General features: G+C 41.9%; 1 long non-coding RNA gene across 1 annotated transcript; it reads left to right on the forward strand.

Moving 5' to 3' along the window:
- The first annotated feature begins 4,567 nt into the window (after nt 1–4,567).
- LOC137652088 (uncharacterized) lies at nt 4,568–68,215 on the forward strand. Its single transcript, XR_011046177.1, has 5 exons — nt 4,568–4,654; nt 23,883–24,046; nt 37,896–38,060; nt 49,421–49,585; nt 67,078–68,215. It is a non-coding gene; the product is annotated as an uncharacterized lncRNA (long non-coding RNA).
- Nucleotides 68,216–110,000: the final 41,785 nt, after the last annotated feature.

Below are 110,000 nucleotides of genomic sequence, written 5' to 3' on the forward strand. Positions count from 1 at the left end.
ACATTTCTGTACAGCCTCCAGCTAGAGACTCCAATGGAGGACCGGGCGAGGAAATTCCTTTTTAAAACGTCACAAAAAAAAAAAAAAAAAAAAAAAAAAGAACATCCCTTGACTAAGACTTGTTCGTCTCGTATTCTTTTGCTGTTTGTCAGTTCTTGTATCTCGACCCTGCATAGGAATTCATTGGGGTCTCCTGTTGGATGTGACGGAGAGGTGCGTCCATTTCGTCTGTTTTGTTTGAAATCTAGAAAATTTCAGGTTTTTTGATATTCTATTGTTTTATTATTTGGATTTCACATGTGGAAATTAAGAGGTTTCATGTATATTATTTTATAATTTTTGTTTTACATGTGAAAATTAATAATTTTTATGTATATTATTTTATAATTTTCATTTTATATGTGAAAATTAATAGTTTTCATATATATTATTTCATAATTTTCGTTTTACATGTGAAAATTAATAATTTTCATGTATATTATTTTATAATTTTCGTTTTACATGTGAAAATTGGGAGTCGTTATGTAAAATATTGATTCTGATTTTACATTTGAAAAGTATGAGTCATCATGTATATCCTTTTATGATTTTGGTTTTACATATGAAAATTAGGAGTCTTCATGCATATTATTTTATGAATTTGGTTTTACATGTGAACATTAGGAGTCTCCATGTATATCAGTTTTTTATTTTACATGGGAAATTAAGTCTTCATGTATATATATATATATATATATGTGTGTGTGTATATATATATATATATATATTTAATTATATGTATATATATATACATATTTAATTATTTATATATATATATATATATATGTATTTATATACATATATATATATATATATATATATGCTGTATAGCCAGACACTCACTCATTATATATATTATAAAAACATGACGAGAGAGAGTGAGAGAGAGAGAGAGAGAGAGAGAGAGAGAGAGGAATAAATTAGCATGAATTAGAAGGGAGACAAATCCACGTGGTCAGTTTTAATTAGCCAGATAACTTACTTTGCCAAACTATTTTACCCAAAACTTTCATCCTACCAACTAGTCCGGTATTTCAAGTTTCCGCCAAATTCTCCTAAACCAAATTTAGTAGAAAGTTTCATCAGAATTTACACCACCTCCAAAAAGTTTTTTTTTTTTTTTTTTTTTTTCTTTTTTTTAATTTAATTGGTCAAGTTTGGCTATTAAGATCCCCAATATCAGTTTTCATTCTAGTTTTACAAAGTACAGACGCCTTTTTAAATGAGTTGGTTTTCCTATATAGACACTTAAGGTACTCAAATGCTATGTGGATTCAACTTCAGCGCTTCAGATGAAGTCATTTTCTTAATGTTTGCAAATAGGAAATTTAAGACTGATTTATATATATATATATATATATATATATTTATATAAATATGTGTGTATATATATACATGTATATATATACATACATATATATGTATATATACATATATATATATATATATATATACGTATATATATATGTATATATATATATATATATATGTGTGTGTGTGTGTGTGTGTGTGTTTACAACACGATTTTAAAACTAATCATTTAACGCTAAGTTACCCGCACAGAGAACAACTCTTACAGTCAAACATCCTATGACATACGTGTTAAAGATATAGTTTATATCTGCACCTGTTCAATGACATAGTTCAAATCTCCATTATTCATCGGATAAAGAAACTGTTTCATTTATACTTTTAAGATATACTATTTTGGAAGAACGACAGTTAATGAGAGAGAGAGAGAGAGAGAGAGAGAGAGAGAGAGAGAGAGTCTAATATATTCTTAACTACCCAGCTAGATTGCTTTCACTAATTATTTCACAAGTAAATTTCAACAAGACAGTAATCGAAAGAGAGAGAGAGAGAGAGAGAGAGAGAGAGAGAGAGAGAATCTATTAGATGCTTAACTATGCAGCTAGATCACTTACATTTATTATTTCATGGGAAAATTTCAACAAGACAGCAATCGAGAGAGAGAGAGAGAGAGAGAGAGAGAGAGAGAGAGTTTAATATATTTTTAACTATCCAGCTAGATCACTTTCATTTATTATTTCATAGAAAATTTTCAACAAGAGAGAGAGAGAGAGAGAGAGAGAGAGAGAGAGAGAGAGAGGGAGAGAGAGAGAGAGAGAGAGTCTTATATATTCTTAACTATCCAGCTAGATCACTTTCATTTATTATTTCATAGAAAATTTTCAACAAGAGAGAGAGAGAGAGAGAGAGAGAGAGAGAGAAGGTATTTGGAAACTGAATAACAATAACTACAAGAGAGAGAGAGAGAGAGAGAGAGAGAGAGAAGGTATTTGGAAACTGAATAACAATAACTACAAGAGAGAGAGAGAGAGAGAGAGAGAGAGAGAGAGAGAGAAGGTATTTGGAAACTGAATAACAATAACTACGAGAGAGAGAGAGAGAGAGAGAGAGAGAGAGGGGGGGAGGTATTTGGAAACTGAATAACAGTAACTACAAGAGAGAGAGAGAGAGAGAGAGAGAGAGAGAGAGAGAGAGAAGGAAAAATAAAAGCAACCAGACATAATCGCTGGAACAACTCATGTTATCTTTTGACCGAGTTTCTCCAATCGAGAAATGCCTAATTACATTCCAATAAAAGGGGTCCGTGGGCAAGAGGGTAGAGAACATAAGTAACAAAAGAACGACGGACACAAAGGGAACCTTGACAATTAGTGATGATTAGGAGGAGGAAAAATATCCTTGAGTAATTACAATTATTGAACGAAAACGCCTTTGTCTCGATTAGAAATTACTGTATGCACACAAGAAGAGTGACTTGAATGTAATTCTAGTGTATTTTACTTTCGTGTGTACTTATGAACTAATAATAATAATAATAATAATAATAATAATAATAATAATAATAATAATAATAATAATAATAATAATAATATAATTAGCATTATGATTAGTATGATTATTGTCATATATATTATACAGTGTATATATATATATATATATATATATAAAGGCTACACACACACACACACACAGACACACATATATATATATATATATATATGTGATGTGTGTGTGTGTTTGTTTGTGTGTGTGTGTGTGTTATTTACGATCTGCGTGCATATGGGAACATATGAATGTGTGCATTCCTTACAGGAATGTTCACGCATTTTTTTTCTTTTACTTTTTTTTCTTTTTGCTGGCAGAAAAATCCGATATACGTCTGAGAAAAAAAGTAAGAAAGTAGTGCATGATATTTCTACCCTTCTAACTTAAAACCTATGAAATTGGATAATATGCATTTAATTTATTTTTTTATTATTTCCATATCATATTATTCAAAAGAAATATAAGATTAATTGTAATCTATTAAGAAAATTAATTGTTTCATGTTCCAGTATTCCTGTCAAATGTATTCTTCCGCAGTCGGCAGTGTTATTACCAAAGACTATATACTGAAGGAAGATAGGAAGGCTCAAAATAGAATGTTAATACGCTACTTGGCAATTCCAAAGTGAACACAATAGTTGGTTGCTCCGATTTTAGATGGCGTTGTAGGTATACATCGTTTGTCGTCTGTTTGTTTATATTCAGAATTTGATAGTTGACTCAAACGGAAAAATGGCGCCGACAGTAAAGAAGTCACACAAGTGTGTTGTGTGCCATAAACAAAAAGAAACCGATCCTCATTTGGTATTTCACAGGTTCCCTAAGGACAAAGAACGGTAAGTCCAAACAGTATGATACATGCAGTATGTGCTGCTAATGAGTAAGCCCCACTGATATTGGATGTAAGATTAAGGCAAGGCATCCACAGTAAATCTCTCTTGTTTTTCATTTTTTGTTGGCTTGTATGCTACCTTATTTCTATTTCCAACCCCCTTTTGATAATTTTTGTGTGTGATACAATTTTGTGTTATTTTGATCCTTTTGATTGTACATTTATACATTTATTAGTTTATAATACTAAACTATACATGAGTGCATCATGCTTTTCCATTTCAATAAAAAATAAAATACTATTGTGTTTTTATACACCTAATATCTCTCCATCTTACAGTGGCCTACATACTGCAATTAAATGTATGCCTACACATAAGCATTTGTGGCTAAGTTTAACAAATCAGATATACAGTATGTTTTAATTTATTCGAATGTGGTATTGTATAGAACATTTAAAAATGGTTGTAATATACCGTACAATACTTAAATTTGCAAGAAAATTAACTAAATCATAAGAGATATAGCTATTGAATTTCTAAAAAAAAATAGACTGAGAAACATAATTTGCAATTTAGTTACCTAAAATTTAAGAATATCATGAATATATGAGTAAAATATACTGACATAGTAATGCAAATTATGAACAAATATGTCGCAAAATTTACAATCGAATTCCATCCTATATACCCGTAAGCATTACCGCTCTGAATGTTTGGTTGCTCGCTCAACAGATGGAGCCATTCGTTTCGCATGGGAGTATCTGGCATCTTTTCATAGCACACTCATTTGTGTGTTAAAAGCCCGAGCCTTCCTATCTTCCTTCAGTATATAGTCTTTGGTTATTACCCTACCAGCTGATCTTAGAAGAAGACTACGACAACAGAAGCTTTATTTTGGTAATTAAATGTTTCACATTTTTCCAAAGGTTGGTAATGTTACTTCATATACCAGATCAGGTATATTAAAGTATCTTCAGGGTTGTTTTCAGATAAAATAAATAGATATTCAGTTCGCAATGCTTGCAGACCGGTTCCGTTTTGAGTGTCCAGTCATAGGCCAAGATATTTTTAACAATTGCGTTTTCTTGTCTAATGTGAATTGATTATTATTTTAAATAGATAACTTTGAAACACTTTGGAGTATTCTGTTTTTTTTAGGATTCTTCAATAATGTTTTTTTTCTTATGAACGTAAATTTTACAGTTTTATTTCGAATTATAAAACGAAATTGTAGCAGCTAAATGCCGAGGCATTTTTTACTAAATCTCAATCAATTCTTAGGTATCTATTGATTATTTTTATTTTTTGTATCTAACATAGATCTACTGTACGTTAAACTGTATTAGTGTAAAAATGGTATTCCAATTTTTAACCAAAAACGGGTATTGGGTAATCATTGTGAAACTGGGGTTTTGGTTGGGGAAAAACTGAAAATTGGGCGTTTTGGAGAAATAACCATAGTAAGGTATACCTAGAAGCGCAAGATGAATAGTTGTGAAAATGTATGGTCTGAGTAAGTGCCTAGAAATTAAGAGTAATACAATTACCTCCGCCAACGAAGTTGGAAGGAGGTTATGTTTTATCCCTACTTGCGTGTTTATGAGTATTTATGAACAGGGAGCCTTTGTAGTTGTTGGGACAGGGGGAAAAACCACATTTTACAGAGACAAGAACATCACCTAACTTAACCTAAGGTTCTCCACCTAACCTAACCTAGCAGCCATATCCTTAGACTGCCGTACTCTTATCTTACCCTGTTCCAACGAAAATCCACGCCAATTAGTAAATGGTAAGATCGAAGGTAAAGGTCGAGTCCAGGGTCAAGCCAAAAGTCAATTTCCGGTCATCAACCATAAGGCCACAATTTTAATCGTAAAGTAATGAATCTTGCAGGAATTTTGAATTATGTAAAGAGCTGGAAATTATTAAATTTTGAAAGGTCAAGGTCACGGAAGAGCAAAATGACCAAAATCACTCCAAAATGGCGAGAAATAAGCTGCCCTGGTGGAGCTCTGCACTCTACTGAGTGCCCCTATAGTTATCCATGATTTTGCTATGCCGTCGTTCACTACGCTCGCAAATTAAATATAATTTGGTATATTTTCGTTAGACTACCACCCACCCATTTATGCATGAAAAAAAGCATTTTTTCCGTTAGTTTCCTTATTGCGGTTTTTCTGAATAGCGCAAAGTACCAAAATGGGGCATAGAAAGTGTAAATGAGGTCAATATATGTAGATTCCTTATTAAGTAATCTTCCAGGCTGTACCAGTATACCTATTGTTGCTCATGAGACGGTAAAGCTTATTCACGAAATAATGAGTCACGGGGCTTGCGATTGCAGCTCATCCGTGTGCCGCTTACCAGAACAGAGGATTAATGATGTAATGTTAATTTTGCTAGTACATCGAGCCACGTCCGTTCATAAACCCTTAGAACTCTAGCAGAGATAGAGGCCCAATAAATTTCAGTCAACACTCATTTTCACCCACGCTGGAAATTGCCAATGACCATTGCAGGTGTACTACCAATCACTTTGTGATGAGTATTGACTAGTAGTATCCTAATTTTATATCATTGCGTTCCTTTTCGCAACTTACTTCCTTTATATTCCTTTACGTTCAGTCAAACCTTTTTATTTTGTTCTGAAATTGTCATCCACAAAAGTATCCTTTTCCCGATTACCCCCCCTCAATAGTAATAGGGGAACCCCTATTGGGAATTCGGGGTTTTGGGTGGGTTAGAAAAAACTAATGCATTAAAGAAGAGAAGAACAGCAGAAACCAACAAGAAAACTAAAAAGGTTTTTTCATGCAAGAATAAAACGGTGAAACAACACTTCCACTGCCAAGTAAGGCCCATCACCGAAACACTTTTCTCCAGAGTTCTGTTTTTTGTTCATATGCAAACTTCTCTAAATAATTGTATCTACAAATATGTTGGTTAATGAACTAACACCAATTACTTACTGATCTTTGGTCCGCTGTAGCTCGCTTCATTCACAATTAAACATTACTTCATTGCTCCTCTGTTCTGGCAAGCGATACGAATGTTGGCCAAGTGGGCAAGTATTTTAGCATACCAAAATTCGGTGAGTCAACCACCTACACACATCTTGACAGCCATAAGTAAATTTTTGTCTCCCTCCCAGTCATTATTGCAAGAAAAACCAATTTTTCCATTAGTTTTCTTCTTTTATTGTGTTCTGATTTTATTACCTTCCACCAAAGTATCATTTTCAGATTACCTCCATCCAGCAGTAACAGGAAACCCTAGGTGGTAACTTAGTCACGGGTTTGGATGGTATAAAGGAAAACTAACTAATTACGGAAGGAAATAACAGAAGAAACCAACAAAACAAAAAAAGGCGAAATAACATAGTACACGGAATAACTGCTAAAGTGATTACTCGCGCACCATTCTCTCGAGTTCTTCCAATCCGTCTTTTGTATCGAAGGCAAACTTCACTATTTTCAACAAGATGTGATTTTTTTAAGGAAACAAACAGGAGAGCACCAGCTAACCTAACATTCCCACCTAACCTAACCTAGAAACTATACCTATACCTAACGGGGGAGGGGGTGATAACACACCCTCACATAGCCGTATCTATAGTTTGCGCTAAGCCTTTGTCTATATTGACTTACCTTAATAGTGAGTGTAGGAGTAGTCCAAATCCCGAGTAAAACGGGTGACGGTTTGAGATGCCCCACCGGGTTCTGGTTGGTGGGTATGGCACTTGACGGAATAAGTATTCTTGTGATCTCTCACATGAAATGTACACTAGATGCGTTTTCTTGCTTTTTAATTGTTCCGTAACTGGGATACAAACCTACCCTATTTATTTAGGGGTATTAATTTCTGCAAAGCTGAAATGACCAGCCATTAAAATTTAGCTATGGTTAACTACCCATACCACGTTAGTGGTGGTAGGCACGCTCACACGCCGTGATTTAACTCTCTTTACTTTTGGCTTGGATGGAGACCGGTTGGAACCGCTCTTCCTCCTCGCCTATTTTAGACTGCCATTAATTTTTGTCAACTTTCTCTCTCTCTCTCTCTCTCTCTCTCTCTCTCTCTCTCTCTCTCTCTCTCTCTCTCTCTCTCTCTCTCTCTCTCTCTCTCTCTCTCTCCATACTGTGTATATTTATATATATAAAATATAGGAATGTTTTAAGTTTCCTTTTCAAGGTTTGTGCTGTGCGTATGATAACATATACAACAGGTTCTCAAGACTCTTGCGCAAGGCCGGGAAACCTTCCCTCCCGACATCTGCCCCCCCCCCCCCCCCCCCCCTTGTCCATCAGTCTTCCTATCGGCGGATAACCTACCGTTGACTCGGCTGCCGCCGCAGGGGAATCATCATCGTTTGGACCCCCCTCATTCAACTATTGTCTTCGCCTTTCCCTCTTCCATGTGGAACATATGGGCATATGGATTACTGAGGGGAAGGGAGTGTGGCCTTTCAAAGATCGACTTCGTTCTTTCTCTTCTCAATGCCATTCATCTTTCATGGGCTTCCGAGAGTATACTTACAGGGGGAGCACCTTTCCCGTTTGCGGGTTAGGTTGCGCTTCCGATTGTTTTTCTTAATTAAATAAATCATAGTTTGTAATTCAACTTTACAGCTTCTTCTCCGTGGGGAACACTTCCCATTAGATGATCTTTGGTTCTTCCTATTAGTGAATATTTTTAGTGGATTTAAATAATTGTAATTCTAGCTTTATTACAGTTACTCTCTGCTCCCCTTCTCCCGTCGATGTCAACTAGGGAAGGGAGGGCGCAGTTCCTATTTTATTTTTTCCCTCAGTGGTCTCCTTTCCCGTCGTGGACTAGGTGTTCCTCCCGAGGGAGTTTTTGTTTCATAATTTATTTTATTTTTCCTCAGTTAGAGATGCAGTTCTTATTCGTTTAACTAAGAAAGCAAGAGGAGCAGAGCTGTTCTGTTCGTGCCTTGGGAATCTGCTGTCACTGCCGACCCTCGAAGGATGTCATCATGGGGGTCATCCCTTCTCTTAGAGGTACGCACGTGGCAGCACCTGATCAGCACTTCATCCTTGAGCAACTAATTCCGGCTACGCTTCCTCAGGCAGCGCTCTTGGGAGTTCATCTTAGCGCGCTACCAGGAGGTTCGCCTCCAGGTGTTGGACTACTTTCCATTCCGAGGGAGTGTTTTCCTCCCCAGGTGTGGGGTTGTTTTTTCCTTCCGAGGGAGAACTTCCCTGCATCTTCTTCATTTCATCAACACCAAATGCTGTTGCTGTCTCTGCCTAGACTACGCTTCCCCCTTGCTGAGTCTCTCTTTCTTCGGGGGCTTAGCATAGTCTTGGGCAAGTCTCTCCTGCGAAGTGATCACCTCTCTCGTTCGCAAAAGGGGCCACTCAAGGAGATTCCTCTTCAGAGCGATTGCTACTGCTGAAAGTCAGTTTGCTGATCCACTGGCCCTCAGGGGCATCATCAGTTCCTGACGACGCTGCAGCTAGTCCTCGGACTTTGGTTCTGGACTCTTCTGTGGATCTTTCGCAATCTCCATCTTTGGATATTCACCCTCCCAAAGGGCACATCCTATTCCAGATCGTCCTACCAACTGACCTGCTGTTGCCGTTCTTGTCTCCGGTACAGCCTCTTGAGGCCATACCAAAGCGTGCAGCTACGCACCAACACACTCCAGCTCCCAGCAGTGCACCAGTGCTCACCAACATCTCGTCAGTGCCAGCCTGCTCCTTCACGCTTTCCAGCTTGTCAGCACTCAACAACGCTTCGGCATTTGCCTGACTTGCAGTCTTCTCTTGCTTGTCCTCAGGGCCCTCCAATGCCCCAGCGATCTCCCGATCGCCGGCACACTCCAGCGCAGCCTCACCGTTCCAGGGAGCAGCATTTTACAGCTCGCCAGCGCACTGCACTCGGCAGCTTGAGCTTGTTAGCACCTACCAAATCCACAGCCCCCTCCTGTGCAACTTTGGGCTTCGGCTTGCCAGCGCTCTCCTGGGCACTAGCGCCAGCACTCTTCTGCGGGCCAGTGCTCCTCTGCGCATTAGCGCTCTCCAGCGTCAAAGCTTTCACCAGCTCTTCAGCAACCAACGGCTCGCAGGCGCTCACCTGTGCACCTGCATTCTCCAGTAGTAACCTCCTGCGACGCATTCTCTTACTGCGTGCCTACTCTCCTGTGCCCTCCCGCCCACACGCTCGCTCGGTCCTGCGCATTCTAGGGAGACTGCACAACACCCTGCACAGAGCCTTACTGCATGCCAACGCCCTCCGGTGCACCTGCACTCTCATATCCAGCGTTCGCCAATCCTCCAGTGAACTCCTGCGCTCAGATCTAGCCCCTGACAATGCACCAGCGGTCGCCAATGCACCAGCGCTCACCAAGGCGCCAGCTCTCGCCAAGGAGCCAGCTTTTGCCAAGAAGCCAGCGTTCACCTGCTTGCCAGCGCTCATGAGCAACGCTTTCCTGCGTGCCAGCGTTCTTCTGCCCATTCACCGAAAACTGCGCACCAGCATCGTCCTGTGCACCGCTGTACTGCCCGCCAGCATACTCCTTCTCATTCTGTGGAAACTGCGCACCAGCATCATCCTGCATGCCAACGTTTCAGTACTCTCCTGCGCACTTGCATGAGAGGCAAAAAGAACGAAAGGGAAAACTTTTTTGACAAGTCACCATTGCCCCATTCCCCTCCCTGCAAATGCATTACAGCATGTCCACCAGGAAAAGAGAGAAGAGGCTTCACAGAAGGGTTCAAGAGCCTGAAGATTCCATCTCCCAAGGCGAATCAACTGCATCTACCCTTGGTCGACTCCTCACAGGGAACCCTTGATCCCCTTCTCTTCAGGAGGATTTTCTGACAATACCAATGTCAGCAAACACGATCTGAACGTTGCAAACAGCCTATCATTAGCTCACAAATTTCTAATAGCCAGAACGCCGATCACTTCCTCACCGACCGCCGTTCACTAGTCCGTCGATTGCCTATTTCTAGCTCATCTTCCACCAATGAGAAATCAACTGACTGATCGCTAGATTATCGTTTGCCGATTGCTAGCTCGCTGATCGCCAATTGCTAGCTCATCTCTCTCTGATCATTGACCTCCAGTCTCGTCAATTGCTAACGATCTCCGATAGCTAGCATGGCGATTGCCAATGGCTAGTCAATAACCAGTCATTAGCTTGATGATCACTAGATCGCCGATGGCCAGCTCGTCTTTCTTCGATCATCGACCTCAGCCTGCTGATCTCTGACCTGCCTATTGTCAGCTTGCTGATCTTTAGCTCATAGATCGCCAGTCTGTGATTGAGCACTGAACATCAATGGCTCACCGATCACCAATTGATGATCATAAAACCCTTCTGCTGTCTCTCAGGGCTCTCCGAGCTGATCACCAACTCATTAATCACCAACCTTCCTTGGCTGATTGACCAGACAGCCTTCATCTGCCTGTCAGTTACTACCTTCAGCTCACAGGTCGCCGATTCACTGATCATCAGCAGTTCGCCATTCACCAACTGTTCGTCACTCAGACTTACTAGTCAACCTCTGCCTGTGGTTCCCTTAATCGGAAGGCATACAACACACTTCTCGCTACGCGCTGTTCTCCATCACACCAATCCACTAAAGCGATCGGCAAGCAATCGACAATTCCCCTCAGCGCTTGTCGACAGGTTACTACTCGCGAGCGCAATACCCAGCCGTTAACCATTGATAAACATTCGCCAGACCAATGCTGTTCTAAGGAATAGCATCAATCCCGTTAGGGCGCATGGTAGGGTTAAGCGTTGCCTTACTTCTATCAGTTAAAGGAGTTTTCTCCCAGGGAAGAATCCTTACACATTGTATTGCGTCCCATCATTCCTGCCACGAGTTAAGACCCCAGCGTTAACAATCTATCTTGCGAAAGGATCCGCAAAGAGCTGTCCCTTTGGGTCGATGTCCACACCGTGTTATAGGAGTTCGGACAAGGTCTTCATGTGCATGCAGGGCCTTAAGGATGCTTACTTCCAGGGCCAAACCATCCATCTTCTAGGATGGATTGGAGATTCAGTCTAGACAAATAAGAAATACCAGTTCAGGGCACTGTGCTTCAGTCTTTCCACAGCACCCATCCTGGACTCTCAGAATCAGTTTGCGTCTCCTCCATTTCTGGACAACTGACTGACCTTAGCAGACTCGGTGGTAACCTTGCGTTAGCACCTGAACTTCTGAAGTCTTTTTACCAATGTCGGGTGATCATGGTAAACTTTTGGAAGTCTTCCCTACTTCCCTCTCAGAAGATTGGTATATCTGGGAATGATTCTAGACATCAATCTCCACAAGACCCTTTCTCAAAATGAGAACAACTCCCAGACCAGAGTGACTATTTTTTCTTGGACACCTATCATCTCTGGCCTGTCTAGCCTCCATCGGCAGGCCTCAGGATTCATTCTCTCCAATTGGAATCAGGCCTTCGATTCCATGGACATTCTGATCCCCATGGGACCAGAAGTTTGGACGAACCTCAAGGGATAGGTGACAGACGAGAATCTACGAAGTGGTATAACCTTCTCATCCTTCCCCACCCTTCGGACTTGATGCTGGGCTTAGTCACATCAAAAGAAGGGAGGTGGGACCATAGTCCTGAACCACACAACCTCAGGCCTCTGGACAGACTCAAAAAGTACCTTCACTTAAATCTCTTAAAAGATGGACAACCTTCCGGTCCTTTAACAGCCTCATCAGTTCGTAACGGGCCACTCAGTGGTGTGATGAGCGACAACACCACATAGGGGCTCTCATAAACAAGCAAGAAGGAACTTGCTCGCAACCTCTTCCCATCTAACAATATAAATACTAAGATGGGCCGAAGTCTGCTCGATACCACTACCAGCCCGCTTCATTCCAGATTAGAGGAATGTGCTTGCCAACAATCTGTGCACAGCATCTCAGATAAGGTGCACCAAATGGTCTTTGGATCACCTTGTAGCCGACAAAGTCCCGACTTTACTGGGTTCTCCAACTATGGATCTGTTCTCACCGCCCCTGAACCTCAGACTTCCGCTGATCCCCAGTCCTAGACCCCAAGGCTCTGTGGCAAGAAGCATGCCAACAACGGTGGGTACAACAACGATGTTTACATCTCGTCCCTGTTTTTGTATGAAGAGAAGGGTACTCGACAAGGCTAGAACATCGGTCAGCCTCTCAAGGGTTCTCATAGCTCCGCTATGACATTACGCAGAACGGTTTCCAAACCTGCAGCTCCAAATAGAGCCTCCAAGAGAACCCTCTCCACATCACAGGCAACCATACTTCAACATCTATCACAAGCTATAGCTTTGCTATGATTTTACGCCTGGAGACTACCCAGTACCTACTCTCTCAGTGGGGCTTTTCACAATAAGTTGCGAAGAGGTTGTCTTGATATCTGAGGAATTCCTCACCATCAGTCTACCAGGCAAAGTATAAAGTCTTCTGTGGTTGGTGTCATGGGAAAGCGTATCTCTCCACTCAATATCTCTATTCCAGCAATAGCGGAATCCTTGAGTATATGCGGGAGGAAAAGACCCCCTTTTCAGTTCAGCAGGTAAAGATGATCACTCAACCTTGAGCCTCGCCTTGACACTGAAAGGAAGGGACATCCCCTCATCGCTAGATCTTTCCAAACTCGTGCATACTGTACTTACAACTTGCCTTTTCCCAGTCAGAATTGAGACCTCTCTTTCAGAATGTTTGAGTTCTCCGGTCTCTAGGGAGACCTCCCTACGTTCCACTTCACCAGGCAACAAATTTTCACCTGGTTTAGGAGAGTGTTCTACACACTTTGACAGCGGCCAAACGAATCGAGGAACTTCATGGTCTCTCTTTCGACATCGCCCATTAATGAGAAGGGTGAAAGGCAACTTTCAGTTTCGTCCCCAAGTATGTCGCCAGACAGTCTCCAGAGGTGATGGATCCTACACAAGTCTCCACTCGGTAACTGACGATCCAGATCATCTGTTACTGTACCCGGGGTAAGATATGAGGCTCTACCTCAAGAGAATGGCAACAGCCCACAAGGGTCCCTTCTCTTGTCATCAGCACTGGGAGAGACTAAAGAAGGATCACCAAAACATCATCTCTGCTGGATTCACAGGGTCATCAATTATGCCCTGAATCAAGATCCTCATCCAACCTTTCGACTCAGAATATCAGGTTTATTGCTATGGCCCTGGCCCTTCTAAGCAGATTACTCTGTGACGCAGGTTTTACAAGCAAGGGTGTGAATGCTCCAGGTGACTTTCACAACCTTTCTCCTGCAAGACGTGACACACAGGAACTCTATACGATCTCTATCGGTCCTGTGGTGGCTGCACAACAGCTTGTTGTATACCTCAAGCTCCTTATTGGACAAGTAGCTGAAGGTTGAGGGCACTGTTACCAGGTTTTAATCTGTGGGAATGAAAAGTTTTGACTGGCTTTTATTCTTTTCTTCATCCTCCCTTCTCTTAGGGAAAGCAGCATCCTAGGTTCTCTGCATAAGCTGACCTCAAACCACTGCAGGTAAACCCTGCTCCCTTGTGTACCTAGTATTAAGCTTATACTGTTGCGTCCCCATATCCTGGCGAGATGGTACAGTATTGGAAAGCCTTGGTTTCAACAGTTTTTCCTACAAAAAGAGACTTGAATAACCTTACCTAGACAGTCACACTTCTAAATATCTTAACACAGCTTGCGTAGGCTGCGGACCTTGCCTAGCAAGGTTTTAGCGAGGTGCAGGGACTCCTTATTTTGAGTACTAACATACTCGGATAAGGAGCCCCCGGGTAAAGCCAAAAGTCAGCTTCCCAGGGACGTCCACCCTTCCTAATGGGTGAGTCACCCCTAAATAAATAGCGTAGGGTTGTATTCCAGTTACGGAACAAATGACAAATTTGTAGATAATTTGTATTTTTCCAAACGATACAAGCTATTATACAAACTTGCCTGCCAGCCCTATCCCCCTTGAAATCCTACCTCCAAGCAAAATGAACTAAATCACCGGTGTGTGAGTGGGAGTAGCAGCAAGAAACCCCCCCTACCCCCGCTAACTAGCGGTGTGGGTAGTTAACCCTCGCTAAATTTTAATGGCTCGTTATTTCGGCTTCACAGAAAGTAATACATACATATACTAAGGCACTTCCCCCAATTTTGGGGAGTAGCCGACATCAACAAATGAAGCAAAGAAAAAGGGGACCTCTACTCTCTACGTTCCTCCCAGTCTGACAAGGGACTCAACAGAGTTCAGCTGGTACTGCTAGGGTGCCACAGCCCACCCTCCCCCGTTATCCACCACAGATGAAGCTTCATAATGCTGAATCCCTTACTGCTGCTACCTCCGCGGTCATCTAAGGCACCGGAGGAAGCAGCAGGGCCTACCGGAACTGCGTCACAATCGCTCGCCATTCATTCCTATTTCTAGCACGCTCTCTTGCCTCTCTCACATCTATCCTCCTATCACCCAGAGCTTTCTTCACTCCATCTATCCACCCAAACCTTGGCCTTCCTCTTGTACTTCTCCCATCAATTCTTGCATTCATCACCTTCTTTAGCAGACAGCCATTTTCCATTCTCTCAACATGGACAAACCACCTCAACACATTCATATCCACTCTAGCTGCTAACTCATTTCTTGCACCCGTTCTCACCCTCACCACTTCATTCCTAACCCTATCTACTCGAGATACACCAGCCATACTCCTTAGGCACTTCATCTCAAACACATTCAATTTCTGTCTCTATTTCATTCCCCACAACTCCGATCCATACATCACAGTTGGTACAATCACTCACAGAAAGTAATACCCCTAAATGAATAGCTAAGGTTTGTACATTAGGAAAAATACAAATTATGTACGAATGTCATTTTAATGTTTTTAAAATATTTTTTAATTTTCTTTATTTCTTATATAATTTCTTTCCTTATTTCCTTTCCCCACGGGGCTACTTATTCCAACACATATACAAACCTTCCGCTATTTATAGGGTATTACTTTCGGCAATGCTGAAAACTAGCCAAGACAATTTTAGCGAGGGGTAACTACCCCCATCAACTAGTTAGCGAAAGGGGGTGGGGTAGACCGGCTACCCCGCTCACTCACACCTGTCGGTTGAGTAACCACTTTTGCTTTTGGCTCGGTAGAGTGCAGTCATGTCTCTCCTATTAAAACAAAACTGCCTTGCCTTTATTTACTTTTCCTTTTTCTTTTGTGTATCAGTGTGATTGTTATTGTCCCGGTATGCGGACATGTCCAGGACGTGAGGGCCGCCTCTGCGGTACCTTCATGTCGTCCGTAGAGACGGACCCCAACCCTTTGTGCCCGGTTTGCCCGGGGGCATCTGTGCTCGCGGGACAACACCTGTTCCGAATGTCGAGAGTGGCCTGCCTCCCAGTGGGTGACGTTTGCGCGTAAGAAGAAAGAGGTCTAAGCGCGAATCTTTGCCTTCGGAGTCTTCCTCGAAATCGAAGAAATTGCTGTTTTCTGCTTCCTCTACGCCCAAACTACGCCCAAATTTCTGCCCAAAGCTACTTCTCAACCAGCCCCTTCTGGGGCACGGCCGAGCAGTAGCGCAGGGCTTGTGACTCCAGATCAATCCTGTGGGATAGGCGAATGTGTCGGCTCCCCTAGGGAGTTCTCCTTCCCCTCCCCCAGGGAGTGCCTGTTCCTTTCCAGACCTTGTGTCTTTGTGGCCATCGCTGGGCGTCGATGGCCTCCCTTTGAAGGAAGTTCTCCTAGAACTCCTCCGAAGGGGAGCTGAGAGAAGTCAGTCAACTCCTTCCTCTACGTAGGTTGATCCTCCTCTTGTGGGCGCAGGCGCTGTTGCCCATCGGTCAGACCGAGAGTCTGGTTCAGACGCCGATGAGTTAGCTAACCCAACAGGGGCAGTGGCAGGGCACTCTCCAAGGCAAGCTTCCCCTTCGGGGGGAACATATCTCTAGTTCGCGAGAGAAGATTGCCTCTGTACATTGGCGATCTGCTTACACTTTAGTTCTCCTCCAGGGGCGGAACGAGAACCTTGCCATAAGTGACGTTCTCCTTTGAGGGAACTATCCTCCCCTGTGGAAGATTTATCTGTAGACCTTGATCAGTCTCCCCCTCGGGCAGAGTCTGCTGAACGTTCCTCTCCGGAACGTAGAGTGGAGGGGTTCATAACTTCTCTCCACCCCGTACGCTCTCCTCCCTGTGCTGTGAGGAGACGTCTTTTTCAACCTGCTGGTTCTCCTCACGTTGACCCTTTGGTGTCTTGTGACGATCACCCTTTTGGCTGGCATGATTGTGAGTCTTCTGGCTCTCATCATGTTGATCCTGCAGGTTCTCATGACAGCAGTACTCCTTCATGACTCCGTCGCGCTAATCCTTCGGGCTCATGCGCCTCGAAACCTACGGATTTCAGTTACGCTGAAGTCTCGGGCTCTCGTAACGATGGTAATGTTGAGCCTTTGAACTCTCGTTCCATCAGTCACGCTGACCCTTCGGGGTCTCATAACCTGAGTTACGCTGAACCCTTGGGCTCTCATAGCTCTAGTCACGCTAACACCTCAATGTTTCGTGGCAACTTTGGTTTCTCGTTGCGCTGACCCTTTAGGGTCTCTCTACGCAGGCTACATTAGGCCTATGGTCTCTCGTGCCCTTAGTCACGCTGACCCTCGGGGTCTCATGACAGAGAAACTTCGGTTTCTCGTTGCGCTGACCCTTCGGGGTCTCGCAACACAGTTCACGCTGAATCTTTGGGTTCTCGTGATAGCAGTCATTTCTTACATGACAGAGAGTTTGCGGACTCTCGTTGTGTTGATCGTTCGCGCTCACACAACACAGCTATCGTGAACCTTCCAGTGAGCATAGCAGTGAGGACTCTCGCTACACTGAGTGCTCTCGGGCGCACGACCAAGTTGGCGCGAACGACTAAATTGGCGCGCACAAAAAAACCTTATGCGCTCCATGCCTGCGAACAAGGTGCACGCAATCAGCGCCATGTTGGGGGCGCGCGCACGTGAACGAGGTGCGTGCAATCAGCGCCATGGTGGGGGCGCGCGCACGTGAACGAGGTGCGGGCAATCAGCGCTATGTTGAAGGGGCGTGCACACGAACAACTTGGCACACGCGAACAACCTAGCGTGCGCAGACAGTCTGGCACGCGAGCGTGACTGACTTTCTTGGCATGCACAATCAATATTGTGCGAAATCCTCAGGCTGTGAGGGGGTTCCTAGCTGCACGAACTATGACAGGGCGCGCGATCGTGACTCACGATCCTCTGTTGCTTCCCTCCCGGGAACATCCCAACCAGGAGTAGGTTCTCGCAAATTAACAACCTCGCAGAACCAAACCCTCCGCGATTCGGCATCCCCGAACGAGATTGTCTTCCTTTTTGGTGGCAGGGGTTAACCTTCCTGCAAAAAGAGAGACTATCAGTCTCTCAAGTCTCATAGGCTTTCACAGAGACAACAGTTGCCCACGAGACTACGCCGAGATCCTATCTCTAAGGGTAGGCCTGTGCCAATCCTGCCTGCTGGGAAGCCTCCCTCAGGCAAGAGGGTTGAGAAACCTGCCAAGGTTCCTAAACCCAGGGATCCATGTCTTCCCAAGGACCTCCCCCTTAGTTCCTCGGGAGCCCGTTGACCCCCATGGCTTTGTACCTTATTTGATGTAATGCGCCAAGTCATTACAGGAGTCATTCCCCTCTCCCGGTCCTTAGGTGACACGCCTAGGATCCCTTTGTCGTCGGCTCTTGTCTCGGGGGTCTCTCCTCCCTCCAATCCTAGGAGGAGTTCGGAGGATTCCGTGCATGCGGGCCCATCTGGCAAGGGGAAACGGTCATCCCCTCGCAAAAGTCCTTGGTAGGAGAATAGGCAAGAACCTCAGGGTACCCCCCTGCAGTTCAAGATGCCACAGGCCAGACCCAAGGGGGAAAGGAAAAGGATTCGTCCTTCACCCCCTAATGAGGATAGGGGGACTTGCTACAGAGACTCCTTCCGTCCCTTACCAGTCGAGATAGTGTCTGAGGAGGCACGACCTGCGACCGGGCGGAACGCACTCTATCCCGTTGACGACCATGGCCCACTCCTGGCTCCTATTCTGCCAGCAGCCGCCAGCCCTAAGCTCACGGAGGATGAGAGGAAAGAGTCAGAACATGCTTTCTGGCAGGTCCTAACCTGCATCCATTCCATCAATGAACTGCCAGATCCATCAGTAGCCCCTATAAATGGAAAGGAGACGGTCCTTGACCAGTTCTACGGCACTCAGAAACCTCATAGGACCAGTGCAGCTTTGCCCTGGTCAAAGGGGTTGAAGAGTGCCAAACAGAAGGCACTGTCCTAGGCAACTGGATCCACCAATTCTCTCTGCTCCAACTCATCCTCCAACATCCTACCTCCTCCGTATGTGTTTCAGATGAGGTACTACGAGATCCTAGGGGAATCTCTTCCAACTCTGCCTCTCGACCACTCCATAGAGGCACACTCGCAGACACCCTTCTAGAAACTCATGAGACTTCCAGTCTCCTTTTCGGCCTCCGAAATCCTTAACCAGAAGGTAGGGAAGTACGCCATGCAGGCTACTTCGTGGCTGGACTTCTGGTCTGGCACCCGGGCCATCGAGTTTCTCTCCCATCAGGTAGTGAACCTTTGGGCCAACACTATCCTGAAGAGTAGGGATGCCGTCATAGGAAAGTTCCATAGACATCTCCCGCAGGCTGAAGTAGCGAGACTGAGAAAGGCACCTTTTGAGGGCAATTCCTTGGTCTACCCCGAGGATGTCGAACGGGTGGCAGAGAGGTGGAAGAAGTCCAGCCAGGACTCCCTCATCCAAAAGGCCTAAACAGTCCGGCCTTATTCCTCTCAGCCACAGTGGAAATCACAGCAAAAACCGCAAATAAAAAGGGCTAGAGACCCAAAACAAAAGGGTCAAAAGGGTGCAAAGCAGGCCTTTCGCAACAAGTAGTAGTTTCGTGGAGGAAAGGGAAAGATGGGATACGGCCGAGGTCGATCCCAATAGGCCAGGCAATCTTCCCATTTGCCACCTGGGGGGGGATGCCTGTAAAGCCGCTGGCAGAGGTGGCTTCACCACGGGGTCGAACCCTGGACGGTCGAGGTGATTCATTCAGTGTATCGCATCCCGTTCAAACACACTCCCTCCACTGACTCGAGTGCCGATTCCATTGAACTCTTGTCTGAAGGGATCCACATGGGAGTTTGCCCTCAGGGCAGAAGTCAAGACCATGTTGGAGAATGGCACTCACCAGGAGGTCCTCGACGGGTCCTCAGGCTTTTACAGTCGACTCTTTCTTGTGAAAAAGGTGTCTGGAGGCTGGAGACCAGTCATCGACCTCTCAGCCCTGAAAAGGTTTGTTGAACAGACACTGTTCAGGATGGAGACAGCTGGCACTGTCAGACAAGCGATAAGACCACAGGACTTCATGTGCACTCTAGATCTAAAGGACGTATACTTCCAGATCCCAGTTCAACCGTCTACCAGGAAGTGTCTAAGATTCATGTTCAATCGGAAGCATTACCAGTTCAGGATACTGTTTCGGTCTTTCCACAGCACCCCAGGTCTTCAAAAGAGTATTCGCCCTAGTATCATCTTGGGCCCATAGTCGGCATCCGTCTCCCAAGATACTTGGACGACTGGCTGATTCGGGTAGTCTCGGAAGAGACCCTTCTCCACCACCGAGACAAGCTTCTAAGGTTTTGCCAAGATCTGGGGATCGTGGTAAACCTCAAAGTCTCATCTGCTTCCCTCTCAAGAACTGGTATACCTTGGCATGCGATTAGACACCACAAGGCACAAAGCGTTCCCATCAGAAGAAAGAATCCACAGACTGAGGAGATAGCACAGGTCTTCCTCAGTTGGGAAGAGCTCCTGGCACAGTATTGGCTTCGCCTTCTCGGCCACCTCTCTTCCCTGACCCGACTGGTTCCCAACAGTCGCCTCAGGATGAGATCCCTCCAGTTGCGACTAAAATCCCAGTGGAACCAGCACACCGATTCTCAGGATCACCTAGTCCGCATAGGACTAGAGGAACAGTCGGACCTGAGGTGATGGTTGGCGGAGCCAAACCTCTGCAAAGGGGGCGATCTTGTCGTCTCCCCCAGAATTGATGCTCTTCTCGGATGCATCATAAGAAGGGTGGGAGGCTAACATGCTGCACCATTACATCTCCGGACAATGGTCCGAATCAGAAAGGTACCAGCACATAAATCTCTTAGAGATGAGGGCAGCCTTTCTGGCCCTCAAAGAGTTCCACTAGGTCTTGGCGGGGCACTCACTCCATGCTCTTCATGAGCAACAACACCACAGTAGTAGCTTATCTGAGCAAACAGGGCAGTACCTTTTCGCAGCAGCTGTGCCATCTGACAGTAGAGATAATCAGATGGGCAGAAGACAACTCTTGTGACTCTATCAGCTCTCTTCATTCTGGACAAGTAGAATGTGCTAGCAGACAAGCTGAGCAGAGCGACTCAGATAGTTGGCACTGAGTGGTCTGGGAATCCTCTGATAGCCAACAAAGTCCTGACTTTGTGGGGTTCCCCGACTGTGGATCTGTTCACAACGGCCCTGAATTTTAGTCTCCCGTTGTACTGCTCCCCAGTCCCGGATCCCCAAGCTCTTTGGTAAGATGTTTTCCAACAACGGTGGATAAACCTGGACGCTTACGCGTTTACCCCGTTCTGTCTGATGAGAAAAGTCCTCAACCAGGTACGAGCAAGCAATAACTTGCAAATGACCCTCATAGCTCCGCTATGGCATCACGCAGAATGGTTCCCAGACCTTCTGTATCTCCTCACGGAGATCCCGAGGAAGCTCCCCCCACAACAAGACCTCCTCAAACCACCACATGCCAACATCCACAAAGTCGTAGCTTCGCTTCAACTTCACGCCTGGAGACTATCCAGCACCTCCTCACACAGAGGCTTTTCGCAACCGGTTGCGAAAAGTATATCTGGACACCTCTGGAGATCTACAGAGGCAGTCTACCAGGCGAAGTGGTCAGTTTTCTGTGGTTGGTTTCATGGATGGGGTATCCCTCCCCTTGATGCCTCTGTTCCAACTATAGCGGAGTTTCTTGTATAAACTATAGCCAAGTTTCTTGTATACCTTCGGAAATAAATGCTTCTCTCGGTCTCGGCAGTCAAAGGCTACCTCTCAGCCTTAAGACTGAAAAGAGTCAACATTTCCTCCTTGGAACTTTCTTTGCTCATACGTAGTTACGAGCTTACTTGTCCCCAGGCAGAGCTAAGACCTCCCCCTTGGAACATGGTTTGGGTCCTCAAGTCCCTCAAGGTTTTCCCCTATGAACCATTACGCCAGGCCTCCGATTGCCACCTCACGTGGAAGATGGTGTTCCTGCTCGCTCTGGCTTCGGCCAAGAGTCAGCAAACTTCATGGTGTATCTGCTGATGTCTCCCACTCTAGATATGGGGAAGTAATCCTCAACTAGGTCCCTGAGTTCGTAGCTAAGACTCAAAATCCAGCTGTGCTGGACTCCAGGTTCGGCCCATTTTGGATAGTGTGTGTTTGTTCTGTAACCGAAGATCCAGACCAACTGTTATTTTGTCCAGTAAGGAGTCTGAGGTGTTACTTAGAAAGAACAACAAAAGCTCGCCCCCGTGTACAAGCACTTTTTGTTAGCAAGAGGAAGGTCAAGAGGAGGGTCATGAGTAATACTATGTCCTCTTGGATAAGGAAAGTAATTGAATACCCTCATCATCCAGACCATCCTCTCTCCAACCGACCCAGAGCTCATGACGTCAGAGGCATTGCAACGTCTCTGGCGTTCAAGAAAAATTTTTCTGTGGCACAGGTAATGCAAGTGGGCGTGTGGAAGCGCCAAACAACCTTCACAGCCCACTACCTGAAAGACGTAACCCACAGGAGCAGGGAAACCTTTTCCATTGGTCCTGTGGTGGCCGCACAACAAGTGATCTAATGCCTCAAGCTCCTTTGTGGACAACTAGCAGAGGGTTGAGGGCTGAGGTTACCCAGGTTAGTCTGGGGTGAATGAAAAGAATGTCTGGCTCCCTTCTTTCTTTCACCTGCTCCCCCCTTTGAAAAACAGCTCCGGCAGACCACAGCATAGCTAACCTCACCCCTCTGCAGGTAAGATTCATTTCCCATGTGCATCCTAAGTATTAACAAATACTTTGTTACGTCACCAATACCTCTTGAGGGAGGTATTGGATATGTCTTAGAACTCATACTTATCTTAGAGTTCCTACGTAAAGACAAGCCACTAGTCTCTCTCACACAAGCTTTGTCAGGCTGCTATCATTGTGTTTCCTTGTAACTACTTTGATTTTAGTGAGGGTAGGGTTCCTACTAATTAGATAAAAAATCAATTAGAACCCAGAGTCATAACCAAGGCCAGTTGATGGGACTTTCTCCCTCTTAAGAGTAAGTCACCCTATAAATAGCAGAAGGTTTGTATCTGTGTTGGAACAAATAACAGATTTGGAAACAATTTGTATTTTTCCTAACATACAAACCTGAAGCTGTTTATACAAATTGGCCCGCCACCCTCTCCCCCTAGAAGTCCTGCCAGAAAGCATAAGTGGTTACTCAACCAATAGGTGTGACTGAGTGAGATAGCCAATCTACCCCACCCGCCTTCCGCTAACTAGCGGATAGGGGTAGTTATCCCTCACTAAAATTGTCTTGGCTAGTTTTCAGCGTTGCCGAAAGTATTCCGCTATAAATAGCTCCAGGTTTGTATGTTAGGAAAAATACAAATTGTTTCCAAATTGGTTCCTTTTAATGTTTTTAAAGTATTTTATTTTAATTTTCTTTACTTATATTGTTTGTGTATTTCCTTATTACATTTCCTCACTGGTCTATTTTTCCGTGTTGGAGCCCTTTGGCTTATAGCATCTTGCTTTTCCAACTAGAGTTGTAGCTTGGCTAGTAATGATAATAATACAGTGCCAAAATTTGATAGCCAATAGTAATATATTATAAGAAGCTACAGTATTTCCATTGGAGCACTCGAGGTCAGTCTGTGGAAGCTACTGTGCATAGGCCAAAATTAGCACTCCGGAGAATTAATGTTTTAAAATATAGGAACAAACAAATGAACTAATGGGAGTTACTGCAGTATGGGTTACATTATGAAGAATAACATAAAAATTGGCTACTTACCATAAGTTAATTCATTTTTCTCTCTCTTTTACAGTTTCCCTGATGATGTATTGAGAAGAATTGTTTTCACGTGTTTTACCTGAGAAAAACATCAAATACAACAAAAGCCCTTGGTGGGATTCTAACGAAGTTTAACTCATAATTTCATTGCTCCTGTTCTGCCAAGCAGCACATGGATGAGCTGTGCATGTCAATCACGTAAGTCATTATTTTAGAGAAATTGTCGACTTTCAAAATGTAGGCTATTAGTTGATTGGAGAGCATTTTCAACATACAGTAATCAATTAAAGAAATAGACAAAAGCGCACTAAATTTCAAAATAGATTTAAAACTTCCCATATTGTGATGCCTTCTAGTGACTAGTAATGCTGGAACTAAAAGCAAGGGTGGAAAAAAATGGCTGTTGTAGAATAATATCTGCAAACTTGTGCCTAAATACTTGGAGGCTTTTAATTCTTTAAAAAAAAAAAAAAAAAAAAAAAAGCTGACGAATACATCAGCAAAAACACACAAAGCTTCCCTAAGTGATTGAAACCATGGAAAGTGCAATAATCGTCGTCAGTTTCCCATAGATGAACAATGAACTTAGCCTCCAAAATAGTGTTCTAATTTTTAATCTATCGATATGTAAGTTGTTACATCCCGATCCCCATTAATCATAAATAAAAAAGTGCCGAAGTACCCAACACCCTTTACTTTTTCATAGCAAATTCCAGTTACACTAGAAAAATGTTTTGTTCCGACTCTAATGCAAACCCTCATTATTTATAGGGATATTACTTTCGGCAAATCTGGAAGTCTAGCCATAAGACTTTTAGAGAGGTATAACCACCCACCCACTAGGTAGCCTGGGTGTGGGGGTTTAGCTGGCAACCCGCTCACACACCTGTGTTGTATCGTCACTTTCGGCACTTTTTACTTTTGGCTCGGAGAGAGTAGACATTCATCTCTCTCAGTGCTGAATTTTGTGGTGCCGTTGATTTAGTATTTTATTTTTTACTCTTTACTTGTGTTTTTTTATATATTTAAACATTCATGTGTTATTTTTATACACATCTATATAAACATTTGCTTATTATTATAGTGTGTGTGTGTTTGTTTCATGTCAGTGTAGTATGGTGTCTTCTCAGGCGTAGAACCTTCTTTAACAGTCTCTTCTCCTTTAACGATGGGCAACCCATAGGTTGGTGGCCGCCGCCTCTTCTCCGTGTGCAGCGACAAGGCCTCTGTTTTAAGGGAATCGTCCTAGTGTGAATACTCCTCCTCCGTTCGAATGTTAATACCGCTCACTCCCTGTGTTTTCTTAGGAGGGAAGACTGCTTGCTGCCTATCCAGAGCTGGACTTTAATCTTGCTCCTCTTTACTGACGACCTCCCTCTCCCTTGCTCTACGTTGCAGTCAACAGTTGGAGTACGTGGTTTGAAGCATTTTTGTTGTGCCTCTCGGGGTACACCTTTCCTGTCCCCAGGTTAGATTGTTCTCCCGAGTGTTTTTTCTTCAGCTAATAAATTTTGAATAGAAATTTTTTAATTTAATAGTCTACAAGAAGCTAATTAATTTTTAATAGTGTTTTAATTGGCCTTTCTACAGCACTAATGACTCCACTCTTTCGTCCTGCAATGGAGCCTGAAGGAGGGAGTGCATAATCTTTAGCTTGTTTCAATATAGAGCCCCCGTCCGGGCAATCTAAGCCAACCAACCGACCTTGTTCCTTTTTCCTCTTGGGGAACTCCTTTCCTGCCCCCGGGTTAGGTTGTTCTTCTGAATGGTCCTTCGTCTGCAATTAACTGGTTTGAATAAATATTTTAACATTACTTTTTTACAGCACGAATGACACTGCACTCCTACAAGTGGCAATAGCAGCCGACGGAGGAAGTACACAGTTAGTAGGTTCCTGTAACTCTCGGGGGGTACATTCCCGTCTTTGTATTAGGTCTTCCTTCCGTTTGTTTTTTCTCTTTCATTCTTTTTGTTTTCCAGCAACGTTCTTGTTCCTGGGGAAGTAGCTGTTCCTGCCCAGTCTTCGCCTTCATCTGCGCATGCAGCTGTTTCCTAACCATTGCAGTGACAATGGTCTTTCCTGTATGGGATCGGTCCTCTTCGGAGCAGTTGCTGATTAAAACTTCTCAGATTTCCTTGGGTAACCTCTTCGGTGGTAACACAGACGACAAGCTTCAGCTTTGTCCTCAGGCAACACTCTTTGTCAGCCTTCAATTTGAGCTACAGCTCATTAAGGGAAGCAGTGTGTGCTGCTCAGAGGATTGCCTCCAGGTGTTGGAACTTTTCCTTCCGAGGGAGAATCAATCCACCGGCATTTGTTCGATAATCTTCATGCTTGCAGGGAGAAACGTCGACAGCGGCAGGAGGTGTTGGTGGTCTCTTTTTACCATCCATGGGAGAGATTTTCGTCACCTGTTCGGTCCATTTCTGTCCATCGCGCTGACATCGGACTTGACCATACATAGAATCAGGTCCTCTCCTGAGTTCTTTGTTGGTAACCGCTTGGGAGAGAACCCAGAGAACAAGCTTTGGCTTCGTTCTTGGGTAACACTCCATGTCAACCTTCAATTTGAGCTACAACTCATTGAGAGGAAACAGTGTGTGCTGCCCGAAGGTTTGCCTCCTGTTGTTGGGACTTGTCCTTCCGAGGGGGAGTCCCTCCACCAGCCACTGTTCGGCAATCTTCCTGCTTGCGGGGAAAATTGCCGACGGGCAGTAGATGTTGGTTGCCTTTCCCGTGCACGAGTGAGACTTCCTTCACCTGTTCGGTGTCCCCTTCGAAGGATTCCTCACGCGGGAATTCGATTCGTCCATTCCCCAGCAAGACTCGTCTTGTCCAGCAGACTCGTCACACCTAGTTGATTTGCCTCGCCTTGAAGATCAAGACGTCGTGTAAATAGGTCCAATTATTATATGCACATGTTTCTTACAGTCTTGGAGTATGTAAGGGTGGTACTTGTAGAGATCATACCCAAGAATGAATTTTTCGTACCATGAAGGTACCCCGTTTTGTTCGGTATGGGATGCAAATGCTCACAAAAATATTGCTAACAGTCATTTGAGATTGAACTTTTGATTTCTCAATGGGGATAAAGGCCACCACACAACCTGAGTCAGTTATGTTTAGAGGGGTTATGTACCGGAAATGTATATTTCCAAAGGAATATATTTTATTAATGAAGTTTATGTATATCCCACGCTTGCTCAAACGCTACACAATTAGACACTTCACATATCTTTTTCAATGACTTTAGGTCTGAGTGCCTGGCATCTGCTTCCCCTTTGCTCTTCAATTACATGATACAATAGAAAGGTAACTTAGGTCTGTTCTCATCATGGGTACACAGTACGAGATGTTACTGGTACGAGAGCAGGGTTTCCTTGTGCTTTCCCCTTTTGTGTTTTGTCTTTAGGGGAATGTTACGATTATTCGCTCCCTGCAAAATAGGTTGACTTCCGCCTTCTCTTCATGATTGGCATTTTTCCATGAGATTGGCCATTGTCTGTAATCATAAAACTCAGATATGTTACCGTGATGAGGAACTTAACAATCTTCATATGGGTAGAAGAGAGACTAGATATGGTAAGCTGCTCTTCTAGAAGAGGGACACTCTGAAATCAACTTATTGTTCTCTAGTGTGGGTTAGTGTCATATCCTTTGTACCATGATCTTGCACTGTCTTGGGTTAGTCTTCTTGCTTGAAGGTACACTTAGGCACACACTTTTTCATTATTTCCTCTCATCACTTCTGTTAATCATGTTGGAACCCTTGATACTATTGAATTCTGCTTTTCCAACTAGAGTTGTAGATTGGTTAGTAAAAATAATTCCATGATTGGGAAATCTACAATCATCTACCTTGATTGGAAAATCTATGTCCGCTTGCTGTGATTTGGTAATCTGTAAATGTTTACCGCAATTAAAAACTCTACGATCACCTACCACAATCGGGAACTCTATGAACGCCTCCATGATTGGGAATTCTATGACTGCCTAGTGTGATCAGGAACTACATTTGTGTACAGTAACCAGGAACCATACAATCGCCTTCAAAAGTCAGAATTCCTACCACTATGTATAGCACTTGGGAAACTTACTATTGGGAATCATGGTACTGGGAACTCCATGATCTGCAATAATGATTGGAGTTTACACTCATTTCTTGAGGGTTCATCTCCTTTATCCACCCGGGAAGTAGTTCAGCTGTTCCAATTACCTGTTCTTTCACAACCGTCTTACCATAGAAAAGAATGAGGCAGTAGTCACTGAAGAACAGGATGACCAATCTGGCCTAGTTCGCTTGAGACTTGGCCATTCCCTCCATAGTTTTGTAGGAGACGCAGCATTTTACCAAAAATCTGACCCCCAGGAAGGAATTTCAGTATGGTATATGGGTACTCATGCTTCTGGTAGTGGTCAGTTCTATGTGAAACCGAGCACAAACACTGCTGTTCGGGCCGTTGGCGGAAGCCCTTGTTCTTTTTCTTCCAAGGGATGTCCCCGGTACACTTTGGTGACATCATTGCACGAGATCTCCCAAGTTGCTGATACTATTCCTCAATCTAGGTCTTTCCGCATTCAGCCTCATCCATCATTAATGTATGCGAAATGTTGGAATGGAATTTTTCAATTCTGATCTCTGCACTTGTACAAACACTGATGCCATGTCAAGCACACTGTTGTCAGCAAGGTTCCTCTCCAATCAAGCTCAAAATCCGGGTGTGCCGGACTCCAGGTTCGGCCCGTTTCGTATAGAGAGTCTTTGTTCTGTAACAGAAGATCCAGACCAACTGTTACTTTGTCCAGTAAGGAGTCTGAGGTGTTACTTGAAAAGAATAACTAAAGTTCGCCCCCGTGTACAGCACTTTTTGTTAGCACGGGGAAGGTCAAGAGGAGGGTCTCAAGAAATACTATTTCCTCTTGGATAAGGAAAGTAATTGAATGCACTCACAATCCAGACCATCCTCTGTCCAACCGACCCAGAGCTCATGACGTCAGAGGCATTGCAACGTCTCTGGCGTTCAAGAAAAATTTTTCTGTGGCACAGGTAATGCAAGCGGGCGTGTGGAAACGCTAAACGACCTTCACAGCCCACTACCTGAAAGACGTAACCCACAGGAGCATGGAAACCTTTTCCATTGGTCCTATGGTGGCCACACAACAAGTGATCTAATGCCTCAAGCTCCTTGGTGGACAAGTAGCAGAGGGTTGAGGGCTGAGGTTACCCGGGTTAGTCGGAGGTGAATGAAAAGAATGTCTGGCTCCCTTTCTTTCACTTTCTCCCCCCTGGGGGAAACAGCTCCGCAAGACTGCAGCATAGCTAACCTTACCTCTCTACACATAAGATTCATTTCCCTTGTCCATCCTAAGTATTAACAAATACTTTGTCACGTCACCAATACCTCTTGAGGGAGGTATTGGATATGTCTTAGAACTCATAGTTAGAGTTCCTACGTAAAGACAAGCCGCTAGTCTCTCTCACACAAGCTTTGACAGGCGGCTATCATTGTGTTACCTTGTTACTACTTTGATTTTGGCGAGGGTAGGGTTCCTACTAATTAGATCAAAATCAATTAGAACCCGGGTCATAACCAAGGCCAGTTGGTGGGACTTCCTCCCTCCTGAGAGTGAGTCGCCCGATAAATAGCGGAAGGTTTGTATCTGTCGGAACAAATAAGGGATTTTGACGAAGGAAAAATCTATTTCTGGGGAGAGACCTGTGGCGCCCGGTGAAAAGAGTCCTTCTTATATACCTTTTCTGATAAAACCTTCCAATTATACCAGAGAAAGATAAAAGCATGGAATGCTGAGGTTACAACCCTCGCGCGAGCACCTTTAGGGTGTCGTGTATAAAGCAAAGGCGCGTGAAATCCACTATTCACAGGTTGTCTTCCATTTAGTTAATTCCTTCGTCAAAGGGATGGGCCGATACAAAGGCCCTTGCCAACCACCAGCGCCACACCACCCACGCCACGACGCGAGCGCCATCTGAACAACATCCTTCTGTATTGGCCATGATGGCATGGAAAGGAAAGGGTGGGATTGTGTAAAATAAAGGGGAAGGGTTTCACCGGGCGCCACAGGTCTCTCCCCAGAAATAGATTTTTCCTTCGTCAAAATCCCTTTTCTGGGTCGATCTGTGGCGCTGGGTGAAAATGTACCAGAGAATGCCTTCCAAGCCCAACTATAACTAATTTAAAGAGGGGAGAGAAACAACACCATGTAAAGAAAATCATAAATAATTAAGGTAAACAAACATGATAACAGGGAAGCCTCCGAGTATCAGAGGAAACATGCTACAAAACTGACATGGCTAAGAATATCCCAACCCTGTAACAACGGTAATCAATAATAGTTACAAACATAACCTAATATGTAATAAACTTAGGGCTAACGAACCACCAAGGAAGCGGCGTCGTGGTGCGAGTGGCGGGTAGGAGGGAGAAGAAAAGAGATGGATGAAAGGAAGAACAAAAGATCACAGGGGAGAGATACGGCTCCCAGCTGCAACTGTTGGGTATTTAAGAGCCTGTAAGTTCATTAGATAGTGGCGTTTGAAGACCATAGGAGATTCCCAACCCGTGAACTTTATAAGGTCATCAAAGTCCATCTTCTGGGGGAAATGATCCCGGATTGGCTTGTCAAACGAAGTATAGGATCTATAGCCTAATACCACGTATGGGAATGGTACCTCCTTGTTCCCTGATAAACAAGGGGCCAGACGATCGGGTAGCAGTCGTGGCTAAAAAGGCCCTGAGAGTGGTGACCGGACATAGAAAAATATCTTGGAGAAGAGGAATAACTTTCCAAGGGGACCACCTATTTTGGGGGTTAACGGCCGAATCATATTGGCGAATTGTCGAGTCCCTTTTGACTGATTCGAGTAAGAAATCGTTTTCCGGTTCAATGTTCGAGTCTCTACGAGCTGCCAACTTCCTGTAGTCCACAAAGTTAGGGTTTTGGACATCCTTGAATAATCTGACACAGTGAGTTTGGAATACTCGGGTCAGTTTGAGGAACGGAATCCGGATGGGACGGAGTTTCCACTCGAGGAGGAGAGGAAACCAACTGTTCTTGGGCAGTGAGGTGGTACTAAAACCACTGCACCCCGGAAGGAGCGCAGTCGGTGTTAAAGTTTTTAGAAGATTCACTGGGAGAGATAGGGAAATCTTCCTCTAATGATTCCAATCCCGGGGTAATGCGTCCATGGCATGAGCCCGAGGGTCCAGGATTGGGGTCACATAACAAGGAAGTTTGTGATTGATCTGAGATGTGAATAGATCTACCTGGATGCCTGGAACGAACCTGAGTATCCACCGGAGTGAAATTCTGACTCCAGGGAACTCGTCCTGGATAGTGAGCCCGTTCTCACATCCTGGCCTCCCGCTAGGTGAGGTGCTGACAGGAACCAGTTCTTTTCTGTTGCCCAGGCGAAGAAAGTGACCAGGATCTGATTCAGGTTGGGTGACTTGGATCCTCACCTGTTTCCGTAGTGTACCTCGTCTGTGCTGTCTGACACTACTCTGATGTGGGTCGACCTCGGAGGAGTCGACCTCTTCAGGGTCAAGAACACTGCCATGGCTTCGAGAACATTGATATGGGACTGTTTCATGGCTAGTGACCAAGAACCTGAAACATCTGATGTTCGGAGAAATCCCCCCATCCACTTAGAGACACGGCTGAATGGAATGTCACTTGTGGAGGTGGGAATTGTAGAGGAACCGCTTTGGAGAGGTTCTTCGGTTCGGACCATGGACGTAGTCTCATTTTCCCGACAGAGGGGATCTTCGAGACCTTGTCTTCTTATAGGTACTGTAGCTCTCTTTCTCCAAAATCGATTGATGTCTTGAGTTTGGCTTTTATTAGGAGATCTGTTACTGAAGTGAATTGGGAAAGGCCGAGGATACTTTCTAGGCTCTTTGGACACCTGTTTGTGCTTGAGAAATTCTTGAGCTTGGAACCTATTCCTCTTACTTTTGGGAGGGAGAGACAACGTGTGCTTTGAAAGGTCCCACTGAATGGCTAACCATTCTAAGTGGCCTGATGGTCGCAGTCGAGACTTATGGAGATTGACCCGAAATCACAGGTTGTCGAGCGATCGAAGAAATTCCTTCGTAGCTCTGTTACCTTCTATGGCCGGCCGGGCCCAAATGAGCCAACCGGCCAGATAAGCAATGATCTGTATCTCTTGGTTACTGAGTTGTTCTAACACTGCCTCTCCCAGTTTCGTGAATATCCTGGGATCAATGTTGAGGCCGAAGGGCATGTCTTGAACACAAAGGCTTTCCTGCTTAGGTGGAAACCCAGATAAGAAGAGAAGTTTCGAGCTATAGGCGCAAGCTAATAGCGGTCGGTAAGATCGACAGAGGTGGTGACGGTCCCACGGGGAAGTAAGGTCCATACCTAAGAGATAGTCGTTTGATTGCTTTTTCTTGAGTAACCCTGTGGTGTACTCTTTCAGGACGGGAGTGTATTTCTGGGAGAAGGTCACTGGTGGAGGAGGAGGACCTTGAGGCCATTTTCATCTCAAACCGTTAGAGACTATGCTATGATCCCACAGACCGAGTCCAATGGTCACGAAAGTGGTAAAGTCTTCCCTCTACCAGGACCACCGCGTTGTGAGGGAGTGAATCTAGGTCCTTCCCTTCTCCGAGCCCCCTTTTTCCTAGGTCCGCCTTGATGTCGGGACTGTCTTCTACTCCTGTAGCTTCCTCTCTGGTGTCCATGAAAGGAGCCTGAGGGTTCGGATCTAGGGCTGCATGCAGGCAAAACATCCCAACGGAGTTGGACTGTGTACCTGGGGAATCAGTGAGGTAGACCACCTGATGATGGGGGGTCAGATACAAAATCGTCGAACCAGAGGAAGGCTGTGATGACGAGTGGGAAACCGACTATCAATTCCTGTCTGATAGAGGTCTCAGACAGAACGTACTTCCCACAACTGACCCGATCAGACCAACAAACGTGTAGGTCGAACTGGAAGGGCAGAGCCTGGAATTATCGTACCCCCCAGGCTGACAACATCCTGGTCCAGACAGATCGGGTCTGCCCTTTAGGAAATAATACCGTTACCTTCGGTACCTTGTCTAAGCTAACCAAGGCAATCTCTTTCAAACAGACGAATCCGTTGAATGGGAATTCTAGTACCTGGGAGTAAAATCTAGGTCCCCCAGAGGGAGGACGTCTATGCCCTCCAGATTTATGGTACCACCTATATCCGAGTTCCTGAACGGCACTGACTCACCACCCTACCTTAGAGCTCGTCATAGCCCCTTGGATTTCCTTAGAATGTGTTGCTTTTAGCCGTCACAGTCTATGCAGGGTAACATGAACATTAGGATCCTTTAATGGTCCTAGGTCGGTGACGTAGGTAATTGCAAAGCTGAAGGCTCAAAACTCATCCCCACATACCTGCCCGTCCATGGGGTCGTTGTCCAACCTTAGAGAGGACACTCCGAGGAGATAGGGACCTCTAGATGGAGCATTCCTTCCCAACTTCGATACCCAAGGGTGGAGAGCCTCTCTTTGCAGGCCAGAGAGAATCATCATCATCCTGATGGGAACCATGCAGGCGAACCTTCTGTAACACAAAGGGGACATAAGTCTGGATGTTCCTTGAACTTTGGTTAGCGATCCTATTCACAGGCTGGGATCAGCTGTATACTCTTAAAAAGCCATTTTAAAGACAAGTTATTTAATGTATTATCTTCTGGGGTATAGTGCGACACTTGCATTCATGAAATGTGACACTGTTGGCGCATTCGCCACTGGGTGGAAATTTATTTCTATCTGAACACTATGTTGTATGGATATTTATCCATATCTAGACATAGTTAGAATTGACTATGCATAAATATAGGCATAATTAATGTATTTCTATTTGAACACTGTTGTATGGATATTTAGCCATATTTAGACAGTTAGGATTGAATATGCATAAATATAGGCATAATTAATTTAATTCTATTTGAACACGATGTTGTATGGATATTTATCCATATTTATACATAGTTAGAATTAAATACATGCATAAATATAGGCATAATTATTTTAATTCTATTTGAACACGATGTTATATGGATATTTATCCATATTTATACATAGTTAGAATTAAATACATGCATAAATATAGGCATAATTAATTTAATTCTATTTGAACACGATGTTGTATGGATATTTATCCATATTTATACATAGTTAGAATTAAATACATGCATAAATATAGGCATAATTATTTTAATTCTATTTGAACACGATGTTGTATGGATATTTATCCATATTTATACATAGTTAGAATTAAATACATGCATAAATATAGGCATAATTAATTTAATTCTATTTGAACACGATGTTGTATGGATATTTATCCATATTTATACATAGTTAGAATTAAATACATGCATAAATATAGGCATAGTTACGTTCATAAATAATTTTTTTTTTTTTTTTTTTTTTTTTTTTTTTTTTTTTTTACACAGGTAAAACAAAAGATTGGCCACCCGTGGTCTGAGTGATCTCCGACTGTACCGGATCTCCGGTAACCATCCCCGGTACAAACAAAGGTCCGTCATAGTGACAACGTGAACCAGAGGAAATCTAATATTAACCTCAATGCTGATCGCCTGTACGATATCCGGTTAAGCCGGAGATTCGATGAAAAAGAAACCGTAATAATGAAACTGTGAAATCTTCATCGGTATCACATTGTTAACTCCGGTTCTGGACGTCTGCTTGATCTCTGTTTGTATGGGAGATCCGGTAGCAAAGGCTAGTCCCCGTGAGATCGTGACCGTCACCGGTACGATAACATTAACCTCAATGAATGTTTGAGTTATCTCCAGCGTAGCCGGAGATTCGATGAAAAAAGGGGCCGGAAAGGTGTAATTGAGATCAAACATGACAAAGGTTCGTGTGCAAAAAGGTCTCAGCCGGAGTCTGAGTGCCGGATTTCACCGTTGCACTCCAAATATCTGACTAGTTCTCACCCAATGAGTATCCATTATAGCGGCGTATAACTCAAGGCGGAGCTAAACATAACTCAAGGCGGAGCTAAGGGTGTCGGTATAAATCGAACCCAATTAATGACTCATACACCAACGTTCCTACTAATAGTGTTAGCTATATTAACAGTAACCACATCAATAAAACGTGTATAACATTAAACGTACTATCATCAACTCTGATAATAAGAGGAGGCCTGAATAACTCGTGAACGTATAAAAACGGAGAACGGGAAAATCACCTCCCTTACTCGAGCTAATAAACGAGCACCTTATGTTCTCACTCAAGGTTACATAATAAAAGCTAACATCACACAATAATATAAGGAAAGTAAAATAAAACTGATTGTTTTTATTTTATTTTTATTTTTCCTTTTTCTTTTTAATTTTTAGTCATTGTAATAACCAAAAACGAAGAATAACGACAACTTAACCAATAAATAAGGATATAGTCTAAATCGAGCCTTCCTGGGGCGAGTACAAACTAACAGACTAAATCGCAAACGTTTAAATCGCTATTCGGCCAAAACCATTGTTGGCACTATAATATCCAAATGTTTGTATATTTGTAATTTACCTAATGTCTGATAATGACATAAGGATAAATAACTTAAAGCAATCTGCCGACCTGCGAGGGTCGGGGAAGCAGTGACATGCCCTTAAAATAAATATAAACACCAGCCTTAGCTAAAGGCAAGGCAAATATAAGTGTTAAGTGTATGGGCGACCTCCGGTGAAGCCGGAGCGTAATGAGATGTCCTGAATAATGCCGTCTTAGCCAAAGGCAAGGCAAATATAAGTGTGAAGTGTATGGGCGACCTCCGGTGACGCCGGAGGATAATGAGATACTCTGAATAATTCAATTGTGGCTAATAATTCAATTGTGAAGATATAAAAGCCAAGCCGCAGCTAAGGGCTAAGGCTTAGATCATAGCAAAGCGTATTTACAAACTCCGGTGAGGCCGGAGGGAGAAGAAAGGTCCTGAATAATTATTGTGAATAAAAACACAATTGTAATAACAATGGCTATTGTGGATATGGCCGTGGCCTGAGACCGCAGTAAGGGCCACCGGAGGGTCGTATCTAAACAATATGAAGCCCGTCCCATGTAGTAAACAATATATAAATATAACAATAGAACGAAAGTCATTGAGAATCCCTCAAGCCGGAGTAGAACTCAAGGCGGAGTGGAAAACGTTCATAAACTACTCCCGAGCCGTAACGGGGAGAGGACGAACACGGACCAAAATAACGCTAACAATTGAAAAGTCACGAAAAATAAATAACTCGTAAGTTATCATCCACCCAGAGGGGGAGAGGTGAGGGAGGGAGAACCCGCTGAACGCACAAAACGGAAAACGGGAAATCCGCTCCCCCACCGGAGCTAAGAAAGAAAACGAGAGAAAGGGGTAACTCGTGACTGCGAACAGAAAACGGGGACCCCAATCTCTCGCTCTCTTGGACACAAAAACAGGACTAAAAATCACAAAACACTATTATAAACGTATAAAATAAAAATGTACATCCATATAACACTACGATCGAAGAATAGCATCCGTTAAAACTTAAAATAAATAGCACAGTCGAGTGACGAACGCCTCGGGCGGTTACTAAACAAAAACAAAGCTAAATCGCTATCTCGATCGTAGGCTGGACTTACTAGCAAAAAGTACCATGAGCATAAATACACAAAAAAATAAAAATAAAAATAATAACGGTTCTAAAGGCATAAGGCCAGGGACTTAACCAAGAACCTAAGTGACAGAGTACTAAACGGGCAGATAAAAATGAATTCCCAAGCAAGTGAACAAACAATGGCCGCCATGAAAGGCCAGACGGGAAATAATAAAACAGACTATACTGGATATAAAACACAAGCCCGGTACAATAAAATACTGTCAAAACAAACTATGGTACTTAACATTGGAATGTGTGAAGATGGAGCTTCGGACATGACAAAATAAATCCACGATAGATAAAAAAGACCGAGAGCACAACGAAACAATTCAACACATTGAATTCCAAAAAGAAGGATGATGTTCAGATGGCGCTCGCGTCGTGGCGTGGGTGGTGTGGCGCTGGTGGTTGGCAAGGGCCTTTGTATCGGCCCATCCCTTTGACGAAGGAATTAACTAAATGGAAGACAACCTGTGAATAGTGGATTTCACGCGCCTTTGCTTTATACACGACACCCTAAAGGTGCTCGCGCGAGGGTTGTAACCTCAGCATTCCATGCTTTTATCTTTCTCTGGTATAATTGGAAGGTTTTATCAGAAAAGGTATATAAGAAGGACTCTTTTCACCCAGCGCCACAGATCGACCCAGAAAAAAAATTTGGAAACAATTTGTATTTTTCCTAACATACAAACCTGAAGCTGTTTATACAAATTGGCCCGCCACCCTCTCCCCCTAGAAGTCCTGCCAGAAAGCATTAGTGGTTACTCAACCGACAGGTGTGACTGAGCGGGATAGCCAATCTATCCCATCCCCCCTTCCGCTGACTAGCAGATGGAGGTAGTTATCCCTCACTAAAATTGTCCTGGCTGGTTTGCAGCGTTGCCGAAAGTAATACCCTATAAATATCTCCAGGTTTTTATGTCAGGAAAAATACAAATTGTTTCCAAATTTGGTATTTTAATGTAAATGTTTTTAAAATATTTTATTGTAATTTTCTTTGCTTATATCGTTTATTTCCTTATTTCCTTTCCTCACTGGTCTATTTTTCCCTGTTGGAGTCCTTGGGCTTATAGCAAATTGCTTTTCCTACTAGGGTTGTAGCTTGGCTAGTAATAATAATAATAGTTCCAAAATTTGATAGCCAATTGTAATATATTAAAAGAAGCTACTGTACTGTATTTCCATGGGAGCACTTGAGGTCAGTCAGTGAAGCTACTGTGCATAGGCCAAAATTAGCACTCTGGAGAGAGGTAATGTTATGAAATATAGGAACAAACAAATGAAGTAATGGGAGTTACTGCAGTAGGTGTTACATTATGAAGAATAACATGAAAATTTGGCTTAATTAATTTTTCTCTCTATTTTACAGTTTCCCTGATGATGTACAGAGAAGAATTATGTTTTCACGTGTTTTACCCGAGAAAAATATCAAAGACAACAAAAGAACTTGGTGTGATTCTAACGAAGTTTAACCCATAATTTAATTTTCCTGTTCTGCCAAGCAGCACATAGATGAGCTGTGCATGTCAATCACGTAAGTCATTATTTCGGGGAAATTGTTGACTTTCGAAAGGTGGGCTATTAGTTGAATGGAGAGCGTTTTTCAATATTAATCTTACCCGATGATCATGTAGCTGTCAACTCTGTTGCCCGACAGAAATCTACGGTCGGGATACGCCAGCGATCGCTATACAGGTGGGGGTGTACACAACAGCGCCATCTGTGAGTAGGTACTCAAGTACTTCTTGTCAACAAGAACTCAATTTTTCCTCTGTCGTGCCTTCGGCAAGACCTACTAATACGCCGTCCCTAACTGGATTTGTTTTCACAACTTTTTGGTGAAGTACACTATTCCAGTTTTGAGCTTTCGCTATGCAGGGGTTTTATCTTCATTTCAAAACTTGAACTCGTTTTGGATAGATTTTATTATGGTGACGAAGAGAGTATGGACTCTCTTTCACTTTTAAATGGCCGACCCTTCCCTTAGACGGAAGTGTTGGTGTCGAAGAGAGTATAGACTCTCTCTCACTTTTTATGACCCACCCTTCCCTTAGACGGAAGTGTGTTTAGGTTTTTGGTAATTTTGCTTAACAAAGTTATAGATTTATTTTATATCTCTCCGCCATTTATAGGCCTCTTCGATTAACTTTCCATTTATTATAAACTTATAAAAATTAATTTTTATGTTTGTTTATATGCGACCTTTCCTAATAGTAGGCGGTCCTTACTTGGAACCGAAGTTAATTAACATTGAGCCCGTCATATCGTTTTTCCTGTTAAGAATTTTTTGCTTTTTTTTTTTTTTTTTTTTAAAGAATTTCTTTGATAGTCTCGTACTGTTTTCAAAGTTGAACTAACGTTATGTTTAGTCTCCGCAGTTGTTGACGTTCAGAACGTTCAACTTGTGCTCTATCGTTACGATAGAGAGAGAGTATTTCACGGTTTCACGTTGCAGTAAGAGTAAACCGATTCTAGCGTTTCGTTCATTCTTTCTTAGCTTAAATGGTTTTAATTCTAATAAAGGAACTTTTATCTGGGTAACCTTTCAGTTTTTTTCCTTTAACAAATAATATGTTTTAACGATATATAATTGGGCTCATCTCTCAGGTTCTAAGTCAAGAGAGAGAGAGATAGAGACGGAGGGAGAGAGAGGAAGATAAACGTTTCGTTCAAGCGGGTAACGTTGTTCTCGTTTTTTGCTCTTCTCCCTAGTCGCTATAGGGGAAGAAGGTAAAACGTTTCTGGAGTTTTATTCTTGTTCCCAGGCTTTATGCGGTGAGAGATTTTAAACGTAGTTTATTTGATCTAGTGTTTAGTCTCTTTTTCCAGCCACTGATTTCTTTATTTTTCATTGTTTTTCTGTTACATTGTAATACTGTTTTCGCAATTACTACCTTTTAATGAAGGATAGGATTGCGTGTTTCAGGTACAAACCACTTAAAGTTTCGAGTTCAGTGAAATAAGTGCAAACAGAAAATCAAAAGTGATAAAGTGATATGCGCAAAGTGTTACAGTGTTGCGTTCGAGGGTTCGTTTGTTCGTGCCAGTTGTTCACCTAGTCCGATACCTCTTACAAGCTCCCAAGCCCAGGGGAGAAGTAATGTCGAAGGACTTATGGGTTCAACAGGTCTTGATCGACGAACAAACGTTTCCCTCCGTGGTTTCGGGTGTATCCACACACGTTGCCGACGTGATCACCCCACCCACACGAGAGAGCCCATTTTTCCTCGTCTGCGGAAGAGGTTTCTCGCAGAAACCATGGACCAAATCTTGCAGCTTTCAAGTGCAAGTCGGTCCCTTCCGCGCAAGTCCAACGGCCTAGGTGTAGCCACTGGGTCAGTTCGGACTCGCTGCAGTACGACAACTGCACACCTCCCAAGAGAGGCAAGGTGGTACCGCAACAGGCAGTAACTCCGTCTGTTGCCGCACCAGCTGTTTTAGACCCTCAGTCACAACGGACAGTAGCTCCGTTTGTTGTTGTCTTTCATAGACCCTAGTGGTCCATGCTGCAGACTATACAGTCTCAGCTTGCTCCTTCATGCAGGAGTATCGTGCTGGAAGGTTGACAATGCACCTGTTAACCTACAACCCGCCGAGGTTGTGCGCTCAGCAGATACTGCGGCTGCCTGCTCCCACCCTCCACCTGTGAGAGCTCCACCACCGATGCGCAGTCCACCCTGCCAGACGCATGTTCTTGCTGCACCATCTGCTAACATGCGTGAGCTACCGCATCAGCAGTGGGAAGGTTCTGTAGAGCTGCCGGGTTCCAGCACTATGCAGCATTCTCCGCAGCCCATGCAGCATGCTCTGCATACCTTACAGCATGCTCCGCATACTATGCAGCATGAGCCGCATACCTTACAGCATGCTCCGCATACCATACCGCATGCTCCTCAACCCACCGCAGCCCCTCCCACGCACCAGCACTCTGCTTTTGTGGTTGCCAGCTCCCACACTCCGACTGCGGAGAAGGTTGACGATGCACCCGTGGGCCTACACCTCCCACGGTTGTGCGCCCGGCATGGCTTCCTGCTCTCACACTCTTGTTGTGAGAGCTCCTCCACCCATGCACAGTCAACCCTGCCAGATGTATGATGACTCCCACACACAGAGCACTCCGTTGCCGTGCGTGAGCTACCACAAGCTGCCGTGTTTTGACACGGTGTGTCAGCCTCCGCACCACACTGTGGTTACCGCCACTCGCCAGCAGCAAACTAGTCAGTCAGGAGTTGAGGCTTCCCCACACAACTTTGGTTGTTGCCAACTCACAGACTGTCAAACAGTTACATGACGTTGCCTTCTGGTCTGCTACTTATACACCAGTGCTGTATGTCCTCACGCTCCTGTTGTGGTTGACAGTTCAGTTTTTGACAGTTCACAGACTGTCAAGCAGTTTCATAACGTTGCCTTCTGGTCTGCTGCTTTTGCACCAGTGAAACCCTCACTGAGAGAACCTAGCTTTTCTCGGATATGGTTCCTGTAGATGAGAAAGTGCTGTTCTCCCTCCTTCTGATATTCCCTTGAGGACTCTGTCAATTGGAGAGGAGCCTTAAGCTGCTTAGCCTCCTATGGACTTTTATTTAAGCATAACATGCATCCAGGAAGGGTAAATGGTTCCGCTTCAGTCGCTAACCCCGTCTGTTGCCACACCTGCTCCCATAGACCTTGGGCTTTGTTGCAAGACATGCAGTCCAAGCTTAGTCCTTGATAGAGGATTTTTTACGGAGAAGACCCTTCTTGCCAACGACCTTCCTACCGGTTGGTTGTACGCCCTGTTGACGCTGAGGTATCCTACTCACGTCCGCCAGTTGAGATGGTTCCTCCACCGGTGCGACCCAGTGTGGGTTGCCAGTCGCACGTTGATGTTATGCTACTCTCGGAGGTGGTTGTGGACGTTCAGTGTGTCACTGGGAAGACGTTCAACAACCAGCAGAGGTGACTTGTTGTGACGCAGTGCGGCAACCTCAGCAACCCGATAAGGGGTTGTCTGTACTACCCAGACAGTCTAGACAGTTTCGGGTTGTCGCTGTACTTCCTCGCTTCCCCATGGTTGACAGTTCACAGACTGTGCAGCAGTACCATGATCTTGTGTCCGGCTCCGTCACGCATCCACCAGTGCGACCGGATTCAGCGAGTCAGACGTTGCCCACTCCGTTGCCGTTTCCTCATCAGTTTCGGATGAGGAACCCTCTGATGAGGACATGGCTGAACAAGAAGATCAATCCCCAGCCCTGCTATCCATCCAGAAGATGCTGAAGAAGGAATACGGCCCTGTCAGGCTGTGGATGAGTCTGGTTAGGACACTGTCATCCGTGGTGCATTTGGTGTCACTTGGAAGACTACACCTCCGTCCTCTTCGGTTTCATCTAGCTCTTCACTGGAAAAGGACAAGACGCTAGAAGCGGTCTCGATCCCGGTTTCCGGAAGATAAGTCTGGTCTAACCTGAGGAAAGGACTTTATCAACCTTTTATAGGGTCTTCCCCTGACTGTTCAGACTCCCAACCACGTTCTCTTCTCAGACGCATCGGACGTAGGCTGGGGTGCGACCTTAGGCGGTAGGGAATGCTCGGGATTATGGAACTCGCGTCAAAGGACAATGCATTTTAACTGCAAGAAGCTTCTGGCAGTAAGTCTGACCTGGAAAAGCTTCAGGTCTCTCCTTCAAGACAAAGTAATGGAGGTCAACACGGACAACTCCCTGCTTTGATGTTCATCTCCTAGCAAGGAGGGACCTACTCTCTGACATGGTGCGAGTTCGCTAGTGACCTCCTCTCCTGTTCAACAGGTCTAGACTTTTCACTAGTAACAAATTTCTTCCAAGGCAACTTGAATGTCTTAGCAGTTTGTCTCAGTAGGAAGGGACAATAATACCAACATATTGGACCCTCCACAGAGATGTATGCAAGAGACTTTGGGTCACCTGGGGCCAGCCAACCATAGATCTCTTCGCAACCTCGATGTCCAAGAGGCTCTCAATACTTTGCTCACCTATCCCGGACCCAGCAGTGGTTCTTTTAGATGCTTTTCTACTAGATTAGTCTCATCTAGATCTATATGCATTCCCTCCGTTCTAGTTTGTCAACAAGGTACTGCAGAAGTTCGCCTCTCACGTTGGGACAAAGTTGACACTAGTTGCTTCCCTCTGGCCCGCGAGAGAATAACTTACCGAGGTACTTCGATGGCTAGTAGACGTTCCCAGAACTCTTCCCCTAAGGGTGGACCTGCTACGTCTGCCACGCGTAAGAAGGTACTCCAAGGCCTCCACGCTGTTCGTCTCACTGCCTTCAGAGTATAGAAAGACTCTCGAGAACTAGAGGTTTTTCGAAGGAGGCAACCAGAGCGATTGTTAGAGCAAGGAGAACATCCACCCTTAGAGTCTACCAATCGAAGTGGGGAATCTTCCTAAACTGGTACAAGTCAGTATCCGTATCCTCGACCAGTACCTCTGTAACTCAAATAGCTGACTTCCTCTTATATCTGAGAAAAGAGCGATCTCTTTCAGCTCCCACTTTCAAGGGTTACAGAAGCATGTTGGCATCAGTCTTCCGTCACAGAGGCTTAGATCTTTTTAACAATAAAGATCTACAGGACCTCCTTAAGTCTTTTGAGACCACGAAGGAGCGTCGTTTGGTTACACCTGGTTGGAATTTAGACGTGGTTCTAAGATTCCTTATGTTAGACAGGTTCGAACCACTTCAATCAGCCTCCCTGAAAGATCTCACCTTTAAGACTCTTTTCCTGATATGCTTTACCAGCTAAAAGAGTCAGTGAAATTCATGCCTTCAGCAAGAACATCGGATTTTCATCCGAAACGGCTACATGTTCTACATCTTGGTTTTCTAGCCAAACACGAGCTGCCTTCTCGGCCTTGACCAATATCGTTCGTTATTCCAAACTTATCGATATGGTTGGAAATGAACTAGAAAGAGTATTATGTCCTGTAGAGCTCTTAAGTTCTATTTTAAAAACCTTTACGAGGCCCGTCTGAAGCTTTATGGTGTTCAGTTAAGAATTCATCTTTGCCTATGTCAGAGAATTCTTTATCCTATTATTTTCAGACTGTTAATACGAGAAGCTCATTCCCTTCTGAATGAGGAAGACCAAGCTTGGCTGAAGGTAAGGACACACGAAGTTAGAGCTATCACAACTTCCGTGACCTTTTAATAAAATAGATCTCTGCAAAATATTTTCGACGCAACCTTTTGGAAAAGCTAATCAGTGTTCGCGTCTTTTATCTTAAGAATGTCCAGTCTCTTTACGAGAACTGCTACACTCTGGGACCATTCGTAGCAACGAGTGCAGTAGTGGTGGGGGCTCCACCACTACAATTCCCTAATTCCAGAACCTTTTTAATCTTTCTCTTGAAATATTTCTGGGTTGTCCGGAAGGCTAAGAAGCCTTCCGCATCCTGGTTGATTTGGCGGGTGGTCAAATTCTTTCTTGAGAAGCGCCTAGATTAGAGGTTGTGATGAGGTCCTTTAGTATGGGTTGCAGCCCTTAATACTTCAGTACCTAGGAGTCGCTCAGCATCCTAAGAGGATCGCTAGGCTCAGTAAGGAAGACGTACTTAAAAAGGAGAGTAATGGTTCAAGTCGACTTCCTTACCAGGTACTTATTTATTTTATGTTTGTTATTTTGAATAACGGCTAAAATAAGATACGGGATACTTAGCTTCTTTGTTAACATGTATGCTGGTCTCCACCCACCACCCTGGGTGTGAATCAGCTACATGATCATCGGGTAAGATTAATATTGAAAAATGTTATTTTCATTAGTAAAATAAATTTTTGAATATACTTACCCGATGATCATGAATTTAAGGACCCGCCCTTCCTCCCCATAGAGAACCAGTGGACCGAGGAGAAAATTGAGTTCTTGTTGACAAGAAGTACTTGAGTACCTACTCACAGATGGCGCTGTTGTGTACACCCCCACCTGTATAGCGATCGCTGGCGTATCCCGACCGTAGATTTCTGTCGGGCAACAGAGTTGACAGCTACATGATCATCGGGTAAGTATATTCAAAAATTTATTTTACTAATGAAAATAACATTTTTAACATAATTACAGAAATAGACAAAATCACACTAAATTTCAAAATAGATTTAAAACTTCCCATATTGTGATTCCTTCTTGTGACTAGTCATGCTGGAACTAAAAGCAAGGGTGGAAAAAATGGCTGTTGTAGAACAATATCTGCAAACTTGTGCCTGAATACTTGGAGGCTTTTAATTTGTTTAAAAAAAAAAAAAAAGCTGACGAATACATCATTGTAAAAACACACAAAGCTTCGCTAAGTGATTGAAACCATGGAAAGTGCAATAATCACCATCAGTTTCCCATAGGTGAACAATGAACTTAGCCTCCAAAATAGTGTTCTAATTTTCAATATCATAAATAAAAAAGTGCCAAAGTACCCAACACCCATTAATTTTTTATAGCAAATTCTAGGTACACTAGAAATTGTTTGTTCCAACACTAATACAAACCCTCGCTATTTATTGGGATATTAATTTCGGCAGTCTGGAAGTCTAGCCATAAGACATTTTGCGGGGTATAACCACCCACCCGCTGGGTAGCGGGGTTGTGGGGATTTATCTGGCTACCTGTTCACACTCCTGTGTTCTATCGTCACTTTGCATCACTTTTTACTTTAGGTTTGGCAAAAGTAGACTTTCATCTCTCTCTGCTGAACTTTGTCTGGCCTTTGACTTAGTATCTTATTTTTTACTCCTTACTTGTGATTTGCCTCTAGGTGTGGGAACTTTAATTTCCAAGGGAGAGTCACGCCACCTGCATCTGTTCGATAATCTCCTGCTTGGAGGGAGAAGCGTCATCAGCGGCAACAGGTGTTGTGGGTCTCCTTTTACCGTCCATGGGAGAGACTTCCGTCACTTGTTCGGTCTATATCTGTCCATCGCTCTGACATCAGACTTTCCCATATGTGGGATCAGCCCTCTCCGGAGTTCTTTGTGGGTAACCCCTTGTGGGGGGGGGGGCAACCCAGAGAACAATCTTTGGCTTCGTTCATAGGTAACACTCAGTATCAACCTTCAATTTGAGCTACAACTCATTAAGGGGAAACAGTGTGTGCTCCCCGAAGGTTCGCCTCCCGTTGTCGGGACTTGTCCTTCTTATGGGGAGTCCCTCCACCAGCCACTGTTCAGCAATGTTCAGCAATCTTCCTGCTTGCGGGGAAAATTGTCGACAGGCAGCAGAAGTTGGTCGCCTTTCACGTGCACGGGCGAGACTTCTTTCACCTGTTCGGTGTCCCCTTCGGAGGATTCCTCCAGCAGGAATTGGATTTGTCCATTCCCCAGCAAGACTCGTCTTTTCCAGCAGACTCGTCACACCCAGTTGACTCGCCCCGTTCAGCAGACTCGTCACACCTAGTTGATTTACCTAGCCTTGAAGAGCAAGACATGTAAATAGGTCCAATTATTGTAACCACATATTTCTGACAGTCTTGGAGTATGTAAGGGTGGTACAGGAATCATACCCAACAGTAAATTTTTCGTACCATGAAGGTACCCAGCTCTGGGAGGTATGGTATACAAATGCTCACAAACCTATTGCCAACACACTGCCTCATTTGAGATTGAGCTTTTGATTTCTCAATGGGGATAAAATCAATTACACAACCTGATTCAGTTATCTACAAAGTTTTGAGGGGTTGTGTACCGGAAATGCTTATTTCCCCTGGAATACATTTGATTAAAAAACTTCATGTATATCCCACGCTTGCTCAAACGCTACACAATTAGACACTTCACATATCTTTTTCAATGACTTTTGGTCTCAGACTGCCTGGCATCTGCTTCCTCTTTGCTCTTCAATTACTTGATACAATAGAAAGATAACTTAGGTCTGTTCTCATCATGGGTACACGGTATGAGGTGTTACTGGTACGAGAGCAAGGTTTTCTTGTGCTTTCCCCTTTTGTGTTTTGTCTTTAGGGGAATGGTACAATTGTTCGCTCCTTGCAAAATAGGTTGGCTTCCGCCTTCTCTTCATGATTGGCATTTTCCCATGAGATCAGCCATTGTCTGTAATCATAAAACTTATATATGTTACCATGATCAGGAACTTGACAATCTTCATAAGGGTAGCAGAGAGACTAGATATGGTAAGCAGCTCTTCTAGAAGAGAGACACTGAAATCAAATTATTGTTCTCTAGTCTTGGATAGTACCATAGCCTCTGTACCATGATCTTGCACTGTCTTGGGTTAGTCTTCTTGCTTGAAGCTACACTCTGCTAACCATCTTTTTCATTATTTCCTTTCATCACTTCTCTGTTAATCATGTTGGAACCAATGATACTATAGAATTCTGCTTTTCCAACTATGGTTGTAGATTGGCTAGTAAAAATAATTCCATGATTCGGAAAGCTACAATCTTCTACGTTGACTGGAGAATCCATGTTCACTTGCTGTGATTTGGTAATCTGTAAATGTCTACCGCAATTAAAAACTCTATGATCACCTACCACAATCGGGAACTCTATGAAGGCCTCCGTTGTTGGGAAATCTATGACAGCCTAGTGTGATCAGGAACAATACATTTGTGTACAGTAACCAGGAACCATACAATCGCCTTCTGAAGTCGGAATTCCTACCACCATGTATAGGACTTAGGAAACTTACTATTGGGAATCATGGTATTGGGAACTCCATGATCTGCAATAATGATTGGAGTTTACACTCATTTCTTGAGGTTTCATCCCCTTTATCCACCCGGGAACTAGTTCAGCTGTTCCAATTACCTGTTCTTTCACAACCGTCTTACCATAGAAAAGAATGAGGCAGTAGTCACTGAAGAACAGGATGACCAATCTGGCCTAGTTCGCTTGAGACTTGGCCATTCCCTCCATAGTTTTGTAGGAGACGCAGCATTTTACCAAAAATCTGACCCCCAGGAAGGAATTTCAGTATGGTATATGGGTACTCATGCTTCTGGTAGTGGTCAGTTCTATGTGAAACCGAGCACAAACACTGCTGTTTGGGCTGTTGGCGGAAGCCCTTGTTCATTTTCTTCCAAGGGATGTCCCCGGTACACTTTGGTGACATCATTGCACGAGATCTCCCAAGTTGCTGATACTATTCCTCAATCTAGGTCTTTCCGCATTCAGCCTCATCCATCATTAATGTATGCGAAATGTTGGAATGGAATTTTTCAATTCTGATCTCTGCACTTGTACAAACACTGATGCCATGTTGAGAGCACTGTTGTCAGCAAGGTTCCTCTCCAATCAAGCTAAGACTCAAAATCCGGGTGTGCTGGACTCGAGGTTCGGCCCATTTCGTATAGAGTGTCTTTTTCTGTAACCGGATATCCAGACCAACTGTTACTTTGTCCAGTAGGGAGTCTGAGGTGTTACTTAAAAAGAACGAAAGTTTGCTCCCGTGTACAAGCACTTTTTGTTAGCACGGGGAAGGTCAAGAGGAGGGTCTCGAAAAATACTATTTCCTCTTGGATAAGGAAAGTAATTGAATGCACTCACAATTCAGACCATCCTCTGTCCAACCGACCCAGAGCTCATGACGTCAGAGGCATTGTAACGTCTGTGGCGTTCAAGAAAAATTTTTCTGTGGCACAGGTAATGCAAGCGGGCGTGTGGAAACACCAAACGACCTTCACAGCCCACTACCTGAAAGACGTAACCCACAGGAGCATGGAAACCTTTTCTATTGGTCCTATGGTGGCCACACAACAAGTGATCTAATGCCTCAAGCACCTTGGTGGACAAGTAGCAGAGGGTTGAGGGCTGAGGTTAGTCTGGGGTGAAAGAAAAGAATATCTGGCTCCCTTCTTTCTTTCACCTGCTCCCCCCTTGGGGAAACAGCTCCACAAGACCGCAGCATAGCTGACCCCACCCCACTACAGATAAGTTTCATTTCCCTTGTCCATCCTAAGTATTAACAAATACTTTGTTACGTCACCAATACCTCTTGAGGTAGGTATTGGATATGTCTTAAACCTCATACTTATCTTCGAGTTCCTACCCTTGTAACTACTTTGATTTTAGCGAGAGTAGGGTTCCTACTAATTAGATAAAAATCAATTAGAACCCTGGGTCATAACCAAGGCCAGTTGGTGGGACTTCCTCCCTCCTAAGAGTAAGTCACCCTATAATTAGCGGAAGGGTTGTATCTATGTTGGAACAAATAACAAATTTAGATACAATTTGTATTTTTCCTAACATACAAACCTGAAGCTGTTTACAGTATACAAATTGGCCCGCCACCTTGTCCCCCTAGAAGTGCTGCCAAAAGCATAAGTGTTTACTCAATCGGCAGGTGTGACTGAGCGGGGTAGCCAATCTACCCCACCCGCCTTCCCCTAACTAGCGGATGGAGGTAGTTGTCCCTCACTAAAATTGTCCTGGCTAGTTTTCAGTGTTGCCGAAAGTAATACCCTATAAATAGCTCCAGGTTTGTATGTTAGGAAAAATACAAATTGTTTCCAAATTTGGTATTTTAATGTTAATGGCTTTTAAATATTTTTTAATTTTCTTTACTACTTCTATCGTTTGTTTATTTGCTTATTTCCTTTCCTCACTGGGCTATTTTTCCCTGCTGGAACCCTTGGGCTTATAGCATCTTGCTTTTCCAACTAGGGTTGTAGCTTGGCTAGTGATAATAATAATAGTGCCAAAATTTGATAGCCAATAGTAATATATTAAAAGAAGCTACAGTACTGTATTTCCATTGGAGCACTTGAGGTCAGTCAGTGAAGCTACTGTGCATAGGCCAAAATTAGCACTCCGGAGAGAGGTAATGTTTGAAAATATAGGAACAAACAAATGAACTAATGGGAGTTACTGCAGTATGTGTTACATTATGAAGAATAACATGAAAATTTGGCTTAATTAATTTTTCTCTCTATTTTACAGTTTCCCTGATGATGTACAGAGAAGAATTATGTTTTCACGTGTTTTACCCGAGAAAAATATCAAAGACAACAAAAGAACTTGGTGGGATTCTAACGAAGTTTAACCCATAATTTAATTTTCCTGTTCTGCCAAGCAGCACATGGATGAGCTGTGCATGTCAATCACGTAAGTCATTATTTCGGGGAAATTGTTGACTTTCGAAAGGTGGGCTATTTGTTGAATGGAGAGCGTTTTTCAATATTAATCTTACCCGATGATCATGTAGCTGTCAACTCTGTTGCCCGACAGAAATCTACGGTCGGGATACGCCAGCGATCGCTATACAGGTGGGGGTGTACACAACAGCGCCATCTGTGAGTAGGTACTCAAGTACTTCTTGTCAACAAGAACTCAATTTTTCCTCTGTCGTGCCTCCGGCAAGACCTACTAATACGCCGTCCCTAACTGGATTTGTTTTCACAACTTTTTGGTGAAGTACACTATTCCAGTTTTGAGCTTTCGCTATGCAGGGGTTTTATCTTCATTTCAAAACTTGAACTCGTTTTGGATAGATTTTATTATGGTGACGAAGAGAGTATGGACTCTCTTTCACTTTTAAATGGCCGACCCTTCCCTTAGACGGAAGTGTTGGTGTCGAAGAGAGTATAGACTCTCTTTCACTTTTTATGACCCACCCTTCCCTTAGACGGAAGTGTGTTTAGGTTTTTGGTAATTTTGCTTAACAAAGTTATAGATTTATTTTATATCTCTCCGCCATTTATAGGCCTCTTCGATTAACTTTCCATTTATTATAAACTTATAAAAATTAATTTTTATGTTTGTTTATATGCGACCTTTCCTAATAGTAGGCGGTCCTTACTTGGAACCGAAGTTAATTAACATTGAGCCCGTCATATCGTTTTTCCTGTTAAGAATTTATGCTTTTTTTTTTTTTTTTGAAAGAATTTCTTTGATAGTCTCGTACTGTTTTCAAAGTTGAACTAACATTATGTTTAGTCTCCGCAGTTGTTGACGTTCAGAACGTTCAACTTGCTCTCTATCGTTACGATAGAGAGAGAGTATTTCACGGTTTAACGTTGCAGTAAGAGTAAACCGATTCTAGCGTTTCGTTCATTCTTTCTTAGCTTAAATGGTTTTAATTCTAATAAAGGAACTTTTTATTTGGGTAACCTTTCAGTTTTTTTCCTTTAACAAATAATATGTTTTAACGATATATAATTGGGCTCATCTCTCAGGTTCTAAGTCAAGAGAGAGAGAGAGAGAGATAGAGACGGAGGGAGAGAGAGGAGGATAAACGTTTCGTTCAAGCGGGTAACGTTGTTCTCGTTTTTTGCTCTTCTCCCTAGTCGCTATAGGGGAAGAAGGTAAAACGTTTCTGGAGTTTTATTCTTGTTCCCAGGCTTTATGCGGTGAGAGATTTTAAACGTAGTTTATTTGATCTAGTGTTTAGTCTCTTTTCCAGCCACTGATTTCTTTATTTTTCATTGTTTTTCTGTTACATTGTAATACTGTTTTCGCAATTACTACCTTTTAATGAAGGATAGGATTGCGTGTTTCAGGTACAAACCACTTAAAGTTTCGAGTTCAGTGAAATAAGTGCAAACAGAAAATCAAAAGTGATAAAGTGATATGCGCAAAGTGTTACAGTGTTGCGTTCGAGGGTTCGTTTGTTCGTGCCAGTTGTTCACCTAGTCCGATACCTCTTACAAGCTCCCAAGCCCAGGGGAGAAGTAATGTCGAAGGACTTATGGGTTCAACAGGTCTTGATCGACGAACAAACGTTTCCCTCCGTGGTTTCGGGTGTATCTACACACGTTGCCGACGTGATCACCCCACCCACACAAAGACGAGAGAGCTCATTTTTCCTCGTCTGCGGAAGAGGTTTCTCGCAGAAACCATGGACCAAATCTTGCAGCTTTTAAGTGCAAGTCGGTCCCTTCCGCGCAAGTCCAACGGCCTAGGTGTAGCCACTGGGTCAGTTCGGACTCGCTGCAGTACGACAACTGCACACCTCCCAAGAGAGGCAAGGTGGTACCGCAACAGGCAGTAACTCCGTCTGTTGCCGCACCAGCTGTTTTAGACCCTCAGTCACAACGGACAGTAGCTCCGTTTGTTGTTGTCTTTCATAGACCCTAGTGGTCCATGCTGCAGACTGTACAGTCTCAGCTTGCTCCTTCATGCAGGAGTATCGTGCTGGAAGGTTGACAATGCACTTGTTAACCTACAACCCGCCGAGGTTGTGCGCTCAGCAGATACTGCGGCTGCCTGCTCCCACCCTCCACCTGTGAGAGCTCCACCACCGATGCGCAGTCCACCCTGCCAGACGCATGTTCTTGCTGCACCATCTGCTAACATGCGTGAGCTACCGCATCAGCAGTGGGAAGGTTCTGTAGAGCTGCCGGGTTCCAGCACTATGCGGCATTCTCCGCAGCCCATGCAGCATGCTCTGCATACCTTACAGCATGCTCCGCATACCATGCAGCATGAGCCGCATACCTTACAGCATGCTCCGCATACCATACCGCATGCTCCTCAACCCACCGCAGCCCCTCCCACGCACCAGCACTCTGCTTTTGTGGTTGCCAGCTCCCACACTCCGACTGCGGAGAAGGTTGACGATGCACCCGTGGGCCTACACCTCCCACGGTTGTGCGCCCGGCATGGCTTCCTGCTCTCACACTCTTGTTGTGAGAGCTCCTCCACCCATGCACAGTCAACCCTGCCAGATGTATGATGACTCCCACACACAGAGCACTCCGTTGCCGTGCGTGAGCTACCACAAGCTGCCGTGTTTTGACACGGTGTGTCAGCCTCCGCACCACACTGTGGTTACCGCCACTCGCCAGCAGCAAACTAGTCAGTCAGGAGTTGAGGCTTCCCCACACAACTTTGGTTGTTGCCAACTCACAGACTGTCAAACAGTTACATGACGTTGCCTTCTGGTCTGCTACTTATACACCAGTGCTGTATGTCCTCACGCTCCTGTTGTGGTTGACAGTTCAGTTTTTGACAGTTCACAGACTGTCAAGCAGTTTCATAACGTTGCCTTCTGGTCTGCTGCTTTTGCACCAGTGAAACCCTCACTGAGAGAACCTAGCTTTTCTCGGATATGGTTCCTGTAGATGAGAAAGTGCTGTTCTCCCTCCTTCTGACATTCCCTTGAGGACTCTGTCATTTGGAGAGGAGCCTTAAGCTGCTTAGCCTCCTATGGACTTTTATTTAAGCATAACATGCATCCAGGGAGGGTAAATGGTTCCGCTTCAGTCGCTAACCCCGTCTGTTGCCACACCTGCTCCCATAGACCTTGGGCTTTGTTGCAAGACATGCAGTCCAAGCTTAGTCCTTGATAGAGGATTTTTTACGGAGAAGACCCTTCTTGCCAACGACCTTCCTACCGGTTGGTTGTACGCCCTGTTGACGCTGAGGTATCCTACTCACGTCCGCCAGTTGAGATGGTTCCTCCACCGGTGCGACCCAGTGTGGGTTGCCAGTCGCACGATGTTATGCTACTCTCAGAGGTGGTTGTGGACGTTCAGTGTGTCACTGGGAAGACGTTCAACAACCAGCAGAGGTGACTTGTTGTGACGCAGTGCGGCAACCTCAGCAACCCGATAAGGGGTTGTCTGTACTACCCAGACAGTCTAGACAGTTTCGGGTTGTCGCTGTACTTCCTCGCTTCCCCATGGTTGACAGTTCACAGACTGTGCAGCAGTACCATGATCTTGTGTCCGGCTCCGTCACGCATCCACCAGTGCGACCGGATTCAGCGAGTCAGACGTTGCCCACTCCGTTGCCGTTTCCTCATCAGTTTCGGATGAGGAACCCTCTGATGAGGACATGGCTGAACAAGAAGATCAATCCCCAGCCCTGCTATCCATCCAGAAGATGCTGAAGAAGGAATACGGCCCTGTCAGGCTGTGGATGAGTCTGGTTAGGACACTGTCATCCGTGGTGCATTTGGTGTCACTTGGAAGACTACACCTCCGTCCTCTTCGGTTTCATCTAGCTCTTCACTGGAAAAGGACAAGACGCTAGAAGCGGTCTCGATCCCGGTTTCCGGAAGATAAGTCTGGTCTAACCTGAGGAAAGGACTTTATCAACCTTTTATAGGGTCTTCCCCTGACTGTTCAGACTCCCAACCACGTTCTCTTCTCAGACGCATCGGACGTAGGCTGGGGTGCGACCTTAGGCGGTAGGGAATGCTCGGGATTATGGAACTCGCGTCAAAGGACAATGCATTTTAACTGCAAGAAGCTTCTGGCAGTAAGTCTGACCTGGAAAAGCTTCAGGTCTCTCCTTCAAGACAAAGTAATGGAGGTCAACACGGACAACTCCCTGCTTTGATGTTCATCTCCTAGCAAGGAGGGACCTACTCTCTGACATGGTGCGAGTTCGCTAGTGACCTCCTCTCCTGTTCAACAGGTCTAGACTTTTCACTAGTAACAAATTTCTTCCAAGGCAACTTGAATGTCTTAGCAGTTTGTCTCAGTAGGAAGGGACAATAATACCAACATATTGGACCCTCCACAGAGATGTATGCAAGAGACTTTGGGTCACCTGGGGCCAGCCAACCATAGATCTCTTCGCAACCTCGATGTCCAAGAGGCTCTCAATACTTTGCTCACCTATCCCGGACCCAGCAGTGGTTCTTTTAGATGCCTTTCTACTAGATTAGTCTCATCTAGATCTGTATGCATTCCCTCCGTTCTAGTTTGTCAACAAGGTACTGCAGAAGTTCGCCTCTCATGTTGGGACAAAGTTGACACTAGTTGCTTCCCTCTGGCCCGCGAGAGAATAACTTACCGAGGTACTTCGATGGCTAGTAGACGTTCCCAGAACTCTTCCCCTAAGGGTGGACCTGCTACGTCTGCCACACGTAAGAAGGTACTCCAAGGCCTCCACGCTCTTCGTCTCACTGCCTTCAGAGTATAGAAAGACTCTCGAGAACTAGAGGTTTTTCGAAGGAGGCAACCAGAGCGATTGTTAGAGCAAGGAGAACATCCACCCTTAGAGTCTACCAATCGAAGTGGGGAATCTTCCTAAACTGGTACAAGTCAGTATCCGTATCCTCGACCAGTACCTCTGTAACTCAAATAGCCGACTTCCTCTTATATCTGAGAAAAGAGCGATCTCTTTCAGCTCCCACTTTCAAGGGTTACAGAAGCATGTTGGCATCAGTCTTCCGTCACAGAGGCTTAGATCTTTTTAACAATAAAGATCTACAGGACCTCCTTAAGTCTTTTGAGACCACGAAGGAGCGTCGTTTGGTTACACCTGGTTGGAATTTAGACGTGGTTCTAAGATTCCTTATGTTAGACAGGTTCGAACCACTTCAATCAGCCTCCCTGAAAGATCTCACCTTTAAGACTCTTTTCCTGATATGCTTTACCAGCTAAAAGAGTCAGTGAAATTCATGCCTTCAGCAAGAACATCGGATTTTCATCCGAAACGGCTACATGTTCTACATCTTGGTTTTCTAGCCAAACACGAGCTGCCTTCTCGGCCTTGACCAATATCGTTCGTTATTCCAAACTTATCGATATGGTTGGAAATGAACTAGAAAGAGTATTATGTCCTGTAGAGCTCTTAAGTTCTATTTTAAAAACCTTTACGAGGCCCGTCTGAAGCTTTATGGTGTTCAGTTAAGAATTCATCTTTGCCTATGTCAGAGAATTCTTTATCCTATTATTTTCAGACTGTTAATACGAGAAGCTCATTCCCTTCTGAATGAGGAAGACCAAGCTTGGCTGAAGGTAAGGACACACGAAGTTAGAGCTATCACAACTTCCGTGACCTTTTAATAAAATAGATCTCTGCAAAATATTTTCGACGCAACCTTTTGGAAAAGCTAATCAGTGTTCGCGTCTTTTATCTTAAGAATGTCCAGTCTCTTTACGAGAACTGCTACACTCTGGGACCATTCGTAGCAACGAGTGCAGTAGTGGTGGGGGCTCCACCACTACAATTCCCTAATTCCAGAACCTTTTTAATCTTTCTCTTGAAATATTTCTGGGTTGTCCGGAAGGCTAAGAAGCCTTCCGCATCCTGGTTGATTTGGCGGGTGGTCAAATTCTTTCTTGAGAAGCGCCTAGATTAGAGGTTGTGATGAGGTCCTTTAGTATGGGTTGCAGCCCTTAATACTTCAGCACCTAGGAGTCGCTCAGCATCCTAAGAGGATCGCTAGGCTCAGTAAGGAAGACGTACTTAAAAAGGCAGAGTAATGGTTCGTCGACTTCCTTACCAGGTACTTATTTATTTTATGTTTGTTATTTTGAATAACGGCTAAAATAAGATACGGGATACTTAGCTTCTTTGTTAACATGTATGCTGGTCTCCACCCACCACCCTGGGTGTGAATCAGCTACATGATCATCGGGTAAGATTAATATTGAAAAATGTTATTTTCATTAGTAAAATAAATTTTTGAATATACTTACCCGATGATCATGAATTTAAGGACCCGCCCTTCCTCCCCATAGAGAACCATTGGACCGAGGAGAAAATTGAGTTCTTGTTGACAAGAAGTACTTGAGTACCTACTCACAGATGGCGCTGTTGTGTACACCCCCACCTGTATAGCGATCGCTGGCGTATCCCGACCGTAGATTTCTGTCGGGCAACAGAGTTGACAGCTACATGATCATCGGGTAAGTATATTCAAAAATTTATTTTACTAATGAAAATAACATTTTTAACATAATTAATTACAGAAATAGACAAAATCACACTAAATTTCAAAATAGATTTAAAACTTCCCATATTGTGATTCCTTCTTGTGACTAGTCATGCTGGAACTAAAAGCAAGGGTGGAAAAAATGGCTGTTGTAGAACAATATCTGCAAACTTGTGCCTGAATACTTGGAGGCTTTTAATTTGTTTAAAAAAAAAAAAGCTGACGAATACATCATTGCAAAAACACACAAAGCTTCGCTAAGTGATTGAAACCATGGAAAGTGCAATAATCACCATCAGTTTCCCATAGGTGAACAATGAACTTAGCCTCCAAAATAGTGTTCTAATTTTCAATATCATAAATAAAAAAGTGCCAAAGTACCCAACACCCATTAATTTTTTATAGCAAATTCTAGGTACACTAGAAATTGTTTGTTCCAACACTAATACAAACCCTCGCTATTTATTGGGATATTAATTTCAGCAGTCTGGAAGTCTAGCCATAAGACATTTTGCGGGGTATAACCACCCACCCGCTGGGTAGCGGGGTTGTGGGGATTTATCTGGCTACCTGTTCACACTCCTGTGTTCTATCGTCACTTTGCATCACTTTTTACTTTAGGTTTGGCAAAAGTAGACTTTCATCTCTCTCTGCTGAACTTTGTCTGGCCTTTGACTTAGTATCTTATTTTTTACTCCTTACTTGTGATTTGCCTCTAGGTGTGGGAACTTTAATTTCCAAGGGAGAGTCACGCCACCTGCATCTGTTCGATAATCTCCTGCTTGGAGGGAGAAGCGTCATCAGCGGCAGCAGGTGTTGTTGGTCTCCTTTTACCGTCCATTGGAGAGACTTCTGTCACTTGTTCGGTCCATATCTGTATCACTCTGACATCGGGACTTTCCCACATGTGGGATCAGCCCTCGCTGGAGTTTTTTATGGGTAACCCCTTTGGGAGGGAGGAACCCAGAGAACAATCTTTGGCTATATTCACAGGTAACACTCAATGTCAACCTTCAATTTGAGCTACAACTCATTAAGGGGAAACGGTGTGTGCTGCCCGAAGGTTCGCCTCCAGTTGTTGGGACTTGTCCTTCTGAGGGGGAGTCCCTCCACCAGCCGCTGTTCGGCAATCTTCCTGTTTGCGGGGAAAATTGCTGACGAGCAGCAGAAGTTGGTCGCCTTTCCCGTGCACGGGCGAGACTTCTTTCACCTGTTTGGTGTCCCCTTCGGTGGATTCCTCCAGCGGGAATTGGATTTGTCAATTCCCCAGCAAGACACTTTTTGTCCAGCAGACTCGTCACACCCAGTTGACTCGTCTCGTTCAGCAGACTCGTCACACCTAGTTGATTTACCTCGCCTTGAAGAACAAGACGTCGTGTAAATAGATCCAATTAATGTAACCACGCATTTCTGACAGTCTTGGAGTATGTAAGTGTGGTACTTTCAGAGACCATACCCAAGAGTAAATTTTTCGTACCATGAAGGTACCCAGCTCTGGGCGGTATGGGATGCAAATGCTCACAAACCTATTGCTAACACTCAACCTCATTTGAGATTGAGCTCTTGATTTCTCAATGGGGATAAAAACCATTACACAACCTGATTCAGTTATCTACAAAGTTTTGAGGGGTTATGTACCGGAAATGCATATTTCCCCAGGAATACATTTGATTTATAAAGTTCATGTATATCCCACAGTTGCTCAAACGCCACACAATTAAACACTTCACATATCTTTTTCAATGACTTTAGGTCTGAGTGCCTGGCATCTGCTTCCTCTTTGCTCTTCAATTACATGATACAATAGAAAGATAACTTAGGTCTGTTCTCATCGTGGGTACACGGTATGAGATGTTACCAGTACAAGAGCAAGGTTTCCTTTTCCTTTCCCCTTTCGTGTTTTGTCTTTAGGGAAATGTTACAATTGTTCGCTCCATGCAAAATAGATTGACTTACGCTTGCTCTTCATGATTGCCATTTTCCCATGATATCGGCCGTGGTCCGTAATCACAAAACTTAGATATGTTACCGTGATCAGGAACTTACAATCTTCATAAGGGTAGAAGAGAGACTAGATATGGTAGGTAGCTCTTCTAGAAGAGGGACACTCTGAAATCAACTTATTGTTTTCTAGTCTTGGATAGTGCCATAGCCTCTGTACCATGATCTTACACCTTCTTGGGTTAGTCTTCTTGCTTGAAGGTACCCTTGGGCACACTATCTTTTTCATGATTTCCTCTCATCACTTCTCTGTTAATCATGTTAGAACCCTTGATACTATAGAATTCTGCGTTTCCAACTAGAGTTGTAGATTGGTTAGTAAAAATAATTGCATGATTGGGAAATCTACAATCATCTACCTTGATTGGAAAATCTATGTCCACTTGCTGTGATTTGGTAATCTGTAAATGTTTACCGCAATTAAAAACTCTACGATCACCTACCGCAGTCGGGAACTCTATGAACGCCTCCTTGATTGGGAAATTTATGACTGCCTAGTGTGATCAGGAACTCTGCATTTGTGTAGAGTAACCAGGAACCATACAATCGCCTTCAGAAGTCGGAATTCCTATCGCCATGTATAGCACTTTGGAAACTTATTACAGTATTGGGAATCATGGTATTGGGAATCATGGTATTGGGAACTACATGATCTGCAATAATGGTTGGAGTTTATACTTGTGTCTTGAGGTTCATCATCTTTATCCACCAGGGAACTAGTTCAGCTGTTCCACTTACCTGATCTTTCACAACTCTACTATAGAAAAAAAATGAGGCAGTAGTCACTGAAGCACAGGATGACCGATCTGGCCTAGTTCACTTGAGACTTGGCCATTCCCTCCATAGTTTTGTAGGAGACGCAGCATTTTTACCAAAAATCTAACCCCCAGGAAGGAATTCCAGTATGGAATATAGGTATTCATGCTTCTGGTACTCAGTCCTATGTGAAACCGAGCTCAAACACTGCTGTTCGGGACGTTGGCGGAAGCCCTTGTTCTTTTCCTTCCAAGGGATGTTCCCAGTACACTTTGGTGACATCATTGCACGAGATCTCCCTAGGTGCTGGTACTATTCCTCAATCTAGGTCTTTCCGCATTCAGCCTCATCCGTCATTAATGTACGCGAAATGTTGGTATGGAATTTTTCAATTCTGATCTCTGCACTTGTACAAACACTGATGCCCTGTCAATCACACTGTTGTTAGGAAGATTCCTCTCCAATCAAGGTCCATTATGCATTTATTCGGGAAGAAGGCACCGGCACTGCAGTTCTGACTTCGTCTAGTGAAATTCCTTAGGCTATAATGATTGATAGCATCATGGTTCCCGGGCTTTTTACAGACACCCTCCCCAATCAATCAACCAGAAGAGTCCACATTGGCAGTATGGATCCAAATGGAATGAGGACACATGTCCTGACACCTTAGTCCTTCATCGGGGAATTTACTTCCATGGCCAGCTTAAAAGTTATAAGAGGTGTGATTGCTGGGTGATCACACATATTTGCTGCACTATGACAAGTACACTAAATTAATGTGAGCAAGCACCAAGAACAAAGCTGCCTTGATGGGCCATTTGAAACCCATTGTCTAAGATAGTAGTTACCCCTTAAGGAAGTCAGTTACAATAGTTGCATTTCGGTTCTCATGGAGGGAATGACATCAGAACGGTAATGGTGGAAGAGTGTACAAGCAGATTTCCTCTTTTACCGACAGCTAGCCCTAAGCACCCAGGCCCATCAGCAAAAGCCATTTGAAGATCATCAACCTTTAGCGAGCTATGAGAAATTATCTGGGTTTTCCTCCCTGGCAAGGTTCAGACAGTGCTCTAAGAGGGGGGAGGAGGAAATTGCAGAAATAATCACGGAACTCAGTGACTTTCTACAGCTTCTATGAGTGATTACATGCCGGGAAGTGCAACATTCTAGACCTGCTTGTTAGGTTTGCTTATGATCTACTAAAACTCATCCCGTAATGGTTGGAAGGGAGGTGACACGACGGCTGCCGAGAAAATTGACAGACTAATACAGTTGACTCATGAATGGAATAGTGTGCGTATAATTTGGAGAACGGTCATATTTTGTTCTTCAGACAATTCAGACTGATTATGACTATCCAAGTACAGTTCATCATAGGAATGATGCTGACGACATTCCTCAACACTTGAAGGACACATACTATTTGGTCTGTTCCCTATGTCCTACAGGATGTTTGCTCTGCTTTATCTTTGTGGGAAAGTTGTTACAAATTTAAAGATGTGCTTTAGACTAGCTACCACTCCCCCAGGTGTTCACTTTAGTTTTTTGAGCACTTTCAATAGGCACTCGTCCACACACTCTTCTCACCGATTGCTGCCCTTTTACCTTCCTACAGGAAAATCTCGTTACCACTGGGACTGACTGCTACTTGTCTTGATGGGTATGGTGGCTTCCGACAAAGAATCCTAGCAACAGTGCCTTCCAGATAGACAAAGATGACAACTTCAGATACTTCCCCTGTTGAAGAAAAGGCCTGTCCCTCATGGCCATCTTGTAATTGCTCTATTTGTTCACAAATTTTATTTACAACCAGAGCTCCTCTACCTTTGAATTGGGTGACAACAGGAATACTACCGCTAGAGAGTTATTGGATCCTTTGACTGGCCAGACAGTAATACATTGGATCCCTCCCTCTGGTTATGGCTCATTTTTTCTTTGCCTACACATACAGCAAATAGCCTGGCCTATTCTTTATACATTCTCGTCTTTTCTCATACACATAACACTGAAATTGCCAAACACTTCTTCGATCAAGGGGCTATTTACTGTACTGTAATTGTTCAATGCCTACTTTCCTCTTGGTATAGGTAGAAGAGACTCTTTAGCTATGGTAAGCAGCTCTTCTAGGAGAAGGACATTCCAAAATCAAACCATTGTTCTTTAGTCATGGGTAGTGCCATAGCCTCTGTACCATGGTCTTCCACTGTCTTGGGATAGAGTTCTCTTGCTTGACGGTACACTTGAGCACAATATTCTATTTTGTATTTTTCTTTTTTTTTTTCTTTAATCTTTATTTTTTTTCTTCCTCTTGTTTTACAGTATTGAAATGGTGTGTAGGGCAAGCTTAATTGAAAGTCCATGGGTGCCTGGTGGTTTATCAATAGGTTGCCTTTTCCTTTTACGATGCTTTTTCTTTTCAAAACCATCCTTACTGTCCTCCCTTCAGTTGAAGTGACTATCCTGAAGGTATTTAGCTTTGCATGGTGTATCGGCTCCTCCATATTGACCAGTTTTTCTGACTTTTTTTTTTCTAGTCTATGGGTTTGATCAATTGCTTTATATTTCTGCACATATTATTCTTGTTATCATTCTTGTTTATATGATCTTCAGGTATGATGTATCTTTTTTATTACAATTGTTATGCACTCTGGAGACATTGAGCAAAATCTGGGACCAGTATGTTAGATTTTGTCAATGTTGCTTACTGTATTGCAATATTCGTGGTCTTCATGCAAATATTCAAGACCCTACAATTGCGTCCAGACAGTATGATATTCTTTTGGTTTCTAATATGATGTACTCATCTGAGCTCCTCATAACTGGTTTTAAGAAGCCAATAATATTGAAATGTGATGCCATCCCTAGGGCCAGGGGAATGGCTGTGTATATTAGGACTGAGTACCCTGCTTATCATAAGTCCTTATATCAATGTGGATGTCATGAGATTCAAGTATTATTTGTGTTCGATCTACCGGAATCCTGACATGGATGGTTCTATCTTCGATTGTCTTCTTACCATTATGGCTAAGATACAAGATGATGATAGAAAGGCTTCTTTGTCTGTGTTGGTGATTTCAGTGCTCACCATAAGGAGTGGTTAAATTTTGTTTCTCCTACTGATTGCCATGGCTTAAGAGCTTTAGACTTTGCCTCTGAATCAGGCTGTGAGCAAATCATAAGTGAAGCTACTCACAGGTCTGGTAACTACTTGGACCTTGTATACACCAACTCCCCTGGCGTTATAACAAGTAAGATTGGTTTTCCAGTTGGGACATCTAATTATGCTTTGATTTCATTAGTAGTGAAGACTGAGCAACCTGACAATGATGTATCTTACTCGTGTAAGATTTTATGAATTCGCAAGCAGACTGGAATGGATTTTGCATGATATTTTGGGCTTGAATTGGTCATAATTGTATAGTAGTGTTTTTTCTGTAGTTGCTTTGAATGTCAATCTAGTCAACATAATTTATAGGCGTATCCCTTCTCGTGTACTAAGGTACCGAGTTAAGGACAAACCATGGCTATACTCAGCTTAGAGCTTTTGCTCAGAGAGTTTATGCTTCAACTGAAAAAGAATACAATTTAACCATGAAAGAAACCCTTTCTGGTACAACCCAGGAGCATAAGTGATGGACTACCCTTAAATCTCTTCTCTTTGGTGTAGATGCAACAGTTCCTCCTTTACTTAAACCAGATGGCTCTGTCACTCTTCAAAGGAAAAGGGCAACCCTTTTGGCAGATATGTTTGACAGCAAGCAGAATAATGAGAAAATCTGACTCATTCCTGTTTTCCTGAGGCTAAACTACCCTAACTAGCTGAGATTTTTGATCTCGTGAAATTAAAACACACTTGATGGACCTTGATGCTTTTTGAGGTTTAGACCCAAATGGTATTTTTTCTTTGTTTTTTATAAAGGCTGCAGATTTCTTAGCTCCAAAGTTATCTGTTATTTTGCGCAAGTTAGCAGGAAGAGGAGCTTTTAACACTTGTGGGAGGATTGGTAATGATACTCCACCATGTAAATGAGTTTGTGGTAGCTCAAGTCCAACTGATAACCGCCCAATATCCATAACTCCCACGTTATCTAAAGTTTTTGAACGTCTTTTGGCAAAACGTCTTGATAGGTTGACTGAAGGTAATCATCTGTTCCCTAGTTTGCAATTTGGTTTTCGTAAAGGCCTTGGAGCCTGTGATGCCCTTCTTACAATCTCCAATGTTGTACAGAAATCCCTGGATTGTGGTCAGGAAGTTTGTACGATGGGGCTTGATTTTAGTTCTGCCTTTGACCGTGTTAATCATGAGGCCCTTGTTTTCAAACTCAAAAAGTTGGGAGTGGGTGGGTCGTTTCCTAGGATCATTATTGAACTTTTAAGTGATATATCACAATGAGGAGTTGTTGTTGGGCACCATGTGAGTATAGGAATGTGATATCTGGTGTTCCTCAGGGTAGTGTTCTTAGTCCATTACTTTTCATACTATATACACATGACATATGATTTGATCTAGAAAACAAGCTTGTTGCATAAATTCCCTCTCCTGATTGTAGATCTGGGGTTGCTGATTCCCTTAATAGATATCTAGCTAAAATTAGTGTGTGGTGCAAATTGTTGTATAAAGTTGAATTCTAACAGGACTCAAAAGTATGATTGTAAGTAGGTCAAGGACTGTGGCTCCTTAACATCCGGATCTCAGCATTGATAACGTTTCTTTAACTTTGTATAACTTTTAAGATTTCAAGTGTGATTCTCGACAGCAAATTTACTTTTGAGAGAAACATTAGGTTTGTCTTTTCTTCAATTGCACAAAAAATTGGCTTTTGAGGAAGTCTCTCAAGATTTTTGGTGATCAATCAATTCTGAAGAAGTGTTTTAATTCTTTCATTTTACCTTGTTTTGAGTATTGCTCTCCTATATGGTCTTCAGCTGCTGATTCTCATCTTAATTTGCTGGACAGGAACTTACGGTCTATTAAATTTCTTATTCCTGATCTAGATATTAATCTCTGGCACCACCATTGAATTAGTTCATTATGCATGTTGCATAAGAATTTTTATAATTCTGACCATCATTTACTTTTAGATCTTCCCGGACAGTTCCATCCTGCTCGTAATATTAGGTATGCAGTCAATTCTAATAGTGAGGCCTTCTCCATCATGAGGCTCAATACTACACACTACACTTAGAAGTTTTATTCCAGCTGTGACCAAGTTGTGGAATGATCTTCCTAATCGGGTAGTTGAATCTGTAGAACTTCAAAACTTCAAACTCGCAGCAAATGTTTTTATGTTGAACAGGCTGACTTATGTCCTTTTATAGTTTCTATATCAAATATCTCTCTTAATGTTGTTAATGTTTTTAAAATTATTTATTTTAATTTTCATTACTCCTCTTGTAGTTTATTCCCTTATTTCCTTTCCTCACTAGACTATTTTTCCCTGCTGGAGCCCTTGGGCTTATAGCATCTTGCTTTTCCAACTGGGGTGTAGCTAACCTAGTAATAATGATAATAATAATACCACCTTAGTTGTTGCATGACAAGCTCCGTTTTGCGGAGAATGGATGAAATGCTTGACTGAATTCCCTCCCGTCTATAGGATGTGATAGGAGGAAGGATTACTCCTCTGTCTCAACCTACCAGGAATGCTTGCAGAACTTCCTTATTAGTTTTCCTAATGCATTTGGTAGTGATGTATGCCAATAAATGCTTCCAGCCATGCCTGAATTCACAAAGGGGCCCTGTTTTCAAACACTTCTCAAATAAGTGCTCTTATGAGTAGAAGACCTGATACTGCTGCGCAAGGTTCTCTCAAGCAAGAGTATGATCGAGCAAACACACTAAATCTTTAGTTTCATTGTATGTATTTAGGCTATCTTTACATCACTGTGTGACAGAAAAGGCTCAGTTTTTCACCATTACTTGTTCTGTTTGCCTTGCAGTATGATATGAAGCCTTTTGGATTCAAGTTGAAGATGCCTTCCAAAGATTTTCTGCCTTTCTTGCCCTGTTTCTCTAACAACTCACCAGTCGATAAAAGATATTAAGACCTTGATCACTCTGTAACAGTCACAGGTTTAATAGTATCTGGGTGAGCTATTTATCTCTTTCTTTATTGTGGAAGCTCCCCAATTTGCGGATTAATGATATTTAGTCCCCGATCCTGGGCTCTTCAAGAGAATTATTATTACACTCCTGAAGAGCCAGGGTAGTCGGAGTCTTTACCTCCTAGGGGCTAAAGTTGCTTGGTGTTTCCAAAAGTTCTCAGGTCTTTCAATTGAATCTGCTCAAACTCAGGTTATTTTTGGCAAAGTGAGTAGCAAAATGGCATGTACTTTCCTGTGATGCTAGCCATTCTAAAGGATAGAATAAGATTGCCATCTCCTTTCTTCAGCAGTTTACAGTGTGGAACTTTAATCCAAGTAACCATGCCTTGATGAACTTGAATCCAAGTAACCATGCCTTGATGAACTTGAATCCAAGTAACCATGCCTTGATGAATATGAATCCAAGTAAGCATTCGTTGATGAACTTGAATCCAAGTAACCATGCCTTGATGAATATGAATCCAAGTAAGCATTCGTTGATGAACTTGAATCCAAGTAATCATTCCTTGATGAACTTGAATCCAAGAAATCATGCCTTGATGAACTTGAATCCAAGAAACCATGCCTAGATGAACTTGAATCCAAGATACCATGCCTTGATCAATCTTCCTTTCCTCCCAGCAAAGGCTATTAGTGGGGCAAGAATGAATTACTTTCCTTTTCTTTGAGGGAGGGGGCACTACGAATCTTCCTCCCCTACAGAAGGAATAAGAGATCCTGGAATGTTGTTACTTTTGTACACCAGCTTGTGCTGTTATATTCTCTTATATAAAGAACTCTGGTTTATATAGTTAAGAAAAATACAAAGTACTTCCTAATTTTGTTGCATTTTTCAGCATTCTTAGAGTTATAGGATAGATGGCTTAACCTAAGTTATAGTTTTCATAAGATTGTTAGCTACAATATATAACCTGCAGCTTAGATTCATGCAAAGGGGCACTAAATCCTGTGATCCTGCAATTCCATGAAAACTCTCGCTAGAGTTTCGGTGATGTAAATACTAATAGTAAAAACAATTATTAATTTGTTAGTTGATGAAAGATGAGATTAATAATTCATTTAGATAATAGGCCAGTCAAAAGACAAAGATAGGATAGGCCAGACAGTGTTGGATAAAGGCAAGATTACACAGTTGATAGATAAGGGTGGATAGATTTTTCATTGATTTGAGGTAACATTGTTTAATCATTGGAAAACGACATTGTACGTATGTTTATTATTCTAAAAGACAAGATTCAGGTCAGACCAAGTTGTCAGTTTAATATTTGGTTCATGTAGTCCATGAATGACATAAAACAGTAAGTCAAAAACAATAGTATTGAATAAGCTTGTCAATGAACTAATCTAGAGAGAAATCTAGAGAGTGTGAGAGTGAGTGTGTTAACCAGCAAAACCACTTGATCAATGTTATAGGATAGTGCGAATTAGTTTCTGGAGGATCCATACATTATCAATTGAAAATTGAGTGTGCCATTTCAGTCACGAGAGTGGTACTTTTGCTTCATATATCCAGGAAGTTATTAAGTCTATTTTTGTTTTTCTGTTTTTAAGAAAGTAAAAACACCACACCAATTATTCCTTTGCACAGTACTGAACTCTTGTCTACTAAGTAAAAGTTTGCACCTAAAACTTACCATGTCAATGAACCCATTTTTTGCCCAGAATTTAAACAAACCTTTTTTTATGAACATTTAATGAGTATTGTGTGTATTTGACCAGTTATCCTGGAGGTATGAGGTAGAATGTTTTATTCAGGGAATTCTGGTTTATTTTTCTCTCTTGAAAATTAAAAGACTCGTTAGTCAGTGGATTACCCGAGGCCAGACATTCGATTGTTGTACTGCAGCATTTCCTTGTTAGCATTCAGGCAGTAATACTTTTTCGCTTTACGAGATCTAATTTTACTTGTGATATTTGCTTTTGTAAATGCCATGAACATTTCTAGTTTTTAATTATTTCCTATACCTGTATTTTATATTTAAATACATTAGAATATTTTATATTTATAGTTTATCGTAGAGAATTATACTACTAAAAGTAGTCTTGATATGGAAATGCACACTAAAATATTTGAATAAGACACATTTCTCTAGGCCACAATTAATATCCTTTATTTTTTCAGACTAAAATCATCAAACCCAGGAAATTAGAACTGCAAATGTGCACATTCCCATTGACATCAAGAGGAATATTAGTAGCAAAAAATCTTGTATTTACTACAGGAAAACATCCATTGTATATCCAAGGAAGACAAGATAATCGGATAATTTTATTGATTCCTGATATCAAACGGACCACGGACTAGTCTCTACTATCAAAGTGTTTTCTGTAGTAGTATATTACCCTCATCAGAAATAGCATTCATGACAGTAATACAAATATCTGGAAATGTTCAATTGACCAGTCATTTATATCCCTTAGGTTCTATAGCCATCAGTAACTGAAGATTAAGAAAAATTATAGTTGAGTAATATATTTTTTTACAATTAAGATATTACCATATTATTTTTCAAGTTTATCAAAGTGTGTATTTCTTGAAGCATTGGAATTTGATTGTTAAAACCATTAGCTATTACTTAGTCTAGTAATAAGTATTTTATTTGCTCTTAATCTTTACACAGTCTGTGCTCAATCAAATAATTCTAGCTAGTTTTTAATCCTATGCAACTTTGCATAAAAGAACACGATATTTTGTTCTAGTAAATTCTAAGCACCCAAATTTCAACTTGAAAATTAAGTCCTGATCAACATTAGTGAGTTGCTTTGATTTCTAATTAAAACTTGATTGCAGTCTCCTAGTTATTTGATATAAATATAGAACAATTACTTGTTCAGTTACCCAAAAATTAGTAAGAGAATATGAATTTACTGAATGTTCGATGGATTCATATAACCTTTTGAAATAATCAGCCAGAATTTTGGGTATGTTGAATATATTGTATTTTATATGTGAAGATGCTTTTGAAATAAGGAGGAAATTAAGTATTGAAACCAATTAAGAGCAATGTATACAAGGAAGAGTTTCTTCCTTAGAAATTGGTTGTTCATGATTTCAATTTTCAATAACTAGCTGTTAAATCAAATGTCAATTTCCTCTGGACCTCTTAACGTCTACTGTAGAGTTTTGTAAAGTACTGTAAACAAGTTCTCTAAAATTATGACTGAAGGAAAATTGACATTATCTTTTTGCTAGTTGATTCAAATTCCTTATATAATCAGTATATTAAAGTACCTTAATTCCATGGGCATATAACCTACAATTAATTATCTCAACTCTTATGAAAATCTTCCATCTTAAGAATATCCTTTCATCTTTGTCTCTGTATACTTTTTCATCTGTCTTTTGATACTGTCATCTAATTATTAGCAACTGTCATTGAATTTTCTTTACCGCAACGTCAAATCTATGCTAATTTTTTTGTAACAAGATATGAATGTTTAAAGGCTGGTCATGAATGCCAAGGGCAAGGGACAGTGACATTTCCCTTTCGAGTAGGACAATGCCCCAGAGACTGACTATATATACATATGATCAGCACCCAATCCCCCCTCTCCACCCAAGCTAGGACAAAGGAGGGCCAGGCAATGGCTGCTGATGATTCAGCAGATGGACCTATAGGTTCCCCTAACCTTCCTCAATTCTTGGCTCACAAGGATGGCGAGATTACTGCGACCAAAGAAACCAAGTTTGAGCGGGACTCAAACCCCAGTCTGGCGTTCACCAGTCAGGGACGTTATCACATATGGCCACCACAAGGAAATAGACTTTAGATAGTAACTATTATAAATAAAAGTCTAGCTCTCTAATTAACTACATCTTGCCAGTGCTCTTGACTTACATGTTTTAAAATAAGTCAAATTTACTTCTCTCACAATAATGGCATAATCTGTTTGAATGAAAATTTTGTGTAACGCCCCAGTACTAGAATATTTCTTTCATATTCAGTTAAAGATTTTCCATTTTACTTATCAAATAGTTCAACATATTTTGCAAACAACATATACATTTATCTTGTGTAACTGGAAGCAAGAAAAGTCATGAATAAAATATTTCTGAATATTTGTGAAGGGAATCATTGTATTAAAGGCCTGTAATCTCATTGTTAAGCACTAGAAGGCTAATTTAGCGTCTCTCTCTCTCTCTCTCTCTCTCTCTCTCTCTCTCTCTCTCTCTCTCTCTCTCTCTCTCTCTCTCTCTCTCTCTCATATCTTGAAATCAAGGTTATATCCACAATAGAAAATATGCCTTTCAATGTAAGTTTAAATTGTTTAAAACTGTTTTGTCTCAGGTGTTTAGTTTAATATTAAAACTTCATATCAGGCATGTTTTAGTGTTTTTTGCTAAATTGATAATTTACTTAAAATATTATTTTTATTATTCTGGTCATGGATAGCAATCCAAATGCTTGTTTGTAGTAGATTTTTTTTTCTCAAAATATTTGGACAATTGTAATTAAAAGGGTAAAATCTCTTGTACACTGATTTTAAATTTTTGAGACTAGTATTCATTATACAGATAATGTTATCAACTTGCCCTTGCTAGTCTATAATGTAGTCTGTGTAGGTAATAATAGTTGTATTTTTGGAGCATTTTATAAATCAAATTCATATTAGGTCTTATGAAAGGAATGGTAATTCAATATGAGTTCCAGGGAAGCATTACTTTTGCTTGATCGTCTTGAAAACAAAGGAAACTAATAGAGAAATGGTTTTAAATCAACAATCATGAAACATTTTTTTAAAGTGAATGTTCTAAGAAAGGTTTTAATGTAAAACTTAATTTATTTACGAAAGGCTTAAGAGTAGTTTCACGGAATTTTTTTTTTTCTCGATTTGGATGTTCTAAGAAAGGTTTTAATGTAAAATTTAGATTATTCTTCAAAGGCTTAAAGGAGGAAATATACATTATAAAAGAGTTAAGGTTAAAATTTTGTGAAGAGAAAGATCAGACACATCTAGTTCCTGATACGTATGTTAAATTTAAAGGGATTCAGGAGGGGGAATTGTACAAAGTCATTTCTTTGCAGGAAAAAAAAATAATCGGTTCGCGATCAATTATTTAGGACAGTACATACATACATATATCAAGGCACTTCCCCCAATTTTGGGGGTGGGGGCGGGTAGCCGACATCAACAAATGAAACAGAAAAAGGGGACCTCTCCTCTTTACTTTTCTCCTAGCCTGATAAGGGACTCAACCGAGTTCAGCTGGTACTGCTATGGGTGCCACAGCCCAACTTCCCCCCACCACAGATGAAGTTTCATAATGCTGAATCCCCTGCTGCTGCTACCTCCGCGGTCTTCCAAGGTACCGGAGGAAGCAGCAGAGCCTACCGGAACTGCGTCACAATCGCTCGCCATTCATTTCTATTTCTAGCACTGTCTCTTACCTCTCTCACATCTATCCTCCTATCACCCAGAGCTTCCTTCACTCCATCCATCCACCCAAACCTTGGCCTTCCTCTTGTACTTCTCCCATCAACTTCTTTAGCAGACAGCCATTTTCCATTCTCTCAACATGGCCAAACCACCTCAACACATTCATATTCATTCTAGCTGCTAATTCATTTCTTACACCCATTCTCCTGTTCTCACCCTCACTACTTCGTTCCTAACCTTGTCTACTCGAGATACACCAGCCATACTCCTTAGACACTTCATCTCAAACACATTCAATATCTGTCTCCGTCAGTTGGTACAATCACTTTCTCATACAGAACTCTCTTTACATTCATGCCTAACCCTCTAATTTTTACTACTCCCTTAACTGCCCCCAACACTTTGCATCCTTCATTCACTCTGTAACATACATCTGCTTCCACTCCACCATTTGCTGCAACAACAGACCCCAAGTACTTAAACTGATCCACCTCCTCAAGTAACTCTCCATTCAACATGACATTCAACCTTGCACCACCTTCCCTTCTCGTACATCTCATAACCTTACTCTTACCCACATTAACTCTCAACTTCCTTCTCTCACACACCCTCCCAAATTCTGTCTCTAATCGGCCAAGCCTTTCTTCCGCGTCTAACCAGTACAGTATCATCCGCAAACAACGACTGATTTACCTCCCGTTCATGGTCATTCTCGTCTACCAGTTTCAATCCTCGTCCAAGAACTCGAGCATTCACCTCTCTCACCACTCCATCAACATACAAGTTAAACAACCACGGCGACATCACACATCCCTGTCTCAGCCCCACTCACCGGAAACCTATCGCTCGCTGCATTTCCTATCCTAACACATGCTTTACTACCTTCGTAGAAACTTTTCATTGCTTGCAACAACCTTCCACCAACTCCATATAACCTCATCACATTCCTTATTGCCTCCCTATCAACTCTTATCATACGCTTTCTTCAGATCCATAAACGCAACATACACCTCCTTACCTTTTGCTAAATGTTTCTCGCATATCTGCCTAACTGTAAAAATCTGATTTGTACAACCCCTACCTCTTCTAAAACCATCCTGTACTTCTAAGATTGCATTCTCTGTTTTATTTTTAATCCTATTCATCAGTACTTTACCATACACTTTTCCCACCACACTCAACAAACTAATACCCTTTGAATTACAACACTCATGCACATCTCCCTTACCCTTATGTAGTGGTACAATACACACACAAACCCAATCTACTGGTACCATTGACAACACAAAATGCATATTAAACAATCTCACCAATCATTCAAGTACAGTCACACCCCTTCCTTCAAAATCTCAGCTCTCACACCATCCATGCCAGATGCTTTTCCTACTCTAGTTTCATCTAGAGCTCTCCTCACTTCCTCTCTTGTAATGTCTCTCATTCTCATCTCCCATCACCGGCACCTCAATACCTGCAACAGCAATTATATTTGCCTCCCTATTATCCTCAACATTCAGTAAAATTTAAACATATTTTGCCCACCTTTTCCTTGCCTCCTCTCCTTTTAACAACCTTCCATTTCCATCTTCCACACACACTTCAATTCTTGAACCAGCCTTCCTTACTCACTTCACTTCACTTTCCAAAACTTCTTATTCTATTCATAGGAATGACCCAATCCCTGACCCCACCTCAGGTCAGCTGCCCGCTTTGCCTCACTTACCTTGTGCTGTACTTCCACATTTTTCTCTCTATATCTTTCATACTTCCCTACACTATTACTCTGCAGCCATTCTTCATAAGCCCTCTTTTTCTCAAATTCCACTTTTACCTTCACTCCTTCATTCCACCATTCACTGCCCTTCCTCATGCTGCCTCCAACAAACTTCTTGCCACACACATCACTTGCAATCCCAACAAATTTTTCTTTAACTAACTTCACTCTTCCTCTAAATTACCCGTTTCTCTTACTTTTACTTCGTCATATGCCAGTTTCAACCACTCTTGATATTTACATTTTACCCCCGATTTTATTAGCTCTTAAACCCTCACTAGCTCCCTTTTACATCCACCTACTCTATTCCCCCACTCTTTTGCTACAACTAATTTTCCTTCCACCAAAAAATGATCAGACACCGTTAGCCATACCCCTAAACGCGTGCACGTCTTTCAATCTTCCAAACATTCTTTTAGTTATCAACACACATTCCAATAACGCCCTTTCTACCTCTCTTCTATTTGCCACTCTTACCCATGTATACTTGTTTTTATCTTCCTTTCAGAAAAAGCTAGATCTTATCACCATCTCTTGCTCAACACAAATCTGCCAGTCTCACCACTCATTTTCACCTGGTACGCCATACTTCCCAATGACACTTTCTACCTCTCCAGCGCCCACTCAAGCATTTGTCACCCATGACAACTATGTAATTCCTTCTACCCATTCCTTCTACACCTAGTAAATTCATTCCTGAACTCATTCCGCTCTTCTTCACTTTTCTCACAACCGGGCCCATACGCACTGACTAAAGCCCAACATTCCCTACCCAACCTAACCCTTACCCACATTAACCTAGATGATATCTCCTTCCATTCCACTACTTTACCTGTCATCCATTCACTCGGCAATAAAGCCACACCTTCTCTTGCTCTTCCCCTTTCAATCCCAGACACACTACCAGACATTCCACCAAACGTCACGGGACAATGGGAGAAATAATTACTTATTTGTTTTCCTGTTGGTGCCCTTGGGCTTATACCATGTTGCTTTTCCAAGTAGGGTTATGGCTTAGCTTGTAATAATAATATAGTGTGGTTAAACAAAATGCCCAAAAGATTCCTTTGTGTAACATTTTGTAGTATGATTTTTATGTTAGTACTTTTAAAGAAATAACATTTACAGATTTAGAGGCTAGCATTCTGGTTGAGATTTTTAATTGCAATAGAAATGTGGGTTATATCTGTCAAACCTATCTAAAGTATTTTTATATGTAGAATTACTTTGCATATCTAAAATATTAACCATATAAATAGGATATGGATTAAAAATGGCAATTAACTAGAGTTCAAATGCTTAAAATCAGTTTCGTTTTATATAGAATAAGAAACTTGTCATTTACGAATTTATTAGATACAATTATTAATTCTTAAAACGTAGACATGAAATTTTTGTATACAATTAAATTTATATTGGTTATAGCCTATTGATTATTTCGAATATTTTGTTGTAAATAAATGTCAGTTATGGACAAAAATACTTGAAGATGCAAAAGCAATGGTCCTGAATGATAATGTTTGGCCAAAAGTGATCTACCATACGTAATAGTATGTGTACATATAATCAATGAGTAAAGGTAGATGATCCAGTATTTGAACATAAAAGGCTAAAAATTCCCTCTGAGAGGTGTTACCTTAACATAGTAAAAGGCTTTGTGTACAGTATCGTCAAGGCCAGCAAAGCTGTGCTAGTCAGGGTCACCCATACTAGGATGGTTTGCTGTGAGCAATCTGAGTAAAGTCTCCCATCTTCACCAATCCGCAATGGCCAGCCTGGTGATGAAATGGCCAGACTGCAGACGTGATAAGGACATGTTTGAACCCTTAGCTCTGCAGTGGACAAGAAATCACTGCATTTGTTGGTTAGTAATATAGACATTACGGACTACTGTACTATTATCATATCCTAGGTTCAATATAGAGATAGAAAGGATTTATACGTGATATTGAGTTGGAGATATCTGAACAGCTAATAAGAATCAACTTATTCTCTCATTACTGAAATGCAACAAGTTCATTAATTCTTAAACTTGAGATAGAAATGTAAGTCTTATTTTTAAAAACTAAATTTGCACACTCGCAATGTTTTTAATATTGATACTGAAGGCAATAATGGACACAGTTTGCTTGTCTGTATAGGGGAATGTTTCAGTCATAGGCCTATAAGACACTCCCTATCCATCAGTTACAATTTGGAAAATATAATAACAGAATTTACAATTCTGGTGAAATATTAAATAATCGACCCCACCCCATTTAATAAACCTTACGAATAACCACTAGAGATAGTCATTCCTGTCATGAACAAAGTTTATGCTAAATGGCTATTCAGGTGATTAGTATAACGATTAAGAATTCGCATATCTGATTTATAATGAAGCTAGGATACGACAAAAGTATTCAGTAATGCCCATATTGCAAAACTTGAGCATCTATCTACCTTTACTTGTTCAATATCTACATCATTCTTATTACAAATATATACGTATTTTTACTAAAAATTATCATTCGGAACGTTGCTATTGTATTTTGAACGTTTTCGTCATGGGAAATGCTTATAGAGTATCCTCTATATTTATAACTATGCATTTGAAATCGTAACTTTGTGTATCTCTGCTCTTTGGTGTGTATCTTGAAAATTTAGAATATCTGTTATATGTAACAGACCTTTGTAGTAATTATATTTCTGTGTATCATGTAAATTAAACTCTTAATATATTTTTTTGCATAGTCAAACATTGTTATATTTGGAGAATTTGGAAATAAAATGCATTTAAAAGGTATTGAATTTTTAATTTAGTCCACCTTGTACATTAAAATAGAAAATGGTATGAAGAGTAAAAGAAGAGAACGGAATGAAAGTGAAAAGAAAACGGAATAGAAAGAGAAAAATTAAGATAAACCCCATATGACAGTGTTCTCCCCAATCGGCCCCCCTCCCCTTCTCATACCAGCAAAATGCCTTATTCCCCACGAAAAATGGGCCAAAAGGGTCATGAAATAGTCCTCTCTCTCACCTAGCCACTTGTCCATTAAGACTGTTATTATCCCCCACGTACAAAGTTCGTTCAAACACCAACCCCCAATTTGGGATGAGAGCAGCAACACCAGTATTTTGTGATATATTGAAAGTCAAGATAGCCGAAACTGGGTGTATTTTATTTAGGACCAAAGCCCACTTCTTAATCCAAACTTCTGCCACGCAGGCCTTTTCCTGACTAAAGTCATAACAAAAGCCTTGTTATTTCCATTAATATTCCTCAAAAGCCTCTTATTTAATCTTGAAGCTATCAGATTAATATTTTAGATACACAATTATCTAAATATTATGGACTTAAAGCTTCCAATAAACACTAAATGGCAGAAGAAAACCAGGAATAAGTTAGACTTTTATTGTAGAAAATTGAATGTCAAACATTAGACAGGTTTCAGTGTAATCAGTTGAGTTATATGATGGAAACACAAACACTATGAAATCAATGACATATATAAGTATCAGATTCATGTAAACCCCATTTTCTGAAAGCTTTAAACACACAATTTCCAAAGAAAACTTGACGTTTGTCATGCATTACGTTGGCAGTTCGAACAAGAATGGCTTTTAGGCGAGTCACCCTTCATTGAACATGGTGCGCGGAATGACAGAACGTACAGTTTTCTTTGATTACCTTGTCAGTATCCGTTTTCTTTCTTGAGAACACGTTACTGCTGATGCGTTTGAAGCTCAGCATTTGAGGTTACATACAGCATGATTGTGTATAACGTAAGTAGTGCTTTCTCTAATAGAATGGTAAAATTATTAATATAAAAAGAAGGAAAAGAAAAGCCCACCAAGGCCATCCCCTTTCCCACCTAGTAACCGGACACTTAAGCAAAGTTTTATTCTGAGGAAGCAATGTTACTAGGCCCTTGAATGCTTTCCTTTTCCTTCTTTTTTTTTTTCTTTTTTTATTGATAATTTTACAAACATTGATATCGGGATTGTAATTTAAAGAGTTCAAGAATAGTTTACAGCTCTCCTGAAGTTAAACGTTAAAACAGTTATATAATTATCTACATTACTAGGTCTATAGGGCAGATTCCAGCAATTATTGTTACGTTATCTAATTTTACACATAGACAAGAAACAAAAATCGTTGATATTCCTAGAATGGAAGACAAAATAAAGATCTAAAAGAAGCAAGAGAGTCGTTTTCAAGCCTTTGTTGCAATTTCTGAGGGATCCATTACTACAGACACCTGAAGCTCGGTCAATAGCAGACAAGATTCACAAATGCCAAGATGCCTCCCAGTCTCGCCCCATTTCATACACATGATTGAGTCGGGTAAAAGAGAAGACACGAGCAAGACTACTGCCCTGACCATCCTTGCTGCCTCTCCCAGCAGACAGTCAGATCGGACCGAAGTACGCATTCCTCTTACTCGTGGACACCTAATCACTTTAGCTGTGCAATAAAGTTCTCGAATGCAAACCCTAGGAAAAGTGACACTGGAAAGCGAGTTTAAACTGAGATACTTTCTAAACTTTATAAAATCAATATTATTTTGTTGAAAATAGTGTCATTAACTTTAGAATCTAAAGCTAATGACACTATTTTCAACAAAATAATATTGACTTTATATAACCATATATAGAAAAAATAACTATGAAAATACTATTTTTACATGCAGCTTGACAATGTTAAGAAACATATGATTCTAATTGCAAATTTACCTATTGTTGGAGGTACAATAAGTCCTAATAAAAATTTTATATAACTTAGGCCTACAACCAATACCCGAAAAGTATACAACTCCTGGAAATATGAGTAGGCCTTGCTTACATAACATTGAAATTAAACAAAATCACTCCCACAAGATACTATCCTCAGCGTATAAGCCAGATTATACTATCATCATATAATTATTTACAATATACTCCTCCTCTTATAATCTCTTTCTATACTTCCCTCTGCTCATAATCCCTTGCTATACTATCACGAGAACATATTCCCTTTCTAAAGTATCCTCAGCCAATAATCAAAGGAAATTAATCATTATTTATAGAAAATTTCAATTGAATGTAATTATACTGTAAATATTGTGATTGTAAAGATGTAATTTAACTTTTTAATAAAAGATAAAAAAAAAATCCAACAGGTTTATTTCTCTTGTGGATCGTAAAAAATCTTCAAAAAAAAAAATCATTTTGATCTATTGCATATTAAACGCAGGTCCTGTATAACTTAATACTTATCTAGTTACGGTCAAAACGATTAAGCTCAAGCGATTTTAGTAATGAAAATCATTTGATAGTCTGGAATTTTTTTAACATTTAGATTAACCCAACATGAAATGAAGTTTAAAATTACTTTTTAAAGTTATCAAAATTAGCTCAGACACAAGAGACAGACATACAGATATCACGTTTGAGGGGTACGATATTTAACTAGATAAATAGATTTAGAATAGATATGATTTTATTAATGTTCGGAATATGAATGTCTCTGAGCTCCTAAATACCTTTAAATGTAAGGTAATAAAATTAGGTTATACGTTACTTAATTTTCTAAAATGCCCAGCATTTAACAAATAAAGACATTTGATAATAATGCATTCATTACGAGTTTTAATTAAGTATAAAAACTAGAATTGTTTTCGTAATACAGAAACACAGGACCAAAATTATAGCTTCTATATAAGTTAATTATTGTTAGGAATATATATATATATATATATATATATATATATATATATATATATATATATATATATATATATATATATATATATATATATATATATATAACGAAGAAGTGTCAAATTCAAATTTCTCTGAGCAAATATACAAATTATAATCTATTATTTATTTCTCGGTAAATTTATCAAGACTGAAATATTCTCATTATTCTCATCAAGCAATAAATACATCGATATTCCAAACGAAAAAAAGAATTTAATCTTTAAAGAATTATTTTTCCAAAAAAAAAAAAGCGAAACTTTTTAATTAAATGCACAGTTATCTCGGAAAATTTATAACATTTAGGCATATACCAAAACTTAAAGTGATTTTCTTACTCTCAATACATTATTAAGACGAAATATTTCAAAAACTTAAAAAACGCCATTTTTTATACTCTACTTATCGAAGATGAGGATTCAACAATTGAAATTTTTTTTTTTTTCTTTTTTTTGAGAATGAGTTTCAAACTTGTCAATTGGCTTACTAACTGCGTGTTGTGCTTGAAAAATGGACTGAGGATATTTTTCACCTATTCATATAGTTGAACAAAATTTATTCATAAGCTATGCTAAAAAAAAAAAAAAAAAAAAAAAAAAAAAAAAAAAAAAAAAAAAAAGCCTAAATATACATGATAAACATGTAATTATAATTCGTACTCGCCTGTACAAAGAAATAACTAAAATCCTTTCAGTCTAACATGATCTAATGAAGGTAAACTGGCATAAGAACAACCTAACTTCCCCATGAGAACCTCACACCAATCATTCAATACTAGCACAACAATCTCTTATTCCTTGCAGTGGAATTCATAACACAAAACAAAGTTCCAAGGTTCAACATTTGCAAATTTTCATCATAATTAAATCAGGCACTGATATCAAGGATAAAAACTCACGGGGTTTAAATCTATTTGCTATACTGATGTGCGATTAATAACCATCTTAGAGAGTAAAAGTGGCTTAAAATCAAATGATCTCGTTACGGGTCAGTACAGATATGGTCAGAAGGAAAGTGTAAGTGCAGGTGGGGTCAGAAGGAAAGTGTAAGTGCAGGTAGGGTCAGAAGGAAAGTGTAAGTTCAGGTAGGGTCAGAAGGAACGTGTAAGTGGAGGTAGGGTCAGAATTAAAGTGTAAGTGGAGGTAGGGTCAGAAGGAAAGTGTACCTGCAAGTAAGGTCAGAAGGAAAGTGTAAGTGCAGGTAAGGTCAGAAGGAAAGTGTAAGTGCAGGTAAGGTCAGAAGGAAAGTGTAACTGCAAGTAAGGTCAGAAGGAAAGTGTAAGTGCAGGTGGGGTCAGAAGGAAAGTGTAAGTGCAGGTAGGGTCAGAAGGAAAGTTTAAGTTCAGGTAGGGTCAGAAGGAACGTGTAAGTGGAGGTAGGGTCAGAATTAAAGTGTAAGTGGGGGTAGGGTCAGAATTAAAGTGTAAGTGGAGGTAGGGTCTGATGGAAAGTGTACATGCAGGTAGGGTCAGAAGGAAAGTGTAAGTGCAGGTAGGGTCAGAAGGAAAGTGTACATGTAGGTAGGGTCAGAAGGAAAGTTTAAGTGCAGGTAGGGTCAGAAGGAAAGTGTTTCTGCAGGTAAGGTCAGAAGGAACGTATAAGTGGAGGTAGGGTCAGAAGGAAATTGTAAGTGCAGGTAGGGTCAAAACGAAAGTGCAATAGCAGGTAGGGTCAGAAGGAAAGTGTAAGTACAGGTAGGGTCAGAAGGAAAGTGCAACAGCAGGTAAGGTCAGAAGGAAAGTGTATGTGCAAGTAGGGTCAGAAGGAGAGTGTAAGTGCAGGTAGGGTCAAAACGAAAATGCAATAGCAGGTAGGGTCAGAAGGAAAGTGTAAGTACAGGTAGGGTCAGAAGGAAAGTGCAACAGCAGGTAAGGTCAGAAGGAAAGTGTAAGTGCAAGTAGGGTCAGAAGGAGAGTGTAAGTGCAGGTAGGGTCAGAAGGAAAGTGTAACTGCAGGTAAGGTCAGAAGGAATGTGTAAGTGCAGGTAGTGTCAGAAGGGAAGTGTAAGTGCAAGTAAGGTCAGAAGGAAAGTATATGTGCAGGTAGGGTCAGAAGGAAAGTGTATCTGCAGGTAGGGTCAGAAGGAGATGGTAAGTGCAGGTAGGGTAATCCCAGGATTAGCATTTATCTAAGAGGGAGATTAGATTGAATTTAGGAATATAGCCCAGCGTTTGGGTCCGTGAGATCATTCAGCACTCAAGTGGAACCAGGGGAAACCCATATAAGTAAATTTTGAAAAAAACTTACACGAGCTAGGATGGCAAGATGGAAGAATGAAAAATAAAATTAGGAAAGAAGGTAAAGTCGAAGGCTATAAAGAAAATGCGAATAGGACAAGAAGGAACGTTACCAAGACCGTTAAGTAACTTCTACAGAGACTCCTGTGAGGTGCACTGATGGCCCTACCCTCTACTGGTTTTTGAGAGAGAGAGAGAGAGAGAGAGAGAGAGAGAGAGAGAGAGAGAGAGAGAGAGAGCCGCAATAGAATGTATGATAATAGAAAGGAAAAGAATATGAGCAAAGCAGAGAGAGAGAGAGAGAGAGAGAGAGAGAGAGAGAGAGAGAGAGAGAGAGAGAGAGAGAGAGGGGGGGGGCTGCAATAAAATGTATGATAATAGAGAGAACAAGAATATGAGCAAAGAAACGGAAACAGAGAGAGAGAGAGAGAGAGAGAGAGAGAGAGAGAGAGAGAGAGAGAGAGAGAGAGAAGCTGTAATAGAATGTATGATAATAGAGAGAAAAAGTATATGAGTAAAGCAAAGGAGAGAGAGAGAGAGAGAGAGAGAGAGAGAGAGAGAGAGAGAGAGAGAGAGAGAGAGAGAGAGAGAGAGAGAGAGAGAGAGAGACTTATATTATTGCGTTGTGGAAAAAATTGCCACCAAGCTAGCTAGGTTTTCTAATATTAAATTTCCCATATCTTATTTTAACTACTTTTGCAGCTCCATCAGTCAATTTTAATCTAATCTTACGATTCTCAATTTAATAGGCAAACTATTCTAGCCAGAGTGGCCTTTGATGACCCCCTAAGGGCAAACCACAAGTCAATGTTATCCTCGAATGGTGAGAAGACAGAAATAATAGCTGACAAGGTCAGTAGCAGATATTTCGTTTTTTGGAATGATTAAAATCTTAATGGGTATCGAAAGACAATTTTTGTATCATAAAATTTTAAATTATACGTCTTTTAATATATTTATTTGTAAATTGCTCATCACAAATAATGGGTAACGTTTGTCATTACTTTGATAACCATCCATGTTCTGAGTGTGAAGGATTTTAATCTTTACAATTCTAGTCAAAGTTCACGCAAGTTTCAAATAGAATAAATTGATACCGATATTATAATGAATAAAATAAAAACTGGTCAAAATGCCAACCAATCTAAAAAACGAACAAAAACTAAGTAGGCTCAATAAAATGGGTATGAATGTGCTCACGATCCAATGTATAATCTAATAATCTTAAATTTTGTATACAGTCAAGGCATCTAACCATAAAGATAGCTCAGGGATTAAAAACAGAAGTGAAGAGGATAATAAATTATCTATATTTAGGGCAATAATGAACTTTTGAATACGATATTCCAAGCACTGTTAATTTTGGAGGTGTAGAATATGTTTCTCACGATGTTATGGAATTTCTTCAAGAAGGGATACTGTTTGAAGAAGGGGCTATTTATGCACATCAGTATTGCAAAAAAAAAAAAAAAAAAAAAAAAAAAAAAAAAAAAAAAAACCTAAAACCTCGGAAATCAATCCACCTTTAAAACACAAGTTATGAGAACAAGCAAAGAAAGCAATTTTATGGGAATAGAACTTTCATACCTTGACCAATGTAAGGAAATATTTTCTTGCCATAAATCCAACTAACTTCACACTAAAAATATGAGATTCTTTGTCAACGATTTACAAACCTATTCTTTAAATAACACAGACACGCACATACACACACCTAGACAACTTTCACATCAACGACACGACATTCAAGAACCTATTACACAATTCGTGTAAAATGACTAAAGTGTTATTTATCCCTTCTTTATGTCAAGGGCACAAATGACACGAGCCAAGAAACAAAGTGGAATTTATGAACCGAGCTGTGCACCTTTTCACAGAGCCCAGGTATCTCGCCATAATAGAAAGCTCTGAAATGCAAGACTTCAAAATGACTCTCTAACCCTTTACCAAACTCCTTGAAACACTTACGTTAAGTACACTTATCATTAAACTTTATTATTTAATTATACTTGAAATTGAGTTTTTCTATGTAAAAAAAAAATAATATCACCATTAATTATACATTAACTTCAGCAAGAGCATAAACGTCTGGAGCACATTGAATTACAATCCTTTTACATTAGATAGACTTTGCACTACTTAGATTACACAGTTCATGACAAATTTGACACTTTTTGTCATTGATATAAGTGTATGCAACTTTTTTAGAAATGAAAATAATAGTACCAAAACCTGTACATTTGACATTATAACCTCCTACAATGCAATTTTCTTAAACATTCTGAAATAGATTTAAATGAGATCGTTTATACCAAAATTTAAAACCTGACAAACAATTAAAAACTTTATGAATTTGAGGCTTTTGAGCAAGTTAATAATGGCGTAACACAGCTATAATTATTATGACTTTAGCTGTCAGGATAAATCCTGCCCTGACAAGTCAGCTGGATCAATAAGCAGACTAAAATCCAAAATATTTACCAGTACAGGCTGTCGGCCTTTGACAAGTACAATATATTCAATCAAACACATTGAGCTGCAGCTCTCAATATACCAGTGAAAGAACGAACTAGTTCTGTGCATGGGTATAAAATAACAGTCTAAAAGAACAAGTTATTACTCTAGTTAAGATCAGGATCTACCTCGTGAACATTTTAGCCCGTTTTTGTGGTGAGGAATAGAATGGCAAATGCTGATGCTCAAAGAGGAGGGGGGCGGTGGGAGACACATCAGCCATATGAGGCGAGTATCTTTGGTTTTTTTTATAACATTTCCAAATTTGGGATAAGGAAGGATCAAGGATGGGAGTGGGCGCTCTGAAATTGTAGGTAAGTATCAAGTTAAAATAAAAGAGAACTTCACAATTCAACCTTATTGGAAAATGTGCACAAAATCTCCCTTTACTTTTAACTATTAGCATATAATTCTTCAAGATATATTCATGTAGCACCGAGAGAGAGAGAGAGAGAGAGAGAGAGAGAGAGAGAGAGAGAGAGAGAGAGAGAGAGAGAGAGAGAGAGAGAGAGAGAGGAATGTTATTTAAAGTACATGGAAATTAAAGAAATTTCCTAAGGCTGGAGTGGCCATTAAAATGCATCTAGTTTATATCATATCTATTTTACACCTAATAACAAATCCCCTTTTATATACACAACCATAACATTCCAAACTCTTTCCCTCCCTTTAGCTAAACAGAGACACTTTATGCCAAGGTTTTATTGCCCCCCAAAATTAACATTTCCATCTAACTTTGCAATTCACATTTCCATCTAACTTTGGATTTCACAGCCAAAGTAGTTCAGTTATCTGCTGCTTGCTGAGGTCGCTTTATAAAACTCCTCATCAGCGAAACAGCCTTTCTAACATTAGCCAATGGTCACACCATTTAGTCTTATATTTAATGTAACAGGTCTAATACTAGAGATTCATAAGCTATAAAATATTTAGGAATGGATAATGCCCACCATAGCTTATTTCTATCAATCAAAACATTACGAGCACTTCATCATAAATACTTTTTCCCTTAAACATCAATCTTAACTTATTGCATTTAATATCAAGTAAATTTTCATTAAAAAATATCCAATGAGCTAGACATGACATGCTCTTGATTTCTCTTAAACTCATATAAATGTAATATTCTATACTTCCATTAACCGATATGCCATAATTTATCCTTTCATTCACCAACATTCTTTTATGCTGCCAATCATCCTTAATTTATGAAATACCTATGACTCAGTTGAATTTATGACTTTTTGTTATAAATATCAGCACTGTAGTAAGAGGTTGAATAGAAAAATGGAAGAAAGGAAGCGGGGACTTATTTAAAGTAGAAAGTGTAAGAGCAGGTAGGGTCAGAAGGAACATATAAGTGAAAGTACGGTCAGAAGTTATGTGTAAGAGTAGGTATGGTTAGAAGGAACGTATGAATGCAGGTAGGGTCAGACGGAAAGTATAAGAGCAGGTAGAGTCAGAAGGAATGTGTAAGAACAGATAGGGTCAGAAGGAATGTGCAAGAGCAGATAGGGTCAGAAGGAGCGTGCAAAAAAACGTGGCAGTGTGGGTATTGTTAGAAGGAACGTGTAAGTGCAGGTAGGGCCAGAAGAAATGTGTAAGTACAAGTAGGGCCAGAAGGAACGTGTAAGTACAGGTAGGGCCAAATGGAATGTACGAGTGCAGGCAGAGTCAGAAGGAATATGCAAGTGCAGAGACTCGTGCAAAGGAACGTGGCAGTGATATGGTTAAAAAGAACGTGTAAGTGTAGGTAGTGCCAGAAGGAACATGTAAGCACAGGTAAAGTGAGATGAAATGTGTAAGTGCAGGTATGGTCAGAAGGAACGTGCAAAGGAATGTACACGTGCAGGTAGGGTCAGAGAAGGGAACATGTAAGTGGAGGTAAGGTTAGAAGGAACGTGCAAGTGCAAGTAGGGTCGGAGGGAATGTGTAAGTGCAGGTAAGGTCAGAAGTAGCGTGCAAGGGCAAGTAGGGTCATAGGGAATGTGTAAGTGCAGGTAAGGTTAGAAGGAATATGCAAGTGCCAGTAGGGTCAGAGGGAACGTGTGCATGCAGGTAAGGTCAGAAGGAATGTGAAAGTGCAAGTAGGGTCAGAGGGAATGTGTAATAGCAGGTAAGGTCAGAAGGAACACACAAGTGCATGTATGGTCAGAGGAAATGGTTAAGTGCAGGTAAGGTCAGAAGGAACGTGCAAGTGAAAGTAGGGTCAGAGGGAATATGTAAGTACAGGTAAGGTCAGAAGTAGCGTGCAAGTGCAAGTAGGGTCATAGGGAATGTGTAAGTGCAGATAAGGTCATAGGGAATGTGTACGTGCAGATATGGTCATAGGGAATGTGTATGTGCAGATATGGTCATAGGGAATGTGTACGTGCAGATAAGGTCATAGGGAATGTGTACGTGCAGATAAGGTCATAGGGAATGTGTACGTGCAGATAAGGTCAGAAGGAACATGCAAGTGCAAGTAGGGTCAGAGGAAAAGTGTAAGTGCAGGTAAGGTCAGAAGGAATGTGCAAGCAGGGTCAGAGGGAATGTGTAAGTGTGGGTAAGGTCAGAAGGAACGTGCAAATGCAAGTAGGGTTAGAGGGAATGTGTAAGTGCAGGTAAGATCAGAAGGAACATGCAAGTGCAAGTAGCGTCAGAGGGAACGTTCACTGCCAAAGGTACACTGATGTTACTACGTCTCTACGGATTTTTTTTATTTCAAATCTAGCATTTCAATAACTTAAATCCTATAACCTTTTGTCTCAGCATCACATGCTTCATAAACATCTTCAATGGACCTTTATTGACCGATATTTCATTATTGTCTTTACCAACTAATCAAAGGAACGTAGAGAGAGAGAGAGAGAGAGAGAGAGAGAGAGAGAGAGAGAGAGAGAGAGAGAGAGAGAGCGCGGTCGCAATGCAATACAAAAGGTCAAATTTAGAACATGAATCGGGGAGAAATTTTACAAATATTGAAGAATTATTCGCATATTAAAAAACCAGAATTAAAAGATGCCATACTATTCTCTATCTTTAAACATATATCTATAAAAATAAGCATTCCACTTAGTTTTCATTCTTAAACTAGTGAATTATAAAAGGGGTAATATTATTTCTAATAAAAATTGACTATTGTACACGGTTTTTCTTATCAATATAGAAAGGAACTACTTAAGAAAAACTTCAGGTGCTACATGTGAGCAACATACCTTGAATTCAAATGCTACAGAAGTTCTCTTTTAAATATCCCACCATAAAAAGTAAAGCAAATATATTAGAAATATGTATGAACCCTAAATCCATCAATTACAAAGCTTTTGACAATCAGATCTCAATTCACAGAGAAATACCAGAGAATTCTGGAGACTAGAGATTGACAAGAAAACTAGAACTCTTGAAAACAAGCGATTAAAAAGAAATGGAACAAGGATTTACTTGAACAGAAACTAATAAACATTGGTTGAAATGAAATAATCAATCCAATGAATGCACAACATAACTCTTTAGACCAGAGTGTGTAGTGGATAACTCCATTAACAAAGAATTGCTCTCAATAATTCCATAGGATATAGTAAGCTCCAAATAACTCAGATCAAGAAATGTCCCAGGCAACTTCATTATCAGATAAGTGTCCAAGACAACCCCATAGAAGTGTTCTAAATAACACTGAAGACGGAAGTGTCAAGAATAACTTCCAAGACCAAGAAAGGTCAGGAGTAACTGAATTGACAAAAAAATAATGCTCAAATAACTCCCAAGACAGAGTGGTTTCCTGAATGAGCTAGTGGGTGCTACAAAATATTCTGCAAATCAGGAAATGCTAAAAACTGGTAAATCAAATAAGTGCTACAGATAGCTTATTGAATCATCAAACACCTCGAATAACTCCTTAAATAAAGGATTCCAAGTTTAATGAGTCTCTCCAAAAAATAAGAAAAACCATGTAGGGCCTGAATATCTCCATAATCCATGACTAAGGAGTTCATCAAAAAGCTCCGTAAACATAGAGTGCTACGAAAAAGGTTTTAAGCAAATTGGAACTAAGGCATATAATCAGTTAAACTAGGTAGATCAAGGCATTACTCAATAACCAATCTTAACCCAGAGAAAATTAATTAAATATTGGGAACTCTGCGAGACTTTTTAAACCAGAAAGTGTCAAAAAAGCCTGAATACTACAGAAAGCCCTTTGTATCCGGAAGTGACCGATAAATTTGTTTAAAACAAAATTATCAAAAAATATCCTGTAAACAAAGATTGCTCACAAACAACCCTATATAACAAGAAGTGGCTAAAGTAACTTAGCATGTCCAAGAACAAACACACATGATATTAGAATTTACCAAAGGGGATACTTTAAACCAAGTCATATCCCCCCTCAAAAAAAAAAAAAAAAAAAAAAATCAAGGAAATATCTAAAATCTATTGAAACCAAATGAGCCCTTTCAAATCTGGCAACTAGTGCCCTAACAATTCCTTAAGGCAGGTAAAATCCATAAACTTAGAAAAGCCTTGTAAACTTTGCAAAGCTAAGTAGGAGGGAAAATATTTTTGATTGATGTGGCAAGATGATATCAGCTTACTAATAATAAGAGTTCCAAAGAAGAAAAGCATCGATATACTGGTGTCCTTAGGGTGAACATCCTTGGGAAGCAATATGAGAAATTATTACCATTATCAAGAAGTAATTATTGGTTGCTATTGATTTTATCAAACCATTTAATTCTCGAGGTATTTAGAATTATTCTAAATTCAAATTAAATTTCGATACTTTCCTCCAGTAACCATTGGAGAAATTAATTTTAACTATATCTTAAAGAGGAGACAAACAGAAAGCCTTCAGAAAAATCTGGAGGATCTAGAGGAAACTAAGCTGTGAAATAATTTCTTCCTCTAATGGTATCCATATTTCCCATTTAAAAAACACAATAAACCTATCAAGAAAAGATAATAAATGTCAAAAAATGTTATTTTGATAATAAAATAAATTTTTTAATATACTTACCCGGTGATTATAATAGCTGCAACTCTGTTGCTTGACAGAAAACTCTAAGGAAAAAATTAGCCAGCGATCGCTACACAGGTAGGGGGTGTACTTCAACAGCGCCATCTGTCGTCCAGATACCCAGTACTCATTGTAAACAAAGAACTCAATTTTCTCCTCGGTCCACTGCGTCTCTATTGGGGAGGAAGGGAGGGTCCTTTAATTTATAATCACCGGGTAAGTATATTCAAAAATTTATTTTATTATCAAAATAACATTTTTTCAATATTTAACTTAGCCGGTGATTATAATAGCTGATTCACACCCAGGGGGGTGGGTAGAGACCAGCAAAATATGTTTACATCATTATGAGCTAAGAATTTTTATTTCATTTTAGAAGTTATCAAAATAACAAAAACAAAATAAATAGGTACCTGGTAAGGAAGTCGACTTGAACAATTACTCTGCCTTTTTAAGTACGTCTTCCTTACGGAGCCTCGCGATCCTCTTAGGATGCTGAGCGACCCCTAGGATCTGAAGTATGAAGGGTTGCAACCCATACAACAGGACCTCATCAAAACCTCTAATCTAGGCGCTTCTCAAGAAAAGAATTTGACCACCCGCCAAATCAACCAGGATGCGAAAGGCTTCTTAGCCTTCCGGACAACCCAAAAACAACAATAAAAACATTTCAAGAGAAAGATTAAAAAGGTTATGGAATTAGGGAATTGTAGTGGTTGAGCCCTCACCCACTACTGCACTCGCTGCTACGAATGGTCCCAGAGTGTAGCAGTCCTCGTAAAGAGACTGGACATCATTAAGATAAAAAGACGCGAACACTGACTTGCTTCTCCAATAGGTTGCGTCCATTATACTTCGCAGAGATCTATTTTGTTTAAAGGCCACGGAAGTTGCGACAGCTCTAACTTCATGTGTCCTTACCTTCAGCAAAGCTTGGTCTTCCTCACTCAGATGTGAATGAGCTTCTCATATTAACAGTCTGATAAAATAGGATAAAGCATTCTTTGACATAGGCAAAGATGGTTTCTTAACTGAACACCATAAAGCTTCTGACTGGCCTCGTAAAGGTTTAGTTCGTCTTAAATAGAACTTAAGAGCTCTCACAGGGCATAAGACTCTTTCTAGTTCATTTCCAACCATATTCGATAGGCTTGGAATATCGAACGATTTCGGCCAAGGACGAGAAGGTAGCTCGTTTTTGGCTAGAAAACCAAGTTGTAGAGAACATGTAGCCGTTTCAGATGAAAATCCGATGTTCCTGCTGAAGGCGTGAATCTCACTGACTTTTTTAGCTGTGGTTAAGCAAACCAGGAAAAGAGTTTTTAAGGTGAGATCTTTAAGGGAGGCTGATTGTAGCGGCTCGAACCTTTCTGACATGAGGAATCTTAGTACCACGTCTAAATTCCAACCAGGTGTAGCCAAACGACGCTCCTTCGTGGTCTCAAAAGACTTAAGGAGGTCCTGTAGATCTTTATTGTTGGAAAGATCTAAGCCTCTGTGACGGAAGACTGATGCCAACGTGCTTCTGTAACCCTTGATAGTGGGAGCTGAAAGAGATCGTTCTTTCCTCAGGAATAAAAGGAAGTCAGCTATTTGAGTTACAGAGGTACTGGTCGAGGATACAGATACTGACTTGCACCAGTTTCGGAAGACTTCCCACTTCGATTGGTAGACTCTAAGGGTGGATGTCCTCCTTGCTCTAGCAATCGCCCTGGCTGCCTCCTTCGAAAAGCCTCTAGCTCTCGAGAGTCTTTCGATAGTCTGAAGGCAGTCAGACGAAGAGCATGGAGGCCTTGGTGTACCTTCTTTACGTGTGGCTGACGTAGAAGGTCCACCCTCAGAGGAAGAGTTCTGGGAACGTCCACTAGCCATCGAAGTACCTCGGTGAACCATTCTCTCGCGGGCCAGAGGGGAGCAACTAACGTCAACCTTGTCCCTTCGTGAGAGGCGAACTTCTGCAGTACCTTGATGACAATCTTGAACGGAGGGAATGCATATAGGTCTAGATGTGACCAATCTAGGAGAAAGGCATCTATATGAACTGCTGCTGGGTCCGGGATTGGTGAGCAATATATTGGGAGACTTTTGGTCATCGAGGTTGCGAAGAGATCTATGGTTGGCTGGCCCCATGTGGCCCAAAGTCTCTTGCACACATCCTTGTGGAGGGTCCATTCTGTTGGAATGATTTGTCCCTTCCGGCTGAGACAATCTGCCATGACATTCAAGTTGCCTTGGATGAACCTTGTTACTAGCGAAATGTTTTGACCTTTTGACCAGGTGAGGAGGTTCCTTGCGATCTCGTACAACGTCATAGAGTGGGTCCCTCCTTGCTTGGAGATGTACGCCAAAGCCGTGGTGTTGTCCGAGTTCACCTCCACCACTTTGCCTTGAAGGAGAGACTTGAAGCTTTTCAAGGCCAGATGAACTGCCAGTAGCTCCTTGCAGTTGATATGCATTGTCCTTTGACTCGAGTTCCAAATTCCCGAGCATTCCCGACCGTCTAATGTCGCGCCCCAGCCTATGTCCGATGCGTCCGAGAAGAGAACGTGGTTGGGAGTCTGAACAGCCAGGGGCAGACCCTCTCTGAGGCTGATACTGTCCTTCCACCATGTCAGTGACGACTTCATCTTCTCGGAAATGGGGATCGAGACCGCTCCTAGCGTCTTGTCCTTTTTCCAGTAAAAAGCTAGGTGATATTGAAGAGGACGGAGGTGTAGTCTTCCTAACGACACGAACTGTTCCAGGGATGATAGGGTCCCTATCAGACTCATCCACTGCCTGACTGAACATCGTTCCTTCTTCAGCATGTTCTGGATGCATAACTGGGCTTGGCTTGTTCTGGGGGCCGACGGAAAAGCCCGAAAAGCTAGACTGTGAATCTCCATCCCTAAATACACAATAGTTTGGGATGGGACCACTTGAGACTTTTCCAAATTGACAAGGAGACCCAATTCCTTGGTCAGATCTAGAGTCCACTTTAGATCCTTCAGACAGCGACGACTGGAAGAAGCTCTTAGAAGCCAGTCATCCAAATAGAGGGAGGCTCGGATGTCCGCTAAATGAAGGAATTTGGCTACATTCCTCATCAGCCTCGTAAACACAAGAGGAGCTGTGCTTAGGCCAAAGCACAGGGCTTGAAACTGGTAGACAACCTTTTCGTAAACAAATCTCAGAAAAGATTGGGAGTCTGGGTGGATGGGGACGTGGAAGTATGCGTCCCTTAGGTCTAAAGAGACCATCCAGTCTTCCCTTCTGACCGCTGCTAGAACGGACTTTGTGGTCTCCATGGAGAACGTCTGCTTTGTGACAAAGACATTCAGCGCACTGACGTCTAGCACCGGCCTCCATCCTCCTGTCTTCTTTGACACTAAGAAGAGACGGTTGTAGAAGCCCGGGGTTTGATGGTCCAGGACTTTGACTACCGCTCCCTTTTCTAATAAGAGAGACACTTCCTGCTTCAATGCTCGTCTCTTGTCTTCCTCTCTGTACCTGGGAGAGAGATCGATGGGAGACGTTGCTAGAGGGGGTTTTCGTACAAACGGGATCTTGTACCCCTCTCTGAACAACTTCACAGATTGTGCATCTGCGCCTCTCTTCTCCCAGGTCTGCCAGAAGTTCTTGAGTCTGGCTCCCACTGCTGTCTGAGGAAGCTGGCAGTCAGACTCTGCCCTTAAAGGACTTGGTTCCTTTCTTCTTTCCACGTCTCCCTTTGGCACGAGCACCTCCTCTGCTGGAGGCTCTGCCACGAAAGGGCGGAATAAATCGGGATGCTGGAGTGTCCATCCTTGGTCTAGCTGACAAGGTAGGCAAAGGGGTGGCTTTGCGAGCAGAGGACGCAACCAGATCGTGAGTATCCTTCTGTATCAAAGAAGCAGCAATCTCCTTAATCAGGTCCTCTGGAAAGAGGCACTTGGAAAGAGGAGCAAACAGAAGTTCGGATCTTTGGCAAGGTGTAACTCCAGCTGACAGGAAAGAGCAAAGGTTCTCACGCTTCTTGAGGACTCCGGACACGAAAGATGCAGCAAGCTCATTAGATCCGTCACGTACGGCCTTGTCCATGCAGGACATGATGAGCAAGGAAGTCTCCATCTCTGACGGAGAGAAGACCTCGAAGGCTCTAAAAATACCTTTCAAAAGGTGGTCCAGGTCCGAAGATGACCAACATATCTTTGAGCGTCTCATGACTAGCCGGCGGGGAGAGTCTACAAGACTTGAGAAGTCGCCCTGGGCAGAGGCAGGAACTCCCAAGCCGAGAACTTCTCCCGCGGCATACCAGACGCTCGATCTAGAAGAGAGTCTAGCAGGGGGAAATGTAAAGGCTGTCTTCCCTAGACTCTTTTTGGACTGCATCCATTCTCCTATCACTCGTAAAGCTCTCTTGGACGAGCGTGCGAGGACGAGTCTAGTAAAGGCAGGCGTGGATGACGGCATACCTAAAACAAACTCTGACGGAGGAGAGCGCGGAGCCACAGACACAAACTGGTCCGGAAACATCTCTTTGAACAGTGCTAAAACCTTCCTAAAGTCCAAAGAGGGTTGCGTAGACTTAGGCTCGTCAAGTTCTGAATGTGGTTCATCTACGTGTGCAGCACCATCATCATCAGAAAGTCCCTCATCCGAGTATTGAGGAGGAAGCGGCAATGGAGTAGGTAACGGCTGGTTAGCTGAGTCCGGTCGCACGGGTGCATGCGTGACTGAGCCGGACGCAACGTCATGGAACTGTTGCCCAGTCTGTGAGCTGGCAACAACCATAGCAGCGCGGGGACGCACAGCGTCTACTCCAGACTGTCTAGCCTGATGTGGGTGAGCAGTGGCAACCACACTGGGTTGCGGAGGTTGACGCACCGCGTCAAAACAAAACAACTCTGACGGTTGTTGTACCTTACGAACGTCAACGGAAGGCTCCGTGCGTCGCTGAACGTCAACATGCGGCTGGCAGGGCACACTGGAACGCATGGGTGGCGGAACTCTCTCAACTGGAGTGCGCAAGAAGGTCGCCTCAGCGTCCACAGGACGCACAACCGAGCGTGTGGGTGGTTGTAGGCAAGAGGCTGTACTAGCTGGTGCAGCAGCAACCTTCTCCGCACGCAAGTCCTGCATCAGAGACGTTAATTGGGACTGCATGTCTTGCAGCAAAGACCACTTAGGGTCTGCAGGAGCAGGTGCGGCGACAGACGGTGTAACTGTCTGAGGCGGTACCGCTTTGCCTCTCTTAGGAGGTGAGCAGTCATCGGAAGACTGCAGCGAGTCCGAACTGACCCAGTGGCTACAGCTGGGCCGTTGGACTTGCGCGGAAGGGACCGACTTGCGCTTTAATGGTCGTGAGACCTTGGTCCATTGTTTCTTGCAAGAAACACCTTCCGAAGACGAGGAATAAATGGGCTCTCTCGTCTTTGTGCGGCAGGGGCGATCTTGGGAAGATGCGCCCGATACCACGGAGGGAACGTCTGTTCGCTGATTAAAGCCTCTCGAACCCATTGGTCGTAAGACATTGCTTCTCCCCTGGACTTGGGAGCTTGCAAGAGGTCCCGGACTAGGAGGACGACAGGCACGAACAGACGAACCCTCAAGCGCAACACTATCCACAACACTATCACTCACTTTAACACTTCCCACAGCACTTTTACACTTCAGCTCCTTGACATCCGCCATGAGCTGGTTACGGTCACTAGCCAGGGACTCAACTCTCTCACCCAGAGCTTGGATGGCACGCATCATATCAGCCATCGAAGGTTCCTGAGTGCCAGAAGGGGGATTAGGAGCAACCACTACAGGGGAAGGAATAGGTTGTGGGGCATGAGGAGAGGAAAAGTCAATAGAACGAGAGGAACTTCTCCTAACTCTATCTCTCTCTAGCCTACGTGTATACTTTTGGAATTCGATAAAATCGAATTCCGAAAGCCCAACGCACTCCTCACATCGATCTTCCAATTGACAGGTTTTATCCCGACAATTGGAACAAACAGTGTGAGGGTCGATAGAGGCCTTCAGAAGACGCCTTGAACAGTCCCTAGCATTACACTTCCTGAATTTAGGGACTTGTGAAGGGTCAGCCATTTTGAATTGGTCAAAGGGGAATTAAAAAACTATCCAAAATCATCAACAAATAATCCGTAATCAAAAAAAGAATGCAAGGATTTTTGAAGAGAAAGCCTGCACAGCGAAAGCTCAAAACTAGAATAGTGTACTTCACCAAATAGTTGTGAAAACAAATCCAGTTAGCAACAGCGAATTAGTAGGTCTTGCCGGTAGCACGACAGAGAAAAAATTGAGTTCTTTGTTTACAATGAGTACTGGGTATCTGGACGACAGATGGCGCTGTTGAAGTACACCCCCTACCTGTGTAGCGATCGCTGGCGAATTTTTTCCTTAGAGTTTTCTGTCGAGCAACAGAGTTGCAGCTATTATAATCACCGGCTAAGTTAAATATTGAAAAGTCTAAATTATTATGTTTAAGCATTTGATTAGGAATGCATTTTCAAGCCAAATTTTGTAGAAACCCCTAACTCCTTTTTAAACGCTAGCACTTCCTAATCATCAAACTATCAATAATATCAATGATAAAATATCAGCCTTCAGCAAGATCTATGAAACGAGACCTTAAAAGACTTTTGATAAGCTATTAGACTATAAATTCTAGAAGAGAATAACTTTCTGGATAGAACATTCATATTCAATTACCTAATAACAACATAAACTTCATATTTTAGCAAAGAGTACCATCATAGGTTCAAACCAGTCAATTTAACATAAGGTAATAATTATGATTTAACCAAATGATGCATATCATGTGCAATTTTCCAGATTATTCAACATTATAGAGCATGTTGAAAACTAGACAGAGAACACACACCCGCAGAAATGCATAACAATCATCATAGGTTTTATGTCATCAAGGTGCATATGATGTGTTCTAATTAAACGAAAAGCTTAATGACCAACAAATATCTATAGAACAGGAAGGTCGAATGGAAAAAGAGGATAGAAACAGAACCTTATAAGGTAAAACACGGGGTAAAAGAACCAGGAATTGGTAAATAAGGATAGAAACAGAACCTTATAAGGTAAAACACGGGGTAAAAACCCGGAATTGTTAAGTAGCTTTCCAATCTACCAGCCTTCCTCCAATGTCCACAGGTGTTACCAAGAGGACGGTAACATAGAAATACAATGAAGAACATAAATCATAGTATAAAAAATGATCACCACCCAGTAGAACCTCACCTGATTGAGAAACTGGTCATTAGTTGAACTTCGTCACAAAAAATATGTAAAGTTAAGATCACATATCTGAACTTGTACTATATCGTTTCAAAATGTACCGTATAATTGGATTTAAGATTTTCTACGTCATCTTCGACAAAAAGAAGAAAAAAATGGACCACAATGCTTGCCTGTAAAAGGCTAGCAATTTAATATTAGTACCAAAAATTTTGGCTAAATGTTGCTTATCTATATTACTACTATGGTCACGGGTTTGTGTTACTTCAAATACCATGTACAAATTATAATTACTAATAGTCCAGAAGTACAAATTCAGGTAGCATAAAAACGTTAGCCCGCATGTGATTAGAAGAATGGCAAACATACAAGCATTGTGGTAAAATAAAATTAGAATTAATGGCACACAACTGAAAATGATAAAACTTTTTTTCTATAGTCTTGATAAAACATTATGTAACCGACATTCTTATACCTCGCAAAGATACGCAAAAACGCAAAAAATATAAGTAACATTTTCAACTGTTGACAGTACATTTGTGGGAATTAGATTTACTATTGAAGCTTCTAGTAAATTTAGCAGGATACAAGATAGCAAAAGACTGAGATTATGATCAAAGCTGTTGAAGTGCTGATTCAGTGATATTTCATGCAGAAAATTAAGTAAGTATAACTTAATTTTATGCTTTGATCTTTTTTTTTTTATTTTGAAATATTCAAATGAAAAAAAATCTGACTGTTACTTTTACGATAGCTAAGACTTAATCACGATAAGGTAAAATGAAATCTATATTGCACAGTCAGTAATAGATCTTACAATTTAAAGAACAAAACTAGTTTTGCAGCTGAATTTTGACCGATAACTTTAACAGATTACTTGGACAATATCAAGGAACTTAGAGCCTCGCTGTAAACAGATCTACACAAGAATTTTGAAAATCGTTAAGTCTCCCCAAACTTTAAACCATGGTGGGAATTTTTTTCTTGAAGTCCCCAATCCTGAATTTCACTTTTACAGTCGAAAAGTTTTCTTGTGATTAATGGACATCACCATTATATCTGCCATCAGTCATTTGTTAATTTCAAGCAAGCAACCAAGTGCATCCTGAAAAAAATCGTTTTATTAATCACTCTCCTTACAATATAGGGCAAATAAGATGCCTTGACAAGCAAACTGAAACATATACCATATAAAAACTGCTATTAGACTGGGTTATACCGCAAAAATCATTTTGCTTTTCATAGCCAATTTTTAAAGAAAATCAATAGAAACATGCACACATGTGCTAAATATATTTAGTTTATAGAAATATTCTGTGATCTAGATGAATAATTTAAATTTTATGTAAGCAAAACAGATTTGATTCCTATGATTGTTAGAAATAGCCCTCTTAGATGGAACCGATCTTCATCTAATGGAAAATAGGGTATCAATTATTATGTACAAAATTCTCTAGAAAATATAATGAACGTTTCAGGTAATTGAAGGAGCAACTTTGAGAATATTATAAAACGGAGGATTTTCAATTTGGAATTGATTGATTTATTAATATCTATTAACAACTGACTAACGTGAACAAGTACAATTTTCAATTTACAAAAGATCTAAGTTATACAAATGTTAAATTTCAATATTCAACCGATCTTTTTATGCAACTTTTATGAACACAAAATCTTTAAAACTTCAAAATTCCTAGACTTGCAAGATTTTGCTCACTGTCTCTTTTCTTGTAATTTTGAACAAATAAATAAAATATTTATGGCAATTTAAAATCGTAAGAAAATAGTTAATAAATATACATATTATCTAGAACGAATGCTTGGAACCCATCTAGGACCTCTTGGAGAGTGACCTCCAACATGGTTAGGACTTTGGCCTTAAGAGCAAGGTCCTTCACCTGATCTCTTCGTGAAGGAACATGGCATTACTGGATGACGAGTCCATGGAGGGAGAGAGAAAGTAAACAGGATGTGGTACCTCGCTCAAAGACTGTCCAAGGTACCGGCCCCGTGGAACTCCAATCTCTTCCACCTTGACTTGAGGCATCCTCCTAATGGTGGGCATGCAGGAGGAATAACCCCTTTGCAGGAGTAACCATGTCTCCCACCTCTATCTCCTCTGCCCCTAGAGCCCTTGCCATGATAGGGCTGTTTCGAAGCTTGCTTCTTGGCGGTGAACTGCTTAGAAGCCGTTGTCCCATTCTCTTCTCCTTTTTCAGTTGACGAGGGATAATCTCCATCAACAAGGTGTGTAATTCGAGCATATCTCTCCTCAGCATCTGCCTACTGAGTTTTGAGATGACAGAGTCACACCTGAAAAAATCCAGTTCATCCACTGGCTGACTAGGTTATGAGCAAGGAACTCAACAGCCCTTATTCCTGAAAACAAAAGTGTTCATTGTTTCCAGGTTAGCTGGTTTTACCAAATCCTCATTGGCAATGAGATAACCAATCGAGCCAGACCAGAAGTCAATTCCTGAAGCAGCCTATAAATAAGCCTTCATAACTCACTCCATGTTCACGGCCTCAGCCACCTAGAACGTCACAGGCTGTGCTGCCTACTTGTCAAGAGTGATGTTGCATGTAAGAGACATTATTGATGGGTCTACTTTCTCTGCCGCATGAACGGGGGAGGAAGTAATTGAGACGAGTGTTCTGCTCATAAGGAGTTTGTTGCACCAGCTACCAGGGCAAAGACCTTCCTAGCACCCTTCATCCTCCTGGACCAGGGTAACACGATTCTGGCCTTTCCAATCTAGAAGAAAAGGCCAAGGACCATATCTTTCCCTTCTCAGGGGAAAAGGAAGGATTGCTAAGATTATTAATCTTCCTAATGCAGTTTAAGACCTGCATAAAGGAATGATCTTACTCCTTTAGCTTTGAGGATGTAGCCTTTGGGGATGTAGAAGTCGCTGGCAGCACTGTGTTCGCATGGTCTGATACATCATCTTGCGACTTATCTAGACCCAAACTCAAAGCCATAGGAGCCCGGACTGGGTCAGGTTCATCAACCGACTCTCTTGTAGGGGTCGGAGACCTTGAGCGGAGGTTCTCGTCTCCATTAACATCGAGACTGAAGCCAAACCAAAAATGCCCTTCTTTTGACCTGAAACCTCAGAATTTCTCGAGGTCCAGTTCTCTGGAAGGGTCTTCAGATCCTTCAGCTCCTGGGTATTGGCTGAGAAGGTGGCAAGAAGGGATAGGCCCTCCTTCCTAGGAACTTCCATGGGCTACAAGGCTTGAGAAAAAACATTTAGGTGATGTGTATCACATACGGGATGTGTAAATTCCCTATGATGTCTTCTCCTCTTGGACAGTTTGACTGGGATAATTCCTAGCCTTTCCCACACATGGTCTTGGCAAAGATGGGAGTCCTTGTTTGATACCTAGCCGACCACTCAGGAGGGGAAGGAGCACAAGGCACCGCAGGAGGAGGAGCCTGTCTCACGACAGAACTCTTGTGCCTGAACTCCCAGGTGAACCTGACACCAAAAGGTTGACAGGAATTGGCAGAGCCCATGCCTAAAAGGGAGGAGCTTAAACAGGCCCACTTACTGCCTGTTTCACTGCCTCTGCGAGCTCTCTAAACCATGATGTGTCCTTTGAATGCATAGCTGCAGGAACACCAATAAAAAGATGTTCATTAGCATGCCGATGACGAGCAGGTGCTTCTCTTGAGGAGCAAACCAAAGTGTGCATGCCCATAGTGCATGCAGCCAGAGAAGTGAGCAGACTTTTGTCAAGAGGAGGAGCTTGCCCGCCCACCTCGTTAGTGAGTGATGGACAAGTGTGTGCCAACGCACAACTCCTGCTCCACTAAGGACTGTTCATCAGTGACCTGTATTATCATGGAGAGAGGCACAAACTCTCCCCAGGGAACCTGCATGAGGTTGATGAACTGCCTTCCGCACTCCTGCAGGAGGTATGTTCTCAGATGGAAACGAGCTAGGCAGAGGGGACTTGTATGTGAATGCTCGCTGCCATCACTTGTGAATATCAAAACAAGATGGTTATATTGCGTCGGGAGTAGTAGCCTGAGGCAATATCCCTGAAGGGTTATGTATGTCTCATGAGACTAATTGAGGCTTGTTGCACCCTAGGGGTGTGGTGGCGAGAGGCGGTGACCACAAGCAGTCGACATGCATCACCATCAGGGAGCTCCGAAGAGCACATCTCCGAAGAACTGGAGTGAGGCATTGATGACTTCAATGGCCACTTTTAAGGAACTCGAGCACAAAACCACTCAAGATAGGAAGTGCTTTTGAGTCAGCAAGAAAGGTGACCTTCCTTATTGGGGGGAGGAACAGCTCGAATGCATTTCTCCTGCTTAGGGAACTCAGAACACTGAGCAAGCTTACCTGGTTGACCGAGATTAGCTGGCATGCTCACCCCAGGGTGATTGTAAGCCTGGCTGACATTTGAGTAGACCCAGCCAGCAACTCCACATATGGGCAAAAAGGTGAGGTGGATGTTTTCTCTAAGGGAATGAGACACTCTGTAGGGACACCACTCCGGAGGCTCTGAGGGGAAGGTCATCGCTAACCTCTGCAGAAGCAGATGTGTGCTCCCGCTGTGCCCCTAACTTCAGCACCTCCAACAGCTGTTCCTTGGAGGGGGGACACAAAATCCCCAAGGAAGGAAAACGCTGTAGCATGGCATCGAGTGAGAGAGACTTTCCTCTGGCAGTGGGTGCTGCCGCTTTGCTAAGGGAAGCGACAAGGTACTTTGAACACAAAGGTTGTTCGCAGGTCAAAGGCATATCACTCTTACTCGTTCGTCCTCCGGAGGAGACCGAATAAGCAGTGTCAGTGCGGGTGGGGCAGACGACACGCTGGAGTAAGAAGTTGGAACAGCTTCGATCTCAAGGACGATCCTGAGGGAATTCATTTTAGACTTCTTCCATTACCTACCATACCGCTACCACTTGGAGGATAGTCATTCCTGATACTCCACGCAAGGAGACACCAGAGGGCATGAATGTCGTCTGTACCCAGATTAAATGGAAAGAGGATTCGTCTCCTAGGCTTGCCATGAAGATGTTGTAAGAGTGCCCTTCAATGCCAGGACAAACCTGCTTCATTATAAGGGTTAACCTTCATCATTCAAAGGGTAAACCTGCACCGTTATAAGTCCTAAAATGATATTTTCATAATCGAATAAATTTTTGAACATACTTACCCGCTGGTTATATAAGAATGGCTAGCGTTCCTGACGCCTCAGCAGAACTAATTCAAAAACTCGCGGCTAACGCAGGTATGTCAGGTGTACACTAGTGCCCTGGTGGACTACAGGTAGAACTACCCCCACTTCATCAGATTTTTCTTGCCTCTAGGTTTCTAGAGGGGAGGAGGGTGGGATTATAACTTATATAACCAGTGGGTAAGTATGTTCAAAAATTTATTTTATCTTGAAAATATCATTTTTAAACATAAAACTTACCCGCTGGTTATATAAGAATGGCTGATTCACACCCTTGGTGGCGGGTCTGAGACAGCAATTTGATTGAAAATTCACTTAATAGTTACATATAACTAAAATAAGCGGTTCGTACCTGATAAGGAAACAGACCGCAATGGTTCTCTGCGTTATTCTGTCTGTTATCCTTAAAAGATCCAGCGGTCCACCAAGGGGGCTGAAGATCTCTAAGAGCTGTCAAACGGTGCCATAACCTCTATCATGACAGGACCTCAACTAATACCCTTGTTCCGGGCACTCTCAAGGAACAACATGGCCACCTGACCAAATCAATAGATTGCGGAAGACTGTCGACCAGTCTACACATACAACCTTAAAGACAACAAAGTTCCAAGAGAAAGAAAAAGAGTACTAGGGATTAGGGGAATGTAGTGGTAGATCCTTCACCTACTACAGCATTCGCAGCAACGAATGGACCCAAAGTATAGCAGTCCTCATAAAGAGTCTGCACGTTTTAAATAATGAGATGCGAATACAGATTTACTTCTCCAAAAAGTCACATCCATTATGCTTTGCAGAGAATGATTCTGTTTAAAAGCCACTGAAGTAGCCACTGCTCTTACTTCGTGAGCCTTCACCTTGAGCAGTCCAAGATCTGCCTCATTACACTGTGAATGAGCTTCTCTAATTAAAAGCCTTATAAAAAAGGAAAGCGCATTTTTCGACATAGGCTGCGAGGGCTTCTTGACAGCACACCAGAGCGCCTCCGAGTTGCCTCTCAAGCTCTTTGTTCTTTCTAAATATATCCTTAAAGCTCTAACGGGACAGAGCACTTTCTCTAACTCATCGCCCACTAAGTCATAAAGATTAGAAATTTCAAGATTTGGGCCATGGCCGAGAAGGAAGTTCATTCTTGGCCAGAAAACCCTGCTGCAAAGAACATATTGCTTTTCCGTTTCTAAATCCAATGTTCTTGCTGAAAGCATGGAACTCACTCACTCTCTTGGCCATTGCCAAGCTCACCAAGAACAGGGCCTTCAGAGTCATATCTTTAAAAGTAGCCGAGTGCAGAGGCTCGAACCTGCCACTCATAAGAAATCTAAGTACCACATCCAAGTTCCAAGCTGGTGATACTTGATGACATCTCTTAGATGTTTCAAAAGACCTAAGTAGATCTTGTAAATCTTTATTATTGGAGAGATCCAGATTTCTATGTCTGAAAACTGTTGCCAGCATACTTCTGTATCCTTTAATCGTTGGGACTGAGAAGTTATGCTTATTCCTCAGATCTAAAAGGAAGTCGGCAATCTGTGCTATAGAGGTATTGGATGAAGAAACCTTGTTAGCTCTACACCATTCTCTGAAAACCTCCCACTTGGACTGATATACTCTAATGCTAGAGGTTCTCCTTGCTCTTGCAATAGCCTTGGCTGCCTCCTTCGAAAAGCCTCTAAATCTTGTGAGTCTTTCGATAGTCTGAAGGCAGTCAGACGTAGAGCTCAGAGGTTTTGGTGATTTCTTGCCAAATGGGGGTGTCTGAGAAGATCTGCTCTTAGCGGAAGGCTTCTCGGCACGTCCATTAACCACTCCAGGATCTCCGGAAACCAGACCCTTGATGGCCAAAAAGGAGCGATTAGAGTTATCCTGGTCCCCTTGTGGGACACAAAGTTTTGCACTACCTTGTATAGGATCTTGAAGGGTGGAAACGCGTAAACATCCATGTGTGTCCAATCCAGCAGAAACGCGTCTATGTGAGCTGCCTCGGGATCCGGTACTGGAGAGCAATACATCCCCAACCTTTTTGTTTTTGAGGTTGCAAAGAGATCTATGAGGGGGCGACCCCATAATCGCCACAGCTTCTTGCAAACCTCCAAATTCAGCATCCGTTCCGTGGACAGAACTTGGCCTCTCCTGCTGAGCCTGTCCGCCCTCACATTCTTGGCTCCTTGAATGAATCGAGTCAATAAAAGAACCCTCCTTTCCTTTGCCCAAAGGAGTAGAGATTTCGTTAATTCGCACAGCAGCTTCGAGTGGGTCCCCCCCCTGCTTCGCTATGTACACTAGGGCCGTGGTGATGTCCGAATTGACCTGTACCACCTTGTCCAGGATAAACCCCTCGAATCCTTTTAGGGCTAAGTGTACCGCTAATAGCTCCTTCTGATTGATATGAAAAGACTTCTGATCTTTTGTCCAACACCCTGAGATCTCTCTTCTTCCCAATGTTGCTCCCCACCCCGAATTTGAGGCGTCTGAAAGCAACACGAGGTCTGGGTTCCTCTGCTCCAGCGAGAGACCCTCGTTGAGTTTGTGAGCATTGTTCCACCACTGAAGATGTGATTTGATCGTATTCGTAATGGGAATGCTCTCCTTGTCGAGACTGTCTCCCCTTTCCCAATGAGCATTGAGGTGGAATTGAAGAGGGCGCAGATGCAATCTTCCTAGAGATACAAACTTCTCTAGGGACGAGAGGGTTCCAAGAAGACTCATTCATTCCCTTACTGTAGTGACTCTTTTCTCCATAAAGGCCTCCAGCCTTAGAAGGGCTGACTGAACTCTTGCAGGCGACAGAAAAGCCTGAAAATCCTGACTCCGAATCTCCATCCCCAAATAAAGGATCTTCTGGGTTGGAGTCAACTGTGACTTCTTTGAACTCACTAGAAGTCCCAATTCTTTTGTCAAATCCAGGGTCAACTGAAGTTCCTTCAAACAGCGCTCGACTGAGGGAGCTCTTATCAACCAATCGTCCAAGTACAGGGAGGCTCTGATGCCCCTCGAGTGCAGCATGCTCGCCACATTCATCATTAGTTTTGTAAAAACTAATGCAGAGGCCAAAACATAAAGGTCGAACCTGGAAGACCTATTCCTTGTATACGAACCTCAGATAACGTCTACAGCTTGGATGTATTGGAACATGAAAATAAGCATCCTGGAGGTCCAATGATACCATCCAGTCGCCTTTTCTCACTGCTGCCAGAACAGTCTTCTGAGTCTCCATAGTAAATTTCAAGTTCTGGACGTAGCGTTTGAGGGCGCTCACATCCAGAACCGGTCTCCATTCCCCTGAGCTCTTGGGAACTAGGAACAAGCGGTTGTAAAACCCTGGAGACTCCAAATCCTGCACCCTTTCTATCGCCCTCTTCTCGAGTAGAAGCAACACTTGTAGATGCATGGCTTGCCTCTTCGGTCCTCTCCTGTACTTGGGCAAGAGATCCACCGGATCTGCGACTATAGGAGGCTTTAATACAAACGGAATTTTGTATCCTTCCTTTAGAAGACGTACCGACCAAGGATCCACTCCCTTCTTCTCACAGGCCTGCCACAAGTTGTTCAGCCTGGCTCCTACTGTTTGAAGGGGAGAGCCATCAGACCCTGCCCTGGCTGGTCTTGGCTCCTCTTTTTCTTTGCTTCCTTACCTCTGGCTTGAAAGTACTTCTCCCTGTACTTTTACCTCGAAAGGGCTGAGCAGAATGAGAATACGACGTCCCTTCTTTAGTTCTACGAGAAGAGAAGGACGTAGGCAAAACCTTACAGGCTGTTTTAGTAACCAAATCCTGAGTAGCCTTCTGAGTCAAGTTTGCAGTCACTTCCTTAACTAAATCCTGCGGAAATAGAGCCGAAGACATGGGCACAAGCAACTCCGATCTCTGACATGGAGTGACACCCGCAAAGAGGAAAGAACATAAAGTAGCTCTTTTCTTTATAACTCCTGCAGTAAACAAAGCAGCAAGCTCATTAGAACCATCCCTGACTGCTTTGTCCATACAAGACATAAGCTGGATAAGACTACTGTACTTGTGTCCGTGTCCTTCATCTCGGTCACTCTTCTGCTTAAGGCTCCCAGTGACCAGTCCATTAAATTAAATACCTCAAATGCTCTAAACAATCCTTTCAAGAGGTGATCAAATTTCGACATCGACCACAACACTTTAGTCCTCCTCAAGGCCATGCGACGAGAAGCATCCACCAGGTTTGAGAAGTCTCCCTGCGCAGACACCGGAGCTCCCAAACCTAAGACCTCTCCCGTCTCATACCAAACGTTTGATTTAGAGGCTAACTTAGCTGGTGGAGAAGCGAAGCATGTCTTGCCCATAGCTTTTCTTGTTTCCATTCATGTTCCCATTAATTTCAATGCCCTCTTAGAAGAGCGGGAAAGCACCATTCCAGTATAAGAAGCAGTCTTCACTGTCCTACCCAAGGTAAACTCAGAAGGGGCAGATCGAGGAGTAACCGGTGCAAAATTGTCCTCCAACTGTTCCTCATGAGAGAGAACCTCATCCTGATCTTCTAATACAGAGGTTGCGGCTACGTTTTGTCCTAAACGTTGAACCCCCTGTGCGGGCTCAACAGTGTCGACATGGGCGCGCTTGCGTTGTTCCATATTAGTTTCCAACTGACAGTCACTCGACTTGCGTTTACTGTCACTATTGATTCTATAATGGGACGAGTCTGGCTGGCACCACTCTGCCGCCTCCTGCCGCGCCACATTCACGCGATAATTGCACTGCCGCTCCGAGGAGTCCTGGCGCGCTGCTCTCACGCGCTGGCGCTCTGTCCATTCATGGCTCGACTGTTGTAGGTCGTCCTGCTGGCGCTTAGAGCCTGCCTGGCGCTGTTGGCCTTCATCAATTAACTCCTGAGGCTCGCCGCGCTGCCGCTCCGGCTCCGCTTGCGCGTCGCGCCTGCTTCCATCCTGCCGGTTCGCAGCTCGCTCAGCCACTTGGCGAACGTTATCACGCTTGACTTGAATATCAGCTGAATACTCCTTTGATATTTTTTGAGAAACAGCGCTCTACCAAAACAAATCTACTTCAACCTTCCGCTGAACAGTGGACTTGGGAGACCGCCTGTGCGATATCACATCAGTCCCAGAGACAACAGGCCGCCTGTGCGACAACAGGTCTACCACCGAAGACTGAAACCCAACCTCACTGCCAACGACCGGTCGATAAGACTGCATCATCGACCAGAGTTGTTGTTTCATGTTTAACAACATATTCCCCTTTGGATTGTTCTGAGGAGATAATTGTACAGCCTTTTCTATAGCGAATTCGCCTTCTTCATTGCTCTCCACATCTTTATTCCTTTCGGGAGACGAATCCCAGTCCGAAGGAAGAGGAGGAGCATGAATTGTTACACACGAACCAGAAATTAACTCCGCATCCGAATCCATTACTCTATCCCCCTCAGAAACCACATTCGAGCGATTCGCAGACAAACACTCGTCAAGTGACCGAAAATGTTCAGGTGTTTCCCAATGACTACAACCCGGCTGTTGCGGGGAGGAAACGTGCGGTTGTTCCACTGACTGAACTTTCCTCTTAATCGGTCTAAATTACTTACGCCACCTATCATAACATGACTCCTCATCTGAAGAGGGAGACAAAGCACTAACCTCACTTTTTCTATGGTGAGGGTGAGCGCCCTGAGCTACACCATCAGGATCACTCGAGGGAACGTCTACGCGACTGATGGAGCCTCTCGTTCCCTTTTGCCCTTCGACATAACTTCTCCCTTTCCGGGAGCTTGACAGCGGTCTTAGTCAAGGCGAACGACAGGATCGTGCAGGCGCGCCCTCCACTACACTAAACACATTCGTCAGACTTTTAACACTTGAACGATCACTGGTCCGACCACTTTTAAGAAAGTCAATTTCTGACATCATTTGTTTTTTCTCCTGCTAAAGATTCAACCCTCACACAGAGAGCTTGAAATGCGGATAACATATCCCTCATCGTAGGCTCTTTTGGCTCTTGATCTACCACTACGGGGGAGGTAAAAGGAATAATTATATCAGACTTAGATAAATCCACAGAATGGGAAGAACTACGTCTAATCCTTTATTTCCTAATTCTATCTTTCTCTAATTTCTGAGTATAACGCTCGTAAGCTACCCACTGACTTTCCGTTAACGAAGAACATTCTTCACACCGATCTCCATAAGTACACGATTTTCCTCTACATTTAACACAAATCGTGTGCGGATTGACAGAACCTTAAGGAAGTCGAGTCTGACAACCTTTACTACATTTCCTATATAAAGGGGAGGGGTCGGCCATATTGAAAAGTGACAGAGAAAATTAATCAATAACAAAAGGGCAAAATAACTAAATAATCTCACAATAATAAAGATTTCAAGAATATTTGAAAGGGAAAAACTCCAAAGTGAAAGCCAAAATAAAAAAACAGAGTACATCACCAAATAAACCTTCCAATTGAATGTAAATAAGCGAGTGAATTTTCAACGTTCCGACCAGCACGACCGGCAGGAAAAATTTGATGAAGTGGGGGTAGTTCTACCTGTAGTCCACCAGGGCACTAGTGTACACCTGACATACCTGTGTTAACCGCGAGTTTTTGAATTAGTTCTGCCGAGGCATCAGGAACGCTAGCCATTCTTACATAACCAGCCATTCTTATATAACCAGCGGGTAAGTTTTATGTTTAAAAAAAAACAATTACACCTGAAAAGAAATAAAGCCAGTTTGTGGCCAGTTTTGACAAGATCGATATGCAGTCTAGCTGAGTGTGAGCAGGTTGGTAGGTTTATCCCCGATAATTGGATTCTTTACCATACGTTAAAAGTTTACGGACCGTTTTCCAGCAAGCCAAAACAATATGTCCATACTGGTTTGTATTTGTGTAGGAACAACTAATCTTTACAGTTAAGCAGCAGGGAAACAAATTCTTGCACATTACTCTAAGAACAAAAACATATCGTAATCTTCTGAAAAGAAACTCAAATAATGAAATTTAGCTTATCTTTAAATTGATGTTCTGTTATTTTGATATAGATATGAATAACTCAATCTTGTGCCATCAACGTTCCTTTATTTTCCATCTCCTTCGGGGAATCGGGTAGCCCGGGAATTTTGTTTTTGTTTACTTGCTTCGACTTTTGGATTTCAAAAATACAGGAAAGTAAGTGCATCTGAAAGAAAAGTAAAATATCAATACTCTAAATGTTCTTCACCTTCAAGTCAATTGGATCATATTAAAGATGGAGAAGTCTGTGTTCTAAAGATAACTGAGCTACAAGAAAACAAAACTCGAGAGAGCATGGGGCTCTTATTTTTGCATGAAAAACCCTTTCCTCTGTTAGTTTTTTATTTTTTTTGTGTGTGTTTTGTTGGTTTCTGCTGTTATTATCTTCCGTAATTTGTCAGTTTTCATTTTATTCCATCCAAAACCCAGACTCCAACCGTTAGGTGTTACGTTGGGTGGTAATGATTGGAAAATCATACTTTTGCTTTGGATAACGTCCATACACAATAACACAACAAGTAAATTAACGGAATCTTTTTAATGCTAAAATTGCTGGGTGGGAGACTACTGAAATTTTACTAAGTAAAAATAGGTAAGTTAATGATAGTTAAAGTTTGAGTAGATAAGTTAAGAGCAAGTAAGGTAAGAGCAAGTAAGGTAAGAGCAAGTAAGGAAAGGGTAAGTAAGGTATGGGCAAGTACGGTAAGGGCAGAAAAGGTGAGTTTGAGTAAGGTAAAGGCGACGTAATGTGAGGTTAGGTAAGTTAAGGGTAGGTAAAGTGAGATTAGGTACGATAATGGTAGGTAAAGAGAGGTTAGGTAAGATAAGGGTAGGTAAAGTGAGGTAAAGTTAGGTTAGGTTAGGTGAAGTGATGGTAGGCAATGTAAAAGTCGGTAAGTTAAGGGTAGGTAAGATATGAGTAAGAAAGATATAAGTAGGGTAGTTATAAGTAGTAAGATAAGAGTTTGGTAGTTATGAGTTAAAAGATAAGAGTAGGTAAGGTAATGGTAGGTAAAGTATGGTTAGGTAAGGGGGTGCTGTTATAGAACTACACGGGAAAACTTTACTAATAAAAAAAATTGGGTTATTTATAGAAAAATTCCCGTTTTCTTCGAAAATGATGTTTATTTCTGTCGCAAATAAATAGTTAATAAGATATACTCTAATGTATCCTACAGTAATGGGGGCCCACCTTGTGGGATCTGGGGTGTTTTGGATGGGGAAAATCTACTGGGAAATCAATAAATAATGGTAAAACTAACCTACCTTATGATGAAGTTTACCATATTTGCCATATTTGAGCAAGTATGTATGAATAACTGTGACATAGGCAGTTCCAGTAAATTTTCTACTGCCAAAAAAAAAAAGAGAGACGTAGGTGTCAATCATAAGGTAAGGAATTATTTGTGATTTAATTTAACCTTATGTAAGGATTTATTTGTAATTTACTTTATCATGATGTAAGGATTTATTTATAATTTACTTTATCATAATTCAAATATTTATTTATTATTTACTTTTAGTTTGTGACCGGGGAAGGGGGGTCCGGGAGCTCCGTCTGTGACCTGGTAACTACTGAGTTAGGTTAGGTGGGTTTGTTAGGTTCTGTGGCCTTTTACAAACCTCAAAAGTATTAAATAATCAGGTTTTCTTCTGTTTTCACACACCCAAATTCCTAGGTTCCCACCAGTGTCTGTCTGGAATGGGAGGGGGGGGGGTTTCATAACAGTAGAACAGCTTGTTTGTAGTGGAAATAAAAGGTCAAATTCGTTGAAAACACACTATTTACTGTCCCGCGTTGTTCTATAATTTTACCAGTATGAGTAGGTAATATACTGTAGAAGTTAGTAAGGTAGGGGAAGTAAGCCAAGTGCATTTAAAATGAGGTTAGGTATGGTAAGGTTAGGTAAAGTGATGGTAGGCAAGGTATAGGTAAGTAAGGAAAGAGTAGGCAAGGTACAGGTAAGTAAGGAAAGAGTAGGTAAGAGTAGGTAAGGTATGACTTGCTTAGGTAAGAGTAAGTAAAGTGAGGGTAGGTGGGACATGGGTAAAAAAAAAAATCCAAATTGAGCCTTACACGAATCTGTAATGCTGAGCCTACTTTGATGGGAAGCCCAATTTAGCATGAAGATTTTATATCTTAAAATCATATTGGCCTATGCAATAAAATACACTTCTATCAGACTAGTTTAGCACCAAGAGGAAACCTCTTTAAATTGTAAAATCCTTTTCATGTCAATGAATTTATTGCATATTACCTTCACAGTTTAGAGGAACAGAAGAATTGTACTGCACAATTCAACATTTGTTGCCAGGGAAGAGTAATAAGTGACAGACAGGAATCAGGAGGCATTACCGTTTCCAACTCAGCAAAAAATAAGGTTCACAAAGTCTCATATATTTATTCACCCTTCCATCAGATTAGTTTCACACCAAGAAAGACCACTTTAACAGCAAAATATTTGAAAATCAATGAAAACTATTATGCATTACCTTCACAGTTATGAGAAACAGAAGAATTAAATAGCATAATCCAGTATATAGGCTATGTTTATCTTATTGCCAGGGGAGATAAACAAGGGATGAGAGACATTACTGTTCCAAACATTCAGGAGCAACCACTTACTCCCCCAAAAACGTTCCAACAATGTTCAGTCAAATTTGACGCCTTTTTCACTTATTTATTCTCCGATCTCAATCATGTTGACCATCCAACTTAATCAAATTCTGCACTGAATTGTCGATACAAACTTTAACTAGAACTAGCAATAGTGAGGTTGACTGTAGAATACATTATTATTGAAAGATATATAGAAAGAGTTCGGAATGAGAGGGAGGAGATTCTTGCGTACATATAAAAGAAAAGTAACGGGAGGTACATTATTTCATATTTAGTCATCTTATAAGACACGGGAGGAAAGTTATATTAGTATTGAAATTGCTAATAAGATCAGTATCAATCTATATCATAAAAAAAACAGTAATGGGGTTATATATTTGGTCATCCTATACAAAATGTAAGGAAAGATATAT

Source organism: Palaemon carinicauda, chromosome 13, assembly GCF_036898095.1.
Source record: "Palaemon carinicauda isolate YSFRI2023 chromosome 13, ASM3689809v2, whole genome shotgun sequence".
NCBI classification, from domain to species: domain Eukaryota; kingdom Metazoa; phylum Arthropoda; class Malacostraca; order Decapoda; family Palaemonidae; genus Palaemon; species Palaemon carinicauda.